Genomic DNA, 144,179 nt, shown 5'->3' with positions numbered 1-144,179 from the left:
TGAGTGCAAAAATGAATTTTCCAGCATCTGATGATCTGTCTTTAAAGAGGTGAAGTGGCTCAGTGCACCTCATGAGTAAACCATCTTTTATTAACACTGGCTCAGGTGGAGCTGCAACGCTGCACAAAATCAAGGAGAAAATGTGCAGGTGAGAAATAAATTCCCCTCTTTTCATTCCACTTCACTGCATTGCTTTATGGAGTGGACTCTACATTAATTAACATGCTTTATCATCCTTACTTAACATCAGCACCGTACTTTGAAGACTGGGTTGCACTCTCACTGAAATCTATGTAAATCAAAAGTTCCTGATGTCATTGGAGTTGCTCAGAGACAGGACCGGTTGAAGCGTGTGGAGGGTCAGGCATAATACTGTTGAGGATGGATGGGAAGAAACCTTGCTTAGTGGAAGCCTTGCCTTGATTGCAACAGTGGCAGAAGAACCAGCCATCATGCAGCTCTGAAGGTGGTGGTCACCCTTCTGCCGCTCCAATATTGACTGGGCATCCAGAGACAAGACTTTAGAAAACAATGGCAATTAGAAAGGGACAAAGAGCATGGTTCTCTTTTATGGAAACTATGCTATTTTTAATAGAGCATATTGTGCTTAAGGAACATTGTGATGGCTGTGTTAATGTATCCACACACAATACTCGCAAGAAAAATTCTTCCTACAATAGTCCCAGGCTAAGTGGAAAAGGAAAACGCCATAGACGGCGTCTGTGGAATTTCTGAACGGACTTTCCATCTTCGAGAGATCTGGAGAGTTGAGATCATTATTCAGACTTATTCATGCTTATTTATACTTGTACTTTCTCAGTTTTACTTGTCAATCTAAATCGTGATTCATGGTTTTTCAGGGTAGGAGGAGCTCCCAGCAAAATGAGCATAACTTGAGAAGCTCAGCAGAACAGCTATGAAGCCAGGGGCTCTCGATGAAGAATATGGGAGTCCACTGAAGTCAATAGGAGTCCTTCCATTAAATTCAGTTAGTATTAAAACAGGCCCTGTATCATTTCTAAATAACCAGGCCCCTGAACTCAAACCACATGCAAATCTGAGGACATTTCTATGTTCAGCTAATTCTTCCTGCACCACAGTCCGACTTTGTGACTTATCACACGATGGTCTCAATTTGACCCCAAGAGGACTCCAGCTTCAGGCATTGGTCCCAGTCCCAGTCATTGAACCAGAGGAATTGGCAAAAGGGCAAATATCTCCTTGCAACCTCTGCCTCAGCCATCTGTGTTCCTCTTGCAGAGTTTGGGAGCCACATCTGCAAAGATGCATGTCACCCACCCAGGTGCCAGAGGAAATGATATAAAAATGCTAAACTAGCAGATTAAATCCTTCCTGCCAGTCAGATTGATAGCAAAAGCTATCTGCTTTTTCCTGTATCGCTCAGCAGGGATGAGCTCTTGTTTTGATGGGAAGCATGAACAAATAATTCCAGCAGAGGATCTAGCACTTGCTTTCTTTTATTTGATAAAATTCTTCACTTGGTAAGTTATTAAGTCTTGAGTTTCTGCAAGATAGAGGCTGACAAATGAGGCATCAAGGATGGGGAATCAAATGATCAAGACTTGTGAAACCCTCATTTTGTTTTGCTGTCTCATTGCATTATAAGAAAACAATCTCTTTCCATGTATCTGCTCATTTTTCTGGCTCACATGCTAGCTTGGCACTTGCACTGAAAGCGAGCAGGGGGAAAAAAATGTTCTCTTTCTCCTACTTCTGTTGTAATTAATCTGGTCTGTGTTCAGGCTATGACCAGCCTCACCTGCAGTATATACAACTCACCAACCTTAAAATTACAGTGCCTTCTACATAAATCAATCACTGGTTAATTTGATCCTCCACTGAATTTGAACAAACCCTCAGGAATTTGCTATAAAAACCGTACAAGTTCAGCTTCTTTTTTTTTTGTTTTGATCAATTTTGAAAGCTTTAGGCAGATATCATTGTGTAATGTGATCATTGCCTATAAAAGCTGAAAAGTGATACAATAATGTTCTTGTAAAAGACCAGTCAACAAATTTCTAATCGATTCCGATTTCTGCATTGTTCCCAACATTTGAAACACCGAGCAATTCAAACTTGAGTTTTAGGGCTCACACTAGTGAGTAAAATGTTTTCCAGACTGCAGACTGATAAGATGCTTGGCTTTGAAATGTTCGTTATTGCTATTTATCACTTAACTCGCAGTTGGCCGATGAGACTGTAAGGTATCTCCATTATAGATTACCTCCATTACAAATATATGTTACCGAGAGTAACTTACATGTTATATCTATTAAAACGGAAACCATCTCCCAAGAGGTGATCCTGCATCTTTCTTACATTAGTGCTACAGCAAGCAGAGAGAAGATAGACCCAATGTGCTTCGTGAAGCAATACTCTGAAAAGATTGTTGAACTAGATGAAGGGTCCAATTTTCCTCTGTGTCAAAGACCCTGGCCCCCATTCTGGAAGGGAACAGGGCCCTTACAATAGGAACACATGTCAGAAGGCAGGGTAGAAGTGCACCTTTTAGACTGACTAAATCAGAGATGCATAAGCAGATGTGCCCACCCCAGCCTAGTGTACAAAGAAGAGACCCAATTCACGGCTGCAAAGGGTTGTACTTTTTACCAGCCAGTGAGATTTAAAAGGTTTTTCTAGGCATCCTGTCTGAGTCTTCTCAGCAAATATGCAAGGGAAAGAAAATATGAACAAAGCCAATTTCCCAGAGAATTTATCCCTGCCCATGTAGACCACTCTTTAACGAGCGTGGGCAGAGTCTCAGTGCCGTACATGTATCTTCAGGCTCTGGTTTCTCCTCCAATGCACAGCACTCAGTGAGATGTCAAGACCTTTTGTTGTGAAGTATTCTCTGAACAACTCCAACACCTTTGTTAAAATTGTCATCTTCTACTTCGCTTCAGCAATAAGCACTTTCCTCATTTCTCTGGAGCAAGATTAAGTGCTGACTTTTCTAAGGTTGTGGGGTTCTTTTTCTTGAGGGCAGGAAGGACAAAACGAAGGAGAGAAAATAGAAGAAAGAGATGAAAGAGGAAGAAGCCTGAGACAGGGCATGTAGGGGGCTAAATTAGATGGAAAATCCAGGGAGAGGAATAGATAGTGGACTGTCAGGATAGAAATGAGATGATCATATGGGGCCAGGTAAAAAAGAAAACAAAACCCAACCTTAATTTAACCTTTATGCAAGGCCCAACCTTATTACTAGCTCTAACAGTAACATGAAGCAGCGAAGGATGAACATGAGGTCCAACAGGTCAAGATTTTTCGAATGTACAAATATCAAAGTTTGATAAAAAAAGGATAAGCATTTCCCCTGCTCTTTTTGTTGGTTTGGTTTGGTTCTTCTGTGCTGGTACTAATAGGAGAATCCCAGCGGCACTGGGATTTAGGGTTGAGAGGACACCTCTGTGGTGGTCCATAAAGCTGCAAGCCAGACCTCTGGGTCAAGGGTTCCTGCTTCACTTCCCTTTCCCCCTCCTCTCCCTCAACGAGAAAGAAAAAGCATCACTTTTATTCCTTCCTCCTTTATGACATTTACCCTCTTGTGCAGGGGGCTGGGCCTTTGCATGCTAACACTGGCGTCTGTTTGCTGTGTGCAGTCTTCACCAGGTCTTCACCAGAGTTAAATCAATGTAGCTGGCTGCTGATTCAAGCCTGCCCAGGCTCTGGCCCTCTGTGAATAGATAGCATTGCCATACTCCTTAGTCTTCACCACGTGATGAATTACACTGATCTTTCTCAACTCCTGTTTTTGCAGGGAGCTCACAGACCAACTGATCTGGTGGGTTCAAAGACTACTTCCTTGTGGGAAAAACAAACCTTGTAGCACTAAATGAAGACACAAAAGCCAATAGCATCCTGCTACCCGCACAAAAGCCAAGCCAGACCTCACCAATGGCCAGCTGTATAGCTCAATTAATTATATTAAAGCAGGAGCTTAATACCAGGGCTGGAAAAAGCAGGGGCTCTAGTTTTCAAGATAAAGATGCCAGGTGTCTCGTGCCCCAGAGAAAAAGCAGCAGCTGCAAAGTCTCATGTCAGCCAACATCTTCCCTCATAGAAATACAAGGAGGCAGAAGCACCTCGTGCAGCAGGGGCCTTGGCGGGGGGACAGGGGCTGCACGGCCCTGCTGCCCACACGAGCCCAACACCATTTACATGAAAGGCAGAATGGGGGGAGTTTGGCTTTTTGCCAGAGGCAGGACAAAGGGAAAATAATCACTTTTCACAGATGTGCGTTTTCAATAGGCCAACAGGCAGCGTGTGCATGATGGCAGGATGAATGGAGGGGCCTAGCACGTGTGGGGAAGGGCTGGGAAAGGCAGAGCCCCAAGACTATGTGAGGAGTCCTCTGGCAGTGGACCTCAGACACGGGCATGAGAAATGCTTCCAGCCCTCTCAAACTCTTCTTGAATGGGACCATGCCAGGGGGCTCAAGGGGCATGGTTCTCTACTACCGGCAGGCTGAACAGTGAGCTGTGCAAGCGGAGGGAGAATGTGCATGTAAAGTGCTGCTAAATCAGCCCCGTCTGGAAGAGTCGTGCTCTTTGGGAGTAGGTTGTGGTTAGGATTTCACTTTGTCTCAACTACCTTGTCCTGCTTGATTTTTGTCAAGATCCAATGAGAGCTCAAACATCTAGTGCCGTTGCTGCAGTTTTCATTTCAATACCTGCCTACTCCTGTTCGTAAATCCAAGAAAGCAGAGTATTTAAAAAGAAAACGGGGGGTGGGGAAACAATGTAGCTAACATGAGGTTAAAATGTCTTTGGTGTGTAAAATATGAATCTGGATGACACACAGCCAGCTGCAGATGCACTAATTTGATTTCATGCCCTAGAATCAACTGTTCTACTGCACTAAAAGGCACATTTACATCCATCTGTCAAAGTCTATAAGTCTATCCCCTTTCTTTTCAAAAGTTCCCCTGTTCTGCTTTATCATCCTATGTTCTGCTCCGGGAGTGAGCTCAAGCAGATTTAGAGCTCGCTCTTTACCTTTGCCATGTATTTCAAGAATTGCGAGAGAGAGAGAGACAGATTTATTCCTTTCCCACCCCCCCCCCCACTCTTTTATTTTCTTCCCTGTGCTGAGTCTTACTGGAGATATTATTATAGGATTATTAGAAACAGAATGTAGGATCTGAATGTTTAAGTTCTAATCCTCGTAAGCCAAAGCCCTGCAAAGCTGAGTTGAAGATGACATTCAAAAGCATTTGAGATCCAGTGACAGAGAATTTAGCTTTTGTGAAGAACAATTTCCAAATGCCCATACATTTTAGGATGCCGATAGCATTTGGGTCATTAAGTGGCCCGTGTCAAGGTCAAAGATTAAGTTGTTTTTTGTTCACCAGTCTCCTGATAGAATGAGTATGTGTGTGCTCCATGACTGGTTGTCTGCTTTTGAAGGCCACATATGATATTCAGCATGTGTCTCTTCTGAAGTGTGGTATTTGTGGGAGCTTGAGGGGAGGGCTAGTTTCATAGTAAAGGCAGTAGGAGCTTGCTGCAGCCTTCCTGTGTACACATTTTGTCAGCTTTGAGGGGTGCATTATTTGAAACAGAATGTGGGACAGTGTCTTCTGAACATCTGGGGTGCTTGTATACATCGTGGGTTTTAATCCTCATCAAATTAAATAGGTTTATAAAATTTAAACTTGTTTATTTTGGAGTGTTGCATCAGTGTTTGCACGTACTAGGTTTTTGAATGAATTAAGCCCAGTTCCCTGAATGGCGCCACCAGAGAGTGGGACAGTCCAGCGCTGCCCTCCTGGCCCGGGGCCCCCCACCACACGCCCTGCCACAAAGCTGTGGAATCCGGTTGCCGTCAAACTGCACGAGAAAAAATAAAATGGAAGCAATTAGAAAGCAAAAGCAATTCGAAGTGGTAAACTACAAAAAAGTTGCAGCACCATCTGGTGGACAGAGGCTCATCACACATATCCAAGTGCCTTTGTGTTTGCACACAGCGAATCCATGGACGCGATGCTTTAATTCGTGGCAAGCCAAACTAAACTATGGTGTTTTACTTTAAAAGTCTTTCTGGTTCATTAAAGTGTCTGAAAAACCTGCTCATGCAAACATTCATGCCATTGCAGCACAAGAAAGCACAAAAAACATGGCATGTACAAAGGCCCCCGATCACAAATATCACAGTGGGAGCTGCTAGGTGCCGCGATATTGAAAATCGAACTCTTATTTAGGTGTCTACACAGGAGCTAACCACATCAGAAAACCAAGCGCTGGAGCTCCCCATGTCTCACTTATAATCTAATAAATAGGGATAAAAACACTTTGTTCCATCCATAGTTTGTCTTAGAGTGCAAGATCCTCAGAGTAAGGACTGCATTTTAGCATGCGCCTGTGCAGCATCCAGCACAGCGAGGCACCAGTCTCAGCTGGAGTGTCTATGCACCACTGTATTAAACTAAGAAATGTCATATGACAGAGGTAAGGATGCATGTCATTTTTGGTGCGTCTTATCTTATAGAACATATGGTAGTTGAAATCAAATGTAGAGCCCACTCTTAAATCATGCTTATCAGCCAAATCAATGTGTTGAGTGCTCTTACCACAACATGAAATTTTAAAGATGAAAATTAAAGGTATCTGACACACCATTAAGAGTCGACTGAGACACCCCCTTCCCCCACTCCTGCTTTTCCCCCCCTTCCCCTATGCTTTAAAACGAATAATTTATCAGGTTTAACAAAATAAGCTGGATGTGCCTTATGAGTCTAATGACCCATTTAGACACGGTTGCTATCAAAAATCCATTACACCTCAGGTATTAATTTGCAGTGCCATGTTAATGTTAATGGTGGGTGGCTTGGCTTTTTTACAATAGGTATGTTTAAAATATGTTTTAAAAATAACATCCATATGGAAACATTGTGCACAGGCACATACTTTTTATGAGCTACCTAAATGTGGGGCCACATGTTTTGCAAATATGTACTCCTTATTGGTGATCAACAGATATTCTTGCTGCTGCTGAAATTAATGAGATCTACGCAACACTTCATTCCTGGTTGTTAGGGAAGAAACAACTCATGGCAACAGAACCTGTAACAAATTCTTGGCAAAGAGGAAAAAAAAATCCAGAGGTCAATGCTGAAGCGGCGTGCAGCTTATTAATTTTTGCTCCATGAATTTTCACAGTGCTAAATTGACTCTGAAGTGAAAAGGCAGTTGTTAGGTCTTTACCCAACCTATAATTACTCTGAACTTGCTGCTGTAGGATACAACCAAGACAAAATGCTTAGGGCTGGATTGCACAGCGCTTGCTTCTGTTAGTAAGTACTTAATCACTTGAGTAGCACCGTTAAAACCGATAGCCACAGTGCAACTAGATAAATAAACCAAGGGTGTGTTCAGATACCAAAATGGCTCCTTAATACATCCCTTAGAATGGGTTTGTAGAGGTTTAGATACTTGTAGGAACGCAACCTGTGACAACAGGGGCTAAGAAGAAAAGAGCACGTGCTCTCCCTCTCATGGTTCAAGGCATGACTGTCCATTGAGGTCAGGAAGGAACTTACTTCCAGGGAACAGCACCGCAAACTTAACTCCATGTGAGACTTCAGGCTTGCTATGGGAGCAGCCTGTGTGGGTTTCTGTTGCAGGCAGGAACATCTGGCAATAATGAAACCTGTTGGAAACAGCCCCTAGGAACTGCTGGAGCTGAATAAAGGGGGCACAGAATCACTCTCAGTATGCTAGAGAAACTTTGGGATGGCCTCTTTGTAATATAGTAGTGTCTTATGCCACCTGCATTGCAGCTGAGCTATGCTGATCTGGCTGTAAGCTTCTGTTTGAATATGGGTGATGTAGCTTAGTCTCTCCGGAGAAAGAATATCAGCACCTCCCGGGGCTCTGGCTAGGGGAAGGGCAGCTGCACAATGCACGTTTCTCAGGTCTAAGGGCAAAGCCATGCCCTAGCTCCTAGCAATAAAACCTGGCCGTGCACTTCCTTGATGGATCCAGTCTCTGACTCTTATTCAAAGCATCATCCTTCTGAAGTATTTCTCTGCAATGGGATTTTTCTCTTTGTTTGCATTGAGCCAGCAGATAAAACATGGGCGGGAACAAGTCTCCCCAGACATTCCCTGCTAATTTTATGTCTTCCAGCTTGGAAGCTGAAGCTGTTTTCACAGTGGGACTTTTTGCCTTGTGCTCCATGCAGATTTATGCCCCCTTCCTCTCCCCCTCCCCAACCAGCTGATGGGCTCCAGAAGTCCTGATCTCCGGACTAACTCGAGAGTGTAATGATAATTCATTCAGAATGGAAGCAGGAGGCAAAATGTAATCCATCATTTCTGCGCTCTCTCATTATAAAGGTGAGATACAAGAGAGGGCAAGCTGTTAATAAACTGGTAGATGAAGTTATTTCACCAATCTGTTAAAGGAGACAGGGGCAGATAGGGGCAGGAGTGCATTATTCACATCTCCGTCTAATCTCTTTTTATAGTCAACGTATGGAAATGTGGCTTTGAAAGTCAATGAGGCGACATGGATTCTGGGTTTTGACACTCAGCGCCTCCTGCCTTGTGCTCCCCGCTTTTGCTGCTTCTTGGTGAAAGTCCCTTCCACAAACAGCAGAAGAGCAAGACCGATAGAAATCAGACTCCTGACCGAGATAGCAAGGAGAACTATCTGAAAACCTGAGCGCACAGATACATGTGAGCATGACATAGACAAGGTAAAGCCAAAGAAGATAGCTCTCAAGAGCATTTCAGAAAGGACAGGCAGTGATCAGGGTGCTAGCCTGGGGCTCAGAGAAACCTGGGCTGAATTCCTGGTCCTTTTGCTTTGGTCAACCCATTTCAGTTTCTTCTTCAACCACCCACTCATCGATCTGTTTATATAGTCTCTACCATAAGCCCTTTGGAGAGAGGCTGCTTCTCATTGTGCACGTACAGCACAGAGCACGACGGGCCGGCAGCCCCCAGACGCTACGGGAAGTCACAATAAATAACAAAGCTGTTTGTGGCGCGGAGAAAGGAGACTCGCTGGGTTACAGAGCCCAAGTACAGCCTGGAAAAATGAAGTTGATTGTCTCGCTCCGCCTGCAGTATAAAACAAGCCTACCTTGTATCTGCGTAAGATGATTCAATCTCTTGTTAAAGCCAGGCTTTCACAGGGGTTGAGAGCTGACGCGTTGCAAAATGTCCTCTTACAGAGCCATCAATATACTTATGTAACCCACCTAAGCAGAAGCAGAGTCTTATTTATGTTGCCCTTTCCTTCTGTTTCCATGAACCTCCCTTTTGTCTGCTGTTATCTCTCATCATGTTACATCTCTCAGGCAAGCGCTGGATCTTTTATTTGTACTGCACGCTATGCATGTTGCTAGCATTGTATAAATAACGACAGTAAACAAGATTTTGGCTTCAAAATGTTCCTTTGAAGACTGATTAGAGCCACTGCAAATTACTATGATTATTATGCTTTTGTCCCTGTGCTTAACAGTCAGCCTAAGTAAAGTACCACAGGAAAAATGTTACTACAAAACACAGAAAATGCATGCATTGACATTAGGGAGACACCAGCATTTCTGTGCAATAGTCCACCTTCCTTCTCTTACCACATATTTATATTTCTTATGCTCTTCAAACATATCAGATACATAGAGAGTCACCTATATTATCCCCCCTTCCTATTTTTTTTTAAAATGAAAACCCAGCTGTTTTTCATTAAAATGAATTATTAGTTGGGCTTGGTATAAGGATGGGAGAAAATCACTTTTGATAAATAAGTGCAACAAACTGGACATGTTTTGTTCGGGTTTTTTTTTTTTAAATCTTGTCCTACTATTGGCTTCAATGGCTTTTGGAAAAGACCTATCATAAGACTTCCAAATTGTACCGTAGGGTTTTCAAATGCACTTGGTTTCCACTGATAAAAACAGGGGAAGAATTAAATTAATGACGACTGCATTTGAAAGCCCAACGCTTAATCTTTTAAATCAGATTAAGTCCCTTAATAATTACAAGGTTTTTTTAGTCCAGCCAATCCCTTTTTTCAGACAGGTACGGGCCCAATCTGGTTATGGGAGCCCATTCACCAGTAGGTGCTGGAACTAAGTTTTGGAAGGCAAGTAGCCAGCGACTCTTACATTACTCTTTCAGGCACGGTACAGACATCCTCAAGGAAACCCTTCTCTAGTCCAGCATAATTTAGGTGTCAAATGGACTGACAATATCTGACTCTTTATTGCCGTGTGCACATTGCTGTTCACTTAGCGACTGCCACTCAGGGCTCCTCGGGCAGGAAAGAGAAAGAAGTTGGATAGATTTAGAATTATTAGTGCAGATGTTTCAGCCTCATCAATAGCCTGGTTTGAAAACATTCCCTGCTCTTATCTGCAGTGAAAACCAACTGAAGCAATGTGAAGGATTCCCAAAAAGGCTGCCCTGATGACTCCATTTGTTAGAGTTATAAGAGCTGGAGAAAAGTACTAAAACTATCCATCTTGTATACTTTATTGAGAAAGGAGCCAATGATTCAGCCTATCCAGACAGTATCTAGAAGACAGAATTGAAATCCTAAAATAAGCAAAGGGAAAAGCACACATATTTTAGGAGTTGAGGACTCAAAGGCAGGAAGAGCAAATGCACGAGTCTCTGGAACTGTGATATAAGGGACCTTCTGCAGTAGTCAGACATAAAACTACTCTCAAAGGAAAAGGGTCTTAATTGGCTGTCTTCATTTTTAAAAAGCTCCTTATTATTGATGTTTCCACCTAGTATAGAGTGGAATCTGCTTCCTAGAAATAAGTGGGTGTGAAGATGGGCATACCTTCTGCTCTGTATTTAAGAACGTGTCCATCTGTTATCTAATAAAGTCTTGATGTTAGTGCTCAGACGGCAGCATGGGCCAGTGGGTACAATGCAGGACAAGGAGTTAAGTAACCTAGTCTCTGTCTCTGCCACTGCCCTGAAATCCTGGTATTGACCTGGCAGTGGCAGTGTGATGGGGTAGTCCAAGAAATATGCAAGAAGTAAGGGTATCCTTTGTTGGACCAACTGCATGGTTGGGGTATTTAAAGGCATTTAAATACCTGAAGATGCAGATATTTGACTGCTGGCATTTTCAAAAATGCCCCTGCACCTAACGCTCACCAATTTTAATAGAAGTTAGGTGCTCATGTGCCTCTGAAAAATCCCCGAGACACCTGGCATCTCAAATACCTGGAAAAGTCTGGCCCTTCATCTCTTATGCCTCATCTTCCCCTTTGTACCTGGAGATAATTTTACCTACACGCTCTTTTAAAGTACATTCAGGTCTGTTCATCTTAAGTGCCACGCAGGTGCTAACTATTATTAATGTTGTTGCGCTAGTGATGGAAAAATATCAAAAAGTCAAAAGTGCATTTCAGTTCAGACAAGCACTCATAATTTGGAAGCTTTTCAGAAACTTATCTGAACCACTTGCAAAAAAAGCAGTTAAGGGTTCTTAAAGGCACAGCTAGTCTTTTAGCTCAAAGCTTTCAGTCCAACTAGAAATTGCACAAGAATCTCCTTTCTTGATGTATTTTCTCCTATTACCTCTATTAACTAGAATGTGGAAGTGCATAAAAATGCAAAGAAAACAAAACGGGGGTAGGAAGGGAGTGCATTTAAACATCTGGCAGAATTATTTGGCTTGAATTTGGCTCTAGTAAGGAACAATGTTCAAATGCAGTTCTTGCTGTTCCTTAATCAGTTCGAAGATGAGACCAGCATGGTTGTGGCCAGACAGTTTCTGTAGCGACTAGCACACAGGAGAATAATGTGGCTAGCATTGGGGGAAGCCTTTGGTATATGCCCAAAGTGAGCCTCAAACTCATTCCCTCTTGTTGCCTAGGGGTGCTATTTTTCTGCTCGTGTACTCCACTGGAGCAGGTCCACGTTCCCTACTTCCTTAGGAATATAATGTGGTTTTACAATTCAAGGCTCTTCCTGATTTGCAGCCACGTGGCTCAGGCCAGAACGGGGCTCCAGTTCAGGATTTGTGATGGGAGACAACAAAAGAGGAGACAGTCTTCAGAACAAGTTGAGTGGGTGAGCGGAGGGCAGGACTCCCAAAGACTTCCATGCCAGAAGACACCATTGCGATGATCTTCTCCAACTTCCTCAAACATCCTTAAGTAATAACTCCACGAAGTCCATGCAGAATTTGGGCAAGCTGTTTTCTCTCTTTCTGGCCTGGTTTTCTCACTAGAGATGAAAATCGTCACAGAGGCATTTAGCATCGTGATGAAAACTGTCTGGTGCTTTGAGATCTCAAGAGGCAGGCAGGTTACCAGAATGAACATAAATATGGTTCAAAGGCAGAAGCTGTGGGAGGGGTCTTAGCTCACCTTCTTACAGCTCCCATAATACAATTAGTTCCTTAAGTTTCCCATCCCTTAATCACTGCTAACTGCCATTAGGACTTATCCTGATCTATTCTCAGTGTAGAACTCAACTCTGCACCCCCACCCCCACCCTCCAGCCCTCTTCACTTCCTCCCTGCCCTAATTTTTATTTACTGCCATCAATATTATTTATTGACTTTAATTATTCTTGCCACAGGCTCACAAGCTGGGTGAACTTTAAAGGAAAAGCATCACTAACCAACTTTCCATGCAGCTTCTTCCCCCCAAGCTGTCACCACTCTGGCAAATAAGAATAAAAAAGAATAGTTTGCACAAGATAAATGAGGTTCCTGAGTCTAAGAGACTCAATTACTCTCTTCACACCAGGGAGGTCTAGATTGAGACACAACCTCATTAGCATTTCTATATGATCAGAGTGCTGCTGTAGGGGCTGAGACGAAACATTTTGTAATTCAAAGGAGAGAAGAGTGAATTTACAGACAATGGGTCTATCACATTAAAACCTGCCATTAAAAAAAATCTAGGTGAGGCTTCCATGGTGTCATAAAGATGTGTTTAGAATCAAAGGGCGTTATTTTTTCTCATCACCTCGGGTTTCTGGGAAGCTGGGGAGAAGCATCTGAATAGCATCTGACGAGGTGCAGGGCAGACTTTCAAAATAGCTCAGTTAAAAGGACAGATAACAATTATTTTTGTCAAAAACATTCTTTGACACAAATTTGGAATTGTATTGGAAACGTTTAGCGTCAGTTAAACATGTCTAGTGTTTCAATATGCCGATTTAAAATGAAACAAAAACAAGAGCAACCCCCCCAAAACCCAAATAAAACCCTCTTGAGATTGAAATCTAATAGAAAGGGATGTAATCTATTCATTTTAATTCCAAGTGGTAAGAAAAAAGGAAAAAAAAATAGGAAAGAGAAAGAGAAACTTGACAATTTTTTTAATGAAAAAATTATCCCTCCCCCCCACCTTTCTATCAGTCCACTGTTTTGCAGAAACATCTTCCCTTTTGTCTACCGCTCTCTCAGCACTCACAAATACAGCCAGATTTGGCGGGGGAAAAGGCTCTGTACCCCTTGTTCTTAGTTAGAACTGCTGGCTGTTGGGCGCTTGACAATTTGGTGGTGTACTGCATAGCAGCCAGATATGTGTCGTAAGAATTTATGAAAATTATGAACCATTTAACTGATCTTAGAAGTGTAATGTTATGGGTGAAATTCACCCTTACACATGGGCCGGCATTAGGCCTATGCACTATAAAGACATGGTTAGGAGAAGGGTTTATATCACATGGATATCTTCTGCTGGCTCCATGCATCAGTGGGTGCATCTACCCATGCACTTTACTGTGCAGAAGACTATTTTACTGCACATTAAAGTGTCATGTAAAAAAGAGTGTGATCGCACCAATGCGCAGTAAAATAGGCTACTGCACATTAAGTGTCATTTAAAAACTGTTCACATTCATTACAGCGCCTTAAGGCAGCCTAATGCACTACCTAACATTGGAGGTACTAAATTTAATATGCATTAGAGAGAAGTGCCTTAACGCACATGTAGATGTGCCCAATATGAATGTCTTTGTCATGAGATCAATTCACCCAAAGTGACCAGATTTCTTTCATTGCTGTTCAAACCAGGGGTAATGTACACTTGGAAACTAAATTCATACTGAGCTACTTTGTTTGGATTACTTTACACAGTTCTGGTTACCTGATTTTTCTGGATAATTTTTGAGTACATAAAACAGTACTCTTCTAGGCTGCCTTCATGTTTGCCTCTTCCTTTTTTCTGTCTTTGGAGCCCTTTAGATATCAAAATGCTGAATTAGTTTAGTAGTAGCTAACATCATTACTTGAGTACTTACAGGAGTTCAAAAGACCATGATACATGAAGTGGTCCCAGTGGGTGGGTGTCCATATCTTAAAAGGTGCTTTGTAGAAGGCACCTTCTTTGTAAAAGGTCCCCCCACCTTTGTAGAAGGTCTCAGCAGAGAGCTTGCTGACGGAGATCTCCTGTCTTCTGCAAATGTGTCCTTCTGCAACATGGCTCTGGAATAATAGCAAGCCAGTCAGAGGAAAAAGTCAGTGCTGTGTTGAGTTAAATGCACAGATAAAAGACTTTGTTTTCCAGAGCTGTCATTCTGACATCTCTCAACAGTTCTAAATTCATTTGAAAAGGGATAAAGAGAATGTGTGCGTAGGGGTGCGTGTATGTGTGTACACACACACACACACACACTCACTGAAACAAAGCACATGACAGGGACAGGAGTGCTAGAGATGGACCAAAGCTATTGTCAGGAATACTACTGATATCATTATTATAGAAGCAGGACTGAGATCATTTGACAGGCACAAGTGGCTCCTATCGCCTTGCAGCCCCTAAGCCTCTTGGGCAATGCAAGCAATCTTATTCAAATTTCAAATCTTTATGACATGAACAAGGCATATGCCACCGAAAAATTATGATAAATGTCCATTATCACCATTGAAGCCTTCCACCGACGAACACTTTGCGAGTGCATCAGAAAGGTATTTCAAGTGTGCAATCCCGAGGTGCCGCTGTCCGTGGTCCTCAAAGGCTGGCTGGCACATCTAGCCATGAACAGGCATTAATGAAGATAATTGAAGATGTTATTAGGAAAACGTGTTTGTTATCAGAGGTTGCTTATAGCTTTATTACCCAGAGTTACACTTCATTAATATCCATTTTTCACGGTTCTGCTTTGCCATTCATTAGTTCCCTGACCTTGTGTCACTGGAAGAAAAGTCATTGATAGCAGAAAGTAAAGAACTTGTATTTATTAAAGCCATGCCATCCTGACGACACTGGCTTGTCAGTTCCCATTATAAACCCCTGTTTTAAATGTTTTTTTAACTCAGCCATAGAAGTAAGAAAAGAAAAAAAAAAGTCTTTATATCAGACACTTGGCATCCAAGCTCTCAATGAGTATGAATAATTATGAATAATCAGTCCCCACTTTAGTAAATTAGGCTCATGCAAAATAAAATTTATTTAAAAATAGGTCTGATTGAAAGAAAGAAATATGGTAATGCAAATATTTTTTAAAATGTTAGTTATTTCATTGTCTCTTATTGTGAAATCAACTTATATCTTTTTTCATTACATTTTCATTACATTGTTACCAAATTTAGTACTGATTTTTAAAAATTAGAATAATAATCTATGTATTTTTTCATATATAGAAATCTCTTTCTCCTATGAATACAATATTAGTTAAATATAAAAACATTTAAAATGATTTTAAAATATTTTTGACATCAATCAAAATGTCATTTAAAATATCAGCAACGTGGAAGATATTGAAAATGTGGACAATTTTTCAGAAACACACTTGTTTTATGGACAAGAGCCATTTGAGCAGATTTATGTTTCAAATTCATCTGTTTTAAAATGACCCCTCTCTCAGTTATTCAGCTCAAAATAACCGCACAGGTAATGTGTCAGATCATTTGACCATAGCTTGCTTTAAATGTAATAAGATCAGCCCTGTTTTCAAATGGCATTTTACATTTTTTGCTAGAAACGATCACAAAACTAAACTTAGAAATGGTCTGCTGTGCATGTGTGATACCTTCTGGTGAAGAGAAATTTCAGAAAGAAGCAGGAGACTTTAAAGACAACATACCTATCAAGTAAATAGTGGTTACCAAAGCTAATCCTGCCATACAGCCATAAAAGCTGACAGTGGACAACACCTGATGCTTCAGTTGGAGGAGACATTTCCAAGGGTTTGTCTGGAACTGACAAAAAGTCTAGCCTGGGTCATTAGCAGGATGATTATTTGGTAGGATTATGCTAATTTTTGTAATATTGGCAAGTTGATTAATATGTTAATGATCTTCATGTCCATCTTGAATTTTGTCACTTCAATTTGTCTAGCATGCCTAGGGCTGAATATTGGCACCATGAAGTATAAATAAAGGAAAAAGAGGCAGGAATTCCAAGATAATGATGACATATTGGCCTGAATTTTCATTTACACTAAGGCCACTTTATACCATGCTGGCAGCATAAAGCAGCCATAAATGTAGATGTAATTTACTTTTATTTTAAGGCCCTTTACATTGCCTCAGTGGTGTAAAGAGCCTTATTGTTAATGAAAATCAGATCCATTATCTTTAATGCTGATGTCTGGTGCTCACTTAACGTTACTTAATTTTCTTACATTATTTTGATTTCTTTTATTTCCAAATGTGTATATCATTACACAGCTCTGTTTATTTACTCAGCACTGGATGCCAGTCTGGAAGATGCACTTTAGTGGATGCTGTGGGTTCGTGAAAGGAGTAACTGAGTAATATTAATCACCCTGCGTTCTCCAGGAGGTCAGACTAATTGACCCGAGTGGTTCCTTCTGGCCTTGAAGTCTATGAATGTCTAGCTATGAAGTAAATCAACATCTTTTTTAAAACATTCAACCTGCATCACCCCCGTGTTTGTGAACCTTACACATTTTAAGCCGTCTCAGTTCATAGCGTGCATCTGAAGTAGGGAAGTGCTAGTATTCCCATTTTATAGGCAAGGGGTCAGAGGTGTCGATATGAAGGCCTGGATTCTGAAAGGCACCTCAGCTCCTGAAGGGTTTACAAGGAAATACAAATGAACACCCCTCTTCTCCTGCACCCAGATAGCCTGCTTGCCTGCGAAACTTGAAAACCTAAGCTCAAATCCTTATTCATTCTCCAGCGATCAACTGGGGAAAAGCAATTCTGGAGAGCAGTGAATGCTGTCTAACAGCTCCTTGCAGCAACTGCTTCCACAATCCTCGACGCTGTGGGCTATTTTTCATTTAGCTATGTTAATACACAAATGGGACGAGAAAACGTTGTTTGAAAAGGAGATAAAACAATTGAAAATTCAGCGATGGATTATTTCATTCTGGTTCAAGTCCTTCCTGTGCCTGATTTAGATGCGACTCTTGAACCCCATGTCTTGCATACCTCGTATCCCGTAACTGCCAAGCTGCTTGCTATTTCACCCCCACCCCTCCCCACCGTGCTCTGACCTGAAATTTCTGGAACTGACACATCTTGCTGGATAAAACTTTCATCAAAGTTGGCGCATTCCCATAGAAAGCCCCCAATTTGATTATAAATCATCTTTTTTTAATTAAAAAAAGTTTCACTGGAACACTTCCTAGCCAGCTTTACTTCTACCTCCCTCCCTCTCCCCCACTCTGTGTTTTCTTCCCCAGTTGACACATTCACACTTTTCTTCCTGACTTCAGTGGAAGCAGGATTACATAACTCACTTCCCCCGGTTGCATGTTTGCACTGACAGGTTAATTCCAAACTTCTTTCTGCTAAACAGAGAAAATGCTACCTTAGTCCTCAGCTCTATAGTTGCATCAAATTCTCACTCAGCTGAAAGTGTTACTTAGGGATGTGTATTAATCAGCTGCTGCTTTATTTTAATGGACTAATTTGGGATTAATGAACACAAAGGCTTGATTCAGAGAGATCATTTTGATTTGTAGCTTTTATTGTGTCTTCTCATCCTTTCCCTTTCACACAGAGCATCGGCAAGGCTCCAGTTCTTAGAATGAGTAATAATAGTCATCTCTAAATTATAGAGAAATATTTCTCTCTTAATCTCTGCTGTTTGAGCATCTGTCAAAACTTAATTCATGATTCTAAAACATTAAGGCAAGTTTTTCTAAGTGGCTTTGGGCATGTATCTAATATGGTCCAGACTCGGGTCATCTCTCAGCTGGACTATTACAGTGTGCTATACAGGCAGCTACACTGCAGGGCAACCTGTAACCTTGACTTGGGGTCTGGAGCAGCAGCCCACTTATGCAGTGGCACTTCTCAAGCAGCTGCACCTGTCCCTAGTGCCTCACTCTGGCTACCTCTTGGTTTCTTGACTGAAATGAAGGTCCTGGTCTGCTATAGGAAGCCCCAAATGGGTTATGACAGTGCTATGGGGAACAGCAGATCTTGCCTGTTGTCTAGCTGACATATCTGGAAAAGCGTGCCAGTGCATTCCCCTGTCATTCAAGGGAGGGGGAGCTGCCTATCCAAGCATCTTTGTGAGGGTCCCTTAGATCTGAAACAACCCCCCTAACCCAAAACAACCCAGGATTTACTGCTTTTTAGCGCATGCAGCATGCACGTATAGGTAAGCAGGCTGCTGAGGAACTGAGATTTCCCAGGCCTGCCTTCAGTACAGGGTTAGCCCAGCACACTGCAAAATCCTTTTTGTGCCAAGCCTGTGAGGGTCCATCTGCAATCCTGTTGTACTAGCCATGTTCTGGTGTGGATTGATGGTGGAATATATGAAGGCAAAAAACAAGTAGCATTGGCAGCAAGAACCTCTAATGAGCATGTCATTAAAGAATCCAGTCTGCAAACCACAGCATGCATGCTTTCCTGGATGGCCTGCCTCTCTGTTTGAATGGTGGAAGCACAGCCGAAATGGAGCTGGCACACAGTGTCCATGATTTCTGATGCAGGAAGAGTAGAAAAAGTACAGCCCAGGTATTGCTGAGAGTTAACTTTGGAGGACTAACTACACACTCCTGTGATTAGCCTGAATGTACAATGTTAGCTAGGTGGCTAGCCAGCCTGGACTGATGCGAAACCTGAACCCAGGCCGACGACTTCTAGCCAGGCTGATTAGCTGAGTATTTAAGCCTTACATAAAGGTTGTTTCTATGTAGAAAGAAGCAGGTTAGACCTGAGCTAGTAACCAGAGTTTACCTCTGCGGTGAAGATAATCTCTCTGAGAGACCTGAGGTGTACGTGATTTTGGATGCTGACGTTGTGTGTGTGGGTGGTCTAATTATATTTTCCTAATGCATGGGGGTGGTGCTTTGAGCTTTGGCTTCTATATCCTTCTATTTTTTGTATGTGTTTATAAATCTAAATGATAATTATAAATTTTCCTTTAAAAGTAAGTTCTTAGCAGCCTCTGCCTATTTTGGGGCAGGGTTTTTTTTTAATTTTTTTTGGCCAAAAGTATTCATTTTTATTTGCCAAAATATCAATCTTTTTATCGCTTTGACAAGAACTGAAAATGACAGGTGCAACAACATTTCTGGAGATTTTGTAGCACTTTTCCATCGGGGGCCAGCTGTAGCAAGGCTTGAAAGGTCTTTGCCTCTTTCTGACACTGCAGTAATACCACAGGGAGACGACAGCCTCCACTGCAGGTTGAAACAGGTTGGTTAAGGTGGAAAATGTGGGCGTTTACAGGCATGCTCTGGGACTGGTGGGGGACGGAGACACTTTAATAAGAGTGGCTCTCAGAGCCGCTCTAATTAAAGTGTGTGGAGCATCACGTGTATCAGTGTCCCTGCACTGAAAAATGGCAGTGGAAGTGCTTTAACTAAAGCTCATTTGACAAGCTTCAGTTAAAGTGCCCCCACCGCCATCGTTCAGTGCCGGGGATGCTGATACACACGGCACTAGGTCTGCTGGAGCACAGTAATTGCCACGCTCCAGCAGACTCGATTAATCATCCAAATGTGCACAACAGAGCACATGTATAGGCACCCTCCATTGTGAGGTACTAGGAAAATGTGCATTAGCCTCTCTTAATGCACGTTAACTAAAGAGCACAGTTTTTTAGTGATGCTTTTGTGTGCATTAACTTATTTCAATGTGCATTAACTAAAAAACATAGTTTTTAGTGACACTTTAATGCACATTAGCCTATTTTAATGTGCATTAACTAAACCACTGGGTTTTTAGTGATGTTTTAATGCGCATTAAAATTGGCTAATGTGCATTAAAGTGCACGTGTAGACATGCCCAAGCATTCATTCATTAATCCTTAGACGAGATCTATGGGGTGAGCAGCTATTCAATCTCTGTGTGTATGTCTAGATTTTAAGTGCCCAGCTCCAGGCATAAGAGTTGAGCTTCCTGCTTCTGGTCCTGCCTTCACCAATAATTGTGCTGCTTCTTTAGCACAGTGTCAAGCGCGATGCCTGCTGAGGGGAGGGAGTGAAGCCTTTTCTGAGCCGGGTTTTTCCTTTTCATGATGGAACATTTCATTTGCTCTGTACGTTAGAATATGTTGCCTAAATGAAGAGCTATTTCTATACTGCTTGTTCTGGACTATACCTGCCCTTCTTTGCTTCTTTTATTATGATTATTGTTTATGCTTTGTATAACTAAGAAAATAATTGGTTAAGCACTCCATTTTATTTGCAACAGAATCTGCCAAGATGGCAGTGAGATGTGCACAATATATCATAATTTAATGGCATCTCTGCAACTGTACAGAAGCAGTAGAAGAAAAACACCATATAAACAACTACTAGACAGAGTTTGAATGATCCAGTAATTTTGATTTATACTTTGCATTTCATGGAACTGTATTAGCAGTTAAAGCCTGTGGTTAAATGATTCCCAGCACAAAATACAAAAGAAAGTTTGCAATACAAGATTGAATTCCAGAGTCTCTCTGTAAATTATAGCCCTGGTTGTCACTTTTGACTAAAAATTCTAACCAATATGTATAGCTGGGTAATTTGTCCACTATTTCTTTATGAGACAATAAACTGCAGTTTAATTCTCATTTGTTTTTTCGAAAGAAAAGAAAACTCAGATCTTACGGTTGCAAAGTAATAGTACGGCCGAAACCTCACTTCAAAATAAACCTGCTTCTGGCTAATCATTATGCATAACACCAAGTTCAGATACAGCATTATGGGATTTCCATAAATAGCAGGAGTATACAGCAGTAAATAGTGAGAAATGCCCCAACCGCCAATGGGATTCTGTGGCTAAAATGTCTTCAAAAGACCAAAGGGAGCAGCTACTTCTGTCATTAACAGGCTTTTAATTTTTTTTCCTCCAAAAACGTGTAATATGCCTGTTAATCCCCCAGGGCTGGGTTTTGTAAAAGAAAGGATACTCTAACATAAAGGGCAGTGGGCTAGTGACAATCATCCGTGATGCCCTGAAGTGAATGGAGCTATCGATTTCCACCAGCTGGTGTTCTGGCCTGCAGAGCCCATGTACTTACAGACATCCTGACCATGTGATAGCCACCAACTTGGCTGACGTGGAGCCTGATCTGGATACTTCAAAAGCTATAAGCTCACATTTCTACAAGTTGAGTTGGGTGCTGTAGCTGGCATCTGCAACTGCCTCCTTTTTTCTGCTCTGCAAATTTGGAACAGGGGGAACACGTAGGCACGAACCACCGCGTTACCATTTCACATCACAGACAAAGAGAAGTTTTCACTTGCTCGCTGTCGCCCATGCGCATCCCATCCTTAGGTGCAGGCTCCTCCACACAGTGCCCTTGACTTCCTCGCCCCTGTGCCATGACATTGCTTTTAATAACTTTTCTCCATAATGGACAGAAGCTGCACAGAAGACGTTAAGATTCATTACGGAAAGGTTATTTGGAGAACAGGGTGAGTGCACTTGTGCTCCCCTGTGGAAGGAATATCCTAGGCCTATCTGCCAAAATGCTCAGCCATTTAAGAAGATGCTGGCAAATTTTACTCTTTAATTTCTCTGCTCATTAAGCCCTCACTTCTGAGGTGTGAAAATGACTTCGGGCTGGTAATAAACTGCCAGGAAAGTCATTATTTTTTTTTTTTTAAGATACTTTTCCCAGAAGAGATTGAGTGGTACAAAGCACAATTGCTCCAAGATCAGCTCCATTGTAGGAGAGTGATTGTTCAAATGTTTCGGTTATTAGAGGAATAAAATAAAGGGCTGTCTAGCTGCTGTACGAAAGACGCACTACAAAAGGCTCAGGCCTGCTCAGTAATCAGAGTCGGTTTTTGTTCATTTTTCTGGGAAAAAATATACCATTGTTAGAGCTAAGTATTCCAATAGGATGGAAAATAGAGAGGCCTAAGAAGATTGAACCGGGAGAGCTATTAGTGGTTTTTGTGCTGGTTTAAAAAAAAAAGTGAATTATGCTAAAAGCTGCTGCAGTTCTTTCTGTTCCCAACAGCGTCATGGATTCATAGACTTCAAGACCAGAAGGGACCCTTTCATTCACTGATCTGACTCCCTCTATAATGCAGCCTATCAAATTTCACCCAGTGATAAGATGTCCCCCTCCAGGTAAAGGTACAAAACCCTCCAGAGAGCCAAGAGTTATTATTTCAAACCCACCAAATGCCTGGAAAAAGAGATTGGTCTGATCTTCTGCACTTGCATTGCCAACTTTTGAAGGAAGGGAACATATCCACTGAGACTGATAACTTTCTCCTCTTCTTTTTTTTATTTTTATATATATATATAATTTTGTGCTGGTAAGAGCCATTACACATTGCTAGCCTTGGAGACAGAAGTCCAGTGGGGGATACTCTGCCCTTGGTTACATGGGTAAATCTGATGATGTTACTTTGGGTTTGGACTGATGTAAATACATATTTGAAAGCAGGCCTTGCATTTCCACATCCAGTTTTGTACCTGTTTTGTGGATAAATCAGGCCCTCTATCCCTTCCCCTGTAATGTACAGCTGTGTGGCTATGATCACAGAGCTCAGCTGTGAGCCACGATGCAAACCGGAAAAAGCCAACCACGGTTCTCATTATGCCAGCTGCGATTCTGCTCTCTTCATATGCATACACACCTCCAACTGATGGCAGCGTTAGTTGTGTATGCAATCACCGAGGTTCAGGATCCAGGACTAAGTCTTCACCTCCAGAGTCCCAAGTCCATACCACCCAGTATACAAAGGGAAATGCAGTTCTTAAAACCAGCAATGATTTGTGACAGTCTGTAAGGTCACTTGCACATCAAAACGCATTGCAAAGTTACCTTTACATATGGGACCACTTTCTACCAAAGTGAAACACCTTTGGGATGAAACATAGCATCTGTTTAACAGTGCACGAAAACACTATTAAGCAGCTTTGCACAGGAAATGCATATGAAGTTGGCAGTCAGCTGAAAATACAGAGGGCGTCTGGGTAGATATAATGTAATTGCCCAGGATGGAATTCGGCCAGGAAACAAGGACATAAACCTCAATGCAACAGGAGCTGGATGTGCTAATGTGGCTCACTGTGCAGGGCTTCAGCCAGTGATATTATGAGCACAAACTTCATTGAAGTGCTACAGCTCTCTGGTCCAGTAGTCCCCAGCCAAGCATTAATTGGCACAGAAGGAACTATAATGGCTCGGAAGGAACTAAAGTGTCAGACATCTCCAGATCGGGTCTCCCAAAGGACATATCAACACAGTCGACCATAAGGTCTCAAATGGAGACGTTAAGGTCTATTGTGTCCATGATCTCTGGATAATGGTGTTATCTCTATCACCTTTATTTCCACGGAGATTGTAATGGCTCCTCTGAGGCATTTATGATTTCATTTGTTGGACTATATTGATTCCAAACACCTGTCCAATTAAAAAAAAAACAAAGGGCACAAATGTATCCGTGGGGATCAACGGGGGGATTTGTCTTGCTCACTTTGTTTCAAAGGTGCTGAGTAGTTGCACTGGGGCCTTCTCACTGACAGGCTCTCTTGAATCTAGTCCAGGAGTGTAGATGAGCTAAAACACTCCCCACCATCACCAACATCAGAGACATCAGCAAACTTGAGGACCCTTATGACTTGTTGTTGTGCTTATGAGTAGACACAAGTGTGGAGGTGCTGCTGTGCCCGTTGCATAGAGGGGTTCTGGACTAAAACCATGCCAAGAGGCTAACAAGGACTAATGTTAAGCCATCCCCTGCGCATTGCAAGGTGAAGCCTCCAGAAGCATCTCCTCTCATCCTAACCTCCATCTAGGTCCTCACAACTCCCCTTGCTGTGTCAGGACCCTGTCCCATTCCCCAGGGAGGATGGGAAAGGTCACTCTTCTCTTGAGAAGGAAAGGAGCTGGCACAAGCGTGGTTCATCAGCTCCGCAACCGTGCCAGCAACTGCAGCCCACACAAGCCAAAAGTTTGTAAGCTCTAGCTAAGAGCTACAGGATTAGTGAGCAGCAAGAACATCACCTTCTCCATCCCAGAGGAAACTCCAGCATTTCAGTGTTTGGTTTGGTGCCAGATTGAAGCAAAAGGGAAAAATGTCACAATATTTTGCTGCAGTGACGCTTGTGGGGAGTTTCAGTCGCAAGTGTCAAAACATTTTGTTTCAATGTTTTCAGCAGAAATTAAAGGGTCCGATACTGCTGAACTGACTTGTCTCTGGTAGAATCGGCTGGACGTTAAACCCTGCGCATCAGTGGTACAATGATGTTGGGGGTGGGGAAGGGGGTTGAACCCATGTGTCCATTTCCTTTACGGATAGGACTCCTTGGCCTAGCTACATCTCCCATAAGGTACCTATTAGTCATGTCGTTCTCAAATGCCCTGCTAAATACCAGAGAAAACTTTGGCATAATCCACCCAGATGATATCTTTATGATATCCAGATGATATCCAACCAGATGGGCATGATATGCACACCCAGATATCCCGATATCATATGCATATATGACTTCAAGTGACAGCAGCATTAGTTGCCATCCAACTAATGGTATGTTATCCATACCCAGAAGATATCCACCCAGATGATGTCCCAAAGGAGCAGAGGTACCTGACCTACAATTTCCACAGCAATTGAATTGGCTCCCTGGCATCATCAATAGCTCTACCTAAATATTCCCTTGAAACTGGATGGTTGAACGGAAACGTTTAGAGTCTGATGATATGGGCTAAGCTTTTCTTAGTTTTAAACTTTTCCAAGCTTTGACAAAATCCTGATGAAAAATATGCATTTTCCACCAAAAACTCCAGTCCAACTTTCCCTATGAGGCTTCGACGGAATGGGCTCACGATTTCATGTCTATATGTTCTTCAGTAGGCTCTGAACTAGCCTGAGACTAACTGCATGGGCTAAGTTTCCACGTAGGCCACATGCATCTGTGAACGGACTGCCTGATTTACTCTGTGCATCTGCTCATTTCACTTCCCTTTTCTTCTCTGTGTAGCTCACCGCATCTCAGAGCGGACACATCTACGGCAACTTTGCCCACACAAGACAGCTGCAGGGAGACAAACAATAGAGAGTGCCCTCGGAAAATCCAAATCCGCCACTAGCCTTGTACGTGCTTGACTGCGAAGCCCCGTTTAACACATTAACCAGTCTCCTTAAGCTTCACAATGGAGAGCTTGCTGTAAACAACTGACAAAAAGTACATCATTTTGTAGCGTGCAAAGTGACCTACGAATGACAGGAAGGAAGCTGTCTGGGCCCCAGCCTTCTGCAACTTGGCAGCTCTATGTCAGACACTCTAATTTCCTCTGCCTGACTGTCACTACCACTAACAGTGTGTTTACAGTGACAGTGATGCTCTCAAATGCTCCCAGACACAGCCTGTTCCCTTTTCATTGCAGCTTATAATTGGCTGAAAAATGCCCGCTGCCTTCCGATAAATCTCAACCCCTGTAAAAATCCTCTCATCGCACAGGGTCTCTGCAGGTACGTTCTTGTGCGCATTCAGTCCCGATTCTGCTCTGATGCAGCTGCAAATCTGTAGTGACTTCACTTCAGTTGGCATAAATCTGGTGCTGGGAAAGAATTGAGTCCTTTCACTTATCCGGGTCCTGCTGGGTTGAACACTTTTTTCTCCTTGCATCTCAGCGCTCCATTTCTGGTGCAATCAAAGAGCATGAAAAGCAGTTGCAATGCACTGCTTTAGGGAGTGCTTAGGGTGCCTGAAATTGTGCTTTAAAGGCGCCCGCAAGCAGGACGTGAAGGCTTTTGGAATCGACCCAAACCTTTGAGAGCAGGAGACAAAGTGGAGCTCCTGTCTCAATCCTGGAGTCCAACATGACGATGAGAAACGGTCACTTGAATTACAACAGAAGGAAATAGCCTGTCAGTACAGCAGCTCCTAATGCCATGTATACCTGTGACCATTGTGGCAGGATCTGTGTGTCTAACATCGGTCTCTAAAGCCGCAAGAGAAAACGCACCACCGGTTAGTAGAATAGCTGCAATATCTACCATCACTCACTATTGCGATAATGAATGCCATTTTCTTTAGGGGGACAAATAGTGGTTGAATAAGAAACCCTATGTTTTACACATTTGTGAGACAGATGCCAGGTGAGACAGAAGCAGACATGAGACTATGTGGGGGGCATGTTTCCTTTTATAAAAAAAAGATGCAGCCTCCCACGGTTGAATACATTCAGATCTGCTCACCACCTTCAGAGCACCAGCATCCAGGCCAGCCTTTGAGATTGTCAGGGCTCCAACACTAAATCGCAGCTCTGCAGTTGAGGGCGGGTTCATGCTAACGGAGCAAGCTCGTTTCTAAGGAAGGGTGGGTCTGCTGGGATAGGGATTGTGCAGTTAGTTGACGTGCAAGCTCCCACCTCCTTCCCCTCTCAATGTGCTACAACTGAACCTGTAACCAAGGATCAGGGGAGTTGTGTGCTTGATGCTTGCTAGAGTCAAACCAAATAAAGATGAAATACCCCCATATCCCATTATCAGTCCCCCGAGACATTCGCTCCCCATCTCAGAACACAATTGGGGTCCTAGTGGTTTGCGCTCATCCCCTCCGTGTCTCTGATTTGAAGTGAGATTTCCAGACCGTAAACAAACCAAGGTTAATGCTTCCATTTTCAGGTCTGCGGCGCCCTGCTGATGTCCCCTACCTTTGTGAAAAGGGAAAGAAGATCAGAAATGGAGAATGAAAAGAATAACGATGAATAATTTTGCAACAGAAGACTCTCTAGAGCCTGGTAGAAAGCAGCAGATTTCCTAGGGCTGCTTTAAAAATGGGCCCCATCCTCAGCAGGTATAAATCGGCATACCTCTAGTGAATTCATTTGCAGTGGTTTTTAGCCGATGCAAATCAGCCAAGGACTGTTAATGGGAATGGAGCAAATCTTGAGCCGGTGTACAGTGCACAGCTACACCACTCTACAGCAGCTGAGATTTGGCCCTCTCACCCTTGCAGCTATTAACCTTTATGAGCTTGTTAGTGATTATACAAGTTTTGAGATGCAGCCCAAAGCTAATTTACTGTGCAGGGAAAATGGCATGTGAGGTCAGCGATGAAAGGGAATAAAACCAAGATATCCAACTTTAATATACAGATGGTGCAGTTAATCTGCTAGATTAGCGTAGCACAGAAAATAACGTCCAACGGTAAGGGAGATTTCTTTCTTAGCCTGTCTGATTCCTATTATCACAAGCGCATATGGATTAGAAGAGACATACTCTAATGACCTGCTGATCTTTGTTTTGCAAGGTCCCGTAGAAATTGCAGACATGCCCATTTTATACAGTCAACACATGTCTAGGTAACAAAAAAAGCCAGAAGTGGCAAATTACTCATATGGAACTTGAGTTTGCATGCCTCACAGTACAGATGGCATCCCGGCAAATACAATGGCTACATGGCAGTTGTCCACTAAAATGACTGGTTGGATAGCAGGAGAACAGCATTCAAACAAGCCTGACAACAAGAGGCACGCTGCATTAGGGCACCACTGCGTGCTTAAATGCACAGCGTTACAATATACGAATAGGAGCACGTTGCAAGAGTGCTCCTTCTGAAGACAGCGCAGCCCAAATTCTCCGTTAACTCTATTAAGACCAGATTAGTCATATATAGAAGGGGTCAGTATTTGTGCCCGAATGATGTAGAAATAAATATTGCTTTACGTAGGCTAAGCATACTTTATGTTCTCAGTGTGCATGCTCCAAGCAATCTTACTGTTATTCCCAATTATCAGTTGTGTTTGCAGGCTCACGACAGTTTAGAGAGAGGCTAATGATGGCGATCGAATGTGATCATGCTTGTGTTTGTTTTACACAAGCGAATAATGTCATTTGTTTCATCCAAGTTACTCCAGATGAACACAGTGGAGATACAAAGAGGAGGAATCTGAAGCACAAATCCTGCATGTAGAAGCTTAATATGCAGACGCCAGATCTTCAGCAGGTATAAATGGGCAAAACAGCACTGATTGCACAGAAGCAATGGTGATTTATCCTAAATGAGGATTTGGACTTAGAGTAGTAAACACTGAATCAGATAATGTGTTTGTAGGGTTAGATTCCTGAGTTAATCCCACTAATTTCAGTAGGATTAATCAAGGTACTAAGCTTATCGGTAAGCGTTCATAGTACAGAACACAGTACTATTACCAGAGCCTGATATTACAAAGCTTCCCCAAAGGCATGCTGGGAAATTCTCAGAGATCTTCAGCTGAAAATAAGGTAGGCTGAAAAATGGAAATAGACTCATGAGCTGGAAATAATTAAGGTAAATCCTAGCCAGTTTCAATGTCTACTATATTTTCCAACGCCATATTCTGCACGATAAATTGGAAATACACGGCACATACTGTGGGTTTTAAATGGTCTCCTTTGGTCATAAAGAAAAAAAAAGAGGCAAAAAAATGGAATCCTGCTATTGTTGATGTTTTAGAAGAAGACTAAATACAACAAAGGAAAGGAACGGCTACACCTTAAAAATTAATTGTTCAAGTACCAGGTCATTCTAGAGTAATGCACCGTGAAATTATGTTATTCTCCAGAAGAATTTCCATAAAGTTTAACATCCCATGACACATTCTTTTTTCTATTGCAGTTAGTTAAAAATAGTACATAAAAGTCCTCAACGTGCCGAGCGGAGGGTAAACCTCACTCCGAACAAAGCGGCCGCAGTGAGATGGTGCGGGGGGGGGGGAGAGGAAGTGAGCTGGGTGACTTGTCACAAGGCAGACCCTATTACTTAAGCAGGATCCATAAAACACTGCCCAACTGATCTCACTGAATGAGAGCGCTGAAGGAACCATTAGTCTTGGTGCATTTTTACTGTTATTCACACTGGGATAATGAGATTATTGGAATATTTTTTTTTCTAATGAGAATGAGACAGAATACCTTGGTCTCTAAATGCTTTAGTCACAGAGGAAAGCCATTAGTCTCTACTTGATTGCTGTCAAATGGTGGAAAATTGGAATATTATACTGATATTTCTCGTGATGGGCCATATTTTTGCTGCTTGTTCGGTGTCAAATGAGACAGGAGAAATATTTGTCTGAAATGCACGATTCTTTGCAAGCTTTGCAGTAAAGAAAACAGATACACATCTAGGGGCTGTAGACAGAGATTAGCATGGGAGATAATTGGAAAGCTGCCAGACTTCTGCCATTTTCATAAATGTAAAGGGGAGGGGGGGAAATCTGCTCGTGGAAAATATATACTTGACAACCGCACATCAACATTTTTGACTAATTAGACTTGATTTGAATTCTTAGCAATATTCAGTTGGGGGGGGTAAAAGGGGGAGTGTTGCATAGCATTACACAAGGAGAGCATCTGTTAATTTGCACTCTTTTCGTACGGCAACCACAGCCTCTTAGAGATTTGGAGGTGGTTGGAAATGTTTGAAAAGCCAATTTTCTGCAAAAAACTGTTTTGCATTGAGGTTGTATGTAGTGCGCCTTAGAACAGTCTCATAAATAAATATTAGCATCCCGGTGGCTCCCTGGCACTAAGGCCTTCTTAGTCTACTCCTACAGTGTAACATGGCCTTTTTGAGCCCCTTTACACCCACTTTATGACCACTAGACACTTGAAGAGAGGTAAGAGGCCCTGTGTAAAAGGTCTGATGAACTGAAGGCACTGGGTGCTCACCACCTTCCTCACTCAGCATTGATTTCGTTGGATGCGCTCATGGTGCTAGCTGGACTAGAATCAGGCTCGGAAGGTCTTAGTGGGAGTCACAAAGGTTTATGTTGTCCCATGCTTTCAAGCCTAACTATGTTGAAAAAGGAGAAGATCTGAAGTGTGTCCCTCATAGTGGAGCCTAGGTAGGCTGCCCTGGTTCTCATGAAGGGCGTATAATACATTAGGATGAGTCTTTTGGACAGGCCCTTTGATTTCTAGTATCTGATGTGGAATAAGAGAGAGAAAAGCATGGTACCTCATCTGCCCCACCAGTTTCCAGCTTCAGGATACTCATTGGGATGCTCCCTCTGCATTAGACAACACTGACTCTCCTGAAAGGCAGACTGGGTCAGGCATATTTGTTGCCCTCTATAGACACATGTGGGTTTTTAAGCCGGTGAAGAGTTTGGATGTTTTCACATAGGATGTGGCAGGCAGAGCGTAGGGGTGGGAGGGAAGGGAATTCAAGGTCTTCACCTCCATGCTACTACACAGAGAGGAGAGATGGTCCCTTGCACTCCTGCGGTGGGAGGTTAGCAGGTCAAACATTGTGCCCGCTTTAAGTACGGCACAGCTCCTTTTGAAACTCAAGGGGAGTTGAGCAACTAGCAAACCCCTCCAGGCTCCTTTTGAACATCCCAGGTATGACCACGAATAACATTAATGATGATACTCCACAATGAGAGACATTCAGCCTCAGAACTGCTTGTGTGCGCAGGTCAAGAACTATCCTTTTCTTTTCCCCTCTCACATTCAGCTCTTTGAAAGTAGCCGGATGCCTGGTGTGAGCTGTGAGAAAGACCTCCCTCCTTTCTGCCAGCACCAATGTTGACTACCAGCTGAAGGCAACATCCTACTAAGGTGAGGGAATGAAGTTTCCACCAGCCTGGCAAATGCACGCGCCTTTCTGTATAATGATTCCAGTTAGCTTTTCCCAGGAGAAGGACTTTTTAAGAGGGGGTATATAAAAGGAGTGAGACAGTACTGGTGTAAACCACAATTCAGCACAGAGAGTTTGATTCATGGCTCAGATCTGCAAAGAGGTCTAGCCACCTACCTTTTCCCAAAGTGGATCAACTGAGAGCACCAGCCTGTGGGCTTGGATCCAGATTATTTCTGGACCAGGAAGTCAAGAGATGGAGAGCGAGCAAACTAGTCCCAGATTTATGACAGCAGCTTAAAGTGGTGCGTTTCAGGGGTTGTGGATTCTACATTAACTTTGCCTCTTCTCTCAAAGCAACTTCATCACAGAGACCAAAAAGCCTGTGATAATGTTTTGGATACATCCTCATGAGGAATTATGTCAGTTCACAAGGGAAAAAAAAAAAAAAAAAATCAAACGAACCCTGCCAGAAGCAATAGCAAAGCAAGTGGACAAGCGCTCGGTCTGATTTCATGCCTTGTGATGTCTCTGTGTTTGAGAGCAGGGTTTTTTTTCCCTTTTCTCCTCATTTTAAAGCTTCCCTGTATCATCTTTCTGTCTCTGCCAAAGGGAGTGCAGAACAGTGCTTAAAGGGGTAACCACGGAGACAGTTTTTTTTGCCCAAAACGAAAGAAAGACATTAAGCAGTGCTGCTCTCGGGTGTAGACTGAGACTCTCAGGGAGGGCTTCTAGGTAGTCTGACAACGGGCACCCATACAACACAGGTGACAGACGCAGAAAAACCAGGGATGGACAGACCAATATCTGTCCACATTTATATCCACCAATACCCACATTTTTCCCTGGTTGATCATGAGAAATCTTAGGTCACTGGGAATTCATTACTTTCATCAGTCTCCATCAAATGCAAAAAATGCTCTAATAATAAGGAGGATGGCACAATATCAGGTGCAAACTAAAAGCTGCCAGTGGGTGCCCTGTGAGATGGGGAAGGCTAGCCAAAGTTTGACAAGATGTTAAAGGGGCCTGATAGCAGGGGACCATTGAAAAAGCCCAGGCAGGCACTCGGGGGTGATCTCAGATCTTTGCCAAAAACTCCTGCTTTTGTCTGGGGTTCTGGGAAACTGCTGAAGCCAGAAGCACCGCTTTCTCTCGGATCATATGGTACTTGCAAACTAGTAACTTAATTACCAGGCACCCAGCTGATTCTCCAGTACTCACCACCTCACCCAAATGGCAGAACAGAAAGACAGATGGGCAAAAGGTCCTGATGCCCAAGTGTAAGGAGAGCCTGAAGCAGATGATCTTTAACTCCAGAGGAAAGAGGGAAACCCAGGCAGAAAAGAGAGCACCTTGGCTGAACATTGCTCAGACAGGTTATCGGGCACATGGTGGTTTCACACCGTTGATTAGTATCTGGGAAGTGCCATGCATTCCCCACACACAGCCCTCCCATTTATCTTGCTCACGTTGTATATTGTATTTGCAGCATTGTGTGCCTTTATTCATAATAATGAAACTTTATCTTCCTCTCATCCTCAAGAATCCCAAAGTGCACTTAAATTAGAAAACATTCACAGACACTATTAATTAAATGCTCCAGGAGATTAAAGCACTGCTCTACCCTGAGAAATGGCTATGGAAAGTGGCACCACCTTAGTCAGCAGTTTTGCTTATAATGTGTATTCAAAGTCACAACAGCTTAATTTGCTGACAAAGAAGGAAAAGGGGGGAGGGCAGGGACCCTGAGCGCTGCTCTGCTGCCTGGGGAGACACAGGTGTTTGGTGTCTTTTAGGATCGGGCATTGTCTGGAGTCCTAAACACCCAGAGAAAACTTTTTCAAAAGACCCTAAGAGACCGAAAGCTTGCTTAATAATTGTTTTCCAACTATTTAAGTTGGTCTAATAGAAGATATCAGATTCACCCAAACAACCTGGTCTGCCCAAGAGACCAATGGCTTTCAGTGGGATTGATGGTCCTAGTGGAGATATCAGGACCTGGGGAAAGTTTTACTCTCACTGTTACATGTGGGAGCTGGGCTCTTCTAAAGAACAGCCCCTTTCTATTTTGTTATGTCTCAACCCTGTGAGCCCTGTAGAGGCAAGGATACCTGACAGCCTGGATACCCGACACATGGAAGATATTGAATTTTAGCCAATTCTTAATAATGAAATCTTCATAATTTCCCAAGCAGGAAGCAATTTTGACCCCCGGAAACCTGAGATCTTGCTCCTGCCTTTGTTTAACCTAATTTGCATCATCACAGAAGAGCTGAGAGACTCCTTACCACCTAAGAACTGTCTGCCTAGAGGAGTTTTCCATCTATTGACTCCTCTGTGAAAGTCTATGAAATATGAACTCTCAGGAGAACTTTTACAATCTTTTCTCCAATGTCTGATGAAGAGTGTTTGTGCCCAAAAGCTTGCAATTTTTTTTGCAAAAATCTTGTTGATCTAATAAAAAATATCACCTCTGGCACAAGCCCCAGTTGCTTTTCCTCTAGACCAATACGGCTACAACCTGGATACCTGCAGGGGCAGCACTTATCTCAGAGAGGGAGATGGAGTCCAGTGTGAGGGTCAGCATCAGCAGCATGATTATTAACCCCCTTGCATAGGCAGAGCCCATCATCAGGGCTTGTGATCACCTGGAGCTCTTCAGGGCCAGCTCTTCCGGATTAACTTAATATGTAGATACTCTTATTCAGGAATATGAGCACCTCTTTTCTGGATTTCTTCAACCACAAAGTGAGTTAAGCCAAACAGGAGCAAGACACTTGTACTGCAGAGCCAGCGTGTCCATACACCGAGTCATTCAGGAGTAGATATTGCACTTATTCTTACCCTGCCTCAGTCCAAAACAGCTTTCCAAGATAGAGAAGCTCTGAGTGAGAAAACAACACAAAGCAGTCAGGCTCCACAGGTGTTATTGAAGTAGTTAATTTGACCTCCGTGTCCTCATTTTCTGCTGTTGATAGACTAGGCTTTTCTCCCCCTTTCCTGACTCGTAGGGTTGGATTTAGGTGCAGCACTTCTACCTCCCTCCCTCCTTTTCACTTGTTATAGGAATAACTGAGAGTGCCGTAATGTTATTTTTACTGAGTCACCTATGAGAGTGGAGCCACAGTTGAAAGCAAAGCTGTATTCTGTAGAAACTTCCAGCCTTAGTGTTGTGGGAATGAAAGCCTATTAGTCATATTTTATATTCTTGCCAGCAAGCTGTCCTTGACACTTAGTGCTTTATAGTTATATAGTGAAGCTAAACTGCGGTAACAACAGCACGAGAGACAGAGACAGACATAAAGATTGGTTTTCTAGTGGTGGCAAAATCCTTTGTTTGGCATTCAAGATCCTGAAGTAAGGACTGTACGGCCTTTGCCATGGAGAGCTGGCAGGATCAGAGAGAAAGAGTTCAGCAGATCACATTATGACTGCAGACAACAAGGTGTATAATCAAACCCTCTACTTTACCTTTCCAAGCCAAACTTGCCCCAAATGGTCCATAACGTTGAAAACCCTTAGTATATCTTGCCAACACCATCCCCAAACTTGCTTATTCACTAAACTGCCTGCCTCCTTCCCTGCCCTGCTGCTAAAAGCCGGTTTTGTTTGTTAAATCCTATACCCCATCATCCCTAAATCACCCAACTCTCATGTCGCCACGACAAAGCAGAGCTTCTTGCAAAGACAATTTCCAGCTCAAGAGGACCATATGCCACAACAGCTGAATTTTAAATGAAGAACTTTTTTCCCCTCCCCCTCTCCTAATTTTTCACCCTGGCAGGGAGTCGTCACAATGTGTTAGCAATGAGGGCCCAAATGAAAGACAAAGGATTTGTTTATAGCATAATGGGCTAGTTCGCGGCGGTGCTCACCTCAGCTAATTGTGCATCCTTTGGTGATGATACAGTAACAACTAGGGAGAGATGGATTTTGTTTTAATTCCCTTTTTCTCTTTCCTCTCCCCTTTTTGCCCCTCTGAAGTGAGAAGCATCTTAATAAGTCTAGCACTCAGGGTATTGGGGTGTGTGGGCGGGGGGGAGCAGTAATGAGAGGGGGAGAAAAACCAGTGTGATACAACACTTCTGGTCCATTTTGGAATTAATGATTTTTCAGAAGCTATCAATTACATCCCTTAACTGGAGAGCACAGATTATAAAGAGCAATATAATTAGTGGCAAATGCTGTGAGATAAATAAAGACAAATAGGGGAGAGGGATGAATGGGAGCTCATAAATTTTATGGAGAGCCATATTTGGACATTGTCATTTATTACCAGGGGTCCCTTGAAGTGCTTTTGAAATGCAGGGTGTGCGCTGTGGGGGGGAGAGGTTGCTCCCACCATTAAATCAAGCAGAAGAGGCTATTGATTCACAAAGAAAAAAATGCGTGCACTGAAATATGGAAATAAATGGGCTGAGTTTGACGTTTCCTCGTTGCTGCCAAGCTCATGTATTCTCACTTGGGCCCCGATCTTGCAGGGAGCCCCTTATATCTGCCTGGAGTCTCGCTGACTTCATTAGGATTGTACAGCCTTCCTCCCTCAACACCTGTTTTTCCTAGTTAAATTTCTGGGCCTGATGAGCGTTGATGAGCTGGAGGTAGACATCCCTATTTATCCACAGAAGGACTATAACAAGGGCCTGGTACTACCTCCCCACTCTCTTGCCCTCAAACACGATCCTGGACCATGAAGCTGTTTCTTCCTGCCAAGACAAGAAGGCATCTGCTTCCATGAGTTTTGTTCACCGTTGTTGCTTCCGCTAAGTCGGCCTCACAGCATCTCAGAAGCAAACCCTCTGCTGATAGATAAGGGTGAAGCTCGTTTGTTCGCATGCAGCTGTATACAATTATGCCAATTTATACTTGCACTAAATCTGGCTTTTGCATTCACTAGCCAAAGCCAACCAGTACTCATATGCAGACCTGGACCTGAGCTAGCTTCAAATGAGTTGCTGTTCTAGTATCTATGTATCCAAAGGAGCACAGGGTGCGGCAAAGGTGCAAGAATAGCCCAGCCCCTGGTAAACCCTTCAGTGGCTTGCTTGAGCTGACCTCTAGGTTACCACTTCTTCGTTGCTCTCAGGACCAAGCTCAGTAGTTGGGGTCTGTCACCATCTGAGCTGCAGTCGCAGTGCAGATGCACCCAGTGGGTAATGGTAGGGTGGAGTGAAGAGTCCTGTCGGGTGAGGGAATCATCTGCTTGGCTGCCGGACATTTGATATCATGCTTATCGCTTCACCAATATTTGCATTTCACAGTGAGCAAGTGGCCTCACCAGTCTGATCAAAGCCCAATACTCACAATATAGTTTGGAAGCAGCTTGGGTCAGGGCTCCTTTTTAGCTGAATTGTGCCGTACCTAAGAAGAGTAAAATATGGGAGGGACTGCATTTTCCTTGATGTACATATTCAATTTATAAAATAAATATTACAAACAGTTTGTGCCTATGTGACCCTTTCCCCTGAGGATCCAAAAGCACTTTCCGAAGGCAGTTTGTCTGGAGTGCTTTGTGCCTTGGTTTCCCCACCTGTACAACTAACTGGCAAAAAGTTTATGCACTTTGATATAGTCACATTGCAACCAGGCTGGAAGAGCTGGGAATAAATCCCAAACCTTCCTGTACCAGCTACACTGCACAGCTCTCATAGTTGGCCCTTTTGATGAGCCCTTGACACAAATATGGTATCACCCACAAACTGTTTTCAAGCAATACAATCAAAAGCAATATTTATGACAAAAACATGGCCTGCAGGCGTCCAAATGTAATCCATTTTTATATCTCCTCTCCCACCCCACCCCGAATCCTTCAATCTAATTAGACTCACATCAGTATATTATTACGGAATGTAATCATTCCTTTCTTCTAATAACATTCATGGATAATTTTATTTCTCATTTTCAGCCTCCTACTCCTGTGGTGTAATTAGTGTCTCTGGCACCTCGTGATGCTCAGAATGAGTTGCAGCTGCTAATTGCTAATTGAAAAATTAGAAACTCAGTTAGAAAAAGGATCTAATTAAAATGAAATTAGATAAAATCCCTTCGAACTAGCTTCTCCCTCTTTGCTTTTTTCCCCCTGTTTCGCGATCACAGAGCCATTAGCACTTGCCAATTACATTTAATTGTTAAACCCAAATACATTTTTGTTTGACTTTTTACAATAACCTTTCATTAGAGAGAGAGAGAGACTTATATTTATCAGGGAGGCCGTTAGACTCTCCGGCGCTCTTATCTCGGTGAATCCTTCCTGGCTCAGCCTTGCCCTCCCTGCAGGTCTGGTGTAGTATTTCGCCCCCAGCAACACTTTGTCTTATCCATCTATCTATTTAGCTACTTATCTGTCCCTGAGCAAGGCACATATTATGAGATAAGCTCTGAGCCCTGAAGTTCATCCAGCAAAAGGAACTGCACTGGGAAAGGGAAAGCCCCATGGACTTTCTGAAGGCTGCACGACTCCATGCAGTTATCTTTGCAAATTTGGGACCTCTGTTTCTAGTTTTAAACCTCCCAAACATTTGGCATATCCACATTTGGAAGTCTGGAGCAAGCAAGGCCTTCCTCTACCTCCTGTTGATGGCTCTACCTTGCTGACACCAGTGTGGGGAGGAGCAGATCTCTGGTGCCATCACACCGATGCCCATATTTCACGTTGCTGCTTCCACCCACCCGCCACTCGCCGCTGTGCAGGACGACTCGCAGACCACGGGGCTCAGCAGCGACTTGGCCAGCAGCTCCGCTGAGAAGGCTCCAAGCCAGCCAGAACACGGAGGGTCAAGCACCGAAAAGAGACATTTCAGTCACGAACAATTATTGCTATGGCAGGTGCAAAGTTTAGTGATAAAGATGGTGCAGCAGCTGTAGCAGGCCCTCTCTGAAGCGAAGGGAGACCCTGCACACACTTTCATCCTGTCCAGAAACAATGTTTTCTAGCAGCCTGTAGACATGTGATACTGCATATAAAAAACCAGGCTGAGTTATAAAATTCAGTCAGTATTTTTGAGTACGTTTATTGGCTATGTATCTTCCTTCTCTGCCATGTGCAGACTTATAGTCCACTCTAATGCTCAGCCTTTCCCTTCAAGAAAGGCCAGCCTCTTGTTATCCATCTTTCCCAGTTGGAAAGCCATCTGACAACAGCAAGGATGGGGTAGAAACATGACTTTCCCTCTGCTTCCCTTGTAGGAGAGGATTTTTTTTTTAAATGGGTTCTGAAATAAGCTATAACGATGACTGAGGTTAATGAAACTACTCATCTGCTTCATGCCAAGCAAAGGTGTAACTATTTCCAGGACCTGGGCTAAAAGGTGTGAAGTTTCCTGGCTTTGGCCCCAGCTCTGTTTCTATTGAAGTCAGAGTGAGTTAATGTTGATTCAGCTAGAAGTAGAGGTAAGCCAGCACAGAGCTTTGCAAAGCCTTACCTATAGGTTAACGTATACCTTGCATCAGAGTACTCGCACAAGACCTCGGAGGACTTGCACACGACTCGCACAAGACCTGAACTTCATGTGAAGTGGGACTGAATGCACAGAAGAGTTTCTCTGCGCTACGCATTGAAATGAATGTCCTGCCTGGACCCAACCCTGCCTTCCCCGCACACTGCCCACCTTTCGTCTTGAATGTGGGGTGGAAGTGTTGTGAGCTCCCAGAGTTTCCTGGAGAAGGGAAAAGAAAGGAATTTATTGCATGCAGACTGGAACTGCATTTTGCAAAGGGAGCCACAGTAAATACCTTTGTGGGCCGTCAGGGCCAGGACCTCTTTTAGGAGCATGCAGACAGAACACCATTCGGCAGCTGAGTGTTAAATGGTCTGAAAATGGCAGGCAGGTGGTGAGCTGCAATTATTCATACTGAGTGGCTTATTACACCTTTGAATTGTGTACATAACTAATTCATGTAGAAAAAATGCTGGAGTCCAGCTTGCCTTGCCTTGCCTTACCTCACCTTCATCCTCCAATGTCTTTGTTTCTTTCCTTCCCTCCGCTCCTCATTTGTTTTATCTTGCCGTTAAGACTGTATGCACCCTGAGGCTGGAAATTAACTTTAATTGTAAGTTGTACAGAGCCTAGCATCAGGTGAGGCCTGTAGATACTAAACAAATACCAGTAAATAATAATAATAGCAGGGGATGGAGCCCAATATTGTCAACAGTTCAGGTTGAGCTTCTTAAAATCTAGGTGCTTAGTTGAGGCTTTCTGTATTACCCAAACCTCTTAGTTCTGCAAAATTTTGTTGGGCACCTTCATTTTGCATCTGCAACAGCTTTCGCTGCTGCTGAATATGCAAGGTAAATGCCTGCAGAATGCACCTGCTGTGCTGTTGAAGGTTTCAGATACAAGCCTGGAGAAACGCTCCTGTTGTGCTTCTGAACTTTCCACATACACCCACGTGGAACAGGCCTGCTGTGCTCCTGCGTGTGCATCCTCATTCCAGCAATTCCCCAAAATGTTAACAAATGAGGGTGCCCTGGCCGATGCAGCGGGGAGCCAGAAGCGGAAAGCTTGAAGGGGGAGTGCCATAGAGCCAAAAAATTAAAAAGATGCTGGGTTACACTTACCACCTCTAGCACCTGATTTAACCTGTCCCAAGATGCACCTTGCACAACTAAAGAAATTATATACTATTGCTTTATATATATATCTCGATATATATAAAATAACCCAGTCCAGAACAGGATTATCGCTGGCAAATCCCCTTAGCCATGGGCTGATAAACTCAGCACAGATAGATGTTTTAACAGTCTCATCTGGGAATCATGCCCTTGACATAATTAATGCATATACATGGTTGTCTTCTCTGCCAGTGTTCTTCTCCATCTGTCAGAATGGCACGGTGCTTGCTCACAAATAGAGATGGGCCAGCAGGGTAGCAAGGCGTGCTCGCTGTGGGAAGACGTGGAAAGCATTTTTGGAGCACGAGGCCAAGACTAAACGGGAAACCTGATAAAAGAGAATCATTCTCTTTTCCTCCTCTCCCCCATGATGCTGAATTCCCCTCCCAGACCTTTTTTTTTTATGAATATTAACTACATGTTAAGTAAGCTTCTAGCTGACACATTTTCCAGTTATCATTTGGGTCAGATTTTTTGGGTTTTGGTGGTTTTTGTTTTACTTTCCTTTTAAAAAAAAAATATATCTGTCAGTGAAAGTTAGCAAATTAACAACCCCATATATCACAGAGTACGTTCTCCACTGATCTACACAGGCAATGTTCCCATTGAAATCAAGGGACCAGCATCTATTTCCTCATCAGGGAATTTTGCCCAGTTCAATATTTTCAATGCATAAGCGCTGTCAATATGCCTCATTTCTAATTTGCAAGGTCCAGCATATGGAATCAGCAAAGTATTCACCCCTCAGGTCCACTCGAGCTCCTGTGCTGGCAGTGTCCAGTGGCTAACATGTCAACTTTATTGACAGGTTTTATGATGTGGACAGCCATCTCCTGGCAGCTGCGCTGAAAGCCACAAAGCTCGGTTCACATAGATCCTCAACCCCCCATTGCACCTCTGGGGAGTCCTCAGAGTGTTTCTCATCATCCTTCATCCGAGTACGGCCACCACTTGAAAGCTTCTGCTAACTGAACAAGTCCGAGTCCACCAGCATGGAGTCAGCCTGCAAATGGCAGCAAACTCACCACCGACAGGCATCTAGCACGATGGCAAAAATGAAGCGTCCTTATTGGCGTGTGTTGCCTAATAGAAGCACTGATAAGAGCCAAGAAGTGTAGCAATAGGTCATGCTATTTTATCAGAGATGAATATAGGATACTATAATACCATATTTAATGGATGATTTTCTTTAAGTTACAAATGCCCCTTCAGTGCTTTGTGTATCCCATGATCTGTAGCTAAGGATGAGGGAAATAAAGTGCCCACCCTTCTGTATAATGGTTTTAGGGCTTCACAAAAAGCACTTGCTTTGTATCATTTGATACGAGAGGCATTGTTTGCTAGCAAGGTTTCTCAAGGAAGAGGAGTGCATAAAGGGCACAGATCTCAAAGTAGGGCTTTCAGGTACTCTGCACTGCCAACCCTTTGTCTCGATGCAATGTGTTATCCTGCTAATTACAGACCCGGTATGGGGCTATGCAGGGAAAGGAGCTGCACTTTGGTCCTTTCCTTCCCTAGGTCTTTTTACATTTAGCTCTCGCTGTGTGGGACGGAAGACGGACACTTGTCATTGCTCAACGAGCTGAAGCAGCAGCTGCAAGATTACAAAATACTTGAGAATTACTATAGCCCATGGAGTCACTCTACTGGAATAACATCTGGATTTTGATCACATTTCATGCGTGGCTCTCATTTTGCAGCTGATGTTTATGGAACTTGCACAGTTTTATTGTCAGGCTGGGTAGCTCGCATGAATATTTGTGTGGCTCTGACCAGCTGCCACTGGATTACATGTAAAACATGTATGTGCCGCATAAAGGAAGGAATCTATTGTGTTTCAACGTCCCCCACATATTTTGCCCTGTTTAAGCAATCTATTATCTGCCCTCGGGATACTCTGCCCTTGCCTAACCTCATGTGGTTGACGAAGTTTGTACTCCTCTACTTCACACACCTGGATCCCAGCTGAGGGAACAGTAGACTAATTAGCTCTAATACCTCCTTGTGTGGTGCAGTTAATGCTTCTTGCTTTCTGCCTTTGCCATTTTTTCATTTTTATATAATGTATATTCCCATAAACTCTTCGGCTCTTTCATTATTTTCCCATTTTCAGTTTTATTTTCTTGTTTCAATCAAGCAATTTTGCAGGCATGCTTTGAAATGGCTTTAAGTACCTTTCCCAACTCAGTTAATATACTCCTCAGAATATTAGACTTTACTTTTCCCAAAGTTAATCTCCACTGTGACATGATAAGGTCACTACACATTAAATAAGCCCAGAGTCTAAGGCAATAATGTGATCCCTCCTGTAACTATTTTTGTTTTAAGTTCACCAGAATGATGAGCGATGGAGAAAGTCAGTCTTAAAGAGCGTGAGCAGAATTTTAATATACGTATCAGAGTTGTCCCTGCCAACACGACGGTGAGAGAGCCAGGTGGCCTTGCCAAGACGGGAACAACTGTGGGGACCCAAAGACTTCTGGAGGGAGCCTACACCCCTGGGCTACTGTTCTGGTTCTGTACATTTCTCTCCGTCTTACAGGGGACTTTAAGATGGGGGGAATAGTGCTGAGTTTCTGTGAATTAGAATTAAAATAAGGGTGAAAATTGCCAAAGGCAGCTAAGGGAATTAGGCAGCCACACTCAACAGGATCTAGGTGTCTAAATCCTGGGCACCCAGCTCAATGCAATTTTTTGTACCTAAATCCCTTAGCGTCCTTTTGAAAATCCAGTATAAATAGATAAAACCCTCTCTTTCTTTAGTATAAGACAAACTGCAAAAGGTCAGGACTGTCTGCTTCCTGCAGTGCTGGCCACAATTTGTTCCTTTGGTTCCCGGTTGGAGAAACACCTGTGTAGACACTACAAAAACTGATTCACAGCGAGGTAAATGCGGGGTGCAGAAGTCAAAGGAGCTATGCAGATTTACAATCAATGCGATTAATGGCCCTCAGATTCCTGGTTGAGTGGGCTAGAGGAATAATGTTGGTTTGAACCAAGTCGTGTGAGGATTAAGGTGTAGGTCACCCCCGGGTGCAGTCAGTGGAGTTCGAGCAATGTGCAGGGGCTGAGGCCCCAATATCGCACTGTAAATTTGGTAGTTTGTCAACATAACTCAGGGTATCCAAGTGTTTCATCTGCATCATCACCCTGGACCAGATCCAAAGACAGTCGAAAGAAAGTTCTCCCATTGACTTCCTTGGGCTTTGGTCCTGGTACGATGCCATCAGCAAATGTAGGCACTTTGCCCCCAGAGTCTTTTGTCTATACTGTGCCTTGCTTAGGCAAGGATCCCATGGGAAATAAAGATTCAGATTTATTTCCCTTAGGATCCCATAAGGAACTGGTGAGTACTTGGAAGGCTGCAGAAGTCTCTCACTGGTACAATCCTTCACAAGATTTCGAGGGCTCTTGTGAAATGTAAGTCTCGATGTGGCTCTCTTACCATGCAGTTAACTCAAGATTCACCCAAGAACCTTTAAACAAGTAGTCTGGCTTTTCAGTGTTTTATAGGGCATCAAATGCTACTGTCCTGACTTGATAACATTTTACCCCCTCTCCAGCCAGCTGCAGAGGCAAGGCAATGGAGAGTCTGGCATGTAGTTTCCATCCCCCTTAGTGCCTTGGGGAATGGAAGTGCTCTGGAAATAGCGTTCTCACTCCCTAGAGTTTCTCATCATTCACCAGTATCTCCTCTGGCCTTCAGTCCAACTGCACTGCCCTGGCTCCCTTTCTGGTTTGCTCCCTGGCACAGTTATTTAACCTCCAGCTACATATTTTATAAAATGCTTGGGATCTTGACCAAGGTCCTCTGCAAGAAAAATACAAATTGCCACTCCTTGCTATCTTTATCATTGTTTCCCTTCCTTTTAAATAGGAGCAGGAACTGATAGGATGTGGGGATATTAAAGGTCATATGCCTGCCGTGTGCTTTCTGCAAGTAATGTGGCATGCTCTGCTAAAATGAATTTCCTACAGCAAAATGTGTGAACCACAACATTTATCCTTAGTCTGTGTACAGCAACCAGAGGCTGGGGAAGTATGTGTAAGCGTGTGCCTACTTCCGATGACAGAAATACATCAGTGTTGCACAAAGCATTGTACATGAGTGGAAGAGAGCAGGTCCCTTGCAAAGTTACTATGGGTTTTACCTCTCATTTGAAAGAGGGCAGGATTTCACCCCAGATCTTTCACAAGGACCAAATGAGTTGGTGCTGCACTCAAAATGCAGAGGCAGGAAAAGGGACAAGAGTGCAATGGAAAACAAACGCCAGCCTTTCCACAAATATGAGCTGTGGTCAGAACCTGAAGAGCTGAAACAACGTGGAGAGAGAGAGACCCTATTAACTTGAGTAGTAGTTAACTGAAGCCTTGATTGAAATGTGCCTTGGTGCTGTTAAAGCAGCAAAGTGGCAGCAGTCCTCTACAAACCTATTTTCCAAGAATGACCAAAGGGAACAAAAAGGAATGAGAGAGAGTTGTCGCAGGTTGTGTGTACATTGTCTTAGACCTTAAAACTGCCAGGAAACACAGAATTTGCCAATCTTGTACCTTGCAGCCACACGTATGCACCAGTGCTCGTGTGCTCCCGGCTCTCCCTGACCCCACTAGAGTGGAGCCGCCTGATCGAGGGATGCAGAAACATTCATCAGGTAAGCTGGGGGGAGTGAGAGGAGGGGGCGAGGAACCGAGCCAGCTGTAGGGGATCGGGAAGGGGTTTTTGCACCCCCCCACATCCCCATATAGCCAAGTTGGATGGGAGCTGCTTGCCCAAGCGGAGTAGTTTCATCCGGTCCTCTGACTACTATCCCATGTGGGCACAAACAGTGCAGCCAGGAGTAATCCGAACTGTATCATGAGCGACTTCAGGGCTGTTAGGAAGACAGGGGCACAGGTGGTCTTCTCGTCGATCCTCCCAGTCAGCAGTCGTGGTCAGCGTCACAACACCTGCATTAGAGAAGTCAACCTGCAGCCCCAGAGTCGGCGTCATCAAGTTGGTTTTGGCTTCTTCAACCACGATCCGCTCTTCCATGGAAGGGGCACCCTGGGACGTGATGGCCTTCATCTCTCTTCGAAAGGTAAGAGTCGGTACTTACATGGGCTGTTCCAGCGCATGGCTCACGGTTTGTCGATCCTAGGTTCTCACTCTTGTCTGCATCCCCACTCTCCAGCAAACCTAGTTTAAAGCCCTGCATAGGAGATCAGCCAATCTGTAAGAGAATAAGGACCCAATGGGCATAAGGACAGGGGGGCACCAAGGGCACTCATATGTCTCTACAGTAATGCTAAAAGCATTCCTGCTTGCAAACAAGCTTGGTCCTGGCTGCAGGGGATGATTTGGTGGGGGATCTACTGACACAAGGTAACCCAAGGAACAGTGACCATCGCTTGATTGAATTCACTATGATGTTGATGATTACACAGTCAGGTGGGTGGCAAATTGGCTTAGGGGTCGCACCCAGAGAGTGGTGGTGGATGGGTTAGCATTGACCTGGAAAGATGTGGGCAGTGGAGTCCCCCAGGGCTTGGTCCTTGGACCGGTGCTGTTCAATGTCTTCATCAGTGACTTGGAGGAGGGTGTGGAAAGCACTCTGTCCAGATTTGCAGATGATACCAAATGATGAAGTAAAGTTAACACACCAGAGGGTAGGGAATGAATCCAGGTGGATTGGAAAGGTTGGAAAAGTGGGTGAAACAGAGTAGGATGCAGTTCAGTAAGGACCAATGCAAGGTGCTGCACCGGGGGAGGAGAAAGGTGCTCTCCCCTACCTTGGAGGTCTTTATAAAAGGAGGCTGGGGATGCACCTGGCTGGGGTCGTCTGACCCCAGCACTCTTTCCTGCCCAGGGTGGGGGGTCGGACTCGATGACCTACTAAGGTCCCTTCCGACCCAAGCATCTATGAGTCCACGAACACTGCAAACTAGCCCATTCCCAGGCTTGGAAGGCGATAACGTACCCCACAAATTTCTGTTGACTCCTGTCAACTCTGTTGCTCATCATTTTTCTGAGTATCCAGGGCAAAAGGCAAGGTGGCAATCAGTCACCAGAAGGAAAATGCTCATAAAGGAATTCCTCGTTACCACTTCTGTACATGAACACACAATCTCTGGCTTGTACGTACACAACACACGTGTCTGTAGAGTGTCGTCACATTCAATCTGACGTGCCATGTTGAGTGGCAGTCAAAAGAAAGGGGGCAAGAAGGGTGAAGGGACGTCTATAATCACACTGAAAAAGACTTTTCTTGAGCTCTGAGGCTTCTCTGATGGGATCAACGAATGAAACCTGATTGTGTATGTAGAGAGAAAGGAATGAGAGGAGGGGACATGATTAAAAAGGACAGCTCTTTTGTTAGAGGTTACTGATCCACTGGAAGAGAGAAAAGATTAGGTGGAAAAAGACGCTGAGGAGAGTGGGTGTATGCACACTGCTCTCCACCCCATGCAGCCCCCAGAGGCCTTTTCAGTCCATTTTCAATATGTTTAATATTTAAATGGCTCTGTTTGACTTTCATCAATCAGAACTACATCTTGGGCTTTGGAAATGAATAAATACCACTCTCTTTTCACATTGGGACAGTGACACGCATAAGCTCTGGGTCTCAAGAAAGCGAGTGTGCACACATGTGTGTAAATACCTAAAATATGTGTGTGTGTGTGTGTGTGTGTGTGTGTGTATGTGGTGATGCTAACAGGAATACACATATGCAAGTGCACACATCTATGTACCAGATAGATAGATAGTTTTATTCTTAACTACATAAACAAACCCTATCTATCTATCTATCTATCTATCTATCTATCTATCTATCTATCTATCTATCTATCTATCTATCTATCTATCTATCTATCTTCTTTGTTTCCAGTAGAGAAGACATGACTGATTCTAGAGGCAGATACTCCCCCCTGATAAAAGCAATTTAAATGCTGTTCAAACCAGTTACATGATACCTCTTAGTAGAAAGATTAATTGTGCCCACTGGACACGTACATAGATGCACATCTAATGTATATAATGAAAATGCCATTAATAGTACTAAAGATTTCTTCACCAGATCATAATTCACTAAAGGAGAGTTTGGACAGCAATCTCCATGTTCCCACATACATAGTTAATAGCATAGTGGTTAAAGAGATCATGTCCTTCCTTGTTACTGTATCCGTGCACCCTGGAAATGCTGCTCTTATTCAGCACTCCAGTGGCAGAGAAGCCACAAATGGTATTTGATTATCCTCAGCAACACAAGCCAGAGGCTGTACACTGACTTCAATAAGGAAAGCAAGTAGCAATGATATCAATAAACCAGAGGAGTCAGGTGAAATGGGCAAAATGAGATTGCGGGCTTAATACAACAAGACACAGTGATGAAGTCAAATGCCCACAAAATATGTACAAATTGCAAAACTAATAATAAAAATTCATGCTCACACTGCCAGCAAGACACCAGCCCTCCAACATTACCCCAGGAGAGCAAAATGAGCTGCTGAGGAGGTCAGGATGTACTGTAGCAATCATCACTTATCTCACGTGCAGCTCAATTCTCTAGCTGTAGAAATATTTCCCAAGTTCAGATGAGCTCTAAACTTTTGATTTTGCCCTTATACCTACAAGGATTGAAGGCTGAAATTGTTATGATAGCACAGCAGGGCTGCACGCTCTTTGACGTTACAATCCTGACACATGGCTTGTTCCATTTTGAAATACAGCACTGGACACGTCCGTATCTTCGGAAACATTTAGTCTTTCTGTTGCGGAAACAGTTCAACCCCAAATCTAATATTTGTAAACTCCAGTGCTGCTGCACACAACGAAGGACCATGAAATTAATCCAGGAGAGCAAAACCAAATGAAGAAAAGGATTTATTAAGAGTTTGGGAGAAAGGAATGGCAATTTGACAAGCTTTTCTTAGCACTCCAGGTCATGCTTGGGAAAGCAATAACTGAATAGGAAAAGAACGATTATTTACCATTTATTTTTTTTAAGTGAGGGAATGAAGGCCCACTAGTTTGATAAGTGAAGTTACAACACTGCCTTGAAGCAAATTTCCCTACATGTTTCCAACAAGGTTCAAAAGAGCGTGATCTGTAGCCAGTGGCTAAAAGAGCACTCCCTATGTGCAAGCGGTCGCGGGAAAACATGGTTCAGTCTGATCCCAGAGTCACGGCTGTACGTTCTAGAGGAGAGGATGCACTTCCGAACAAAAATATTCTCTTCTCAAAAATAACGGGGCTGATTTCACATCCGAGGTGCTACGTCACTTCACACCAGCTAAGGATCTGGTCCAAGAGTAAAGAGCCTCAAACCCCTGCTCACCTGGCTGAAGAACTTCATGCAGGAGTCCTCATTCGCAGCTGCTCTGGGATGCATATCACAGCCATGTCCTCTGTGTGTGGCTCTCACTGGGCTCCAATAAAACTTCACGATTGCATCCTGATGGAAGAATTTGGAGCTCGGACAGACAGTAATGGCATGCCTCAGTGATTTCGCGCTAAATTTCATCAGCGATGATTCGGTCCCAATAGTACCAGCTGACCATAGGGATAGAGTTTGGGGTAGCATGAAGAACCAGTTGCAATGGTTCTTGTTTGTTGGTTTTTGTTTTTTGCCACGTAGGGACAATTAAAGCAAAAAGGAGCTCTAAGCAGTAAGTGAAACAATAATGGGTTAAGATGCAGGGCAGAGTGCGCGGGGTTGGGCTAGTCCACAATACCTGTGGGAAATCAACTCTTCTTGGCTACTAGGGCAGCATGTGCTTTAATTAATAAAGGAATTAATTAATGGAAAATGCATGGAGAAGTGAAAGGGTGTTGAGTCCAGCTAAGCCTCTCTGTGAAAAGTGAACAGTGGGTGCATCAACACATTCATTAATGAACCCTAGTTATTGCTCATTGAGCTTCAGTACTTGGTTAACCAAGTACAAATCCAATGCGCGGTAACTTGTGCTACTGTTCAGTAGTGTCAGTGCGTGGTTTTTTAGTGATGCTTACTGTGCAGTAGCCTAGTAATACCACGCAGTAGTGTATTAGCATGTTTTTTGCCCAGCATAATAGTGTGCAGTGATATTAGGTTACTGTACAGTAAGCGTCTTGTGTAGACATATCCAGTTAGTCAAGGCATACGTCAACCCTTATTCTAGGCCCTTCCTACAAAGCATCCTTCTCCTGTCACCCTCTCATCCCACCAGATCCTCCCACCTAATCCCCCTCTGTAATAACTTCTAAGTATGGGCTCAGGGATGTCCCTGCTCTATCCAGCTGTGTTGCACTCGTGCTATACCTGGACTTTCTGGCTGCACGCACTCTCCCCATAAACTTACTTGCATTTCTCCATGGCAGAGCAGATAAGAGAGATTTCTCCTGCAACATTTAGCAGTAGGCAAAAAGCGGTTAAAGCAGGGCACTGCTGGCAACTGAGCTGAGAGCAATCACGCACATTTTTTTTTAGCTATGTGGAGCAGATTGTACTGGGAATTGTGCTTCTTTTGACTATTAAGCTCAGCCAAAATGACAATAGGAGAGTAAATGTACCAGCAAATTGTTAGCTCAACAAGGGTGCTGCAAGGTGACGTTTTCACAAATGCAACGTTTTTGATAAATTATGACCTTTTAATGTGATGACAACCAAAGTCTAGTGATTAAGATACACTTATAAACAGTGCACATGCAAAGTTCTGCTCAGATCTGACTCAAAGTTGCCAGAAAAATCTAATTTATAGATTTGATAGAGACTTCCTGTAAAAGTGAAGCCATAATCAGAAAGGCACTGGCTCTGAAGGACCTTTGCAAGAAAAAAAAAAAAGTAGTAAAATTGATTTTCAGTGTTTGGGCTTTTCTACAAGTGCCAAGTCCCTTTAGCAGCAATTTTCTCTCTCTCAGGCATTACTTATCTGAGCAGGTAAGGATCAGCAAGTCTTCAGATAAATAATTTATATGAATAACTAATAAAACCACAGTGCGTGCTGGGAGCATGCAACCAGTTTGCTGCACCTGTTTATTTCTGTGTTCTTCTAGCTGAAAAACAATGCAGCATGTAGTGACCTTATTCGCAAAAGAACCACTCTAAATGGATGTGGCTCGTCTTTAATTTTATTATGTAAAACTACAGCAAAAGGACTGGCACTTTTTATAATTATGTATTTTAGTCATGGCCAAAATACTATTTTCCAGCCAATATATCTAAGGGATCCTAATAGGAATCCTAACAGGAACTTCCCCTACGTAGGGAGTAAGGGGGTCTGGTTGTTAAGGTCCTGGCCTAAGACTCACAATCCGATTCATTTAAGGCTAGATCCAGATTGACTTTGGAGACATCTAAGAGGACACAGGTGGAATTTAGACCCTCACAAAGAAAAAACCAAATCATCCCTGCTCAGTGGTTTCACTTAGTCCAAAACAGAGATGCCCAAGTCATCGAGGGGTCTGAAAAGATGCCTGTGCACTTGGGCATGGGTTCACGTGCAATGCTCAGAAGCAATCTAGACCGGCTACTCCGGCCATTCAACTTAGAGTCCCATGTTGTTGCATTTATCTGCCTCCTGCCTTCCCTGTAATTAATACGATGCACTGACTCTCTATATAGCCATTAATGATCTCAAGCATGTTCCACACACACAAGGTAATTACTGCAGGGCATGTATTCCTGTCCTTCTATTGACTTTCATGGAACGATGCATATTCACCTCAGCTGAAGATCTGGCCCATACCTTCCAATTACAATTAATTAAGAAAAGGCTTGCAGAATCCTATAGAAATCCCACTGAGGCTACAAGGACCTTCCTCAAGGTTCAATATCGCTGTGTTTTCAAGAGGATCTATTGTCTTGGCATGAAAACTGATCAATAGGAAGTCATAGGAGCAAGGAATTCAAGTCTAGCTGAAGTCTCTATTAAATGGGGTGAGAATAAACAAGCCTCTTATAGAATTACTTTGTCAAATCAGTTGTAAGGAAAGTTTTTTCCTTTTGCAAAACATCCCAGGAGGTTTTCTGTCCTTGTTAGTCGATATTTATTGGAGGAAGAGACAAAGGAGTCCTGGGAGAATTGGACCCTCTAATGAAACATTTGCTGCAACATTTATACCGGTCACAAGGAAACTTTTCTCCATGCAGAAGAAAGAGGCCATTTCCCAATGAGGTCTGAATGCTTGTGTTGTACGTTACTAGCCCCTTATAGAGACCACGGGATAGTGATTTTCTGGACTGCTGTGGAAGCTGTTTGATTGAGCTCAGACAGAGCTGCATATTCACACGTGCCACTGCATGTGCAATGGGCATTCCTAGAGGGCTTCATGCCAAGGTTCAGACACAGGCACTTATGTCCATACTGGCACAGGAATCTCTCAGCCTGGCCGTCTCTTGTGCTGGCATCATTTTTCACAAAATCCAGCCACAAGAGAAGTTTTTGTGAAGCCAGTGCAAAGGAGGCCTGAGCTGGGTCAATGCAAGCTCATTTAAACTTACAGACTTTACTTGTATTCACCTGGCTTTAGTCATTGTGGGCCTGAGCCAGACACCCTTGCTCATATTGAATCTTGCCTTTCTTGAATTTCCACAGACATCATATTGAAAGTGCTACTGAACCTCAATAACAGTTGGACTCTCATGGACTTCAATGGATTTAGAGCAGGCCCTTTAGGGGTCATTATTCTTGTCACAGCTCAGTGAGCTTGTATGGAGGCATTAATTTATTTTGACTTTTGCATCATATAACATAGCAGTGACAGCCTGTTATCCTCTGATCTCCCCTTGCTAGCCAGAGCTCGACTTTTCTTGATGTCTATGACCACGCTCCCATGGCCTTCCATAGCAATGATGGCTATTCTGCACACTATGTACATGTCATCTGGTAGATCTCTGGACTCCAGTCTTTACTTATCCATATGTAGTAAGAAACACTGTGGCCACTGAAGTGGAAGCAAAAGGAGCAACTTTTTTGCACCTACAGCCCAATTAACCAATTGGTATGAATAGAAAACGCAACGAGCAGGTATGGATAAGGAAGGGAAATGCTTTGCTGTGTTCCTCACATCCTTGTATGATAACCTCTACTCCCCTGGGTACCATCAGCTGGCTTTGGTTTCAGGACCTCTGATACAGAGTGCTACCACTTGAATTAAAGAGCTATATGGGACCTCCTTCTCATATGGGACCTATGAGCTCTGACCGAAGACAGCAGAATAGCACGATGCATTAGAGACTGGAAAATGTTCAGTGCTGAAGCCACAATTTTAAATTATTTGTCCCATCTCAGAAAAAAAAAAACTAGAAAGAAATTAAGGAACAAGATGCAAAAGAGAAGAATGGGATCATTAGCTGGCATGGAGGGCAGAGTTTCACTGCCTTCAGGAGAGCGATGCCAGTTAGCAGCAGCTGAGGACGTGGCCCCTTGGATCTAGCCCAAGCTCCCTGCAATGCTTTCTGCAAAGCATTTGCCATGGATGTGAGCTAGAATAATGACTGCGAAATATTTGTCCTGGCTTCCTGTGAGTGTGAAATCTGAGCATTTGTTTGGGACAGCAGGATGCAAGCAGCCTCAAGAACCTTTATATTTTTAAACAGTGCCACAAAATGTGCCCATGACTCATCCCGCACATGCTCGTTAAGTGGGACGGCAGATTGACAGGGCCAGCACTCTTCAGCTCCTACTTTCTTGCAAGTGGGTGGACATCACTGCCTTGGTGACAAGGGCAAGGACCTTGCTGCGGCTCTGTTGCATCGATATAGTAAGCCTGGCTGTGTTGACGATTTCCCTCTTTATATCACCGAAGACGTTAGTTATTGATTTTAACACCTCTCGACCGAGAGTGCCTATGACGACTGCCTCTGCACAATCCAAAGCTAAATGGCTCCCTGGAACAGAGTCAATGCATTTTCCACCATAAGCAAGAAGTAATGCACTTGGTCGGCTCCAACATTTCTGTTTTTTCCTTATTGCTTTTTATTTTGGCAAAGCCTTGTATGAGAACCTCAACGGGGCATCATGAGAAGGCTTTGGTTTTAGCACCTCTGATACAGAGCACTACCACGCAAGTTAAAGGGCTACTGCCATTATCTGGCAGTAGAAAAACAGCTGTCATCCTCTGTGTAAATAGCCACTAAAGGTGGGAGGTGGTGAGGGAGTCACAAAATACCCAGTTTACAAGCATACTGTGCTTACCCATCTAGGACCTGGCTAGAATGAGCAAGCAAAGTCTCACGAGGAACAGAATCTGTTCTTCTGTCTGAAACAATCAGGCGACGCAGGAACTACGGTTGAGAGAGACTTGCTTTCTGTATCTATTCCTTTGTCATTTGCAATCGAATGTCCTTGAATGAAGATGCTATGTACAGTTGAGAGAGATAGATCAACTATATATATATAAAGCAATGAAATTAGACAGGAACTTACATGCGGTGAAAGGAATTAATTATGGAGCCTGAGTGGTTATTTCTTCCCCTCTTTTATACCAGAATAATTCAAGAGTGGCTCCACTGAAATCTATGGAGTGATGTTGACAATTGGAAGTTCAAGGGTCCTTAAGGAAAAGTCCTCCACTTTACCTTACTTTAAAAGTTAAGCAGGAGATCAAGAAGATGCTTGGGAAATTGCTCCAAAATGCATGGCATTTATTAGGGATGTATAACTTTGGTTTAGCTTTGGCCGGTTTAGCTGGGGCTGACCTGCCTTGAGCAGGGGACTGAACTATATGACCTTATGAGATCCCTTCCAGCCCTATTTTCCTATGAACCTCTCACCGATTCATTTCTGGAGAAGGGAAGAGATCGTTGCGTTCCCAGACTTAGAATTCTACAGGTTGGTTGAAAAACGCAATAAAGAGGTGATTATCCTCCGTTAAATTCATGGATTCAATGAGTTTAAAGCCAGAAAGGGACCATTATGCTAATTCAGTCTTACCTCCTGCGTAATAAAACCTAGAGAATTTCCCCCCCCGATTCTGTAAGACTTGTCCGCACGTGGGGAATCGAGCCGTTGCTCTCATGCTACTGTTTCCTGGACCTTTAAAGAGCAAGTAAGTAAAGCCGTGCGGTGCGGGCTGCGGGAAGCTGTAAGACCCCAGTGCCGGCAGCCTCCCTAACCATGACTTTCTCTCCCTCCGAACGTGCACTTGCCCTACTCAGAGTTACAGATTGGCCGCTTTATTCCTATTGACAGCCATTACATGCCTCATGGATGTAACATGTTCAGTCTCCAAGGAAGAAATTGATCTCAATTGACTGGCCAAGAAGGATTTACATTCATTGGGGAGGGCTGGGGGGAGCAACGCAACAGCCTCTTGACTTCCAGCGGAAGAGAAGATAATGAACAGGGATGTGTCGCTGCAGGAGAACAAGGACAGAGACAAAAAGGGCGATTGATTTAAAGGAAAAAGGAGAGGAAACATCCCAAGCCTTTTCCTTCCTGCCAGTCCAGTCTCTTTTTCAGGGTCAGCAGAAGGGACATTTCTCTGCTTAGGTGGGCTCCACAGTGGATTTCATGTATTGATTTGTGTGAGGCTCTGAATGATAGACTTAAGGGGAAAGAAAACCAATGCATGTAATAAGTAGAAGCCTGGGTTATGACTTCCACGCTGGGTCTTGGCTACAGAATAGCAATCAGCATCATTATATAACCCCCGATGCTTTCTAATAGATTTACGATAAGGAATCGTGGCAAGCCGACAATGGCCTCGCATTATAGTGTCTCCTGCAATTGTCTCCCGTGAACACGCTTGATTCCTGGTTACCTGCTTCCAGCTTTTGCTGCAGGGCTCAGGGGTGTGGCAAAGTGGTGTTACTCCTCTCTCCATCCAGAGTAAGCGAAAGGAGACTAGTGCCCACAGTGTGTTCTGCTCGTCATGAGTTCATGCCACATGGCAGGCTGGATCCTAATAGCAAAGTAACCAAGAAAAGGGGAAACTCGAATTATGCTCACCTGCCTCTTTGGGTGCAGAGAGTGTGCTCCGAGCTGCTTGGCTCTCAGCTCTGCAACTCCTGAGTGCTGGGATTTCTTGGCCTCCCGTATCCCCCGGTCCCTCGAGGGCAGCTGAACCAAAAGGTGAAAACAATAAGCCTGTCCCTGAGTCAGCAAAAGAAGCTGTCAGGCAGATTCTGTGTCACGGAGGAGTCGCAACTAATTTGAGTAGACAAATATGTATACTCCTGAGAGGCTCTGCAGAAGCAATGGACTTTATTGCTGGCTACAGAGACAGAGAAGCACGGATGCTCCTGAGAGGGGCCGCACAAAGAAAGCCAAACAAGACAGCGGAGAAAAATACAGCTCTTTTCCTTGGGGACCTGATTTTCCTTTCACTTCTGTGCGACTTTGACTTCTTTAAGTCCAGTGGGTCAGATCTCCAGTTGGTGTAAAGTCAGCAGAGCTCCATCTAACTCTGGATGGAGGATACAATCCAACCAAGAACATTTCCCAAAGATTGCCAGTTCCCTGGGGAATGGATCAGAGGAGCTCACCTTTGCATATGAAGACTGAGCACATGATTTTAGGAGGGTCTGAGCATGCACAGTCCTCGCTACTTCCACCCCAGGTGAAGGGGCTCAGCTCTTCAAAATAGTATCCCCAAATCTCTCTTCTGTTGAATGTATACAGGACCTGGCCATTTAAGAGCCAATAGAGATGGTTGCATAATGGTAGGAGCATTGAAGTTCCTGTAAAAAGAGCTTTGTAAAGGAGGACTGGTAGGCAAAGGATGCTCTGATCTATCTAGCTTTCTATCTACACATTTCCAAAGCACTCATTCATTATAGATAACCTTGTGCAGTTTGAAATATAGGCCATGTTTGTTTCAATTTGGGGTGACATTTTTATCTATTGACAGCAAATACCGCCACTCAGAATGAAAGACAGGGCAGGAACAATGGGAAGCATAAAGAAGTCCCCAAAAGCAACTGTAAATTCACAGTACTGCGAATCTGTAGGGGCAAATGTCATTGAAACTCCCCCTTACCTGCACCCTACAAGCTGGATAAATCACATCTTTCCCCATCAGCTCCTGATTGCTCCTCATGCATGCTGTATCATTCAAAATTGATCAAGGTCAGTATGGGAGGTTGTATCTTAGGGAATGAAGAGCAGCAATGTAGAGAGGCTAGAAAAAAAAACAAACCCCCAAAACAGGCAAAGGTCTATGATAAGTCAGTACTACCTCCTTCTTAAACGTGGCCCAAAATAGGCTTGTTCCATTGGTTTATTAGGCAAACAAATAGGTAGATTTCAGTAGAGCCTGGCAATCTTGCTGTCCATATTTAGGTGCCTAAAATGAGAGCAGACAAGGTCTTTGAGCAGGCGGCGCGTGCTCTTCCTGGATGGATCCAACTGCAGATGCTTCCTCAGCCTGACGAAGGGTATTTAAACCCAAACGCTCGCTAAGAAGAATTTTTTTTTCCAACTGTTTGAGTTGGTCTAATAAAGGATATTGTATTTACCCAAAGAACCTTGTCTTCCTATGTCCTTTGACCAACACGGCTACAACTCACACCCCTGTAAATGAGAGCAGAGCGTTTTTTGAAACTCCACCTCCAGTTGCTGGTGCCGATCCCTTGAAAATCAATTGAAAATCTGACCCTACATGTTTTGATTTGCAGATACATGGCATAACCACTGCTCCCCTGCACCTTCAAGGATGCATCTCTGAGCCCCGTGCCTCTAAACGCCCGGCCAATGAGCATTTTGACCAGCTGGGTTTTGAAAGGAAATAAACTTACAGTTCTGTGCCTAAGGCATCGCATTGCACTGGCACTTTTACATGTATGAATAAAGAAATAATAAATGCACAAAGAAGTCTATAGCTGTACACATCACAAGCTTGATGTTCAAGGAAAAATTAAAATATCACAAGATAAAGACTGCAAGGGACCCCTGTAGGGAAAGCCTCTTTGTCTAATGACCTTTCTAGTTCTATGATAGCGAATACAATAGCCAAACCTCATAAATCATAGTGCAGAAAAACATCCGGAGGGCAGGCTTTGACACTGTTTGCATATTCAAATGTCACCCCACTCATAAAAGAGAGACAAAATGTTTTTTTTCTCTCAAAAATGTCAGCACGGGCTGGATTAGAAAAGATAATTCAGAAGTACTTCCAGAGAATAATTACCACTGTCACCTACCTGCAATGTAGTTAATGAATGGGAAGAGGGGGTTTTTATTAGAAAAAAATTATGATTATTAGAGTAATTAATCAGCTGCCTGATGACAGCTTCCCTGAGAAAATAATCTCCAAAGGCCAAGTAGTTACAGCAGGGCATTTTGTTGATAAAGCACCAGAAGTGCAAAACATATTCTCCTACTATTAGATATGAAAGTGCTTATATGGGTGGAATTACATTATGTTCCTAGGAGCTGTGGATCTACTGCACTTTATGAGCTAGAAGTTTCATCATCTTCCAGCTTCTTAGAAAATAAATAATGCTTCTTTCCCCCCCATCCTTTCCCTGTCTCATCTATTTGGACCTGGATTTAGGAAAGCAATTAAGCATGTGCTCAATGTCATGTGCATGAAGCATATATGTAGCTTTGTCAGTGGATCTGCACGGCATGCCAAGGGTGCGACTGCAGTGTGGGCAGGCATCTCTGTGCCAGCTTTCAAGTAGGCAGCAATGGGGGGTGCAAATATGGTAGCAAGGGCTTCAGAGTGGGCTAGGGACCAGAGGCCAAGTGCCCTGAGGACTTTGTGTGTGTCCTCCTGATGCATCCAGCACTGTGGCATCCTCACTGCTAGCTACATGACCCGGTGCAATAGTCACCCCCTTCATTTTTATGTTTAGACAGCCCCAATAGGACAGAAGCACATGCTTTCCTCTTTCTGGCAGGGGCTTTTCTCTCTCATTCTCTGCACTATAGTGCACAGCATAATGCATTATTCGTCTCACTTGGGACTTGTGCAGGCTGTTGGAGTCCAAAGGCACCTGATAACCAAGGGGAAAAAGATGACAACCTTTTCGTGGTTATCTCTGTTATGTGCTAAAGCACAAACAACGTCATCAACTTGATGACTGAAAGCCCGTAAAGGGCTTCCCGATCGGGATTACAATGCCAGAGACCTTTTTCAGGGCCAGTAAATGACACTGGCCAGTCATTTCAGTCTTGTTCCATCTCCACTCTCAAAACTTGCTCAAATAACTGAAAATCGCTGAAAGCTTGTGGATAAGCAATGAATGGTTTACAAAGAAACCAGCCCAATTTCAAGTTAGGAGCATGCATTTAAAAAAGGTAGGAGGGCTGTAATTCCCATTCATTTTATGGAGCTCAGGCATGTCACCTTGTCAGATCTCCTCTTTGTTGCCTTGAAGACTGCTTTGGTTCTCTTTTGCACCACTGTCGGTCAGGACTTGCTCCCCTCCGGACTGGTGGAAAGCTGGGATGAGCAAGATCAGAGTCAGGCCCTTTATCTTTGGTGCTTTCTAGCGTACGACTGTAACATGGTGACACCTTGTGGGGAAGCCCATAAAATATGTAAAATCACCTCTTCTCTTCTAATAGCAGATGCATTCATCAGTGTGTGGAAGCTGACAGATTATCGGAGCTGGCAAGAAAAGCCACTTGATTTTGGCAGGAAATTTGGAAAAATGTCTTCCCTTCCTCTCCCTCATCTCCCATCCCCCACTGAAAACCTATGGAAAGTCCTGCCCTCCCCCCCAATGGAAATCTCATGCAAAATATGCAGCATTTTGGAATTGCTGGATGACAGGTTTGGGGTAACACAAATTCAGGATCAAGCCATCACCTCCTCTTCTTCTTCTTTTTTTTTTTTTTTACATTTAATAGATCAAACTCTGGTTGCTTGATGCTTCCTGAAAAATGTAGTAATTAGTATTCCATATATATATTATTATTGTAATTAATTGCTCTCTTAAATCAAGAAGAAGAGCCCACCCAACCATGCCAGAGAAGCAAAAACCACAACGCCCATGCACTCAGTTCCTCAATTTCTTTCCTTTGACTGGATTAAGCTTGCAAAATCTTTTTTATTGGCAACAAAGCTTCGATGCCAAAGTAACTCCAGTGGAACTAGCAGCCCTGGGATTTTCATTTTATTTTGGGCACAGACAGCATTTCTTTCTGTCTTACTAACAGGCAATAAAAGACCCTTTCCATTCCTGTGAAGAAAGAGACTGGCATGAAATGGGAGAATGAAGAATGGAGAGCCAGCCTCACCAGCAAGGACGATATTGGTAAGTAAGTAAATTAATTTCAGGCTATTAATAATGTTAGCCTGGAAAACTTCAACCTGGAAGGCCAAGCTGAGCTCCGTGAGACAGGATCCTTCCAGCAAAGAGATATCTCCCGAAGTCTTGATGCCAAGGACCCACACAAATTGCACCTTCCCATTTTGAGAAAAGAGGCAGAACAAAAGAAATCTCCTGGCTTTGCTGTGGTGCAGAGGGACGAGGAAGGGAGAGTTCAGCTACAAGCTGTTTCACCTGGGACTGAAGTTAGAAAAGCGTCTCTTTAGGAGCTCAGTGCAGGGAATCCCCTAAGAGGCCGCCTCAAACTAGGGCATTTTCTATCAGAGAAAATCCCTTGAGTCTTTTCCTTTCCTCTTCACAGAGACTTTGTCCTGGAACTGGAAGCCAGAGGAGATTTTCTTTTTGCCTCTGGGGTTTTTGAGCTTGGAATTGAGTTAAATCATCCAAGTGAGTTGCTCTGTAACTCAAGCATAGGATCATAAGAAAGTCAGGCTACAAGGTCATCGAATCCAGCCCCCTGCTCAAGGCAGGATTATCCCTAACTAAATCATCCCAACCAAGTGTCTATTCCTTCTGCTCTTGAAAATTTCCAAGGATGGGGATTCCACAAATTCTCTAGGAAAATGCTCGACCACGCTCATTGTCAGGAAGCTCCTCCTAATCTCCAACCTGAATTTCCTCTACTGCAGCTTGAGGTCTCGCTCCTAGTCCTTCCCCCTAGGGCCACAGAGAAAAGCCCATCTCCATCCTCTTTATAATCACCCGTCAGGTATCTGAAGACAGTTCTCAAATCCCCACCTCGGTCTTCTCTTCTCCAGACTAAATAATCCGAGCTGTTCGAGCCTTCCCTCAGAAGTCATGCCTTCTCAGGCCTATAATATTTTGTATTGCTCTCCACTGAGATCTTGCTTTTTACATCAGAGTCTAAAGTATGTGTATCTGAAGTCTAGGAACTTATTTCCTAGGCAACATTTTATAAGGCTATTCTGTTTGCGTGCGATACGAGTGCTATATTTCTCCCCTAAATGACTAACATTTCTACATGAAAATGGTCTTAATATTGAGCTGATCTGAATGACCTTCCTGGCATGTAAGTGTTGGAATAATCAGCTCTGTCTGCTCCCAATTCATCCCTTACTTGTCTCTCCCACCCTTCTCCGTTTCCCACTGCATATTCTGCACCTCGCTTAGTGTTGAGCCGCGGTGCCTGTTCCTGGTTACTTGTGCTGTCAAAAGGACCATGATCCTCCCAAAGGCATGGCCTTGCTGAAACCAGTGAAGATGTCTATACATGTCTGTCTTAAATCTCCAAGGGCTTGGATCTCTACAGAGTCTGATAAACAGAAAAAGTGATCCTAGTTACATGGCAGAAGACACAGCATGGGGCATATTATGCCCTTACTAGGTGAAATGCAAGCCAGTGCAGAAGCCAGCACAAAGTCACTAACCCCTCTTGCCCTTTAGCACCATCCCCTCTGCTTACAGCCACCAATATATCACTTTCCTAAGGACTTAGGTGGTCCAAGATTTTGCATTGGCCCCCTTCACCAGGGCAAATTTTACTTGTGGAAGAAATTATAAAGCACTTTGGAGTATTTTGCCCTCCCTTTCATCTGTTGCATCTCTTTGCCTTCATCCGAGATGGAAAGCCACTGTGCAACATCAAGAAAAGAGAAAAGGAAAGTGGATGAAAGGAAGCCACAACTTGGGTTACGGCTTGAGTACGACAACGTCATTCTGCAGCTCTGTTGGGACCGTGTACATTGCTTCTGAACACACGCGCGTGTTCACAGCAGAGGAGCTATTGCAGGGGGTGATGCACAAATGCAATGCCAAAGGCAACAGCTGAGAGATGTGGTATTTACATATTTATTAGAAATTCAGCACTGCCTGCGAGAGCAAGTCGCTTCTGATTTTAATTCCAATAAGTAAACAACCCATTGGGCAAATAAGAGAAGCGGGAAACATACACTAAAGGAGTTTACACAAGATAATGCAGCAAAGTAGCAACATTTGGAACATAAAACCATTTTGTGAGGCAGGGAAAAAAAAAAAAAGCCCACCCTGACACCCTTCTTTGGTTAAACACGCACAAAAATAATTACAAAGTAATTTAATTATACACGGTAGCAGTTGCCTCACAGACCAATGGCATGACAATTAATCCTCATTTATTTGTAATAAGTTGTATGTTTGTCTAAATTGCCCTCTAGTAATGAACAGCACTTCTGCTTAATCTGAACTATTGTTTGTCACTCCCTTCATCTTTCTTCTATGTTATGTAGGTTTAGGAGAAACAAGAAAAACACCCTTGAGACTATTGCAGAGAATTCAGATGAACCTTGGCCAGGATGCTCTTCCTACCAGAGATACTATTATCTGAAAACAAATCTAATGAATATAGCAGGGAATTGTGTTCTTGCAGTTAAACTTCTGCACTGGGACTCGGTAGATCTGGATTTAATTCCCAGCTCTGGCATGGCCTTCTTGGACAAATCACATAGAATAACGTTTTCAGAAGTATCTAAGTGATTTAGGAGAGAGAAAGTTTTTAAAGACATAAATGATGACTGGATATCTAGCTCCCATTGACCTTACAGGAGAATTACCTAATAAATTCCCAAGTCACTTCTGCAGATGAGACTTAGTGTTGCAAACCCAAAGTGATTTAGATAGCTGAGTGCAGCAATGACTAAATACCTTTGGAAATCCTGGCTCAAAGGGCCAGACCTAGATGACCTTGCAAGTGCCCCCATTTAGGTGTCAGAGGGTATGTCTACATGTGCATTAATGTGCTTCAGTTAATGCACGTTAAATCTAGTACCTCTATTGTGAGGTACTAAGGAAACGGGGTGCCTATACACGAGCAGCAGGGCTTCTCTGATGCGCTGTTATTACACCGTGTCAGAGCAGACTCTATTAATTGAGTCTGCTGGAGCGTGGTCATTGCTGTGCTCAAGCAGCCTCCGGTGTCTCACGTGTCAGTGTCCCTATGCTTAAAAATGGTGGTGGGGCATTTTATTGATGAACTTTAGATAAAGCGCCCCTGCCACCATTTTGAAATGCAGGGACACTGATACATGAGACACTCTGGGTTCTTTAATTAGAGTGGCTCTTGGAGCTGCTCTAATTAAAGGGCACCCCCCACCCCACGCACATACTTCCGAAGCACATGTATAAACACCCGTGTACATTAGCCTATTTTAATGCACATTAACTAAACAGCATGTTTGTTTCAGTGATGCTTTAATGCACATTAAAATAGGCTAATGCACATTAAAGCACATGTGTAGACATACCCAGAGTGCCTAAAATGTGGGCTCCTCATCTTGGGCACTCAGGCTTTCTGGCTGGTGAATGTGGTGCCTCCTAAGATTGGTCCAGATGTCTCCACCCTGCAGAGGGTCTGGGTTAACAGCTTGCCAACAGGAAACGCTGGGTCCAGGTTGTCTCTGAATTCCCACTCCTCAAAGCTCAAGCATCTGCCTCAGCGCTATAAGGGAGGAAGCTGCATCATCTTGAGTCCCAGGGCACCCAGACGGGCAGCACTGAGTTCATTAGATACCACAGCAGCCTCCTTTTAGTCCTCGGTGACATTAGTACTGGTATCATCCACCTTTTGCCCAAGAACCTAGTAGTAATTGCACATGCCCAGGAAATCAGAGGCCTGATTTCTAGGCCCCTCTCCTCCCCCATAGTGCAGGGATTCATACCCATACCTTACACCTCCCGAGAGGGTACCCAACCACCAGGCTATCAGCTGTGCAATAGAAAAGCCCCCTCCCCACCCTTGTTTTAACTGCCCGAGCGAGTCAGCTTAGAGTGAAAGTGTCATAGGGCCGAAAGACCGCTAGGCTACACAGTCAGGTTCTGCATTGCTGGCTGTCAAGGTCTTTTTCTATGGTGGCATGGCCCTATGCCCTGTGCTTTCTGCACGTTTTAACCAATGGCCATCTACTGTAGACGTACCCACTCCTCCGGCTAAGTTGGTAGCGGAGCTGTATACATGCTTACGATTTCTGGGCACATACTGTGTGCACCAGGCAGGCTTCCTTCTGCAAGCTCCCTGTGACTTAGGGCAAAGGCTGAACCTAAGTGCCTGTTTCAGTGCCTCCGAGGCCAATATGGATCAGCCCTTGAGTGCCTACACCTTATTTAGAAATGTTGAAATCACTTAGACTCATCTGAAGTGTTTAACCTTTTCAACATAAGGAAAACTTCTATACTTAGCTAAAAAATTCAGCTAAATTGGAAAAAAAACCAGAACGATTTCGACTAGGGGGCAATTGGTTACCAAAATATAAACAAGAAAATTTCAAAGAAATGTTTCAATACAAACCGAGATAAGTGTGCTCTGTCAATTTTTCTATGATGAAAAATATCTGCTCCTTACCATTTACTAATCTATATTACCTATAACAATCTCTAGCTGAATACTCTCACATTTCCCACCGAGAGAGAACACGAGAGCAATTCAAAACATGCCCAAAGATATATGCAAGCTTTTAGACTCCTTTCCAAATTCTTTATTTGCCTTCTGAAATAATTCCAGGTAGTTACAGAATGTGGAAGTCAGGAAGGGGAACAAAAGATTTGCAAAGACTATAATAAATGCCAAAATGTTAGAAACTGTTAACAGCACTAAGAATCCCTTATTTAAATTCATCAAATGTCATTTTGAAAAGAAGCTTTCAAAAACAGTCTCTCTCTCTTTATACACACACACGCTTTTTTTTTCTGAAGAGAACTCGTATGTAATTGTCAAGTAAAGAACACTGCAGGCCATAGCCCATACGAAATGTCAAGCTTTTGAGACTAATAATGCCCTTGTAGTGTTCCAAAATAGAAGACATAATGCAATAATAGTATGGAAGTCATGGCAGTAAGCAAACCCACAGCTCTCTCCTTTGAACCAGATTGCAGACAGGGGAGGCTTTACAATTAAGAACATTAAAGTTTGCAGAGAAATATGTTCAGGCTTTTCTCTCGGTGGTTTGATCCAGGCAACAGAAGTCACTGGAGCTAATTTAAGAGGGGTACTTCAGTGTCACCCCATGGATCCATTGGGATTCAGGCCCACAACCTTTTGGGTTGGGGAAAGAAAAAATGATTAACAGATGTGCCTTCACACATCCCAACATATTTCTTTTGAATTGCAAAGTGGTCTCCTGCTTATTTGAAGTACAATATGTCTAACCTTCCAGGCACAGCTCATTGTTAATTTCCTATGCTACTATGAATCTATGATTTATTTAACAAATTTCCATGCAGCAAATAAAACAACATTTGTTCTACCTGGAGGGTAGTTTCCCAATATCACACAACAGGCAGGCAGAGGCAACAGTTTGCACAAGAGCGGTGGTCACACTCTCAATCAAAATAATGAACTGGATGCCTTGCTCCAGAAGCACTGTAGGAATGCTCCGAGTAAAATCATATGGCAAAGCCCCAAAACAAAACATTGCCTCTCTCGCTGTGATCCCTTTGTGCAATTGCAATTATCATGCAGTCACTGGATTTTTTGGACTGCATTTGTATCATTTAATCTGTTGACACAGTATATAATGCCAGATGTTTTCTGCTTCCGAACATGCACAGAGAGCTCTAATGACTCAGGATTAAGGGAAGGGCAAGCCAGTTTGTATAAATTAAATGCCAACCTTGAACTTTCATCCAAAACTCCAAACTCAACTTTTTAAAGATCAAACTGATTTCCTTTCCAGTTGAGTTAATGTTTATTAGTGGTGGTGGCTATCTTACATTTTGTCGTCTCTCCACTTCTCGCTATTCTTGGCACAGCGAGGAACAGAGGATATCAGAAACCACCCAAGAAATCCCATTCATACAAATATTGCAGCCCAGTCTAGCAGACTCCAGACACTCTTTGGCGAAACAGCCGTATTTGTGAATACTGAGATCAGAGGTGGCCAACCTGAGGCATGGGTGCCCCATATGTGGCACGTGGCAGACTGAGAGGACAGGTGGCCCAATGGCATATACCACGGGAAGCAGAAAGCAGAGCATCAGATCAGGCAGGGAGCAGAAAGCAGAGCACGTTATCAGGCAAGGAAAAGGGATTCAAGTGGTACTCAAGAAGGGTTCAGGGCTAATTTGTGGCCAAAAATGTTGTGCCCCACTGACTTAAATTTTCCTAACTTCTGAGGGTTCCCCAGCCATTGCTATGCATTGCTTATGACTGGAGGAAAAAAGTACCATTTAGCAGTGAACAAACCATAACAAGGTGTGTGTTTTCTTTGCTAATGCAAGTTGCCTAGTTAGTATTACTTAATGTCCCTTCATCTAAGAGCCATGCTCAGTGGGGAAGGGCAACCTCCATGCACCTGTGCAGAGCTGGCTGGCAATCTTCTGCTGGGATGCTTTTGTGACTGAAAATGCAGCTTTAAAAAATGGAAATTTTCCATTCCGTGATTCATCATGGGAGTCGGAGCACTGAAGTTATAGCCCGGGAGATGTAATCCGGCCGGGGAGCCTGGTTCATGAAGGAGAGCGCAGATGAGAGGCAACGCAAACAAGAACTCCCAAGGGCTGTGCAGCACGCTGCATGCTGAACTGCCTCTGAACAAGGCAATCTGGGTCAGCTGAACAAATGGAAATGGAACATTTTGATGTGGGGAATGCTGAGGTTTTTGTTTAGATCGAAATTGTCACAGTGAATGGTTCTGATATTGCCAAGGAGAATGTTTTTTGAAATTGTTGTTTCATGACGTTTGGACACTTCAACACTTCATCCTGATCCAGGACAAAAGCATATGTTGAACTTTTGGAATGTCTCAACTGTTGGAAATTGTGATGATTTTCTTTTCTTTTCTTTTTTTTTTTTTTTTGATTGCTTTCTATCAGAATGTGATTTTGTGCATATGTGACACTTCACTTCCACATACTCTGCTATCACTCTCTTTTATGAAAGAGGGAGGAGTGAAGAGCTTGGGGGAACTGATAATAAAGAAGTTTTCAGCTCAAAAACACAGTCCCAACCCACCCTCTGTTTCTATCAACTCAAAAGCATTTCCTTTCAGACATTTCATAGTTGGTCGGGTCGGAAGGGACCTTGACAGATCATCAAGTCCGACCCCCTGCCATGGGCAGGAAAGAGCACTGGGGTCAAACCACCCCAGCAAGGTGTTTGTCTAACCTCCTCTTAAAGGCCCCCAGGGTAGGAGCCAGCACCACTTCTCTTGGAAGTTGGTTCCAGGTCCTAGCCGCCCTGACAGTGAAGTAGCGCCTCCTGATGTCTAGTCTGAATCTACCCTCTGCCAGCTTGTGACCGGTATTTCTTGTCACTCCTGGTAGCACTTGGGGGAACAGGGACTCCCCCAATACCTGCTGGTCCCCCTTGACTAGTGTGTAAACGGCCACCAGGTCCCCCCTCAGCCTTCTCTTGTGGAGGCTGAACAGGTTCAGGTCCCGTAGCCTCTCCTCGTAGGGCCTGCCCTGCTGTCCCTGGATCACGCAGGTGGCCTCCTGTGGGCCCTGTCCATGCTGTCCACGTACCTCCTGAAGTGCAGCGCCCAGAACTGGACGCAGTACTCCAGCTGTGGCCTGGCCAGTGTCACGTAGAGGGGGAGGATCACCTCTTTGGACCTGCTCAAGATGCATCGGTGTATGCACGACAAGGTGCGGTTCGCCTTCCTGACCATGTCCCCACACTGTCGGCCCATGTTCATTTTGGCATCAATAATGACTCCAAGATCCTTTTCTGCCTCTGCACTGACGAGAAGGGAGTTCCCCAGCCTGTAGGTCTGCTGCTGGGTCTTCCTCCCCAGGTGCAGCACCTTGCACTTGTCCGTGCTGAATCCCATCCTGTTCTCATCCGCCCACCCCTGTAACCTGTCTAGGTCTGATCACAGCCTATTCCTCCCTTCTAGCGTGCCCACCTCTCCCAACAGCTTAGTGTCATCTGCGAATTTGCACAGGGTGCTTTTTACCCCCTCATCCAGGTCACTGATGAAGATGTTGAACAGCGCGGGCCCGAGGACTGAGCCCTGGGGGACCCCACTGCCCACAGCCCTCCAGGTCGAATAAGACCTGTCCACCACCGCTCTCTGGGTGCGGCCCTCCAGCCAGTTAGTGACCCATCTGACTGTGTAGGAGTCAACGCCACAGTCCCCTAGTTTTTTAATGAGAATGGGGTGAGAGACAGTGTCGAAGGCCTTCCTAAAGTCCAGAATGACTATGTCCACCGCGACACCTGCATCCAAGGACCTGCCTCTAACGAAACCATGTTGGTTGCCCCTAAGCATGGTCTCCCCTGCTGCCTCTCGCGGACATGCGCCAGGATAATTCTCTCAAAAGCTTCCCCAGGACCGAGGTAAGACTAACGGGCCTATAGCTTCCTGGGTCCTCCTTCCTCCCTTTTTTGAAAATGGGAACCACATTGGCCCTTTTCCAGTCCTCCGGCACAACGCCAAATGGCAAATGTGAAGTCACTTGCTGGATCCCATTTCCCATGCGAGTGCCCAAACAGTCTCCAGAACTGGCATCAGTCAGCCCACTGGTCACGCCAGGAAAGAGACCAAGCTAGTATTACTGTGCAGATACGTTCCCCTGGATTATCAATAAAGCCCGCTTTCTCAGGAAAAGAGAGTCCCAGGAAGAATACAATAATGAAAAACATTCAAATCAAATGTAACAATTGGAATAAGCTATGGTCCAGGATGAGAGGATCTCGTTCTGCTGGTATCAACATCTAGCATTGCATAGTTCTTTAAAAAGCAAATTTAAAATACAGCAAGCACCGAGAAATATATTGGATAGCACAAGAGCCTGGGCAGTTGCAGACCCATCTACCTTTTGTCTAGGCGATACAGCAGAAGCAGCCCCAGGGAGGGATCTGATGGAGAAGGGCAGGAACGTGACTTTGTTTCGTGCTAAGGTCAATTGCTGCATTTCGAGATGTCACAATGGTAATAAAACATGTGTCCTGTATTCATAGGCTGAAGAAAGAACTTCCCCAAAACAAACACAACCGAAAATAGTCCTCTTATTTACTTTGTGTTATTAAAGCAATGTGTCTGTGCAAGCAGCACAGGGCAGGGGATTATCAGGCAGGAAGAATGGTGTGTGAAACCCAGTGTGTGCTTAACTTTTACTACACAACAAGCGCATTTCTCCCCTTCTGCGTCTCTCTTGTCTTTCCTTTGTGCCAATGAGACATTCGGGGCAGGCTGGCTGTGTGGAGTCACGGTAGCAATTTCTGAATGATATCGGAGGAACTAAAATAGCCTCCTTTACCTGGCGACCGAAGGAAGGAAAGAGAGAGGATGGCAGACAATCATTGTTGGGCTATGTTATTTTTGTTGTACACTGTGGTTTAAATGTAGAAAATATTTAGCTCCGGCACACAGAGACAAATGCACTAAACTAGCAATTTTCTAAGCCTATAAAAAGCTCACAGGGCCAACTCTGTTCAATTATTTTTTCTTCTTTCCAATATCTCTATAGGCAGCGAGCCGTAACCTTTGTGCAAGAGATGCCCCATTAAAACATATATAATCTTTCCTATCTTCTTCCTGTAGCCCCTCTATTTCCAGGGGGGAAAAAAAATATTTCTGGTAAAATAGAAAGAGTAAATGAAGCATCTGGGAAAGGACAGGGTAAAATAGTGCTGCAGGTTACATAGATAAGCTCATCGGTGTTGAGAGGCACTGATGCACACATTTCCAAACCTCTCAGGTCATCTCTGCCCCACTGCTACTATACATTTGTGCTGTCCCAAATCATCCCAACGATACAAGGCAATGAAGCCTTTGAAACAAGAAAAAACTTATAGATCTTAGCTATTGCTCTTGCTTTTCTTAAATGGCACCCTCATGACCCTTTGAAGGTTATATGGTTGGTATGTAGGTAAAAAAACTACAAGGAAAAGTTAGGATTGATTCCCTGCTTTCTTACAGCTATATCCCATGGTTTCAGTGAAGCTGCACTTGTATAAAAAAGGGTGTCAAATTATGTCTGGGTCTCTGAACATAACTCTCTCCATCTTAGCTATACAGCTGAAATACTGTTCGGCTGTTAAGTTCTTTGCCCTTGATTCATCAGAAACTCTGTCTCTGCCTTGCATGAAAGGTATAACAGATGATGCAAGTCAATTTATTCATGTCTGCGGACTCAGACACGCCAAATTGTTTGAGGAACAGTCACTCTAAATCAAGTGGGCTGGTCGTTCTCGCAGAAGGATTATCTACCATGTAAATAGGAGAGTGATAACATTTACATAGGCAAAATGTGCAATTAGTCAAACTCAAAAGAATTAAGTTCAAGTCTCATTGGTTAACCTTGTATCCGTCTTGTATATCCTATTTTTTTTCCTTTTAATCCTGCAAAAAGGTCCCATGTAGACAAGAATATGTGAACTTCCAAGTCTGAATGACAGGCAGGGAAGTCTATAACTCTGTGAAGCATGTGGATAAAGTGACTAGGGAACTGCTATTCACTCAGTCCCAAAATACAAGAACCAGGGGCCACTACGTACTGTAGATTCATCGATTGTAAGGCTGGAAGGGGCCCTGGAAGATCATCGGGTCCAGCCCTCTGCACCAGGCAGGTAAGACACCTGGGGTCAGATGACCCCAGCAAGGTGACTGTCCAGTCTCCTCTACTCAGGAGACAGGTTTAAAACAGCCAAAGTGAATACTTTTTACACAGTTCATGATTATTCTCATTGCCAAAAGAGGTTGTAGAAGCAGAGGTATAACCAGGTTTAAAAAAAAGGGGATTTAACAAATTCATGGAGGACAGGACCGTTGGGAATTACTACCCAGAACAGTCAGGGATATATTCATCGACATCTGTAAAAAAATGTAAATTGATGCAGGACATGTTTAGAGTGATTTCTGCCATATGTTCTCGCCTTTTAAAGCATCGGCTACTTGCCATTGCAGGGATAGGATACCTGGCTGGATGGACCATTGGTTTGCTCCACTATGGCAATTCCTATGTTCAGTGGTGGCCTTAGGGATGTTGGGGCTCTGGGCAAGAGAGAGTCATTTGAGGCCCCTTAGAGGCTTAATTTTGATGAGCCACTTCCTTGCAAAAACTTCACTCCCCCCAAAATTTGGGCCCCTTGAAGTGTGGGGCTCCAGGTGGTCTCCCGGTTTGCCCTCCCCTAAGGCTGCTACTGCTATGTTCTTATGAGAGCAAGGGTAGGAAATCATCGATGTTAGGGTCAGAAGGGACCTCAATAGATCATCGAGTCCAACCCGCCAATGGATCATTTATGACCCAATGGATCATTTATGATCCATTTGGCTGCTGGTACAGTTGCTGAGATGGCCAAAGTGCCATCAACCCACTACTACAACAGGCATTTATGTGACATGGATGCTTGTCCACGCATAGTCAGAATGAAACCTCCAACCCAAAGTTGTCAAAGAGCCTCCAGACACTAGCAACTTGCTCTCATTATTGACCTACAATGGGTTTCAACTCAGGAGAAAGGTCCTGTATCCACCTCCCAATGCTCTGAGCCATCCTGTCTATCATGAAATGTTCTTTAATAATAACTGGGTCTTAAATCAAGATATTCTGAGCCAACGGCACAGTGCCTTGTTTCACAAATTCTGATTTGTAACTGGCATTTGCAGAAATGATATATATCATAGCGTAAGCAAAGCCTTCTGTTTATAAAACAGTCAATAGTATTTGCAAGGAGGTTTTTTTCCACCACCCCCCTCCCTCCCCACCCCCACCAAGGACACCTTTCATTTCAGCCTCAAAAGGACTTGGGAACAAATTGTTCCTTCCCATCAGCGGCCAGTCTCTCTGCTTGTTTAAAATGTGGGCGTTTTTAGAACAAAAAAACACCATTTGCCAAATGAAGCAAAACACCATAATAGGTTTAATGATGTAGATTTATCTTCTAACAGTTGTTTTGAGATCACAACAAATCATTAAAATCATTAACTCTCAGAGCTAAATTAGATTACAGATCTTTGAGAATGTCTGGCCACTACGTTTGCTAAACAGCATCTCTTCCTGCCTCTACTGATCATTAATTCTGCTCAGATTCCTTTGCAAACAATGAACCAATTCAACATATTCCAGTCTGATTTTTAAAGAAAAATCCTAGTGTGTGGGTGTGTGCGTGCGTCTCTTTTTGTTTCCCCATCCCATTCCCAGTGTTTGAGATCATGTCCTCAATATGTTCTGCGGCATTGTTCACGGGGACACTTCCAGGAGGGGTGGATATCTCAAGTAATATAGGCAGGTGCGGTTTCCTGGTGTCAATCAAAATACACTCATTTATTCTAGATGCAGGGGATTTGATCCAAGGAGCTCTTGTGTTACAATTAAATCAGAAACTCATAGCTTTCACCATCTTTTGCAGAGGATCTCATTTGTCTTCCGGCGAGTAGGTGACAGTGTCACTGCTGTCACCCAAAAGAACATGCTGTTGCTAAGATAGCTTTAATTGCAAGCTGAGTAAACAAGTCTCGGGCTCCCGAGTTTCTGGGAAGCCCTTGGTCTTAAACAGTGATGACACAGTCTCTTTCCCCATCGGTCAACCTGGAGAGGGAGGAATCCCGTGGAGAATGCATGTTGCTTGGAGGAATAGGCATGCCTTCTTTAGGAAAGGTGCCTTTTGCAGGTCTGGGCTCTTGCCTGAAGCTCCTGCGTTACAGCTGGAGTGACATTGCACCTCCAGTTTTGGAAGGAGGGAGAAGGGATTACATGGAGCATCTGGAGAGGCCTGGGGAGACGTTCTCCAGGAGTTTTCACCTTGTAGTTTTTGGGGGGGAAGGGAAAGACTAACTCACTTCTCTCCTCCCACATCAGCCAGTTCTCCAAGCATCCAACCATGACAGCTACTTTTTTTACGTTGCAACACCTGGACATGCTGCTGTTATGGCAATGCCTAGGAGCTTCATCCAAGGATTACAGCCTCCATCAGATTAGGTGCTGCTTAACGAAGCTAGCCCCCTCCCCACCCCAAAGAGTGGGGTACAACCTAACTATGCCTCTCAGCTCTTTCAACAGCTCTAATACCCTAATCCAACAAACCTACTGGTTGCCTAACCTATCTTCCTCGTGCCTTCTTAATGCACCTGTCCATTTGATGCAGTGCACAGTCGGTTCGTGTTTGAATCTTGAGAGGAGTCTTTTGGAGGACACGGAGGAGCACAGAAAAATGGGGTCTTGCTGCCTTTTGAATGTATGCTTCCTCACGCAAGGACTTGTCTTCTTGATCAGTCCATAAGGCTCTGTGGGCCTGTACAAACAACATTTCTACAACTATGTAGAAAGAGTGCTGCTTTATGGCTCTCTTTCTTTTACCCCTTTTGAAGCCATTTATTAATCTTTCGCTCTCTTTCTTTCTCACCTTTTTAAATTGATTTGTTCACCCTCCACACTTCCTATAGCTTTCTTCCTTTCCTCCCCGCCTCTCCCCAGTCCTGTCTTCCACACACTTGCCATGTGAGACAGTTTAATCTTTGATTCTGTATAACCCTGGGCAGATTTCACCACGTTCCCACTGTGCTTCATTGCATAGAGCTTCACACTTATTAAAAAGGGAATAATTTGGGAAATGTGGAAAGATAGAAAAACAAACCAGGGAAGCATAGTTTTATTCTTTTTAGTGGAACATAAGGGGAATCGTTTAAAGGAAAATGAACCTGACAAAGGACCTGTTCCAAAGCCCACTGCAGTCAATGGGAGCATCTCCCCGAAAATCAACAGGTTTAGATTAGGCAGCTTGCTCTTCCCACAGGACACAGCAGGATAGCAAGCAATTGGGTAGGAGGAAATAGATTATCCTAGCCTTTTGTGTGTGCAAAGAAGTGTGTTAATATTGGCTAATGAATTATCTTTTTCTATGGAGCAGAGGCTAGTAGTGCCTGGGGACCCTGCCAATGGACATGCCAAGTCCCCAGAGATAATGGTGTGTCACCTGGCAGACACGACTGTTTCTCACAGCAAAACAGATGGGCTTTGAATGGGCTTTGGGAAATGCAGGACCTTTGGGCAATGTATTAGGGAAGGAAAGGAATGACATGGGAGCAACATCATCCTCCAGCTCTGTGTCCATCTAGGTAGTTATGTGGCTCCTATTATAAAGATACTCGGTTACCCGAGGCCAGACACAGTTAGACTACACTGCCCCAATTATCAATGCATTACCCCTATAGTGGTAGTTTTAAAAATCTTTTATTTGACTTTGCATCCAGAAACAGCAGTGCAGGAGCAAGCTGATGCTAATGGCTTTTCTGCGTCAAAGCCATTGATGTTTTGGATATTTGGTTGACATTTTTAAACCCACCTGTGGGACTTCCAGACATATCCTGCATTCCTTTTCCATGCGTATCTTGGACATCTGCAGAAGTTGGTTTCTCCCAGAGCAAGGGGTGCAACCAGATTTTTAATGCAAATAAATTAAAAATTAGCACGCAAATCCCCTAGGTGCTTTCCCCAAACTGATCCACACCTCCGCCCCTTGGAAGGAACATCCGTCACCAGCAAGTTAGTTGTAAGGTCCTTAAAATAGGCAGGGCAAGTGTTAGGGCATGATTCTGACTTCATGTCAGTTTTAATCTGGTTTAGCTCCACTAACTTCACTTCAGCTGTCACTGTTAATAACAATTAATAATCTTGCAAAGTAGTTGTCTCGTGGCAGCACCCAGAGGTCAGGATCCCATTTTGCTGTACAAACATATAATAAAACAGACAGCGCCTGCCCTAGATCATCACTGATCCACGTGTAGGCTGTGGACAAGGGGTGGATCACAGCAAGCAGCTTTGGGGAGCACCAGGGATCGTTGGATCCACCGTACGTCGGCTGCCCTAACCTCTGTGGTGCAGTGAGAAGGGGCTCAAGCCTTGTCTCTAGTGTCAGCTCTTTGGTTTGGCTTCCTTTCCATAAGCTGGGTTTCGTTTAAGGAAGCACCTGTAAAGAAACTGCACCTTGCAATCCCTCCTGCAGTGACTCAGTAGTCCACGGCTAGGAAGCCTGATAATAACTGTCCTGTCACCAGCTTTCCTTTTTTTCCAAGCAGCTCATGCCGTTTTGGTTGGTACCTGTTTCTTTGCGTACTCCAGGAAAAAGAACCGAGTTGGGAAAGCTGTTGAACGAGGTACATCTGGCTGCTGGGACCATGATGCCAGTGCCCTTCCTGCCCTCCAGCGTGTCTGAAACACCTGCCAATTGTCTGCCTCAGAACGGATCCACTTAGCTTTCTGGATTTGGGGGGAAAGGGTGGGCAGGGAAACAAGTAACAAGCAACCCAGCAGCAAACATCTGATTTTTAAAGCAGTCATGACACAAGCACGCCAGCTGACTCTCATTACACCAAAACTGAATGTAGGCTTTAGATTCCCAAGGTGCACAGGACTTTTGCAGAAGTTAATATTATCAGCAAAATCTAAGTGTACCATACTGCATTGATGCAAACCGCGCGATGATGGAGCGCGTTACAGCAGTAGTAAGTTAACTTGATGCTTTCCGAAGAAGCAGTTTTTAACAAGAAAAAGCTCTGCTTGCACAGCCCTATATTAAATATGTTGCCTGGAGATGATATCCCAGTTCTTTTTCCAGTTGTCTGCCTCAAACTCTTCCTTCCGGTTAAGACTTGCCCTTCTGCAAATCCTCTGAGAAGCGCTCCTTGTGACAATGAGAAAATTGGCCTGTTCGTGGGAAGCCCTGATTCTTTTTCATTGTATTTGGCACCTCGATGCTGCAGTGAGGGGTGGATTACAAACGCTTAGATGGTAATTAAGTTTGATGTTGAAAGGGATAGCTGGACGTGAAACCATAAGAGTAGGAGAAATATAATTGCTGACACCCAAGTGTACATATGTTCCCTTCCTCCACTGCTACCACCCCAAAAAATTACAGATGATCAGAAGTCCAGCAAAGCTCCCCCTTGCCCATCATTATGTGCATGTGTTTTGTACATCTGCGTTTCACTAGAAGTTTTAGGTTCAAACACTTTCAAAAGTTCAAACGAAATCTGAGACACAATTCACCACATGTCTCCCATTTTGGCTGAACTTGTGATGCAAATTTGTGCATTGGTAGCAAAGGATGGTCAGGTTTGCTTAAACGGCCACATTAATCAGCAACTAACTAGTCTCTTGGCATGCCATTGTCACATTTTCATTCACCCCCCTCTCTTCTCTATGAGTTTGGAAGAAGCCTGTTGGGTTGGAAATGATACGAGCACTAGGCCAGAGGACACAAATAAAAGGAAATACGACAGCAAGGAACACCCAAGAGATGAGCGGCAGCGAAGAGGTGGGACGGAGGGAACATCTCAGGCTGGAGGCTTATAAAAACATGAACAGAAACGTATTCTGTGTTAGAATGATATTCAACACCAAGACCTGGGAACATTAAAAAAAAACCCCAAAACCCCTGGAAAATATCCATCTGACTTGTCTAAGGCTCTCACAACCTTGCTGAATTTGGAGAGCAGAATGAACTGTTTACAACAGCTGAACTTTTGCTAGCTCGCCACCTGATATCCCACCCATATTCAAGTCAGTCCCAGCATCTCCTCTGAAGGTGGACCTCCCCACCCATGTCTGCATGTTATGGCCATAGCATGAAACCCTGAGTGACTATCACTCTGAAGCCCACTAACTTCTTATCTTCTGCAAGCATAGGACTGTCCCCTGCAAAACAGTTGGAAAGACACCCATGCTTTTGTTAACGGTCCATGTGCCCAGGAAGGGAGACTCTTACCCTCCCTTACAAGACAAGTCTGCACTCACAGGGGTACAGATAACTGTCAGCAAACATCCGAGCGGTGAGTCTCCTAACTTCACTGGAGCAACACGGAGGTAAAACTATAATGACACAATGGAGAAGCAAGCTCACTTTGCCTGTATTTCCATTTTCTTGACTCCATCAGCAACCCCCTAGCAGTGCCCCTTTGACAAAGCTAGACAATCCCTCTCTGTCCTTTATGCTCATTAAATATTTGTATTCTGACATGTTCCCACCTGACCTCATTTGTTGTTGCCCAAAGAGGCTGCACACACTCCCTTCCTTTAATCATCCTTCATAAATCAATGTCTGCCCCCTTATCATGTGTGCTGGTCTTTAAACCCCCAGCAGCTCGCACATCGCATGGGCCTGGCGGGACCTTCGTTGCCTGTCACCTCCTCGTCATCTCATCATTTACACGTATGCACAGGATGGGCGAAGGGCTACCGCTTTGGTCTGAGAGTGCCTTGCTCCCACTTGTAGGGAGGTGCCAATACCAGTGCAAGGCACGACAGAGATGAGCTTCCTGGGTCCTCGTGGGGGTGCCCACAGCATTCCTCGTGCGACGGCACAACTCTTGTATACAGAGGAGCAGTGACTTTCCTCGACACTATTTCCTTCCTCCTTGACATCATACATTTGTCTTAGAAAGAACGCAATTACTCAGAGAAAAACAGATCACCAGCATCCACAAAGATTGAAGTGTCTTTCCCCATTGTACCTGCATAAAATACACCCAGAGAAGAGCTGTGCATCAAGAAGCAGAGCCCAAATAATTCAGGTCCTTCTCAGAGCTCCCTCAGCACCACGAGACAAGTAAAGGATGAGGACTGACTTTTCTGGGCTCTCAATCAGGCCCTTAGCATAGCATTTCATATAAACAGATGCAAATCACCATGCCCAGCATCCTATCTGCATTCAGAGCTCTCACCTCCAGCTTTGCCACGTCAAGATACTTCACAGAAGGAGCAGCATTAACACAGGCCAACAAGCAGGTGTTTCACCCTTTTAGAGTATGTGATTACCACAATGCGCAGCCACATGGTCTGGGCCAAGCAAAGCTGTTCTTTTCTCTCTTGAAAAAGGGAAATAGGCAACCCAGGAGAGATGGTGTGAACACCAGGAATCCATCAGCCCATCTGTCAGACTGACAGATGTGGTCTACCCATGGTCCAGGCTGGGCCCTGGTAATAGATAAGGGATGTCAAGCTATCTTCCTCCACTACCTTGAGCCAGGAATTGGCACAGAACAAAGCTCAACTGGAAAATGCAGATTTTCTGCCATTTGTGAAAATTAACTCCCCTAATTAACTTACCCATATAAATGTACTTAGAATGAAGACATTAAGTTGATTATCTAGAAAATTGCTACCTTGGTAGAATCCCTGATGCCACCGCTGCCTCTAAATATGCCAAGAATTAAATTGCTCTTGTGTCATTGTTATGTCACTGCTATTGAATGCTTGATGATGGAGCACAACCCTTTCTCCCTTGGCTGCTCGTAACCCTTATTTTGGCCAGTGTCACTAGCTGGCCACATGGGCAGTTGTTCTGATTGATTTTTTTCCTAAAGAGAAGAGCTTCTGTCAGCAAAACACAAGCCTCCCCTGTTTTCCTTCAGGAAAATCCTGCACCATACATTATTAAAGATGGTGTATTCATCCTGGATACCTCCTAGCTTTATTCGTCTCTACCCAAGTCACACTGAAATAAAAATAAAACTTCAATTTGATGAAAATTAGGAACCTAAGTGCTATATGTGCCTTTGGAAAGATCTCCCCAAGTCACAGACATGGTTTTGAAAATGCTACCCCGACCGATTCAGGGGTGTTGGTTGTAGCCAGGTTGGTCTAAGGACAGAAGCAGACACGGTTCTTTGGGTAAATGTGATGTCTTTGAGTAGTTGGTCTAATAAAAGATATCACATTTACCCAAATAATTTTGTCCACCCAACTGATTCGAGTCACTTTTGAAACTGTTCCCAGGTCATCTAAACACTTTTATTCTGCAGAAATCAGACGGCAAGATCTGACATTTGGTGGCCAAGGGTATCGGTTATATGAGACAGCAGCTTTCCTCTCTGGGTCACTAGGTGAAATCCTTTTACAGCTGGCAGTGAGGGAACATTATTTAGTGGCTAATTCACAAGCCTGCATAAAATAAATGAGTGGCTCCAATCAATTCCCTACCAAACACGTGCCCGGCAAACAGGAAAACGCTGCTGGATTCAACAAACTGACTGGCGGTTGCAGCTCACAGGCCAAGGGACTGAGCACCCATGGATTCAGAAGTACATGCTCACAGTGCCAATGGCCTGTATTTTTTAAGGGCACCCACAGAAGTAAATGGAAAACTTTACACTTGCACCCATGGACTGGGATCAGACTGAAAATCCTCTATCGGTGTTTGCAATACAAGCGTGTCGCAGAATGAGGCTCGAGCCACGACTGATGTTTCTAGATATTACCATAACACAAGAAAATACTACTACTATCATTAAACAAAGAGACGGTGCTTAGGTTCGGCTCATCTGCTATTCAGCATATAATTTACGTAGCTGGATAAGAATGAAAGTTTTATGTTCCCTGCTTAAAAACAGAAAAAGACTTTGTTCAAATGTTTTCTAAGTGATGTGTCATGTTAAGTCACATCAGCTATAATGCATTGTGATGGCTGGGACCCTGAGACTGAGAAATTTCAGGAACGCACAAGAAATAGCAGCCTGCTCTTGGATGTTGTTTGACAGTGAAAAAGCAATGTGACACTGCCTAAAACTGCGGCCTTGAAAACCAAACATGCCCCAAAGTGATCCGCTGTTTTCAACTTGGAGTAAGAGTGTTTCAAAATGCAGAGCATGCTGATGCACTGTCAGCTTTGACTGTATCAAGCAAACATTTTTTTTCTTCTACAAATAGAACGGGATGAAAAGAAAATCCTTGCATCTTGCATTGCAAACAAAGGAGGACTGACAAAATTTGCCTTCCTAAATGTTCAGTCAATAAATAATAGGCAAGGCTGCTGGTTCCAGTTTTCAAATGAGTTGCTGTGGCTTTAGAGATGCTGCCGGAGGTACCTGGAGGGGAGAGGCCAGATTCCTCTTGCTCTGTCATTTGGTTTTAGGTGACTCAGACGCAACACTGGGAATGCCCGTAGTCCCAAAATGGGGGTTGGCAAGGGGAGAAGCTTTACATGTGAAACACAAGGACAGAGGAATAACAGAAAATGTGCCCCAAATCGCATTTTTATCTTAATAAAAGGTTGTGTTCATGTTCTGCTGGGGTTAGGTTCTGGGGTAGAGGTGTGAACTGGTGCTTTTAGGATGAATTTTGGCCACAGGGGTAGTACAGGGGTCCTAGAGTCGTTCCACTGAGCTCATTGCAGAAACAGAATCTGGACAACAAAATTCAGCCTAAACAAGCCTTATCCATGCTTATTGAAGAAAAGGGCGAGAGAAAGGCAGGAAGGAGAAAGGACTGCAAGGATAAGGTAGGCCTCACTTTTGAAATCAAAATTAGATTAGCAACAAAACTTCCTTTGGTTTAAGTGGGTCTAGAGGTGGCAACTTCTTCACAAAAGGGCTTCGTTTCAGTTAATTTTCACTGGGTAATATCTTTCCGACCCTACTAGAATAACAGCATTCTGCTCATATCAGATTTCTTAGCTAAGAGCTACCAACTTATCTCTGAAATGCTTTGGTTCTCAATAGATGGTAATTAATATAGTCTTGAGTAGCTGATAAATCAAACTCTATATTTTGCAGTGCAAACTATCCACTAACAAACTTAGGCATGTTTTATTATTATTATTAGGCAGTTGCTACCTGTAATTATTTTGATAAATAGTATGTCAATGAATGGGCTATGCCTCTGGGTCTAGTATTATATACAGATCGGGAATGCAAAACCAAGGGTTCTGAGCAAAACCCGCCTTGGTTGTCAGAGCTGCTTGTATTTCAAGGTACTCTCTCCTAGACTTGCCTGAAGGCCTGGGATTCGACAGCAAGGATGCCGCAGCCCTGAGAGCGCTAGCCCATCTCAGGATAAGCAGGTGAGGCTTCCTGCTGTGCTATAGACTTCTTTCATGACTTTGGACAAGTCCCTTACTTCAGTTTCTTAATGGCAAGGAGGTACAAAAGAAGCAAGAAATGGATGTTAGGTGTCCAAATGCTTAGGTAAATCTCACTATGCATCTGTTTGCATCTTTAGGTGCCCCAAAGCCTTTAAAAATCCAGCTCTTAGGCTCACTGTGCTAAAATTCCCCATCTGTAGAGGGATAATAGCACTTCACTTTCTCCAAGGGGAGCTGTAACACAAGTACATCAAACGCTGCAAGGCATTCAGATCATGGTAGCGAGGGCGTACGGTATAATCGATACACTGTAGTCTTGATATCCTTGAGGTGTACCCGATACAGATGATATAAAGCCCATCTTTTATTTACTTCAGGGCAAACCAAGTAATTAAAACCATTTCTCTAATTGGTCTAGGTTGAAACGGAGAACACCGCCAGCATCTGAACTAAGTTAGATCACGGCCCTCAAATTTCTGACTCTATTCTTACTTCGTAGGAGAAATCTCTTTTACATATTACAGGTGTCAGAAGGATTTGCCAACACCAGCCCCACACTTGCAATGCTCTGAGAATGGCATTCCTGCCTGATTAGATGCATCCTTTAACATGAGTATCCGTGATTCATTCTTACGAGAGGAAGCCTTTGAGTAGAGCGGTTTCGTGATGTTTCGCTACTTTAACAAAGTGGCTGACTGCACTTGGAAATCATTGCTGCTTTGGGCTTTCCTTATCCTTCCCCCCACTTCCTTAAGTAGAGGATAAGTGTATTTTTAGTGATATCTGGAAATGCCCCTTGCACTAGGCTCACTAAGAGTCGGTTCTGCCACAAAATCATTTACTGACTCCATAAACAAGGTAGTCAAAGGAACGATTCTCCTCATCTTACACAGAGATAGAAGCAGATTAAGTGACATGGTCAGTCAGAACAATAAGCCAAAATCTCCACATAGGATCTCTGCAATACATACCTAATAAGCGATTGTAGAATGACAGATGGCTCGAACAATACCGTTCTTTGGATTGACTTTCAGGTAGTCCTGGGCACAATGACTCAAGAAGAGTCCCTCCTGCAGTGACTCAGTAGCCCACGGCTAGAAAGCTTGACAGTAACTGTCCTGTCACCAGCTTTCCCTTTTTTCCAAGCAGCTCATGCCTCTTGCATATCGCCTCCCATTTTCTGTGCCAAAGGAATACATCAGAAATCAAACATTTGGGAGAACTTGATCTCTAAGCCAACGAGGAGTAACATTTTAACCCTGTCTGTCCTGTAGCTCAGTATTCCCCCAAATCTTCCCATTTGGGCGAGCTCTCTGGCTGAGCTGTATTATGATGTGACTTCCTAAATACTTTTATTTTAAGCTTTTGACCTTTTTTGCGTGTCCATCAGTTGGTCTGAGAATTAATAAGTTGTTACTTGCCTGGATCTCAGAAGTCTGGCTAAATACTATCAATGGCCTTAGGGCTGTGGAATATTTCACTTCAGACAGATAAGACCCAATGTCACAGTTCTCCAAATGTCAGAAAAATTAATTATGGATTCCTGCCAGCTCCCCCCTTTCCCATCCTGCTTAATGTCATGTTTGGAGACTTAATTTAGAAAACTATCTCGTTAGCTCCAGCGAACCAGTAAGAAAAGCATTGCTCACTAGGCATGTTGAGCCCTGTCCAATTCATTGCTCTCCCAGTCTGTACTCAGCCAATATATAACTGGTTGGCTTCCTGCTCTTCACTGCTGTACCGTTGCTCTACAGCCTCCCTCTAGTGCTACCTTGAAGATGTAGATAAAAATATAATATTATCATGTACGTCATACTACATCAGCAATCATTTTCAATGACCGGTATATATGTCAGTAAATTGGTATACTACCATACATTTATGTGCACTATTGAATATCTTCTCAATGCACTGTGTCCAGACATGGCGCCAATGCCCTTACATCTACAGTCATACTAGGTAAATATATTCTAAAAAGCTCAGCACGCACACCTGATTTCCCCACCGGCTCAGCTTACTGCATGCACGTTGACTGCTGAGCACTTGGGAAGATGACTACACTATAGGGCTTTTTTTTTTTCATTTGTGCATTTATTTGTTTGTGTGTGAGAAGACAGCATTTGTGTTTTAAATCCGAGTCTGAATGCATGTTTAAAGCATATTTCCTGTGAATTGTTTCAGCAGCCGGTTACGCTCATTATTGTTGTTCCATTGCATCATCGTCTAAATATTCTTACCGTGAAAGACGTTCGTTGCCTCAGAGGATTGGTACCTGGTAATTCACCGTTAGGTCACAATTTCAAATCCAGCCACGTGGCCAAGAGTCATTACAGGTTAACGGGATTTTAGTGATCTGTGTGAAATGAGTCCAGTTCCTAGCAGACAGGTGTCAACATCATTCACGTCCCTCCAGCTGCTGACTCCCAGTCTCACCCTCATTGGCACTCTGCTCCCAACAGAAGGGTTATAAGAATTTATGCCTGGCTTTTCAGGAGCTAGAGGAGCACACACAATGAAAATAATAAAGTACTTAAAGCACATGCTTAAATTCCCTTTGACTTCCAAGATCTCTGAGCTTGCATTGCATGACCTTTAAGCCCCAGTTCAACTGAAGACTGCCTGCCTTCTCATTCCTAGCAGCTGTGCCTCCTCCCCATAAATGAGAGAGGTTCACGTGGACGGGGAAGCAACCCTGCCCTTATAATATCCATGCTCTACCTTTTCTGAGACTGAGAGGCCCTTGCTCTTCAGAGCTGTCAATCGGATACGTGGCATTAAATGAGTAGGTCAGTTCTCAAGAGGCCCTATCTATTCATCTGCCTGTACTTAGACTTCAGTGGGAATTGCAAGTGTTCAGCAATTTTCAGGACATGGCCTATTAAAAATATAAACCATGACCTTTCTATGAGTTTATGTCCCACAACCAAGATAAAGTTCCCTTTCACTGAAAATGTGGAACTCCAAGTCATTTTTTCCCTTTCACTGATAGATGGATTTTCTAACCCGCTCGGGTCAATATAGTTCTGTGCTCCGCAGCACAGCTACCTGCGCGCAGTACTTTCAATCCTCTTCGATGTTCATTCTTTACCACTAAATATTCTGCTATCAAGACTACATGCACTTGATCTCACTCCAGGATTTAAGAGTGCTGGTACACAGAGTTCCTTTGTAAGAGATGAGACACTTAACCTTTCCAAAGAGGAGAGCTGTTTTTAATCATTACCTCTGATTTGCACGTACTGAGCATGAAGCCCAAAATCTATAAGCATCTCAGGCTTTTTGCGGAGAGTCTTTTTTCCGCCGTTCCTGCTTTCTTAAACCGGTGTGGGTTTTTTGTTTTTTTTTTCTTTCTTTCATTCGGTGCTTGTAGCTGTGAGTTTTGTTTCAACCCTCTGATGACCAAGCCACACCAATGCTCGTTCCCAATCCATCATCAGGGGCTGCAGAGCCTGCATCTGAGAAGAGTGGAGCCACTCAGTCTGCTTGGGGTAGGACGGAGGTGGAAGAGCAATTTGTTTAATGCACTTTATTGATCTTAAGGCTAATGAACGTGGAGGGCTAAAGCCAGCCCACCCCTGGTTTTCTGACAGCAAGTCAAAATCACTTACAGCCTCTTTGTGTAAATTCAGAAGTTAAACAGAGATAAAGTGACAGCCTCCAGCAGCTGAAATGCTGCTAGGGTAGATTGCGGAGGGCCTGCTTTTTGCTGAACGCTTTGCAGTCTCCGTCACTGACCATTTTCATGGGGGCCAGCTGCACCTTTCAGCTGATTTTCAAGCTTACAATGCAAAATCTGCATGGGGAACCATGCCCTGGGTCCCACTAGTTGCCTGGCCCTCAGTCCCTTTCGGGTCCCTCTGTGGAGCTGGAAGGTGAACTAGAACAATGTCAGGGGCACATGCAGTTGGCAAGGGGCATTTCAGTAATAAGGACTGGCTGGGCTGAATTGGCTTTTACTAGTTTGTGGATGTGGTGGGTTATTACAAACTGGTTTGTACTGGAGCAACATGGAGGTTGCTCTGACTTCCAACAGCTGCAAGAAAAGAAATGCTAAGAGGCGCCTTATAGCACCTTTGCTTTCCCTTCCCATTACCCAGCTGAGGACTGAGCTGCACGTGTCCATGCACAAAATGCATGTGTTCGTGTGCAGATCAGGAAACAGCCTCTGTAGCAGGTATTTGATTGCCTGATTTACCAAACCCAGTTCAACAGACACATGGAGCTGGTCACAGAGAGCTAAAGTCTGGGACTCTCAAGACCAGCATCCAAGGCCCATTTCTGTCAATTAAGGAACCTGGGCAAGTCACTTCAGACCAACTTTCTGGAATCTAACTTATTTTCAAAGGGTTTTCTTAGTTAACTTCAGACATGCAGGGCTAGACTCTCAACAAAGCTCAAAGCTAGCTCTTTTGAAGGCCTCCGTTGTCTATGTAGGTACCTGAAAAAAGGCTCCATTTGCAGAAATCAGCATTCAATTCCCCCCAAACTACCCAGATGAGCTCTTCTGAAAATACAGCTCCAGCTCTGAGCTCTGCCCTGAGCATTGGCAGGTGCCATTTATTTCAACAGAATTGCAGGATGCTAACCGCCTCTGAAAAATCAGGCTGTACCTGGGTACCCAGATCCCATATCCTCCGTGTGTCAGTTGCCATCTGGAAATTGGGGATAACAGTATTGTTAAAGGACTGCAAAATGTGTGGCTGCAAGCCCAATCTAAGTACAAGGTGTCAAGTACGGTGATTTTATGTTTATTTATAGTCACAATTTCCTATCCAGGATGGGGATCCCAAAGGAAATAGTCATATGAAAACATCTGCCTGGAACTCTAAAGAGCTGATCTGGCTTATTGGATCCTAATTGAATATTATGCATCCGGCCAGGTTCACCACTAAATATATCCTGCCTATATATTTAGGAAACTAAAGGACAAAGCAGCGAGTTTTTGTTTCTTCTCTTCTCTCACAGCCCTCTGCACCAGCCTGGCCTTCTTATTTCACGCTGAATTACCGGGGCCTCTTCCTCAGGCCTGCAGACAATGGGATCCTGGAAGATACCGTGTAGATAATAAATTAGGGAAAAAACTAAGATCTGTCTTCCTAATATTGCCTTATTCTCCGTGTGGTCATCACGCCACCTGTTCCCACCTGTTTTATTTTGCTCATTTTGTATCCCGCGCACGCCGACCTTCCCCATTTCCGAGTCACTCCAAATACAACGAATGATAAATCATGGTTATTTTTAAAAAAGAAGAAATTTCTTAGTGTTTCAGTGAACGAATGGGCCTCACCTCCACTCTTCCACGACATGCATTCTGCTCCAAAGAAGTGTAATTACAGTCAGGCTCCTGAAGTATATTCTCACGACTGTAATAGGATTGCTGCATGATGAATAACAAGGAGGAACAGATGTGTGCAAGGATTTTTTTTTTTTTTTTTTACACAAAATATTCACTGCTGCTTCTTTTCAGATGATTTCTACCTGATCCTGCCACCCCCTAATCAAATTCTATTTCCATGCTAGTTTGGGCTAAATCACTTTGTTTGCATTGTCCAAACTACATAGAGATATGGATTTGCCGAAGCTCTATTGCATGCAAGTAACTGTTCACAGAAGCCAAGCTTGGAAATTGGTTGTTTTAGGGTTTTGGTTTGGGGAGGGTGCAATCGTCTTGAAAAGTGTCTCCTTCCTCCAGGAAAATGGCCTTATTGTACTTGGGAAAACATGTATTCTTTAGAAAATGGGCCTATAAAATGGAAGATGAATTTTGAGTAGTTTTGCATTTAATTGCAAATATTTTCCATCCATTTAGTGATAAGGCAATAGTTCTGGAGAATGGGGAATTATTTCATTTATATGTATATATACACACCTACACAAAGAACATTTGGGTAAATGAACGTGGCAGGCATATATCAACGGTTTAAGTGCATAATAACTTTCAAGGATGTTACACTTGGAGAAATGCCAGAATTATGAGCTAACCTCAGTCTCCCATGAACCCCCAGCTCTCCGCAAAGGAACCCGGGGATGCAGAAGAAGAATGGACGCTGGGATGAAGAACGAGGCTGCAAAAGATTGAGGCGATGTTCCCTGCCCTGTCCCAACTTGGGAGACCCGGAGAGGTGGGGTGAGGGAGAAGTCCCAGTAACCACTGACCTCCCAAGGAAGCTTAGTCTGAATTTTGTGCGGGGAAATGCAAAAGCAAATCCCGTTTGGTCAACCAGACAGATGCAGCTTGTCTTTGTGCCCGAGTCAAGGAGGCAATAGCACTAATAGGGACGCTGCTGTTTTTCTGTGACTGTTTGTCCATCGATACCATCGTTCAGAGTCCTGAAGAGCAGCTCTCCAGTGGCAGACCAGTGGTTTCTTGCTTGCTGTCCCCGAGATGATCACGGCACTGCTCCTTATTTACTGACATTTACATCAGCAAGGGAGTGTATGGCAGGGCAGATAATGGTTATTTGCTACAACTTCCACTGAAGTCACAGACAGTGTTATCACTTTCTCCTCTATTAAGCAAAAAAAGAGAGAGAGAGAGAGAGAGAGAGAGAAAATTAATTTTTTAAAAAGCTACTGATGAGATACTGCAGTCGCTGCAGAGCACAGAGCCACTAGGGTATTAAGCAAGCTAGGCTGATGGCTGCTGAATATCCCAGAGCATATTTTTCTTGAAGAAGCTGGAACAGATGATGCAGACATTAAGAGCTCTGCAGAGGGACTGCAATACCACATCCTTAACTGTTTTACTGCTTCTGAGCTGTAGCCAGGAAGCATGTAGCCACTAGCCAGCACTATGTCCACATATTTTGCATACTTATAAAACTGTAACCCTGGCTTTCAGCTCCCACGGGGAGCAGAGACTTGCATGTTGGAAGCTTGTGTTTTCCCCGTCTCCAAAGAGGCACGAACCGATGTTTGAAATGGAGAGAGAGCACACGGCTGGGAGTCGGGGCGATGGAGTCTATTCCTGGTTTTGCCAAAGACTCGCAGAGTGAATTTAGCCAAGTCACGCCAGCTGTCTAGGTAGAGGGCCTGAGCTGGGAAGGGGAGACCTGAGCTTTTCCAAAATCTGGACTATTTGATTTGGGATTCTGAATTGTTAGATACAAACCTGAGTCTGAATTATCCCCAAACCTCAGAAGGGAGGCAAGGGATGCATCTAGATACAGCTAGCCCCATTCAATCCTCTCCAATCTTCAGCTCACCCTTCAGTGTGCAGCCCAGTGCAGTTTCTCAGTTCATGTTGCTCTCTCCTTTGGACTCAGCAGTCCAGGGCGGACGAGTGCTGCGAGGCGGGTACAGAAAGCAGGAGGAAAAAAAGAGAAGCACACAACTTTAACCCTGCAGACACTGAACAAATGCCTCTGGTGTGGGAGGTTACACCCTTATTTCGCATAATTTTATCTGAGCCTTTTTGTCAATTAGAAGTATCAGACAAGACAGCCCTAGTATCATTAAGAGCCTGGTTGTCATTTAGCATTAAGTGACGCTGCTTTTATATTCAAGTGGCACAACATGTTTGCCCAGGAGAGTAACTTGCAGAAGAGAGAGTCCTCCCTATCCCAGTCCCTCTTTCAAAAGTCACCTGTGCAGTGGCATTAGTTGCACAGGTCTTGGGTGCCGATGTTGGTAGAGATGGGTGTTGCGTGTGGATTTTAGGAGAAGGTTCAGTCAGGAGGAAACTGAAGAGTGAGGTTTTAAGGATGTACTCGAGGGCAGTTTGGACTATTTTCAAACATATTGCAATTCTCAGGAGTATTTGTTCAGAGAGCAACCGCAGAGCATTGCTCTGTAGCAATAGATGCATGCACACCAGGTGGCCTGTAAAACAAGGCATCGAATAGTAGGAGTTATATAGTACTTAAGGGCTTCCATGGACATCAGCAGCAAAATTCCAGTTGACTTCATTGGGACTGGGTCTTGGCAGACAGGGTTTGACATTGCCCTCGACTTGGAATATTACACAGCCCTGCAGAGAGAGGGCAAAAAGGATGGGAAATGGCACCAAATCAAAATGACAACCATCTGCACTCACTTTGCATTTGTGCAAATGATTTCACAAGGTGCAAGGCAACAGAGAACCTGTCTGTGCATCCCCAGTGCACAGTCACAGATAATAAGCACCGATGTAGCAAAACCCCTCTGCGCTTGATTAATCGTCTGGGGACTTCAATTCTCAACGTAAGGCTTGCCACCAAACAAGGTGCTAACTAGCTTATTTTATCAGCATGCACGAATGAAGGTGACAAAATCCTGATGCCGATCAGAACAAGAAAATAGGAGAACCATTTTCCACAGCCTGGTTTGATACCCAAGAAGTCCTAATTCCAGGAAGATCCCTGTCTAGAGAAGCCTAGGAAAGAGTGGCTAAGCGTATCTGATAAGCATGCAAGTTTTTGGATGTTTTTTCAGACTAAACCTCCATATCCATTACTCTCTCCCACCATCCTGCCAAAAAAAAGCACCTAGAAAGCCAGTAAATAAGACTAAGCCTCTATAATGGTACCATTTCCATTAGTCGCCCATGAATCAGTACATTGTTTAGTTAAGTCAGTGATAGCTTCAGACAATTGTTGGTACATCTAATAGTTTTTTTCCTCCATTTCTTAAAATAAAGCGAGCCTTACAAACCACGTGACCTCTCTTGCTGATCCTTTATAGAACCAGGCATGTGTTTAAAGAGCTCATTTACATAATTGGTGAGATATTTAAGATTTGCTATGCTGGAAAAGCATGCGGGAAGCTCTCTGTTTGCTCAGGAAGACTAGCAAGCAGTTGCATAATGTCCTCAAAGCTTACTGCAGAGCCCGCTTCCAAGTGAGCCATGCAGGCAAGCCTAGAACCGCTTGCGAATTCCAAATATCAAGCCATGGACGTGGTAAATGAGCTCGCACACGGGGTGCACTTCATTTTCTTTACACCGGAATAACTGTTGAAGCCAGTGCAATAACATCAGTGTTAGACTGGGGTGAGAGAGAGGAAAATCTAGGCTGCAGTGGGTTTCCAGGTGTGCAATAGCAATTGCATCAAGCACCGACTGTAAACGTACAGAGCTGAAATGCCTTGCTCCACATCCCTCAGTGGGACTGGCAGAGCAGAGCTAAGGGGTCCCGCCTCCTATTTGAGCTACTTGAATCTGCAAAATTAGCCTGTGGACTTCATTTAGTGGCTTTCCCACAATTCCTGATTCCAAGCAACATGAAAAGGCAAAGAACCAGCCTTCTTCCAGTGCTACTTCAGCGTTGCCATGTTCCCCATGAAACGGGAAATGCCAAATCCAGGTGCAAACACAAAACAAATAAAATGGCAAGCTTAATCATATAGGTTTATTCTGGGAGTTGGTTTGAATTTGAGATGAAGTTTCAGTCTGTTTTGATCACATCTAAGGTTGGCTGGCTATTTGTAACCTACTTACCCAAGTTATTTCCAGTTTTGTCAGTCTGCCTATCTATTGATCTAATTTATACGTTGTCTAATACAGTAGCCTCTTACCTTGACAGGCAGACACTTATCAAGCTCCCTATTTCTGTGTCCAGAATATTTCTACTGAAAATATTTCTGGTCCATTGCATTTGGGCTGGTGGCAACCAGCAACCCAAGGCTGTTGGCTTCATACTTGGCCTGAGCACAGTGTGGGATCTGGGGTTCGGGTGGCAGAGCGGGATGCTGTTCCCACAGCTCAGCCAACCTTATTTCTCTTGCATTTTCCATTCTCAAGTAACCTGACTCTTGTCTTGCAGGCAGCTCCCAAACATGCTTTTAGCAGCCTGCCACAGGTCGATTGCCAAGCAGTGCCTATTTCCTGCAAGGAAAGCTTGCAGTGGGTATCTGCAGACTACAAAGAACAAAGGTATTTCCCAGGAGCTGTAAGGAGTACAAATTTCCTTAATTAAAATGGAAAGAGCCACCAAGAAAATGGTGCAGGAGGGGGCTAGGAGTGGAGGGGATGGATAAATATTTCAAGAGTATTTTCAAACACAGCCATCCAAGGCCCAGTAGAAAATGCTACTCAGTAGATCGTGTTTGGGGTCTGAAAGTGAGGCTAATTCAATGTAATGAGAGGTGAATGGTACTCAAGACGCTTCCACTGCCACTGGAGACCCCTTACAAACGATTTTGCTCTTTCAGTCATTAATTTTTTATGAAGTTTAATAGGCCTGCAGCCTAGAGACCTGCCTGGGTGTTGATTAGCTTCATATTTTCTCTCATTAATGTAGAATCTGATTAGCTCTCGTTACAAGCATTTCATCTGACTTGGCAAACGGCATTGTTCTGATATTAGGAATTACAAGTTTACTTCGTCTGAGAAAATAAAATGTTTGCCCTCTCCAAGCTCCACGCTTCTCATTGCCTTATTAAGAGGAAGCTGGTAGGCAGAAGGCTCCCGCCTCTTCAAAATTCCTCAAGATGACCAAGGTCAAGGATCGCTGTGTGAATTAATAGCACATTGCATTGGCCCAACTCCAAAGGGCGAGTCTCTCCTTGCATTTCTAAATGGTTCGCTATTGTGCAAAGCTTGGCTGCTAGCAAAGAAATGGCTCAGGTTGTGGGATATGGCATCCTTCATCCTGAGGTCACAGGCTTGGCTCTTGTGGAAAATTTTAATCATTATTTGGTGGCCAAGGTAAGATGGTACCAGTGGCCTTGATTTATTGCTCACTTTCACATATACATATGTGAGGGTAAGTATATGTGAGGATAAGCAGTAAGTCAAGGCCACTGTTTTCATCTTATCTTGGGCACCGAATTACAATCAAATTGTTCCAGGCTAGTTTATGTATTTACACACACACACACACACACACACACACAATAACAACACACTGTTTGGTAGGAATGAGTGGAAAGCCAAGGAATGATCAGGCCCGGAAGATGTCTAATATCCTGCCCACCCATGAAGGGGTCTGATCACGTTATGGCTTGCAGAGTCCAAGCTGGGAAGCTCGTATTGCTGCTGCCTGGACTATGTCTTTCTGTTAACAAAGTAGAGAACTTGAACTTCATATTTTCCATCTTCTTGTCCTAACCCGTCATAGCTCCTCTGGTTCTCAGCTGACTTGGATGTAAATACTTAGGGCACTCATGGCTCAAATAATGGCTGGCAAAATGCTCTCCATATAAAAAAAACCATGGGGCCACAGTCACAATAGTGTTCTTCATGGCAAGTTGCCTATAGCTTGTAGGCAGTGGGATTAGGTCACTGCACTGCAGAATATTTCTTTATTCAAAGCAAAGTCAAGCTGCAATGATTTGACAGCCAGCTCAGTAACACTGCCTGGAGTTCAGATCTCCGACACCCCAGGTCAAAAAGTGGCTCTGCAAGTAGTGTCAGCATGGACCTGTAGAGGGAACATCATCCATCTTTCACCATGTAGAAAATCCCTGTAAAGATCCCTTGAGGGAAGAAGGTAAAGAGACACGTAGGTTTGCCAAAGGAACTTTGCTACCCCGCTTCAATAAATGTGCTTCGTTCATCCAATAAATGAGTGCAATAAACTGCAAAGGTGGAATTTTTCAAAGCTGTTTGGAGGATTTGGTGAGAAGGGAACTGAACATCCCAGTTGTTTAGCTGGCTTTGAAAATATTCACTTGGAACCAGTAAAATATTTTACACTGACACACTGTCATATGGACAAAAAGTGTATGAAATTTGGAACTAGTTTGCAGACTTTCACAGAAGTACCAAAGCCTCAAACCTCAAGTACATCAGCAGTAAATATACTGGCTCTTTCCTGGTCTCGGTGACAGAGTAGTAAGTGCATGGCAGCATATAGAGAGCACTAAGAGCTTTCATGCATGGCTTTTGCTCCATTTCTGTCTTTGTGTTTCCCACGTTAAAAGTAAAAGACAACCTTAATGAATGACCCAAGCTATTCTAGCTAATGGCTAGAGCTGAAATACACCCATCATTAATCCCAGGTGAATAATGTTGTCTCCACAGACTAAAGGAGTCTTTTACCTGCCTGACATTATTATAGATGTTATTAGTTAACAAGGAGTCAGAGGTTTCAGTGTAGGCATTAAGTGCGATTGCTTGGGTCATTATTAATTATGCAAATTCTTCATCTTCGTTTATCAGAAACACAGGAATTAAGTAAACACAAATGGATCAAACTGCTAGGAAGTTAAAACTTTGCGTTATTATGGAGAAGTGCATGGCAGAAGGTGGCAACTACATTCATCTCTGGTAGTTGGAGGAAGGCAAGGGCGTAAGAGAACATTTCTTTCTGCTCGCTTTGCAGTGCAGCAGGGGCCATCGTTTTTTATGCTATGGTAGCCCCCACGGTCCCAATGCGGCAGGCACTGACTGCATGTCTGCATATTCAAAGGGAGTCCCTATCCCAGAGTCGAACAAGGCAGTGGGTAGAAGGGGAATGGTGTCAGAGAGGCAAGTTGGCTTGTCCAGCATCACACGGCAGTTCAGGAGTCAAGGTGGGAGTAATACCCATGTCCAGTATACTTCCACTGGATCACTCTTCACCCCAGAAGAGAACAGAGGATGTCAGAAAGATGCCCTTAGCAGGGTTCCTAATTTGCAACCATGATGGCTTTCAAGATGGGTGTCAGAGCAGTAAGCACATGCATAACTCAAGCTGGCATAGAAATTGATGGGTTTTGCATTGGACACCTTTATTTCTTTTTCCTTGCAAGGCTTAAGCATGTCATTTGCTGTCATGTGTGCCCTTGTGAAATCCTGGCAAGAAATCAATGTGATGTTCAATGTCAAACAGCTTGCTTTAATGGCTCTAGATAAGGGTTGCGTGTATGCCATGCCAGAGGTGTTACGCACACAGCACCTGGGGGTCAGCTGCAAAGAACTGGCCGTGATCGAGGCGTGCCTTGAAACGCCAAGTGAGGCTGTGCTCGCTCCGCTAGTACCGATGGCGATTCAAAGGACCGCTCTTCTTTCAGAGATGGTGCTGATGGCCCTGCCTTGGTATGGCCTAAGGAAGCACTGTGCTGGTCTATGAAGGAGATGCAACGATTTGTGATCATTAAAGGTCTCGTGGTACTTTCTGTGGAGTGTGCATTTAAGACCACGCGTGACGTTCGTCCCCCAGTTTGCCTTGGATGTGGAATTGTCTCTGCCGTGCAGTACCGCTGTGTCCCCGTCTCTCGACTGCTTTCCCTTTGCTTGGTGAAGTGATTCCTCCGTGCATCTGTTGTGCTTTGGAATTAAAGGCCTGGAACAGTGTAAATGTGAGATCATCATTACCAGATCAGAAGTCACTTCCCCCATGGGACGCATTGTTTCTTTTCAGCTTCCATTTCATCTCATGCTGCCCTTCAAACTAAATGGTTAAAAGCTGTTGCTATTTATAATCGGGCTTCACATTTAATCACTGTCAGATTGTCAAGCCTGACACGGGCTCCTTTGGGAGACCAAGCATAGAGAATGAGTTTCCTTCTCACCCCTGAAGCTGGTCTCTACAGGACAGGACACAGCAGGATGGGAACGGTGCCTGTACTGGAAGCTATCCTGGTCATAAATAAAGGATTTACACCCCCTGGAAGGATATTAGCTTCACCTGAAAAAGTTGCAAATAAATGCATTCAAACACCAAATATTTGAGAGTGACTGACCTCTTTTTACTTCCCTGCTAAGTCTTAAGTTTGGAGGTCCAAGCTTCCCCTGGAAGAGCACCACACGCTGCCCAAACTCTGTTCAAGCTCCTTGAACAGTTTAGGCATCAGTAACTATCATGAGCTCTTTCTAGGATCCCTGAACTTTCAGGGTCTTGCCAGGTAAATAAGAGCTAAGAAAGGTACGTATGGAAAATGACAGACCCTGTGAGAAAATGGAAAGCATTTGAACTTCAAAGCCTTCTTTCCCATCAGCAGGCCTGAGTGTTTGTCTAAGCTACACAGGAGTCTTTTTATCCTGATCATTTCAGCTTTGACATGTGATTGAATATGAAAGGTAATGCAATCATTCGGTCCTAAGCCTTTCATATTATACAGGTTAAAGCAGGCTACCCGCCAGGACTGCATTTCCGCTCAGTTCTTATCAAGCTAGTTCATGAATGAAATGTAAAGCAGACACCTGTTTACAGTAGCTGTCTCATCTGCCGCATCGCCCAGACATCATCCATTAGGGTAAGTAAATTCCCCGCCTACATGTTAGTCTTGGTTACACTGCCTGCCAGTTCTCATCTGGAAGCGGGGACGGTACAAGAACTAGGTTGTGCACACCCGAATGCAGGCATCACTTCTGCACGGCCTCCGGATCCCGGCCTCCATTTCGAAGAGCACTTGCCTAACCTTGAGCCTAGCCACGAAATACTGACAGCTGACAGGTCTGCTTCTATGGCTTTATGGACTATGGATTTATTCCTTAAACCACAGCAATTAGCTTCAAAACTCCCATAGACCTTCTTTCTGGAGATGTGCATTGCTCTTTCCCCGTCTCGACTCACCCCTCCCAGCACTGGTTGGACACTTCTCTGCAGGTTCTGCACTTTTCACTAATGTTTTTGCTGAACAAAAGCTGTCGGCTTCCCACCACTGGCACCTTCTGCTCAGGGGTAGGAGGAGGACAAGGGACGTCTGGAGGCACTTGGCTTCTCCTTGCAGGGCCTAGATGCCTGGTGCTGCAGCCCAGCGTGGGCCCTGTGACACTGGAGCTAGTATAGGTCACCTGAAAAGACAGTGATTCATTCCCTCTGCCCTTTCCAGCTCATTATGGTAAGATGCCCGTTACATGTGGTGCCCCTCCACAGAGCTTGCACCTCACATACATTAGCGGCACTAATTAACCGCTTGCTCCAGTACCTCTTTTTTGCTGGCTGTTTTGTCACCTGCTCTGTCCTGTCTCTTAAAGCTCCCCTGACAGCGAGCTGTTGACAGAGTATTAGGAAGAGTTGAAATCTCTAATGCCCCGGCTGTGACGGAGAATTTTTCAGTTCCTCAATAGTCCCCATCTCGGTGCTATAACACGATCCCATTAAAATCAAAGACATTAGGAGTCGTCAGGCATTCAGCTTCTTGCTTCTGATTGGGGAAAAGCACACACATGCTCAGCAGAGGTTTCCTTATTAATTATTCTTGTTTGCTAATGAACAGGCAACGTTAACCAGAATAAGCCTTTATCTTGATCCTAGCTAATAATAGATTCATAGATGTTAGGGTCGGAAGGGACCTCAATAGATCATCGAGTCCGACCCCCTGCATAGGCAGGAAAGAGTGCTGGGTCTAGATGACCCCAGCTAGATACTCATCTAACCTCCTCTTGAAGACCCCCAGGGTAGGGGAGAGCACCACCTCCCTTGGGAACCCGTTCCAGACCTTATGTAATATGTAATTCATCACATCCCTTAGGAATACACACACTTTTAAACCAAGAAGAGTCTGAGAATTAATGTTTAAAAAAATACATGCAACAAAATCCTATTGAAGATACAGGAGTGCTCTTCTTGTCCCCAACAAGAGAGCCAACAAAGTCCTTGGTGCCTGAGTTTTGCTTTCTTTCATCAGAAGATTGAGCAAAGAAAAGCTGCTTTTTCATGTTTTTCTTTCCCAGCGGGAAACTACACTCTAGTCTAAAGATGTCTGAGATGCTCTTTTTTTAACCTGGGAAATGCACATATTATGAATATTTCCAGCTATTTCAGAAGCCCACATCAGCACACTTATTGAGACAGTCCCCAGGCTGTCTAAAATTTGTAGGGGCCAGATCCTGACATACTTTTCTCTGTTCCTCAGAGGAGTGAGGGAAAGGTCATTGTTTGGGTGGCAAATAGAAGGGTTTGCAGGGAGATCAGGTCAGACTAGGTCAGTGGTGCTCAACCTTTTGGCCCTGGGAGCTGGAGGAGTGGTGCAGGGCTGCTCTGCAAGCTGGATCCTGTGCAGCCAGACTGGGCCCCACCTTGCCCTGGCCCAGCCTTATGCACGCAGATGGAGCCGTGCCGCCGTGGCCTAGCCTTGTGTGCCTGGACTGGGCTCTGTGCCTCCAACTCTGAGAAACTTGCTCTGAAATTCCCAAGCCACCTTACCTTGGGGTCCCAGTTCCAGTTTAACAAAAGTCCTCAATCCATTCATAAGTTTGTAATGCAAATCATAGCCTTGGAGGTTTTTAAGACCCGGTAGACCACGCTTTGGCTGGGATGAGATAATTGAGAATGGTCCTGTTTGGAGGTCACATCTAGTCCAACCCCTTGCTCCTGAGGTCCTGCCCAACTATTTCTCTTCCCAAAGTCCTCTAGATCTACTCAACTGGCGGTGCCTCTATTCTATGACAAGATGGAGAACTTTTGTTAAACAGGAATAGGAGCCCAAAGTAAGGTGGCTTGGGAACTTCAGAAGAGGTTTCTGAGACTTTGAGGGTTCATAAGTGCCCAGAGCCCAGTCCAGGGACACAGGGCTAGGCCAAGGCAGCATGGGCCCCATCTACGTGCTACCGACGCAGCCCAGGATGCCGTTGGCCTTCTTCGCAACAAGGGCACGCTGTTGGCTTATATTCAGCTTATTGTCCACTGTAAATATACCCCTCCAGGTTTGAATCAGCATTCTTCAGGACTAAACGTGCAACCCATTCCTCCTTTGTATCACGTGCATCTGCAAAACCCCCATTGTGCGAACAGTTTTTTAATAATAGTGTTATGTGCATGGCATCCGCTCAAGATCTTGGGAGGAGGTGCGTGCAATGAATCTTCCCTGGATTCAATTATTATTATTGCCTATTCATCATTCATATTTACGATGAAAGCTTTTTAAAAGGTGTGTGGCTGCGTTGGGGGGTGGAGGGGAGGGTTAAAGGCTTCCCCATGAAGTTTTTGGGCCAATGGTATCACATCCCCAGTGGAGTTGGTCGCTTCTGGGAACCGAAGGCAGGGGTATGATTCTCTGGCATTCATCGGGGTGTTTGCTCCGGGCATTTGTTTTGTGTTTGAATGAATAATACCTTGCAAACTGTAACGATGCTCATCTGCAATGCCCTCACTCAGGAAAGCGTTTAGACAGTTGCTTGAGTTCATCTCTGTCCAGAACAACACTGAAGCACACGCTTAAATGCTTTGCTTAACCACTGAAGAGAGCTTGAGGCACAATCTCATTTTTGTGCAGATGATGAACCTGGAGCGCAGAATATTGAACCGAGGATGTCCCCGTAGCAATGCGGTGAGTCGGTGGCAGACAGAGCTGGGAACACAACCCAGAGGTGCAACCCTGGTTCTGCTAGGCAGGCAAACTGCAATTGCCTTTACTGGGGCCAGGGTTTTACCCTAGTCTGATGATACTCCAACACTCCCTCCCTACTATAATTACAGGGTGCAGCACTCCCTCCAATCCCATTGCAATATGATCTGGAGCCTGGCATTGGCAGGTGGATGCGGTGGGAATGCCTCACGACCTTGCAGGGATGCATTGTATATTGGTCCAGACGCCCTGAGCCGTGAGATCTGCAGATCCTCCTCCTTCAAAGCACGAGGAAAAATGGAGTTTGCTTGCTATCGCTCGCCTCTAGCCCTGCTTTATTTTGCCGTTAATGTTGGATGATGGTTATGTTAATTTTTACTGCACTCCAAATGATCAGAAATGTTTGGCAGATTTATTGTCCTCTCCCCGGGGAGGTGGGAGAAGGGATGTGAAAGCAAGTTCTTTGCCAAATGCAGCCGAGGGCCAGGATGGGGGTGGGATAGCAAAGGACTGAAGCAGGGGGCAATGAGTCTACAGAAATTAAAAGCAAATGAATGGGGAAAAAAAAGAGAAAGTTCAGGAGCCCCCTGCCACCTCCAGTGAATTTTACCCTTTATTAACTGCTGACAGTCCATCTGTCAGCTCCCAAGCACTGCTTAAAAGGAGAGTACACCTGTCAACACGTCTGTGCGGGAGAGATGGAGCAGATGTTGGAATCTGCACCGCTGAAGCTAAAATTTATCCTACCTAGCATAAAACTGCTAATAAAAGAGAAAATGGTGGCTATTTCATCCAATGCTCCCTTCTCTCACTCTTTTTCTAGTTTCTGGAACATGTCTCCTCTGCTCAGCCTCACAGATGGAACGATGGGACTCGGTGAGGAAATTTAATTTTACTAGTATTCCATCAAAACAGAATAATGTGTTTAATATCTATGCAGCATAGGGGAAGTAGAAGATTCATGCACTCCTGGGAGGCGAAGGAAGGAGATGCATTAAAACCAGTGCCTTGGTACAGTGCAATATAAATTCACACTCACACATACACACAAAATACATTAAGGAGAGGCTGCGATACAAATCAACAAAAGCAAGTGAGTCCCAGCTCAAAGGGAGAATCAGATTAGGGGCTATTAAACTATTGCTATTATATTTTTTAATGTCTATTATTAATGCTGCATAAAATACACGCATACGGCATAAGGGTATAAGTAGAAGCAATGGGCTGAAATTAAGTAAAATAAGGCTGAGTATCAAGGAATGCTCCTGAGTAGGGAAATCTATGAGACTGGAGCATAATCTCCCACGAGGAGCAGTAGGGACCTCATCAATTAGATCATTTAGAAGCAGACTGGACAAAACACTAAGAAACGGACTGTAGGGAACAATCCCGGCATGGCATTGAGAAATAGCCCAATAACCTCACTTTCCACTTACTTAGCACATTTCATCTGCAAAGCACTTAATGTACATTAAGTAGCTAATCTTCAGAATTCCCTGAGAGCGATCATAGACAAGTATTATTATCCCCACTTTATAGATGGCTAAACTGAGGCGATAAGAGGTCAGTTGACTTGTTCAAAGACACAGCAGGAGTTGATGCTGGACTTAAAAGTGGAGATCAGCACTTCCCGGTCCCTTCTGCCTTCTGCTCAGATCATCCGCGCCCGTGGACATCTGCCTAATCGGCTATTTCCTATGACTAACTTCCACGGTTCTAGTGAGATGAAGGGTGTGACCATACACTGTTAAAAGGTCTGATACCACGTGCCTACTCCTCACTCCTTTTCCCCCAACCTGCACATACGCAAAACCACAACTGCTTCTTCTATTCCCAATGAAACTGGAGCTAAGCATTTAGTGACAGATGGGACTTTGCATTTGCACGAAGACTTTGGGAATCCATAACATTTAAGAACTAATGTCAATGGAATTGAATGCAGCCACTGGATAATAGCCTCTCACTGCTAGAAAAACTCCAAGGAAAGCTGAGGCATTTAGTTTTTGTTTTAAAGTGGGAGTTATTGATCTTGTAGCAGCATTCTGTTCCATTGGCATTATTGCTATCACATTAAGTGACTGATGTAGATTTAATCATTTAGGCTGATGGGTTCTGGCGCAAGGAGAGCGACAGTCATTCCACTACTCTATGCGCTTTGCAGAGCTCTGAATGAGTTGAGGAATAGATTCGTGGTGTACCAAAGCCAATCAGATACCAACTTATTTCTAGTGTATATAGTTTCTCTTTTTATAACTAATCATGCATACGTGTTAATAGATACACAGAATAAAAGTGTTTAAAGTACACTGTGTTTCTACGCTTACACTGCTTTCCATCTACTGAATTTTTATTTACATACTCATTTACTCAGGACATTACTTTTTCATTTGCCTTTATTGTTAAATTACTTACATTTTGAAAGCAGGCGTATCAATAGACGAGGATCTGATCAGAATCCATCATTCCGATTTCTTTGCACTGATTCCATTTTTTATCATATGAATTTTGCGATTGGAGTAAACTTCTTTATTTTATTTTTTAATCAGTGTTAATGTAATTGTTTCCCGGTTGGTTAGTCTGCCATATTAATAAGATCAGCGTCACTGAAAGACTAGGAGACTTCAGGGAACATTTTTACAAGCTCCTATTGACAAGAACGTCTCATTTTCAAAAGTGAGTTAGTCACTAAAAAGATTAAATCCTATGGACTTTCAGTGATGCTTTGGATCCTAAATGCCCAAATCACTTTTGAAAATGTTATCCTAAATCTTCCTCTCCTTTCTCAGAGCACAAATAGCCCAGCTGCAGGAAGTCAAACAATGCATGCTTAGGACAAACAGCATTTTGCTGATAGCCCCGTATCTGGGTGCACACTGGATGTATATTTAATATCTGCTCTGTCTCACTAAACAGGGACAGGTTCCCTTCTCCCTACATTCATGCTACACTGAAGATGTCAGTGGTGCTCCTCCCCACAATGTATACCAGCACACCTAGAAGAGGATTCAAGGCCACTTCTTTTTCCATTGATCCAAAATGGAAATAAAATAAAGGAAGATCATGATGTGCTCTGCATGTGCAATATAATTAGCAGCATTACTCTTTCAGCATGATTCCAGCAATGGGAAATTGTTGGACCTCTTACCCTTTATTGAGCACCCCTGATGCTATTGAGGAAGCTTTGTGTGTGGTACTAAAACCCAGCATGCTTTATCGGGGAATTAATTTGCACCACTGGTTGCAGGTTCCCAATTACCAGAGGATTATTCCTTCCAGCTCCAGCACATTAGATCATAGCCTTCCACCCTGGCAGACCTGAGTGACACAGGCCTCTTCAGCGTGTGAAAAGGCTGCTAATATCCCATGCTTTTCACAATGAGGACCTCAGCGAAGAATGACAGAGAGGAAGGGAGGGAGGCGGATGTGCTGAACCGTCTGGATAAAATCCTGGCCCCGGTGAAGTCAACAAGACAACTCCTGTTGACTTTAGCGGAGCCAGGCTTTCACTTGGTTTCTCTAGCTTTTTCTAACAGACCCATAGCCCCCGCGTCCCACACACCATTGCTGACCCACCTCCTATGACCAGTATCCTTCCCATCATCATTTACACTCTCAAATGACTTCAGGATAGGGCAGGACTTGGTATCAACTTTTGCTTGTTGTCTGCAGAAGAAAAAGCATCAAGGAAACGGCCAAATGCTGAAGAGCAACAACTACCGTGTAGCTATTAGGACTCAATCCGATAAGCGGCAGATTCATTACGAAGATGAATTCCCACTTTGAGTGTGTGTGGGGGTGAGCGTGGAAAGCACGGGTCAGATGTTCCCAAAATAGCCTCATACCAAATATGAGGGGCAAGCACATCACTGGTGGAGACTGCTTTTTCCAAAGAGATACCTAATGACAAGCCCGTATAATGGGCTGTTGCCTATATGAGGAAAAAGCCTTGCTCACCATTTAAACTGCAGCATTGCTCTGATAACTAGAATCATAGCAAAGGTGGTGGAAACCAGGGATAATTCAAAAAAAACCAGCACAACCAGCTTCACCCACTGCTGGCGTAGCAGTGTGTAGAAGGTGGTCTTGCAACATGAAAACCAATTAAAAGTCAAGAAGGAATCATGTTCTTCCCTTCCTTCCATGCTTCCTGGTATCCCAGTATGCTTAACATCTGTGGGTCCTCAAGATACATTTCATTCATCATATATGCCATTTGCATAATGCAAACATCATACTTTATGCAGATGCATCCTTGAATATTTCACAGATTATGATTGCTATTTAAACCACCCATCAATAAAATCCACAAGGGACTAGCCCACTTCTGAAAGCGTGAGAATGCAAGACCCCAAATGTCTTGTTATTTGCACTGGCACCGTACACATTCCCTTCACATCACAAGTAAATACAGCGCCTTTCGTTTTATTTTCTTTCTAAAGCCATTAAAATTCTATTAGCTGTTTGTGAATATTATTTCATGCCATCTGCATTTAGTCCTAAAGTTGTGATAGCGACAGCTGCAATAATTTGTATGCGTTTTCTGTGTACAGTTAGTTATTGAGTAACAGAACCTTCCTCTTGTGTTGCCATAGAAGATATAGCCCAACACAGAGACGGTTTGTTTGTAAAGCTAAATCCGCAAAGTACTATTTTATTTATTAGGACAACAGGAGGGAAAATGGAGAACGAGACAAGTGAAAATGTTTGATCTTAAATGACAAACAGTAGCATCGCTCTTTTCGATGTATTTATTTATTTTTTGCATTTCGACCGCAGCTTTGGGCTGACATTAATAAAAATGGACAACCTAAGAATAAACACACTTCATGACTAGTCGGGCTCTGGCGTATTTTGATTTTATGGCAGGTTGGAAAAAAGAAAAAAATGTGAACGGTACCATGCAAAAAGCAGTCTAATTATTGTAGAGCTGCTGTAAAGGAGCTTATGCCTCCAGGTATAACAGGCTACATCTTCAGCTGGTTTAAAATGATACCTGCTTTTATACTAGCTGAGGATGTGGTCCAGGAGGTCTAACCTGGTAAATAGGGTGCAGATTGCAGGGTACTAAGATGGAATGAGATGCGATTCTCCAAAGAGGGAATATTTAATAGAAAATGGGCTACAGCGTTGATGCTTGAATCTCCAAATGCTGCCTCACCTAGGACTTTCCTCCATGAGCAGCTTTGCCACATCACCCCTTAACCTATCATTTTAGTTTCTTAAGACCACTTAACTAGGACTTAAGTGCTGTACGGGCTGTGGGAAAATAGGGATGAAGGCCTGCATGCTCCGGACCGTGTACATGTAACGTCAGGTCAATACAAAAAATATTTGCATGATTTAAGGCTTGAGCACGAGAAAACGTGGCTCCCTTTGTTCTGGTTTCATGTGGTCTGGGGCTTGCAAGTGCATCGGTTGATGAATGATTCAACATTTAACTGTGATTTACCTGTAGTGTGCATAGGAAAGAATTATGCAAATGGGGCACGAGTCACAGCATCGAGCCTTTTTACATTCGCTAGAACGTGTCATCGTATGTTTTATGAATCACGCACTCGGAAAATAAAATCCTCCTTTTTTTTAGGTGCTCAAGATTATGTCTAAACATAAATTACAAGAGAACAGTAGCCAGATTAGCATGATGCCTGGTGGCACGAAGAATTCATAAAGAAACATGACTCTGTGGTTAGGAGGGTTCCCCTGACTTCTGCCGTCTTCATTTTCTAAAAATCCTTCGGCAAGCTCCTGCGACGATGCCAATTAACACCAATCACCACAGGTGCCCTTTCTAAATATTTTAAAGAGCCTCACATTCAGCACTGCAGGGAAAGTGCAAGTATGATTATACACCCTATTATATAAGGATGATTGTCTTCTATGATTGTCTTATTGTGGGCCTGAAGGTAGGTGATGAGGCAGATCTGGGACTGACCGACTCGGTTGCACGTGTTTCCATGCAGGGTGGGTGGCTCCGGATTCTTGATTCGGTCCGTGACATACTGTTCCTTGCTCTCTTTTTGTTGTTGTAATTAATATATAATCAGCAGCAGGATGAATTGAACTCAACTCTATCTCTCTCCATGGGAGGGGAAGATACTGCAGGATGCAACTTCCCTCTATTGCTAGCAGAGCCCAGACACCAGCAGTCCCTGACAGCACAGGCTAGAAGAGCCCTACATGATATTGGATTGAGAATCACCCCAGAGGGACTGGAGCTTGCAAATATAGTGTAGTGCTTACTACCACTGGCCTTTCACATGGAGAGAGCACCCGTTATAGCACAGGCTCTCTTCTCTCACTGACCTGGGTGCAAAGATGGACAATTTCTGCCAGCATCAGTGGAGCTGCCTGAGACACAGGAATACAGCCTGCTGGGTTTTTTTGAATGGGAGCAGAGTATTGCATTGCTCCTACCCTTCCCTGTGGCCTTGTGCTTGCCTCTGAGCCCCATTACACCCCATGTTTGCTCAACACAAATGGACACCAATGTACTAGGAACAATAGTAAAGACGCTATAAACCTTACTAACTTAGTCAGTCAATGACATGGGAAGGAATAATGGAAGGGGTGAAAAATCAAACTGCAGTATTGTTAAAGTGGGTCTTTTTCAAAATGCCATTATAATGAAATAGGTCCTTAAAAATGAAGCAAGGTCCTTTGGGTGAAGGTTTTATTGGGTTGGGTGTCGATAAAATGGAGGTCTTTAAAAGAGAAGCAACAATGCCATGCAAAATGCCTGCTCTCCAGGGGGTTTGCTCGTGTCCTCTTAGGTGCTTAAAGGGGCTCCAACTTCAGAGGAAAGCACAATTCAGAGAATCACTTCGGATAATCCTGCCTGAGTCATCAATTCAAATACCTCATTTCCATTAGCACTTTTAATCATCTCTTCTATAAAGCTTTGATGAGGTTATAGCCACTTTCACCAAAAGGTCATGACAGTTCGTGCCATGTGCTGTAATTCAGCACTTCCCTGACACTGCCTGTTTCTCACAGAGAGTGTTAAAAGATTACTGTTGAATACGCAGGGAAATAAAAAATTGTGATTGTCCTCACGATTAACTAGTAAAAACCTGAACCTCACCTATTGTGAATGGCTCGGTCTTCCTAACATTTCTATAGTGCATTAAGGAAGAATGGATGAAGAAATTCTGCAGCAAAACTGTCTTTCATCCACCCGAGTTCCTCTTTCGCACCTGCCATAGATAAAATACATGGTTAGAGAGTCCCCTTCTCAGGCAGGAGAAGAAGGGAGCACCCATTGTGTTTTGTGCTATTGCTGTCTTAAGCAGAGCCCCTGCAAATCAAAGAGAAATAAGTGGACTCTATTAGACCACTACTCTATAATCCCCTCACTCAACCTCAAGTTAGTCTTCACCTTAACCCATATTTATAGGCTTGAAAGCCTGCTATTTGGGCCTCACTATAACAGCTCTAAAGGCTACCTATAGATAAAAATCAATGTGAAATGAACCCAGCAGATACTAAGTGACTGCAAAGATGAAGTAGCTGATTTCAACCTGGGGACCTCTACTGCAAAAATAACTCAGCAGCGCCTTCACGTCCGCCCTCACTAACTCAGATGGCAGCGTGAGATCGAGCCCACATCACTTTCATCCATCTGTCTGTTTTTTCAATAAGCCAGGCAGTGTTTTTTATGTTCACTTTGTGATTGACGGACCATCGTTGTGTGGTCCCCTTTGGAAAAGAAAACACAGCTTCTCAGAGAGACTTGTCTGGATCCCAGGTGCCTAAGTGCTGCCATCCAATCTTGCAAGACAGGATTGGTCTGTAGAACTGATAGACCTCTAATAGACTCCAAGGTGTCTATAAATCTAGGGAACAGGTGTACTTGAGTTTACAGGTTCATTAATGGAGTGATGGGCCTTGCAAGAGAAATTGCCTTTTGTGCAGTTGTCATAAGCCAGTTTGTTGACAATGAGTCTTTTGACCTTGCTGGTCAGCAAGGTGACAAACTACAGGTTGGGAAAGATTCAAGAGTAATTACCCCCGTGATGCGTTTTGGTGTAATTTTACCTAAAATAAATAAATAAAAAATAAAGGCTTCCATTTAGCTGTCCCCAAGGTCACAGCTTTATTGTCCCTGGATGTGAAGAGTGAGTAAAGTTGTACAAGAAGACTGCCATAGAAATTAAACGTGTAGTGGGAGCGTCCTTTCCCATTTGTAACCGCAATGAATGAGCACGGTGGCAAGGCTGGCATTGCTGTTGCCCATGCCGTGTGCCACAGACATAAAATTTCCACAGGACATTGCAATGAAAAAAAAAGTGAGGGGGCCAAATGATCTTTAATCTCCCCTCCGCCCTGCTGCCAGTTGGACATTTAGGGGGAAAAAAATGGTTTTTGGGCATCTACTTTGGAAACCAGACTCCAGTTGGTGCATAATCTCAACACCTCCCCATGTCAGGGGCATTGCCTTTGCTCACCTGTTCCCCAGCTCTCCCCTGAATTAAGCAGCAAACTTGGGAAGTAGGAGAAGCAAGGCTTATAGTAGTCCTATCACTGGTGCAGCATGAAAAACATGATGGCTGTCTCCTACCCAAAGCTATGAGGGGAGGGCGAAGAGGTGTTACAACAGGATATTAGTGCAAGACAGCTGGCAGAGATACTTGGCCATGGCTACTATTAGACTGACAGTCATGGAGGCTTAGCTTTTACCTACAGAAGAAGTGTAGCATTGAAAACATGCCCACACCATCCCTGCAGCGCACTTGGACCCGGATGGAGCGGGCCTCACCTCTAGAAGGAGCATTCAGCCAAAATGGCCCATTCAGCCACTGGCCTTTCTGCTGAGTTTGCCACTGAGGAGCTAATTAAAACCATTTGTTCTGGTCACTTATAACACTTACATGCTAGAAAATGGACTGCATCTTTGCTAGAAGATGGACTGCATCCTTGCAAACTTAGTTCACCCTGGACACCAAATGAACGGCTGGAGGGGAACAATTCTGAGTCATGACTAATCTAAGAGGTGTAAAAGAATTAGAAGTGAAAGAGCTTCAGGTCTCTATTATTTTTAAGTGTGAATGGAGTGGAGAAGATGGGGAAACTATTACTGTTATATAAACACTTCCTATCTGTAGCTTTCCAGAGCATGGAGGAAGCTTGCACATGCCCAGTGTTGTGTCCCACTCCCCTGTGTTCCTCCGTGTGCCTGCATGCAAGGTAAGCGTGTAATCCTTCCTACTGTAGGATTACCGGTGACTGACAAGCGTTCCTCAACTACATCAGCTCTGCCTGTAACTGGTCCGTGCATGGATGCTTCACAGTGACAGGATTAAAAACTGATGCTCCTCCAGGGACAGAGCATGTTCAGGGTGTGTGTCTGAGATACTGTCAGCTGCGACATTCGGAGGGATTACAAGGCACCAGGATCTTGCCCAGCAGAAAACCTTGCCCAGTTTCACAGCTTTGTTTTGTCTCTGAAACATCTCCCACTCTTTCACACACCCTCGCTATGCTGGGAAGCCAGGGATTAAATGTCTAGAAATGGGACATCACAGCTTGGTCTAAATGGAAAGGGTTATTAAAGAAATTAGCTGCAAAGTTTGGACCCGAGCAGATGCACTGCTTGAGTTCTGGCTTCGTCTCTCTTGTTTACCAGGGATCTCATCCCAAAGTACTGCTGTGGGTGGGAAAACCCAGGTTCAAGGTCATGGACTCGATCTTCTGAGAACCCCGTTTTCTGACGCATGCAAGCCCTCTCGGCCATAGGGAGAGCTCGGCAGGATGCCTTTTTCCCATTCCCTGATATTTTTCAACACCACAAAAAAGTGTTCCTGTTCCAGACTAGGACAAAACCAGGGAAGTAAAACCAAGCCTAGCCTTTCCTTACCCCCTTCTCCCTTTCCTCTTCCCGTGGCTTACATCTAGATCCCTTTTAGGATGCCACTGTGAGCATCTCTCTTCTCGAATCCTAGCCCAGGATCTGCTGCTAATCACTGCCCAAGGTCACACTCTCCCTCCTTAAAAAGGTCCCTAGGAAAGTGGAGAAAAGGTGAACGGATAATTTTTCATGCTCTCTCGACATTTCACATCAATAACCATCTCTCAGGCTTTCCTAGCCTGGAAGCCACCCTCCCCTAGGGATAGTTTAGCGACTGACTGCTGTTCAATTTAGGTTTTTTAATGGTTTGTTCTTGTTTTAGAGCACCTGGCTGAGCCTGTCCTAGTGCATCGTACCAACCATCGTATTGCATCCCCCGAACACGTCTGTGGGCCTCAACTTTAACCGTCCACATTTGGTTTTTCCTCCTTTACTTCCTTAATCATTCTGCTTCTTTCAAGGCCTGGCTCTTAAGATTTCTCCCCTCCTTTTTGCAGGTCTCCAAGCCTTGGAGGTCACACCATAGCATGGCCTAGCATCAGTCTGTAAAATAATTCAACTTTAGGATACAAATGAACAGGGACTCAGTGAGGTTGATGATTTTATAAGGAACTGTAAACTGGGAAAGCTTTGCAAGGTTTGCAAAGACTGAAGTCTTTCAGCTTCATTACATTCCTCACAGTTTTCTCCATTGCCCAGAAATTAATATATAGGACAAGGAAGAGGGGAAAGGGGGCAGGCATGATGGGTGTCATACTGAGAAAAAGTGTCAGGTGATCAGCCCTACAGAGTGACGTCCAAGTATCAGCAGTACAAACCTGCATGCACAGTCCTCCACTGATGTACTTTTATTGTGCTCCAGACAGGTCAGTCACCCTAGCGCATTTGGTCCTGGATCTCTCTGAGAAAATTGGCTGGTGTGACGTTTTTTGTCATATATGTAATTGCCCTAACGAGGTCGCAGTCTCTTGAGACCAACCTCTTGTTTCACACTGGTCAGCATTGGGTACAAAACAGTAATAACCATCAATCAGCCATGACTTTCCTGAACACAAAATGCAACTCATTTTCTTCTTCCTCCTCCTCCTCCTCCTCTCCTTCTTCGCTCTTTGCTTTTATGTTACTGCAAGGTAAAGTCAGCAACATCAATCAGGGCAGAGGTATAATAATCCTAACGTGGTCTGCCTTGGCTGTATTTTACTTTAAGGGCCCTCAAGCTGCTAGAGACCCCAAGGTAACAACACAACTTTTGATCAGCGAGTTCTCTCTAAGGAGATAAGGGCTGAACACGGCACCACGGCCTCTCTCATCTGAAGGCAAGGACTGGAGCCAAGTGACGGGCTCAACACCATGCATCATTGATAACATAGCTTCCCATCAAGGGAGAGGCTACCCTCAAGATGAAGACATCCATCTACCCAAATGCTCCTCAAGAGCTGGAATTCCTCCTGACATGTCTTACTATCAGTTAGATTTCTTTTTTTTTTTGGAAGAACAGAGCCTGTTCTAGCAGCATGCTTTCCCTGAAGCGAGTTTGAACTCATTTAATGTGCAAATGACAGTGAATCAGGAACCTCCCGCTGCTCCTAATGATAACACTTCCTGTAATTTGCATGATAAAATTCTGCTGATTTCAGATAGCATTTCTCAGGACAGATATTTGACACCCAGACTACATGGAGGGGAATAAATTATTTTGCTGTGTTCCTAACTGATTTAGTCATGAATTCTGATTTGCTGACATTCAGTCCCAAACAAAAGCACAGAACCTTGTCTAATAGCGCCATGAAAAAGGATATCCAGGAAATATTAACAAGTTTCATATGGTAATTTATGCAAATGCAAGCCATAACTCAGTTGAAAAGGTTTAGCTAAACCTATAGAAAAGATCTGAACACGCCAAGGTTTTCATGATAAAACATAAATTGACACTAAGTCTTTACAACCCAAATGTTGTGGGTTTTGGCACAAAACAGAGAGGGGAAGAACAGAGGCCTCTCTTCACAAATACTATGCATTTTCCAGCTGTGTTTCTGAGGTCTCCAGTCCTGTGGATTTCCAGCACTTTGGAATGGGCGTGCTTGAATTAAATCCCCACGGGGAAGATATTGCAATCATAAGATTGTCACTCATTTTACTTGGCTGCACTGTGAAGCAAGGGGACATAAGATGCTTATGACTTCCACACGTGCAGGACCCATCCTAGGCATCTCAGAAAAAGGGGAGGTAGCTTCCATAGACTCCTACATCCACTTCCACCAAGGATGGGCTCTTGTCTTAGTCCTACCCCTCACACCGCACATCTACACTGCAAGCTTCCCGTGTCCAGGGGCAAAGCCCCATTGCCAATGCCAGGCCGCTCTGTGTGGGCTACCCCTTCTACTGAACACAGTGGCGCTGTATTCCCACAGGGCTGCAGGCTGGCTAATTAGGCATCTGAGTGCCATGGCTAATTAGCCTGCCTCCAGCACCCTGCAAACATAGCTACACAGGAGTCGGGATGGACCCTAAGAGGAGCAGCACTGTTTGTTTGAGGCCTCTGCTGCCTGGCACCATGAGTGCATGTTGTAAATACAGTTTTGAGCCCAGGTACACTTCTCTGGCAATACAATATGGTCTTAACATGGTTGTAAGTAAAGGGTGAGAGCCAAAGCCTGCTGAAGGCAATGCACTATGCATCAAACCCTCTCTCAAACGATCACAAGGTAGCAAGAAGGGAGTTTTTAAAGGAATCCAATACAAATTGTGGGAATATTTTTAGCAGAATCCACCCAGCTATATTCAATATTGCCCTTCATTGTTATCCTTTGGACTTAAAATAGCCTAGTTCTGGCTCACTTCAGGTTTGGACTGAAGTTTGGGTCCATTCCAACTGTCGCTGAACCAGCTTCCCCAGCCTTCATCTGCGTTTTGCAACAACCGCTCCTTTTCATGAGAGTCATTTTCTGTTTGCTTGTACTCTGCCCGTAACGAAGCAGAGCTCTCGTCTTATCCTGAGGCAGAATTAAAATAGAGGTGCAATATCTGATACATTCCACCATATGCATGTTTTCATAACAAAGCTGTAATTATGTTTTAAGTGACACAATAATAATAGTGATACTTTGCACTTTCTACTGCAAGAATCACAATCCTTGGCATTTACCCGGTCGCGCTCACCCCAGGCTGCCCAAGCGATATCAGTGGGAGCCGTGTGCATTCAGTCCTTCACAAGATTGGATCCTCAGTGTATCATCAGTATTAATCAATTAGGCCTCAAAATTAAAGCTGTGTGAGACTCTGTAGTTTCACTCCGTGGGGGATTCTGTAAATGTTTTTTTTTTGGTTTCCAATGGAGACAAGACCGAGAATCAGGCTTTCACTATCTGCCAGGCACTGAAAGCCACGTGCTTGGAAAAGCTCCCCACCCGAAATCTGGGACGGAGGTTCCCATGAAAGTCCACGCTCAGTGAGGCAGTGAAACACGGAGCTCAATTTTCAGCAGTGCTTCATGTTGCCAAGAGGGCTGCACCGCTTTGGAAATGCATCTGGTTGTAGTTGGATGTGCCGAGCACCCGGTAACCTGGGCCCAACCTGCTTTTAAACCACGTGGCAGCATCCAGGGTCTGGAACAGACATTGCATAAGCCGGTTTGAGCCAAATCAGTTCAATCTGACACTGCATTCAACCCGGTTTATCCCACACCGGTTTCAGCCATTTTCAAACTGGTTTCTGTGCACTGAACATCTGTTCTGTTACAAGTTTAAACCTGTTTCTGATACTTAAACTGGTTTGTGTGTAATGTCTGTCTGCTCTACATTAACAGAATCACGGCCTTAGATTAACTAACCTCGTGCGAAGAAAGCTGCTCACTGAAGCACAAACACATGCGGCATCCTCCATTTCTTCTTGGTGGTCTCCCACCTGGGCCATTGCTAGCCGAGTTTAGGCGGGTCTAATAAGACCAGGGTAAGATAACAAAGACAAGAAGGAAACTCTGGGATTCACAAAGGGAACTTGCTAAGAAGAGAGTGGATGCATTTTGCATCTTTAAGAGCAGAAAGAAGAGTTTGACTAACCCCAGTTCAAGGATGTAGCCATGGTTCCCTTTTATTCAGGTCCCTCTCTCTCTCAGTCTTATTTTCGAGCCTCCTAAGGTGGCACAAAAGCAGTTGCTGATCTTTCCCTTTGTCTCCCCTCCTGCCTCCCACCCTGCTCCCTGGCCACTGCAAATGTATTTCACATTAAGGAGAATATTCATAAAAGGGAATAGCCGTCATTTGAGCGATGGGCGCCCAGACAGCCCTGCTGCCGTTGCGGAGCCGATGCTCAGAGGACTCGGCCCTCGTTAAAGATGGTGGGATGCTAAGACCCTAATTGCCTTTTCCAGGGCCTCGCATAAATCAGCCGCGGTCCCCAAAGCAGCAGCCCGTGCCTTCCGTAATTTTGGAGACGGCAGCCCACGTCGTAGCCACCCCATTCTTCATCCTGCCTTCCCATTGTACTGCTGGTTTTTATATGTTAGCTCAAAATGGAGACCCAGAGGCTCGTGTGTTATTGTGAGTCACTGATCCAGCTGAGTCCTTTATTATTATTAATGATGAAATATTGAAACCAGGCTGCTAATGAGTCTCAACTCCCTCCTGCATGTTTATTTTTCTTCCCCCTTCAAACTGTCACTTCAGAGTAAATTACTTTTCCCTGTGTCTTTGTCAGGCAACACCGTACCAGTGTGTCCACCCCCAGCTCACCCTCTGCTGTAATTTCAGGCTTATTCGGTTTCTCTCAATGCAGTTTACTAAGCAAGGTACGGAAGAGCTTCCCATCTGTCTTACTTAAGTGGTGCGATGTGCCTGAACAGCAGATAGAGACATCATTTTTATTACACTGAGTTCTGGTACTTGTTTTTTCCCCCCTGAATTATTTACCACGCTGTTGCCAGAGAGAGGGAAGGCATGGGGGGCAAAACACGAAATATTTTTTAAGGGGGGGGAAAAAAAATAAATTAAGAGCTAGTTATTATCTCAAGCATCACTCAGGTAATCAACTGCAATCGTCTCCTTTTTGGCTCATGCCATGCTAAGCACGTTTGTGTGAGGCATGCGATGGGTTTTTACATCGTCAGTGTTTTATATTAACAAAGACAGTGCAATTCTGGCGAAAGCCCTGCAGACCTAGCCGTTTTCCTCTGGGTAAGGTATCCCTCCGTGGCCACCTTTGGTTGGTCCGTTTTATTTGGAAACAAATGGCCAGAAATTTGTAATGCATCTTGTCAGAGCTTCGTTGGCTTTGATCCTGAAGACTGACCGTACCCGTGACCAGCCGGACTCTTGCTGGTTCCTAGTCTTACGGCCTCAAAGTCCGGTATAAATGCGACCACGCTGACCAAACCCAAGTTTTAGTAGCTGTTTGAAGGTCAGGAGATCTGTTCTGTCACCACCTGTCCATATCCCTAAGCCATCACACCGCAGAAAGATTTAATTTGGTCAGAAGGGAAAGTCTTTGCAGGTCAAGCAAAAGGCACAGAACAATAAGGGAAGTAGGGCTGTGAAGCAGCGTGGCCCAGGGGCTGCACTTCCACTATCATATATATTTTGCCAGCTGGTGCCAGGACTCTCCGACTGACTTGCGGGTCACACATACACAGAACAAACAAGATTGAAGACGAGATATTGATGCAATTTTAATTTATAAAATCTCAGAGCCATCCCTCATTGGTGTTTATAATACGTACAAATCAGCAAAGCATCTCGCACACAATAAACACAAGCAGCGCCAACAGGGAACAAAATCTATACCTGATTTACGGCAAGAAAAGAACATTGGCACGACAAGCTGGGTGGGGATCGCACCTGTCTTCGTTAATAAGGCTTTGCTTTTAAAGTGATCATCAATAAAAACTGAACATATGCTGACATTTATCACGTCGTGGTATCTGGGATACCACATTTATTTCCAGGTGGAAGTTCTTGGAATTATCATGACATCTCTAATTCTCTTCTTCATTACAGATATCATCTTTTCACCGGATACGTGTTCTTTTCCCCATCTCAGCTCATTTTTCACCGTCCACCTCTTCATCTATCCATCTTCAAGTATTGTTCAGCCTGGTCGTATTTATGCACTGCATTTCCTCCAGCAAAGAATGGGAACCCGTTAACATTTGAGTGAAAGTTGCAGTTTCTAGCTTCTGACAACCAAAGAGATTAGAAGTTAGGCAAAAATACAGGCTGGGCCATAGCTTGAGAAGGACAGAGAGAGAAAAAAAAGCAGTAGTTGAACTGCTAAAAGATTTCAATGCAAATCAAGCTTGTTTTTTAAACGAGCCTATGACAGTCTGCATCTTAATACCAAACTGCTGAGCCAGTCTGTTGTTATTAATGCACCCGAGTTTTAAAAATGCCAGTCACAAGATTTGGAAAGATTTCTCTGATGCAAGTAAAAAAACTCTGGAGCACCATCTTTTTCAGTGACAGTTTTCATGGCGTGATCCATAGGAATTTGTGGTCGGTTTTTTTCTTTATTCATACAACTTCCATTTTTCATTAGTGCTGCTCCACTGTGCTCTGCGGCATATGGTTGTCACCTCTAGCCATGGCCAGCAGCAGCTGGGAAATGAAAAGTGTTCCCATATAAAGTATGAAAGAGAGGAGGGAGAGCAGAACACCTGGCACATGGAGTCTACATGAGCTTTGTTGCCATCCACACTGTGTGTGTGTTTACAGATCATGAGGGTAGCATGACAGGCTGTTGATGGGAAAACCTCCTAGGAGCATCGTTTAGATCCTCCTCCGAAATTTGTCTGCAAATTGGACTGGAAATTTCACGGGCAAACCCATTTTCTTGTGAGGTTTCCTGTGTTAGGTGGTCACTGTAGTAGTAACGTGTATTATGGGTTCAATACCATTGTGCTAGATGTTGTACGAGTAGGAAGACAGCAGGTCAATGGCCGTCTGACTTCCTCCATCAGCGCCTTCACTGCCAGCCCATCCTGTATCTCCAATTCAATAAGGTTGGAAATACCACAGGAATGGGTCCTTGTTAATCACTCTGGCAGTCAGCTGAGGTATGCAAACATTTAAATGAGCTTCAACATTATTCAAGACCAAATAGTGTTGAACCCCAGTAAAATTCAATTAAGGATTGTTCCTCTTTTCTCCTAAGCAGCCTATTATCTCCTTGTAGATTGATTGTAGATATATATTTAAACCTCGATAGAAAAAGAGGCCAGTATTTCCTGGGTGAAGATCTTCAGGCTAACATGTGTGCCTGCCCTGATTCAGGTCTCTGTTCCTGCAGGCACACACACGGGTACCTCCAGATAAGGTGTCTGCAGTTATTCCTGATTTATGCTGCAGTCTGAGGGACACCCCAACCCATACCACTGTAATCTGGTTCTCCCCCAGGGACAGTCACACCTTTATGACTGTCCCCCTAGTACAGCCTGTCTAATGGGTGTGGAAGACCAGGACTCTGTGATCACTCTGCATACACCTGTGTGCACATTAGGAAAGTCTGGCTGAGTGTGCTAGTGTCAGGATCCATGGACATTTCATAGACTAAAATAATCCTTGTGGGAAACCTTCTGAGTCTGTGCAAGAATGTATTTGGCCCCAAAAGTTTGCAGTTTTACAGTGTAAGATGCTGGGTTTTTCATGCAGTAATTGAGACAATTAACACAAGCGTCCTTTCGGCATGCTGGCAGTAGAGTTAGAGTACTGCTCGTCTCGTTAACTGTTCTTGGCACTGTTACTTCCCCATTTGCAATAGGGTCAACACATCCAATAGTGGCCACTCAAGTTTGGCAATTTAATCCATACTTAGACTGATTTTCTATAGTCTGAGTTTCAGAAGTGGCTAACAGTCCCCAGGGGTTTCACTGGGACATCTCTAACGCTTGCCAAACTCAAGTCACAGTTTTGTGCACCACGCTACAGATTTATCAACTCACGTTTGAAAACTGCCTTCCATCTAATCCCCATTCATGTCATCCATTTAACTTAGGAACACATCTGTTCTAGATAGATTCATGCTATAGACAAGTAAATGGTAGGAGATCTCTCTCTCTCAGCACTCTTTGCTGTGCAGAGGGAAAGTGATGAAGCAGAGAGGAATTTATAGACATTTGCAAGAACCTGCTGAGGAAGTAAAACTTATTATGCACCACTAATATTGCCCTAAATGAGAAATACTGTGCTCAAGAATGCCTTGTGCTCCAGGACCATCCTCTCATAACAAGGGGCCTGGTTATGCAGCGTGCTCTCTTTACATTGTGCATACGCGATGCACGCGCGGTTAATTGGGTTCCAAACGTCAGTAGGCATTTGCACAACTCTTTCATTATTCCCTTATGCGAGCCTTTCGATGTCTGCGAATGGAGGAGCAACAGAAGGGGCCTCAGGGGGTGAGGGAGGAGGAAGAAAGGGCTTTGTCGGCCTTTCTGTCTGTGCCAAAGACTGTGTTTCATATTCAGAAGCCACCTGTCTACCAGCCGCTCTTTCCCTGGCAAGAATCCTCCTCACCTCTTTTAACTAAGTCTTGCCTATGCTAAATCAAACATTTGGGAGGTAAGACACATGCTGACTCCTGCTACATGAAGAGTTGGTGATTCCTTCACAAAGTAGGCATATGCTGGGAAGAAGCCATGTATGCTGGGCAGCGTGCTTGCTATGTTTAAATGTGGACCAGCCGCTAGCATATATCCAACTCAACGTACTTCAGTAAAATGTGTGTTCTGGGCATAGGTGCTGACTTATTTTTGCCTCTGGAGGGAGCTAAGTTGATGGGTATGTGGAAAGTTTTACATATTTCAGGTGGCAGTCCTCTTCCCGAGGGGGACCAAGGCCCTCGGGCTCCCACGTACTCAATGCCTGTGGTTCTTGGACATAACCAAGAAACTAGAGATGGGCAGAGCAACTTGCCAGCTTTCAGGCATCCCTAAGAGTGGGGGGGGGTTTAGCCTGCCAATTGCAAAGGGCTCAGGGTACTGCTAATTGATTTTAGTGCAAGCAGAACTGAGCATAAGATAGGAGCTATTTGCAAAATGCAGCCCTGAATCCTTGCAGCTGCTTGGATCGAAGCATCTGAAACAAATACCATGACTTTCTGGACTAATCTGAAATAGTTATTAACCCTAGTGCGTAGGATTTAGCAATCACAGGAGCACCACAAACTCAGGTCTGGACTCCACACTTACTGACTTCAGTGGAAGTGCTCAGTGTTTTCCAAGATACAAGACTGGGCCTTTGTTGCATATAACCCACGGCAAAATTATGACCTAGTCAGGTGTGGAGATGGGATATGACTTAAATTCCTAGTCAATAAAAATCTCCATTTCCAGAAGTGAGACACCTAAATCAACATTTGAGCATGGGAATAGGAGCAAGGAGAGACTTGGGAGATGTAGACAGCCCAATGTTGCCATCACCTATCAGTTAGGACTACTGTAGGTCAAAGCACCTAAACCTAGACTTAGGCTTAGGGTTGTTCCAACTTCAGGTTCTCCAAGTTTGAAAACCTCACTCAGATATTTCAATGTGCATAATTCATGAAAGCAGAGTCTATTCTATCTGCTTTACATTAATTTGTATGACTGATTAAAAATACCGGTTGAAATATTATAGCCACTAATAATTTCTCCACATGGTTAGCTCTTAATGGATGTGGAGGAAATTAAGAATAAGGCTTTTTATCAATTTTCACAGGCAAGCTTTGCCATAATCCTTTTATTTATTTGAGAAATATGTTTGCTTATAATCATTTTATTTGTCTTATAATTTCCCTCTTTCTGCAGGTTTTGCTTTGTGCCATAATTATTTTCCTCCATTAACATATTCATTCCTGCTGATTTCTTCTTTATAATAATAATTACATAATACTTCTTAATAAATCATAGTAATAAGAGCAATACATGTTATAACGATTTGTCCAATGGTCTATAAGACATTGAGATTTTTATTCCGTAAGTGCAAAAAGGACCGCATTCAGTCTCATGCCCTGTGGTGATAGGCGCTGTACATATTTATATTGAGAGGTATTCAGTACTCCAAAGAACATATTAGTGTAGACAGACCAAGGAAGCACAGAGGAACTGAAGCACAGAGAGATTAAATGAGACCATTTAAGGAATTATATGGAGAATTAAAGGTCATATAAGGAACCTAAAGGTTGATCACAAATTGAACCCAGATCTTCCAGCTCACCCCTCATTGCATTGACCACAAGGCCCCCTTCCCCTTGCCTGTTTTGCCGATGGCGGCCTGCTTTGGAAAAGACTTATCTTATAAACTCTGCTGAGTATAGGGGCTTCATATGCATCCCTGTCCCTGGCTCATTTACTCGTCATACCTTTCTTCTGTGCATATCCCTGGGCTAGTACAGTGTTGTCACTGCGTTTCCAAGCATGATGGATGCTGTTCTGGAACTGGCTGAGTTTTCATCGACTCATAAAAAATTAGGGTTGAAGGGACCTCAGGAAGTCACATCTAGTCCAACCCCCTGCTCAAAGCAGGACCAGCCCCAACTACATCATCCCAGATAAGGCTTTGACTAGCCAGGGCTTAAAAACCCCTTCCTTTGCTGCAGGTAGTGGGAGGTCTTCATGAAGTGGGGTACCTCTGCTTGTGGTCTGGCAGAAGTAGGATACATATAAAAGCCTCCTTACCCACATCAGAGAATGGACATAGGAGCTTTCCTCCTTGGTTTGGTCTTGAAGACCCAGCTGTAAGCAGCTGGGAGCGGGTGCACAGCTTGAATCACAGCCAGACCCCAGCTGCAATCCAGCTTGACCGTGTTTTTTGCATGCAAAGAGTCTTTGTGTTTTCTGTTTTCATGAGAAAGCTCTGATCGGTGTCTGCCAGATTTTCTTGCTCCCAGCTTCCCCCGCTACATACGGACCCAGGCAGGGCTTTGCCAGGCGGGGGTGCATAGCAGAACTTTTCACCCTTTGTTTTCTCATCTACCCCGGTATGCTCCTGTCTTTCCATGACCTAAATTTACACTAGCGTGGCCACAGCCTCACTGACCCCAGACCCTCCATTGCACATCAACAACAATAGCTTCATATGCAGTTGGGCTTGGATATCAGTTCTGCTTAGCATCACCGGTTTATTAAGGCTCTTATTGTCATGACAGAAACATGTCAGAGGTGCAGCCTGTCCACTGAACAGAAGCTTTATACAGATCCTTGTAAAAAGAAATGGCCAGGCATTGCAATAATAATAGCAACAGCCATCACCCTCTTCAACTTAAGCACATTATTATTATAGCAAATTAATCGTGCATAATTATTATTGCTGCAAATTAACAAGACTCACAGTGATAATATTAATAATAGTGCTGAAGTTATTTCCTTTCTGCTTCAAAATAAAGGGCAAGGCCTAGTGCACAGAAAGTTGGCCAGATCCTTTTGGACTGGCCTGATTTGGCACAGCTCCAGCACCATCTTCAGTGCCCATAGCACTGCCCTGCTGCTGCTTCTCCTCTGGGACAGAAGCGCCATAAACCAGTTTGATGCAAAACAGTTAAGTCTGATACTACATTCAACCAGGTTTATCTTAAACCAGTTTCATCCATTTTGAGACTGGTTTATATGCACAGAACCTATGTTCTGTTACAGGTTTAAACCAGTTTCTGATCACTTAAACCAGTTTATGTGCAACTTCTGTCCCTAGCCTTCAAATGGCATGAAGCAGTCAGCAGTCAGACTCCGGTAAGCAAGCTAGGCTAATTGACTGTTTGTTTTTCAAATCTGCAGGTGCTTAAATTACTGCTATTAATTAATCGTTTATAATTTATTAAGCCTCCATGGTAATTGCTGCTGAGTTATGCTTGCAGGTAATCCGCATAGGGATATAATGATAGCAGGAATGGCTCTTAGGAAAGGATCATGGCATAGCACACACCTGTCCTCCTGTGTCCCCTCAAATAAACAGGCTCAGGGAGGACATTCAGGCCCGCTCTGTGTTGGTGACCTACAGACACACCTGAATGCGAGGGGAGCGGGTACAAAATCAGTGTCTGCATACTTGGTCTTCAGTCCACCCACAAAACACCACCTAAATTCATGCCGCAGCAGTGCATTTGGGCAGCTTTTGGCTGCTGTGAGGAGCGATGAAAAGACGGCGTTTCATGCAAGCCTGTTTCAAACCAGGCTTAATTTACCTACCACAGGAGAAGTTTCTCAGTGGTCAGGCGCATGCTTACTGCTTCCTTGTTGTGTCTGAGGTGAGATTCTTGCTTCACTCCAAAACACCTAAGATGGAAAGGTGTGCAACTTTACCAACCCACCCTTTGATATTTTTACCAACGGTGAGGAAAGGATTTAAGAAGCCACATCCAACAGGTACAAGAGGTCAGTCTTCACCAACCGGTCCTGTCCTAGGCCAGGTGCTGAAGTTTGCTCTAGATGTTAACCTACAAGATTGCTGTGTCAGGCCTTAACAAGCTGAAAAGGGTCCCTCTGGCTAGTCCTCTCTTCCTTTTGCCTAGGGCCTGCCAAAACATGATTTGTTTAAGGACCTTGCTCTCCAGCACTCCCAGAAGATGGCCAAGATGGGACTACTAGTATGCTCCATTGGGAAGAAACTCTGCTTCCCAATTCCTTCCTTCTTTCTTGAATGGACAAGGGGAAATAGCAGCCTCCTTTTCACTAGACAAGCTGCATGCACTAATCTAATCGGCCCCTCATTTTCCTCTCTTGCTGGAGTGCATTGCATCCTCAGCGCTTTCTGGAGAGAACTGTCCCTCTACTTCCCCCAAGTGCAAAGTCACAGCTGTCTCTAGCCTCTAGGTAGGATCAGAGGAGCAGAGAACACTTTCCTGAAGTCCCACAAGTTGCTGATGAAGCACTTGGGGATCTTTTAGGATGAAGGATGCTCTACAAATATTAGATTCAATTCAATAACCCCTCACTGCACTACTAGTTCAACACCCCTCAATCCTGCTATAGGAGAAAAACCCAAACAGAATACAGAGCAGCAGAAGATAAGTTTCATTAAGAGCAACAGTGACATCAAATATATATCTTATAATTGCTGCTGTAACAGTAAAATCAATAGCTACATTTACACGCGGGCTGCAAGGTTTCTGAAAAATCACACGCAGGATTTTTATTTAAGATGAATGTGACCGAGAATTGGAAAAGTATCGTTTGCATGAATGATCTGCCCAGGTTGCTATGCATCACTCATAAATCTAAAAAAAAAGTGCCTCCAACTTGTGTGCTACACAAACCTACGTATTAGATTAGTGGAAGGAGGCAAATATAACAGATGAAGGCTATTAGGGCTGGCTTCGGTTTTGCTGATTTCATTCTTTGAATGTTTCCAGTCTACTAGCTTGGAGAATCCATCTACTTTTGACCCTAACCTTTCCACAGTATTTATTAGATAGGGGGAAAGCCGGGAAATAAGATGTCTCTGTGCACATGTATTAAACAATAAACTCTTCCTCATTTTAGCTGACAAGTCCCAGATCTGTTCAGACAACAAAGCTTTAACAAGGTCACCACACACTTGTGATGAAGAACATGGGGTTATCTGGATTTGGCTGGACTGGGTTTGACTCTCTACCAGGACTATGCATGCAAAATTAACCTGCAAATCACCCCCTGCTGAGATGGCTGTGGCTCATATAAGCCATTTTAGCACGTGACCCTTTGAGGTTTGATGGTGGGAATCCTGCTAGACAAGAGTTAGGTTTTTGAGGAGGTAAAGTCTTTTTTAGGCAAGACACTAACAACTTTAGCCTTACTAGCAAGTAGAAGGCAAGCCTCACGGCCATGACATTGGACTTGGACTCCACTGATCCGTGTTCAGTTCCTGGAGCTGCCACAAATGTCTTTTGTGACCTTGGGCCAGTCACGAGGCCCCAATTCAGGATACTTTAAAGCATGTGCATAAAACGAGCTTATTAAAGTCAATGGAGCTCTTCCAGTTCAGACCAGCTGATAACCTGTCCCTATAGATCTTCATTTCGAAGCCACAGAACCCAATTGTCTGTTGCCCTGTGGTGTGTGCAGTCATTTAAAGGGATGTAAAATGCTACAAAATCCAATTGGCAGTGTTTTACACTGATTTAAGCACCAACATGAGGTGCAAAGCAGTGGGGGTTTAATCACTCTTCTGTGTAGCTTTGAAACAAGTTGCTGTTGAACTTCTCCCTCACTTCTTGCTATAGACAGCATAGTGGGGGTCTGTGCTTCTAGAAGGGATGACTGGATTAAGAAAATGGTTTTAAATGTAGATCTACATGAGCCTATACAAAAACTAGTCAAACTTGCATAATGCTTCCTGGTGTGTGTGTGTGTGTAGGTGTGTACGGGGGAGAGGAAAACAGAGAGATGGCTCCAGGTCATGAAGAGGCTCAGATGTGCTGACCCAGCTCGGTTAAATGCAGCCTCTTTTTCGAGCCCACGTTGTCAAGTTTCCCATTCGCATGTTTTTGTTGCTTGAAATGACACATCTATTTTAGCACTTGCATAAATACTGTTACCACTATCAAAGACCTTGAGGCCTTTATTACTATATATACTATTGCCAGTAAATGTCATCGTTTCTCACATTGTGCAAATGCTACTGTATGTTATGTTCCCATTTTTCAAAGGCAAGGTTAGAATGAAATGACAAAAGGGATAAGTTAAGGAACACTATTAAATGAAAGCTAGAGTTACAATAAACAGGGGAACGACAATCGCTGATCAGGAAGATGAAGAGAGGGGCACGGGGAAGCCAGGATTAGCATTTGCTTTCTACAGCAAGAATATTACATCTTTGTTCCTGTAATGAAGCCTTTCTGAAAGCTCTATGTTTCTATATTTCCCAGTGTGATGGGATGCATTTGCCTTCCAAAACTAAAGCAAGGCACCTCACTCACTTCTGCACCAACCATGGATCTTTTGAACTCGGTGTTAGCCAACTTTCCATTTTAAATCTCCAGTGTCATCAGTTCTTAATAAAGACAGATGCAACGCGCAGCCTTCTTCACAGTACCATCCCCTTTAATGGCATGCAGGATCTTAGGTTCAGCTATGAGGAGAGAAGATGTGACACTGAACTCAGAAAAGGGCAAAAATAATAGAAATTAGCATCAGGAAGATGAAAGCCACTTGTTCGCTGATTAGATATTCATCTCCAAATTAGTGGCTACCTTCTCACTTAGGCAGCAGAAGGGAGAACTGGCTTTTCCAGTGGAGACAGGAGATGTATCATCTACATCCCCAAAGTCTGGTGCAGGAAATGGGTTCTAGTTAAAAAAAAAGAACAAAAAAAAAAAGCGAAGGGCTATCACTGATAGCCGTCTCTCCTGAGCAGTTGAGTTCAAATCTCAGTTTTCACTGAATTGCATCTCCCAGGATCGGGCCCTTTGGGCACATTCAGTCTACCAACTCTCAGGATCTGAGACCATTGCTTAGTGTTGTGTGTCTAGCCTGCATCTTCATTTTCTTCTCAATAGTTAGGAGCAGGCCACTTGGCTGTGAAAAGGTAAAGTCAGGCTGAGCTAGTGACACTTGCAGGCAGGAGAAGAGGGAAGACTCGGGCGTTGAGAGGGAAGTGGTGGGCTGGTATTACTTGTAAGCCCACACTGAGATGGTGGTGACTCAGAGGGCACCAACTCCACCCTTACTCCATCTCGTAGATGGATCTATTTCTAGCCTGTGCAGAGTGGATGGAGATGCATAGCTGCCCCTGCCTCCCCAGCATGCCTGGGGTCAAGGCCTGGGTAGCATGTCATGATGGACAGACATGGGATGCTGTTCCCCTGGTACGTGCCAGTGCGTAGAAGCCACCTCCCCACCCGTTTCTTCTCTTTACTAAGTCACCCTCCATGCTTTTTCCTGCTCATCTGCTGTACCAAGGTCAAAGGTGTTCCTGAGCCTAGCAGCCCCTCGGACTAGTGTGGTTAAGACATCAGCTCCTATAGCCAACAGTACACAAGGAAACCCAGCCAGCTGCTGTTGACTTCTCAGGTTGAATGGCTTATTTACAGCTGGGTCACTTAGGACCTTCAACATGAGTCCAAAGCAAGCCTCAAACTCATGCCTTTGAGACACAGCAAGACGCCTTAACCTCTGCCGCTGCACCCCATGGGGTGCTCGTCGAGAGATCCTAAATGGGTTTTCATCTGTGCAATATATCATAAAGGTATGTACAAAAGGGATGACTCTTACATGGAAATAACTTCTTTGAGGCCAGGGGAATGAGGTGACCAGAGCCTCTTCAACCTCAGGACAAATAATGCCTTTACCTAAATATTCTTGTAACGGGATCATGAGTGACAGCTGCTTTTAGAGACAAATGGCCGGAGGTTTCTTCTTGGGATGCTACCTCAGGCTGGGACAAACCCACGGTTTCTTATTAGAAAGTCTTTATTAGTTCCAGCTGTGACATATATGACAATAGAACAAAAAATAGCATTTGTTGTTGACTTGAGGAACCATGCCCTCCCCAGTGCAGCAAATCTCTCTCTTTCATATGCAATTAGATCATGTTTCTTTGAGATCACCACCTTGTCCTAATCTTCAGCTCTGCAGGATATATCTTAACTTAGGAGCTCTGTTTCAATGGCAGCCAAGACAAAACAAAGCTCTTAAGGAAAAGCTATTCATAATATGGACCCACATCACAGACTGCCCAGCCAGGAAAAGGTGAAGAGACCAGACACAAAATTGGGCAGTGACAAGGTTCAGCCCTTAAAGTGCCACTAGCCGGGTAATGGGAAGCTCAGTTATTCAGTAACTGGAAGCAAAGGTTTCCATGGTGGTCACTGCATATATATTAAGTTTGGGGAAAAATTGCATCTGACTGGCGATTGCTAGCCATGGTTTCTGGTCAACTCCTTTCTAAACTATCCTGGCTCAAACCAGACCCAAACACCTTCAGACTTTGGATCTAGGCATCTATTTTACCCTCTCTGCAAGGCACTAGACATGCTGTGTTTAGTAGTGCCCCATATGTAGGCAAATCATTTACCGTATCTGCAAAGCCGGGCTTGTTTGTCCCTGTAGCCAGGTGCATTTACACGGGAGAGTCACCCTAGGTTTTTCAGATGCTCATCTGATGAATGGTAACACTGTGAATCTGGATAGGAGGAAGACACCAGGTTGTTCCCTTTAAGATAAAGGTGATGCAAAGACTCCTCTGCGGCATGTCTGCCGGGACAGAGCGAAATATGGCCGAGCTACAGCCGTCACAAGGCAGCACCGCCAGCTTTGTCATCCCTGTCGCACTCTGAATGCTTGCTGATAAAAATCAGCTGAGTTGAGGCCATCATTTCTCAAGCTGCAATCTCAGAGCAGGAGACGGGAGGGAAAAAAAAAGCACTAGGTTCTTACTTTATCCTCTAAGCCACTAAGCTGAGCAACCAGTAGCGCGTGCTATGCCTGCAAGGAAAACATTGTATTTCATGAAATTTAACATCCATTTTTAGTATAGGCTTAAACTGGAAGGGTTCAGTTTCACAGCATTTCTCTTTAGGGCGGGGAAGAAGCCCTTTCACACAAAACAACTCCTCAAGTACTTGCTCAGATCAACCTGTGTAATGTTAGCACGGCCAGTATATAAGCTTTAATGGTGCTTCTGGCCATGGTTCTCTCTCCTGGAAACTATAGTTGTGGTACTGGCCTTTAGAGGGTACGCCAAGGACCCCGAGTGAGGGCTAAAATAACAACAGCCCATGAAGCAGGATGCTATGTACTGTGGGGTCCGTTCCTTTGGGAGCTGATCTGAAACCTCTTCCTCCACCTGCATCTTCACAATGAGGTGTTCCCAGTGCTGATCATTTTGTCACCTGCAAGAGTGGGAAAGCCATAAAGCAGAGCGGCAGCAGCGCGTGCCTGTGCAAGGGCAATAAATGCAAGTAGAAAACGAGAGCTCGCCAGGAAGGGGCTCAGGCAGGAGAGGGTTACTTCCCGACTAATGGCCCGTGCCACCCACCAAAACTGCATTTGTCAGCTGGACCATTTCTTACACGTAATTCACAGAGAACAAGGAAAGCCACTGTACTGGGAGCAGCAGTCACACATAGGAGAAAGGGAAGAGGAGGATGTCCCACTTAGAGAGAGAAAGCCCCTATCACTTAGTAGACAGGATACACAGAGGGACTACAACATGCCAGATGCTTACTGGAGAATTAAAGAAGCCACTTTGCTTTATATTCATTTCCCCGTGTCTCAGAAATTAGCAAGAGCGGGCTCCGTCATTGGTGACGAGAGGGAAACATTGTCCATATAACTGCAATTCCTCCCGTTTCAGTCTGCTATTAAGCTCATTTAGCCAAAGTCATTTAAGGCACTTGCTCTCTTTCTTTAACCACATCTGCCGAATTAAATTCCACGCACTGACAGTGATGCTTTCAAAAGCTCCGAATCAATTCTTCAATCACTCCACATTCTTAGCTGTGATTAAAAACATGTGTCCCCTAATTAAGCTAACGAGAAATTGTTAATTGACACAAAGCCCCCCTCTGAGCATGCTTGTTAATGTCACCATCACTTTGACAGGAGAAGGAATTTAAATGAAGGGCAGACTGTCTTAACAGACTCAAAATTGGACTTATGGATGCAGGCTTTGTTTGCAAAGCGATAGCCATCAATTTGAAGGACAAGGGGCAGTGGAAGAAGGGGCGTTTCTCGTCTAGCCAAGGTCACAAGGAAGTAAATAGACGAACGCTAAGATGATAATCGCTTCTAGTACTTCCTCACTGAGCCCATTGCATCTGACTTTCTTTTCAGCCCTCTTCCTGATGTGCTTTATGAGCAGCCACTAGCATGCATAATCATGGCTGGTGCCAATTGTTCCACACATACACACGCACGTGCGCCAGACCAGGCACCTGAAAGCTGGTAGGAGCTTGGTGCCCGTCCAACAACCAAATCTACTTTGCAAGCTTCAATGCACCGAGCTGTGAGCCTTGAGCTAAAAAGGGTGCCTTCCAGCTGCCCTCTCAGCTCACTGCCATCACACAAAAGCCTTCTGTGCTCTCCCTTGCTCCTGCTGTCTTGCAGCCTTGTACGGAGATGGAGCAAAGGGGCCGAGCATCCTGTGATCTACGTTGCCGCCTGCATCAGGACTCGGCTAGCTGGCGTAACTGGAGCTCTAGGCCTGGTGTAAAGAGAGAGGGGAATCCACACCGTCATTTTGTTTTTGTATTAATGTAGCTCCCAGGCCTCAAAACAGTTTGCCATTGACAGTTCTCTGTTGAGTCAACTAATACCTTCTTTCTCAATCGCGCCAAGCCCCGGGGGCATTTTAAGAGTTCATAATAATGTTTTGAAATGAGTCAACTTTTTTGAAGAATCATTTTTGTAGCCGTGTTGCTCTGAGAAAAAGAGATACGTGAAACTCTGGGGTCAGAGGCAATATCTTTTATTATACCGACTAAATAGCAGCAAAATAATTACTTCCTTTGCAAGCTTTCAGGCACATACACCCTTCATCAGGCTGAGGAGGATTCAAAGATTGTAGAAGTCCTCCTAGGTAGAAAATAAGCTCCCTTTTGCACAGGGGAGGCAGGGGCTGGGGGTGTATTTCCTTGCGGAGCCGAGAGTCCTTTTGCGAGCGTGTTGCTTTGTGACGTGCAGATTAGGCTGTCTTCTTCCCTGGAGGTGTCTTGGAAAAATAATCTTCATTGCTAAATGAGAAAGAAGGATTTTTAAGCTCCCTGGCTGCCTCTGACTCCAGACACCTCCAGGGAAGAAGACAGCCTAATCTGCACATCACAGAGCAACACGCTCGCAAAAGGACTCCAGCTCCCCAGGGGAAAACACTTCCACCCTCTCCCTCCCCTGTGCAAAATGGAGTTTATTTTCTATCTAGGAAGACTTTCACAATCTTTGAATTCTCCTCAGCCCGATGAAGGGTGTATATGCCCGAAAACTTGCAAGGAAAGGATTTTTTTTTTTTTTTTGCTGCAATTTAGTTGGTCTAATAAAAGATATTGCCTCTGAGCCAAGAGCTTTGTGTATCAACTTTTCTTAAGCTTTTTGAAGAAAACACAGACCATGCCTGGGACTCCTAATTGCCAGATTCATGCCAACCCACAATGTTATCCACCTGAAGTCCATCATTTTTCTGCACTTTTTCCAGTGAGAAAGTCAAATTCCAAAACAACGGTTGGTCCGGTATTACAACGGAGGCTGCAGCAGTCATAAAAGTTCACCTCTGCTAAATGAATGTTTGCCAATAATGTCTTTCCATCAGGATGCTCATCATACCTCCTAAGCTTTATTGTCATTTCTTCCATTCCCTTTCCATTGTAATATAAATAACAGACAAATTGGAAATCCACATCAGCCAGCAAAATGCCAGTTGCTATTTAGGCCACGTTGCCTTTTATTGAGTTAGTAATACAATATGTTGTTTTAAGCTATTTTTTCCAGTGACAGAGAAAAAATACAAAGTTATATCAAGAATGCATCAGTGGTACAGTGCGTGTCTTTTGCTGAGAGGTAGTACCTTGGCTACAGACCTTAAGGGGAGGTCTGGGAAGGAGAAATAAAATGGATTTTCTGGTCCCCAAAAATGTTCTGATGGCCCAGGTTTGACTCAGTTAAATTCCTGTTGCTCCAATGGGGGTTTATCTTAAATAAAAGAAAATGAATATATCCCCTTCCCCACAAGAGGTTAGGCTTACAACTGGAAAGAAGGAGTCAGTGGCATTGGAAAAAAAGTTCCTAGGCTATTTTGATAACACGTAGGCTGTTCATCATTGTTATTCCTGGCAGACAAGTACCCACCATATTCCCTTGAACTGTTTATATGGTGTGATGTCAGGTTGAAATCTTACCTATTTAAGGCTATTGCATTCATATCAGATGCAGTTGCTTGCGTCTCTGGAGAAGAGCGACCACGTTGGATAAAGAGGTCCCATCCGTACCCCACCTGCTCCCCCAAGTTCTTGGAGGGATGCTAATGTATAATTATATACACCATCGTGCATCTGCACAGGGACAGAACGATTGAGACACTAGGACAAAATTTATGGGCAGGCCACAATTATGACGAATACCATCAAGGTATGGAAATGTACCCTCTCCATCTCCATCACTGTCTTGACCTAGTCTTGCAGATCCTAAGGGAATGGGTTGTGGGCTGCTCTGTTTGCCTGTTTGTTTCATTTTTTTTTAAAAGGCCTCATTGATATTCAGTGGAATTCCCTTGTAGGACAGGAGTAACTTGAAAAGTCCTGGTATGTGGCTAAATTAATTTACTTCCACTTCTAAGTGCAAGGAATACTGCGAGAAAGAGGAAGCTGCCGTGCATTATTTAGCGGTGCACTGAACTGCATGAGAAGGCCGGTCCTTCGAAAGTTTCTAGCTTGCTTGGGAATGGATCTCAGCACCTTAAGGAGGCATGCAAAACGGCATCTGTAATGCACATTTGTGACTTCCGCTCCTGGGTCATCATTTATGAAACCTCCTAGGACCACAACTACAGCCTTGCAACTTGATTTCCCATATTGCGTGCATGCTGCAGCTGGTGCAAGTGGAGTCCTCTGCAACTTGAAGGTGCAGGATGGGGCAGGCAGCAAGACGACAGCATTCCCCCCTCACTTCAAAATGTAACAAAAGATGAACCTGGCTGCTTTTCTATAGAGATAGGTCTGTGTGGCAGTGTCAGGGGCTGAGAGCTCCAGGAAATAACCGTCTTCAGAGGGACCGTGAAATACAACCCAGCTCGTTTTCATGTTACCTAAATTAAGTGACTGAGAAATAAAGGGATTGCATACTTTTCATACCTGCTAACTACGCTCAGCTGGAAATGCTTTGGAAAGCCTGCAAGACTGACAGAATTGTCATAAAACCCAGTGCTCTGTCAAGGTTTATTGGGATGCCATCTGAGGTTCACTCAGGGGAGGGTGTCTCTCCGAGATGGAGAAGCTCATATTTCTGCTCACTGAGGTGTCACTGACACAGTTTAGCATGCGGGATCCAACTCATTTAGGATTCAATGCCAACTTCATCCACATCATAAAGTGAATCCTGTTTTACAATTCCCTTGAACATTCTCTAAATGATGACATCTGAAAACAAGCAGCACAGTTTATATGCTGGAATTGTACTTTTGAAGTTAATTCTTAACCATAAAATGCCAGGTTTTTAATAGAGATGTACAAACAAAGTGAGGCAGGTGGCGGAGAATGGGGCATGGAGCCATTCAGTGCAAGGTTACTGATGGCTTGAAAGCCCCCCCAGGCATCCATTTATCTGTCTCATTTCTAATGTGCCCATTACTTTGGCGTGTCAGCTGGATGCAAAATGCATGCAAATATATGTAGAAAGAGAGGGGAAGGTGGCCTTGTGGTGCAGGGTCGGGACTGGTACCCAGCGGTCCAGCTGCTCAGGAGTTTTTCTATGAAACAGTTTCCCCCTAAGAAGTGCTGATGGAGCAGAAATTTTTTTTGTGGGGATGTATTTCTTCCAGTGAAATTCAGGTCCAAGATGAAATTCCCGGTCAAGCTACATGGCACAAGAACAGCCACCAAGGACACTTGGCAAAAATGAGGGAAAGCCAGATTCACGTCCCTCTCTTGCTGGATGCTGACATCCCAAGAGAGTCCCCAGATTTAGGAGGTTCTCTTTTTCACTGTCTCCTGTTCTACTTGGTTTAAAAAAAAAGTACCGGTAGGATCAAGAACTCGAGTCTGGTTGTCATATCTCACCGTGCCGTTACCACTGGGCTACAAGATAGTAGACTCTCCTTCTTGTTTTTATACAAATCATTTTTAAAAGACCTTGATTTCACCCTGATGCAGACTTGGAAGACAACTGACATCTCAGATACTTTCACAGGCCTGGAAAAAACTCCTATGAGTTTTGTTAGGTAACCTTTGTCAAGTCACCTAATCCCTCTGCCAGCTCCCCATCTGCAAAGTAAGGATAAGAGCATGTCCTCTCTCTCTTATGGCCTCTGCTTATTTCCATTACTATATGTTTCTATAGCCATCACCGCAATGGGACTCTGATCCCAGCAAAGGTCTCCAACTTGCTGTCATTATGCAACAATTTTGGTTAAGTCTTTAATGAGTCCATTCCCATGGTGTGTGGTCCTGACCCAACCCCCCTCCCCAGACACGCACACACAACTCCTTCCATTTGCAAATCTATTTTGGCCTTCCCATATTTCAATATTTCAAAGACGAACAAGATTTCACCAAGAACCAGAAACTCAGTAGCAGGCAAACTGGCTGTCAGCCAGTGACTGCTCGTCTGTGATCCAATAAATGATAGATAAGTATGAGTTAATGTTAGGCTTCCAAAACAGGTGTTTACAAAAGCTATAAGTGCATATTTCTTCTAATGCATTCTTCATAAATTATTTGCCAGGACTTTTAGCTCTGCTGTGGAGCAGCACAGGATGGATGTGGAAAGCAGCTTTTATACAGAGATAAAGTGAAACACTTTCAGGGTAATAGTTTGCTTTAAAATTAGCTTTACATCTCATCTATTATGAAATGTGAAGACACACTTCCAACTGCCTGTGAGATACAGTCAGGCAGGCGCAAGCTACAACAAAGACCTACTTTCCATAATTTTCAATCAGTGTGTGCGAGTCTCTTATTTTCTGCTTTCAAGGATGTAGGCATGGAAGATCCCTGACAGGGTAACCACGGCTGCACAGTACAGTACATCACTGTGAACGGCACTGAGACAGACCAGCATCATTTTGGGGAGCTTTACTCTTGGCTTGCTGTGCTCAAATTGCCTACAGCACTGAAGCGCGCTCACCTGCTTGGATTCCCAATGGCTTCGTAATAGCACAGAGCAACTAGGTCTTTCCCGTACCAAACTATTTTTTATTATAATTGTGGCAGAAGCAAGGAGAGGACACGGGGTGTGGGGGATGACTAGAATATTTGTAACCATCAAGTTAGTACACAGTGTGTGAAGTTGCTTTCCTGGCATGCACTGGGTATGTATGTATGTATTTATAGCGACTTGCATTGTGGTAGCAACACAAGGTACCAGTCAAGATCAGGGTCCGTTTCTGCTGAGCACTTTATAAGCCACTCAGACAGGGTCAGACTCGACCAAGAAGAGCTGGAGTCCAGCATTAATGAATCCCTTTAAATTGCAGCAATTGCTATAACTAAGGAGTCTGCATCCAACGTGTCATCCTCTCTCAAGTCGTCTCTACAGCGCACTGCAGACTTGTGCAGGCCTAGCTGTGTCAATCGAGGGTATGGAGAGACGCGTGTAGGTTGTAGCCGTGCTGGTCTAAGGACATAGGCAGACAAGGTTCCTTGGGTGAATCTGGTATCTTTTATTAGACCAACCCAAATGGTTGGAAAATAATTATTAAGCAAGCTTTCAGGTATGAAGAGGCATTTCACCTACAGGCATGATATCTACCTATTGAGTCAGGTTCATGAGAGACTGTTTTTACTACACCAGGATGAAGGATAGAGTCTCTTGTTTGGCTGCATCCACACTTGGACTGCATTGCCGGCATAGTATACTGGTACTCCTGTATCTGTAAAGTATTCCTAATGGAGACAGGTTGTTTTAGATAGCCTGACTGCAATTGCCACTCATTTCTTTGTAAATACATAATTGCCGTTCCATAATCTCATATGCTTGTGCCTGCCAAATCTACACCAACCAAGCCATTTGCTCTAAGCAGGATCCAAAAATAACCTGTCTCATTGCAGCAGTCCTCTCCACTTAGCCCGGCTTCTTACTGAAATCAGGTCTTTCCCACTTCCCTTTAAACCCTTTTTATGGACAATGTCTAATTTGATCGAGAAGTAAAAAAGGAACAAGGAGCCGTATAAATGCGAGTCCTGCTAAGTTCTGGGAATCAATCCCCGCTGAGCGTCTCGCTGCAGTCTTGTCAGCATCAACTCTGAGTGCAGGGAGCTGGGGAAACTGATTGCAAAGTTTCAGGGAGAAAGGAACGTGCGCGTGATTTATTCTTTTGTAACTAGACGTATTAAAAGCAATTATTCCAAAATTATATCTCCGACTCCATCCCCATCTATCTTTGAAAACAAATGGAACACATTTAAAAAAAAAAAAAGAGCTAGACCATTTATACTTCTGAGGCAGAAAAAGTGTCACTCTTAAAGGCAATTTATGGCTAATTACACAATTGCTCTATTATGAAGTGCTTGCAGGAAGACTGTGTAGTAAAGAATCAGCGCTTGAAAGGAGAGTTTGAATCAAGTCATTCTTTTGTTGAAATTCCAAGATTTGCCAAGAGCACTTAAAGTAAGTTATTACTTTTTGTGAGATAATGGCTAATTATGTAATTAATTTATTAACTTCTGCAGAGCAAAGTTTCCCCACCCCCCGTTGTTTAGACCGAAGTATAGAAACAAAACTTTTTCGTGAAAAGTTTGAAAAATAAAACCAAGTAATAATCAATGCACAGCATGTTTAAAATCAATGGAATTTATTTTTTAAACAATCATTGCTATTTGACTGGATTTGGGAGTCATGCTGAATGCTGGAGTGACAGCCCTGGAACATTTAGACTGTAAACCCTTCCTTTCTCATATGCACGGCACAGCAGGGCCCTGATGTTTGCTGGGGATTTTGGATGCTACAGCAGTATAAATATTTACTGCTAATATAATAGAGGGTTGGAGTTTTGCCTTTTAACCCTTTTTAGTTATTCACACCAGCAGAAAGCGGGTGCAAGGGGAGTGCACTCTCTTTGCACTGGCATTCATGGCAACACAAGGGACAAGGCGGTAGAGGTTTATGTTCGGTCGTGCAGCAACGGAGAGTTTGCAGAAGAGGAAGCCCCCGTGCAAATTTCCTCTGCAATCCCCACAGCAGCAGGAGACTGGGATCGCTGAAAGCACCAGGCTATGCCTACTGGCCAACGGTGCAGGATTTGGGGGACCATGTTGTCCCCTCAGTGTAGGATTGAATTTTCCTCTCGTCCCCCCCATGAACACTCTGGGAATCTACCTGGCAGCTGCTTATAAGAAAAGAGGCTTGCTATCCCACTAGGGTAACTAAAGCACAGGGCAAAAGCTAACCTCTAACCATCAGTAAATGGTTAAGCAGTCCTTTCTGATGGATAACACGAAAAGAGCCTAAGATGCTGTTGTATGGACATTATCTCACCCACCATTAGAGAGCTACAAAAGTGTCTTGGCTAAGAGTTATTTGTGCCTGCTTGACCACCTAGTGCCTCGAAGGTGGATACCATTTGTCCATTATGCCAGCTTTCTGTGGCATAACTGCTATTCAGCCCCAGGCCCTGACACTTCCTCGTGCCTTTCATGTGTCTACTGACTAGACAGCAATTAGGAAGCCAGATCGCAGAGCAGAAGATCATCTGGTGGAAAAACAGAACGATGAATTGAGTTTGCCGAGTGACTTGGACCAGACACTTTCCACCCATGCATGCCCCTGGCGTGCACGCTCAGCTGAATGCATTACATAAAGGATACCTGGCCTGCAGTCTTCTCCTCTTTAAATGCAGGTGAGGATTGGCAGTAAATTTTGATGAGGTCAAAGATTTCCATACCATGCCCCACCAAGCATTTACTGGTGGCCTGTGAGGACGTGCTAGTTGCATGGCATTGGATCGATCTTGCTATTCGCAGCTGGTAAACTCCACTGAAAGAAGTAAATAGAACTGTATTATTATTTATTACAGTAGCAGCAATAAAGGAAGACGATGTTGTCACTGCGCTAGATACTAGGGGAAAAACTAGTGAGCCAGTCCCGGCCCTTAAATCTTTACCTTGCTAATAGGGGAGACTTGCATAGCATGGAAAAAAAAACAGAGCAACACAACTCGCCCAGCGCCTAGCAAGTAGTCAGCGGCGGAGGCAGGACTAGAGCTCGGGCCTGTGACTCCCATTCCAGCTTCCGCTGCACAGAAACACGCTGCCTCTAAAAGCTGCGAGTCCACGATAGCTCGGCTAGGAAGTTAGGAGCTGTGGTGGCAGGGGGGTTTCCTGTAGGATTTAGGCACGTGGCACTGTTGGTTGCAGTTCTCCGTATTGTCAGCAGTAAGCTTTTCATTGCAAGTCCATGGTTGTTTCTTTGTGTTGTGCCCGCTGCAGGCGTGCATTTGTTTCTGCTTGCAAAACGAGTCCCAATAAATGAGTCTTCACAAGGGTGCCGTGTTTTGTCTGCTTTGCTTGCCCCCGCCCGAACCCTCTCCATTTGCCAAATACCCTGTATTCTTAATCAGAGCAGGAGCCGCACAGCCACAACATGGCTTTTATGCAAAGTCTCTCTTTAATGACAGCCAGGAGGACTGTCCTGGGGGGATGAGATGGTTTAATAATCAGCCTCCGTCTTTGATTCTGTTTCTCTACGAAGGATTGCAAATGAGGAAAAGAGGGAGAGCCGATTTCCATGCAGACTCTGAACCTTACTAAGCTGAAGGATTAAAAAGCAGGCACCCATTCTGCCCTAATCCTCACCTAATTTATTTATTTAGTACACACACAAAAATCACTTAAGAACTTTTCCCTAGAATCTCATAGTATTTGGATCCGTTTCCTCCCCTCCCCTCCTTCCTGGCCGGGACCCTAGAAACAGAAGTGCCAACATTCACTTTCAGAAAAAAACCCTGGGTTTCTGGCATCTCTGGCTCAATTTTACAGCTTCGGATCCAACCAAACTCCTAGAAACAAGGAAAGACGACTTTCCGTCGCTGCAGGAGAGGACAGTGCTGATGCTGTTTGTGACGGTGACAGCAGCCACTGATAACTTTTGGCACGAAGATTTTTTAATGCATCTTGACATTTCCTTTCACCCTAGGAAATGGTTAAATCTCTGTGACACACTTCTGAGAGGTTGTGGTTGTTCTTGCCTTTAAAACTTTTAGTACAGACTGCATGGCTTCCCCGCTGCCCCTGCTCTGGAGTCAGTCCACGGTGCCACATTAGAGATGCACAAAAACTTCCCGTTTGGCCATCAAATAGTACGGCAACAAGGGAGGTGCCAGCGGTGCACTGGTTCCGAGGGCCCTCGTGCAGATGGTGCCAAAATAGTGCCTGTTTTCTCAAAGAAAGTGATCATGACTCAACATTAAGAGGATGAATTTGTAACCACCACATAATGTGCACCAGGCACTGCTTCTCATCCTCAGACCATATGCATCTGCTTTTTCAGAGCACATTGGGGCAAAGCACTAGGTTCAGCGGCACCATCGCCTCCTTAAAGACAGCTGGATCAAGCTCTCCAGTGCTTCTTTCAATGTAAAAATCCCAAATTTACATTCAGCACATCTTAGAAAACTCTCATTTTAATCTCTTCTTAAACTACTTAGCCGGACAGCATGATTAGAGCTTCATTTCAGATAATATCCCATAGGCAAACGAACAGTAGCTCATTTTGTAATCAAAGTGCCTTAGTTAATTTGTTTTCATATTCAATTTATCAGTAGATACACACGAGATGAGTTTCCCCCCTGCCTGCCTGCACACGTGTGCGCACACACACCGAGTTCAGAGTGCAAGAAGGTGGTAAATAGAACGGAGCTATAGGCACACGACCGGTAAAATAGGTGCAATCCCGGAAACCCAAGGGAAGACATCGAGGAGCACGCTCTGAACAGGAAACACAGCCATCAGGTCCCATACGCTTTACTTATGGTTGGATTGAACAAACCTTGTAAGTGTTTGCGTGTCACAATCCATCATTCCTTTACGACTTAGAAATGTACAGAGCAATAACAGGTCTTTCTTTATATTCATATATTCTTGAAAATAAAGTCTGATTCTTTGGGTGCTGGAAATGTCTCTTCTCAGTTGCTGCCTGAGAATTTTTTCATCCCACCCTTCTTCCCTTTCCTAGTCCTAATGCATTTCATGTTTTCTTTGCTTTGGTGCATCTTTTAAAATGACACATTTTATCAATTCTTCGGGTAATATTGATGTTTTGCCCTTTTAAACGTGTCATTTGATTTTTCTGATGTTCCACTCATATTCTCCATCTGTTTTCTCTGTAGCGCTTTCATTTGGTGGCAATTTCTCATTAGGTCCCAGAAGGTTTATTCCAGGAGTTGCCTTGAGCTTATTTTTTTTCCTAGTGTTTTGAAACGTTTGACGTGCGGCTGAATTCCTCCAGCACGCCCATGCTCCACATGCAGGTCCTGTCCTCAGAGCAATCTTATTTAAGTATTTCATTGTGCCGAGTACATTTTCTTGCCTTCAAGTTCCCTGTGGATTCAATCAAAGAACAATTTTTAAAAGCCGGTACAGAGAGAACGCAGTGATGTTTTACATTGAAGACATGTTTTTTCATGGCCTCGTTGAAGACGTTGCCAAAAGAGTAATCCTAGACTATCGGAAAGCAATAAGAAAGCCCGTGCGTCCTCCATCCATATCTCATTATTTTGTTTGCTCTTTTTTTTCCCTGTTGTGGTAGTTACATTTATGTTACATTCATGACAAGTTAATTCCTACATTTCTGAGACCTCGTTGTCTCGCGGGTGTGAATGACAATGCTCTAGACGTTCAGCAAATGCGATCTCTATAAATGAATGTCAATTCCTTGTCAGCTATTTTGGGAACCGGGTTTCAGGGGATCATCTGCGTAAGAAAACTGTGCGCCCTCCATGTGAACTTCAATACAAATTGACAGCTTGAATTCAGATGAACGGCAAGCTACGAATGAAGCAAAACCCATTTTAATGGGCACGGTGGTCTTATCATTCAGCGTAGTTTAATGCACGGTGGGACTGAGAAGAGCCGAACCGAAACCTGTAGATATATGCAGCACGTTTCTCCCTGAAGCATCCCCAAACATTTTAAAAAGTGATACATAACCAAATGGGGAACATTGCAGCACCCTTACGGATCCAACATCATTGGGAACCTTGATGGTTCCCATTAGTAAACCATGTTAAAGAGAGGTCTGACCCCTCTATCCTGAATGCTGGCTCAGGACAGGCTGGAATAAGAGGCTGGATATTCAGCTGCAGAAACCCATCCTGCTGCATGAGCCTACAAACTTAACCTCATTTTAGGACCCCGGGGTATCTGAGCTGGCTTGCATGGAACAGGAACAGGCATCTATTTATTTCTCAGGGCAGACTTTCCAAACGAGTCCTGCATCCCCAGTGAAGTGAGTGTTTCAGGAAAAAGCCCAGCTACTGTTTATACACCTAAGTAAATGGCCCAATTTAGTTGCTGAAAAGGGTGCTGATACTTTGGGAAACTGGGCACCAGTTGTGGAAGCTGAGCTTGTGAAAACCCTAATGAACAAACGATTCTCGTCACCTTCAGGAAGGGCTTTGCAATTAAGCAAAGCAGGTTTTGGCACATTTACATTATCAACCTCATCCTCTCCATAAGCCATGGGCATCTCATTCAGCAATATCATTTTCCTCCCATTAGATTCAGGTGCCCTTTTACTGCAGGTGCGCTGGCAAGGTGATTTGATTAATTGATGCTGGACAGGATTCCTCTCTAATCTCATTAGCTAATACTGTTTTTGGTTGATTAGCCCTATGTGCATAATTATTCTCAGATTCCATTTGTTATGGTACTCTTGGTGTCTGTTTAGTAAAATGTTAAATTTCCCTGTGGTTTGCCAATGTTTGCAAAATCCAAAAAAAGCTCTTCACTGGTACCTAGAACCTACCTAAGTAGCAAAAGTTATTGCCAATGCCTCCCTAAGCATTTTTTTCTTTTTAACACCAGCAGCTATAAAATGATTTTTAGGCCTTCAATACATAGCTTCTTTATTGCTATATTGAGGGGGAAGTTTGTACTTCGGGAAAAAGCTTTGCTATCAAACAAGAGGTTAGTGAATATTATCCATCTTCAGTCTTGGATGCATTTCCAAGAGCTAGTGTGAGTCTTTCCTCAACATTTCAAATGCATCGCCCTCTTTTCCTGTTTAAAAGTATTCAAATTTTTTTAACATGATGTGCACAAAATTGTAGAGTCTGGTTTTACAAATGGAAACAGAAATGAATGAGAAACATTCCTCTTCCTTGGCCTATTTCTAGATTTGGAAGTGTCCCAAACTCATTTTTGGTCTAAAGTGGCTTGGCCACTTGTCACAACTTTGTGATCGTTGAGTTTAACCCACCTCAAAGAAGGGCCTTGTATAGCAAATATCCCAAATGCAAAGAATTGAACTTCTTAAGTTTCTCCCCTTTTTATTTCACTCAGTTTAGTCCAATGAACTAAGGCATTGCCTGACTCCATTATGTTGATGTTTTTGCTAAAAATCATAGGACAAATTCTAGAACTGCTAAACAGACATTTCAAAACTCTGTAATTTTTACAGAACAAAAAAACCCACAAAACCCCACAATAATATAGGCTATTTAAAACTACCCCCAAGCATGACTTGGTCACATTTGTCTGAAGGGAAACTTTAGAAAGTAACTCTAAGCAATGGGGACAGGGTTATGGGAGAAATCCTGAAACACCCTTAGCTGAAGAAGTGCCAAAAGGGAACTATTTCTGCAATATGATGATCATACCTGCCCTGATCCACCAAAGCATTTAAGCTTTACTAGAAGAATACAAGTACTGCTCTTGATTATATCAGAGCTACTGCTGTGCTAAAAGCTAATAATGTGCACGTGCTTTGCTGCAGCAATACCAGAATAATCCACACACATAAGAATTAGCCATTAATGAAGCTCTCCACAGTCCTATCAGACTCCATGCTACAAAGAGCGTGTGCCTATGGCGCACATGAACTCCTTGTATGTGGCCGACTGGTCATTTGGGATACTTGATCCAGAGAAGATCAAGGGCCTGATTTTATTTATTTATTTATTTATTTATTTTAAACACATGTTCTTTGAACATCTGGTCTTTTTAAAATGTTTTAAAGTTGGAATCCTAAAAACACTGGTACCAAAAACTAGGACAATCTTGGCCACGTGATAAAAATGCACCTCCTCGGAAAGTGCACTGCTGCTGGAACCAGCAGGAGCTGTGCCCAAGTGAGAGCGCTCACAACCGGGTCCATAAACAGAAGCAATAACTAATGGTCTAGCAAGAAAGCCAAGGGATGTCTTCAAAAAGTATTGCTCTCCTTTCTAAGTCCAGTGTTGACCTATGGGCAACCCCTTTGCAAACTATGTCAATATAACGCCCAAAACGTCCTGCTATAAAAGCTGGTTTGGTTTGTGTGCATGTGTGTACAAGAGGGAGATTTTCCAGTACTGCTTGTACAACCTAATCTGAATGGTCTATAATTTTGTTTTCAAAGTAAAAGTCTATTTAGATCTGTCCAAAGTAAAACTGTTGTATTGTTTCAGAAAGTCCTTCCAGGTCTAAACCCATCAAGGTTGACTTTAGGAACATTTGATGTTCACTTGCATTACTGTTGCAGATGGCACATTACCCCGGCGTGCAGAGCAGGAGACGGTAATGTTTACCATCCTACCTGAGCAGATGTCACTTTATATTAATAAGCAATGGCAACATAACATACGTTTTGCTTTCCCTTTCAATCCCCTTTGCTATGAATACATATATTATCATCATGCCTTCTTTCAGCTGCTTGAAAATAAGGCTGCAGCCAGCTGCTTCAACCGTCTCCCTCCCACCAATCTATTTCTTTTTTCAATGTAAGAATTAGGACAGGTAAAAGTGCAAAAGTAAAGGATGGTTTGCACTTTCTTTACAGGAAATATATATTACACTGTTAATTTTAGTGACTTGTTAAAAAGAGTGACGAGACAAGCTGGTGTCTACCTCAGAAAGATGCTTTTGATTTTGATGAAGAAGATACTGATGTGAGCCTCAGAACAGAAGCTGTCTTAGCAGGGACAAGAACCTCTGGATAATACCGGCACCCCGTTGCAAGCGAGGTGGAAAGGAATGGCCTAGATATTATATGTTCCTCTCTCTCATGGGGGTTTCCTCACTACCCACCTCCCTGCCAGATCCATGACAAAGCAAGCTTCTGCTGGAGGAAGCAAACTCTCCTTTGAAGAAGGAAATCAGGTTTGGAGCCACTATGCCATTTGTCATTAACTCCTTGATTCATATTTCTCCAGCCCCAGAAAAGGGGAACAGTGACTTTTAATTTGCTTGGGTGTCATTTTCCTTGCAATCACTCCCATAGATTTATGAACACAGGACAGATTTATCAAAGCCACAGAACTTGGATTCGCCCCTGGTCTGGACTGGGTACAACACCGATATATTCACCACGGTGGTTGCATTGGCAGATTACTCACATCCAGAGCTCGCTGCAATCACATTCCAGGCACAACTGACAGGTTTTTCTCATCAGCTTCAAAAGATTTTGAATCATGGCCTTGGACTTCTCTCCTTGATGTTTTGCTTTTAACAGTGAAGAGCATTCCCATCAGAATAGGGTCCTTTAAAAGAAGTCCTAGACCCCCTGCCCATATTATAGATGGTTCCCAGATACTGGAAGCAACAGCTAATTCCAAATGCAACTATCATGACAGATTTAAGTAGTTGCTATTCTCAACAAGCAAAAAGATAAAGACACTTTGTGCTTTGAAAACATTGGGACAGTTTCTTCTGCTTGGCTCTCATGTAACTCGGCAGCAACTCTACTGAATCAGCCAAGTTGTGCCTTTATCAGTTGATCCGAAACTAAGATCTGGACCGCTTCATCTTCCAGTTTCTTATTAAACTAACAAGTCCCTGCTTTGAAGGAAGGAACTTTTGACTGTCACATTTACTTGGCTTTCCATATAACAAACACTGGTTTGTGCTACAGTCTCATTTCGGCCGTGGTGTCATTTAATGGAAATGAACAGGCAAAAATGCCTCATCCCATTAAACAGCCAAGGTTCCTTGGGTGAATGTGATTTCTTTTATTAGACCAACCCAAATAGCTGGAGAAAAGTTATTAAGCAAGCTTTCGGGTTCAAAAACCCATCGTATGACCTTAGACCCACACGGCTACAACCTAAACCCCTCATCCCATTAAATACATTCAGTGAAAGCCCAGTGTATGCTATTCAGGTGCCATACCACATCCACAACCTGGACAGCAGCACCTGCAACAAATACCCTCAGCATCTTCCACAGGTTTCCTTCTTTGAGCATTCACATTTTTATTCATTCTCTCTTCATTTCTCAGCCAGGCACAGCTCCACTAAAAGCAGTGGTTGTTTGTACTAAACAGAGCTAATAGCTGAAGCAGTATTTAATACAACGGGCATGCCTTCCCTACCCTTCCCGCAGGACACTTGAAGGAGGTGGTAGATCCACGTCACCTTTATTAGTTAATGTGCATCCAGAATCCTTCATCTGTGATTTTTCTGTACTATAAATGGATGGGGTTTTGTGCTCCATATAATTTTGAAAGCATTATAGTCTCTATTCTAATGAAAACAGCTAGTTATAAAAATAGCCAGACCTGAATGATATGTTCTTTTTATAAATGCAGTCTCAGTCTTCACCTTATAATGGAGCTTGGGCATTTTAATGCTTAATGTACTGGGGGCTAAATAATGATTTAATTCATTAGTGGTTGCAGTGGTGTGTGCTTTTTGCCACCTAATGGACTCACCTACCTTGCAAAAACAGTATGCTATCTTGAAAGAGTGATTCTCAAAAGCTCTGCCTTGCTATGGCCACTCAATGACCTCCCTCCCAGTTTGAGAACCCCTTTCTATTTAGCACCATGGAAAGAGCAGGCTAACTAAGGGGGAAAAGGGGTCCAGGCCCAGGCAGAGAGCTCCACTTTTTAGCGATAGAGACCTGCTTGGACTAGAGACCGCTACACAACCAAGGATACTGTGCTCTCCCCCCACAGCTCTGCTACTGATTGACTGGGAGATCTTGGGCATGACACACAACTACTCTGTACCTTTTTATTTTTACCTACGTGTAAAATGGGGATGAATGATTCTCGCCCACCTTTCAGAAGGTAGCTGTTGTTTATGAGTGACTGCCACATGCTCTGGGAATCATGGGTGAAGAGAAGAGGGCACGATGATTTTTCTGTTCTTCCTCTTCCTTCACAGAAAGAAATTCCTGAGTAATTATTCCATGGCAATCACAGGGCCCCGTCTTTTGGATCTGGGGAGGAACAGCTTAACCAGTAACCAAGCAATTCTCCTGGCATGGGCGTGTAAATGCACCGAGAGGCAGCACGGCAAGCGTGGCAGGGCCAAGGATATACAGAATTGCAGATGTAGAGGGCTGGAGGGGAACCCAGGAAGACACATCTAGTGCAAGGCACTGTTAACTACACACTCAATCCCACCCTCCCCAATATTCATCAGTACCAGACCCAGCACAGGCCCCTGAGATCAAAGCAAAAACAGCTGCAGGATGAAGAGCAAAAAGTTTTGGGGGTTTTTTTGTCCACTGCTAGCTTCATGCAGCACATTAGGTGGAACTAAAAGTCTGGGGTTGGATCTTTTGCATTTGTAACCTCTCTCTCTCCACCTTAAAGTCCAAATGTCCCTGCTCTGTGACCACATGCAGCCCTACCCAAGTGAACTCACTATCAAAAACGTTGAGAAACTGCCTGCCGGAGTCCATCAAATCAAGGTAAGGCTGTTCAGGAACTACTCTGATTTGAAGTCAGAAAGGACTGTCTTCAAAAGAAAAAGCAAAAACAGTTTGATAAAAGAGTCAAGGACACATTTAGCTGCAGAGCAAGCAGAGGTCCACTAAGAGCTCCGAAGAAATGAGAGTGGGAGAGGCATCTTCGTTGCTGTCTGGAGTCTTAGAAGAGAAATGATACTGGAAGACTATCAGATTGACTGACAGTCTCTAATAAAAAAGGATCTCCACCCAAATCATCCACAAAGTGTGGTGAATCTAAACTTATAGCCAAGTTTCATTATTTAGACAGAAACTGAGCACCTGGATTGTCTCACAGAGTATCCCAAAACAATAAGAACAGGGAACTTATCATTCCCTTCCTAATAACAGACCAAAAGAAAGAAACTGCTCACAAACAATCTTATTTCTTAAAAGCAAAGAAACAAAGCTCTTAATCTCCAGCACTAGGCAGCTTTAAACTCCCCCTCTTCCCTCTGAACACAAGTTGGGGCTGAGGTTTCTGGGCTTTTAACCTGTTTCCTGTCTCCAATTTGCTAACCTGCTGCACCTGTGTTTCCAGCAGGACTTGAGCTAATCTGGCCTTTCTGGTCATTAGTAGCTCAGCAACCACCAGCATTAACTTCTACTCAGGTTCTTGCAATTACCTGTTTGCCCTTTCCCCAGGTTTTGGAGAGGAACAGCAGGAAACATGGAAGAAAGGAAGGCAAAATGCCACCAAAAAAGAGGAAAGGTCAATTTATTGCTTTTCATGCTCCATTTACATCACCTACACTGCACAACAGGAAAACCAAGAACAGCACAGAGGACCGGACCTCAACGGGCTAAAAAGCAGCATTTAGAAGCCATTCCTCTCTCGCTGCCCCTCACAGTCTTTTAAAGAGGCAGGTCATTGGGTTTATTTTAGCACCTTCCACAGATTGCAGAATGATAAAAAAATGGGGAAACTCCTAAGGGTTGTTAAGTAATGCACGGGATAACCCTTGCAGCACTGAGATGCAACCATGGCATGAATGTTTCAGGTTGGCCATCATAGAGGACAGTCCGGTTGTCCTCTGTCCTCTATTGATACGAAACCAGACACCTGTATGTCCTCTATTTTTTCTCTTCAAGATAAAAATAGAGCACATAAAGGCATTGGGTTTTGTAACAATAGAGCACAGAGTAGCAGAAAACCAGTGTCCTCTATGATGGCCACCCTACCTGCTTGGCCAGAGGGAGTTTTATAGTTGTTCAGGGCTGGAAGGGACCTTACAGGTCCACCCCCTGCACTTGCAGGAAAGACACCTGGGATCAGACAAACCCAGCAAGATGGGCTCTGGAATGAGGGTCATTAGACGTTTCCTGTGTGACTGTACTGATCTCACTTAACACAGGGCGGGGAGACGGACATATGGGAAAGCAACACAGTAGATCCAGATGAGGAGTCCTGAGCATCCACGCAGAGGCAACGGGGCGATCATTGATTTGCAAGGATCCCCTCTCCTGGCTCCTTCAAGCCGTATTTTGCCAGAAGTAGGAGCCTGGACATCAAAGGAATATTAAAAAGTTAAAAGGTGCTTCTCAAAGGGGAGAAGGGGGTCACTTGTCAGAGCGCCTGTCTGGGATCAGGCTTTCACAGGTACATTGCACAGCCGTGGAGTGCCGCATAGAGACCTCTGGCCCCCACTGCCTTGTGAACTGGAAGCAGTGCAATGGCCTTACTATGAGACCTATGGGTTTGCCTGTCTCACATCTCAGTATAGCTCCAGGACAGGCCGCCGTGCTGGGACACTTCACTGGCTCCATGAATACAACTGCCTGAGCTGGGATCTCCTGCTTTCTGAGGCAGCACGCATGCAATGGTCACCAAGCGTCTCAGTTCAAAGCTTTCTGGTGCTGTACTGAGGTGCTGTACAGATCTCGAGAGAGACAGAGAGGAGGCAAGCTCCAGTCCAGCGATGGAGAATCCTTTACAACCCTTGGAAAATATCTTCTTCCTGTTTTCCTCATTATTTACTACTTGCTCAATCCCTCTGTGACCTGCAAGCATCATCAGTCATTATTTTAAATTTTCTTTCTGGTCAGTGGCTATAATGTCTAATAGCATAGGTCCAAGAACTGATCCCTCTAGAAGCACTCCCACCACCATGGGCAGCTCTTTCAAAATGCTTGGAGACAAGGTATTCACAGTCATTGATTAGAAAATATCTGAATTGTATTAGCTGCTATTTAAAAAATTCCCGAGTTATTGCTAGAATGGAAAACGTATCATCATCATATGATATGACTACAGCATATGACTTTTTTTTTT

The 144,179-nt window shown here is 44.0% G+C and overlaps 1 long non-coding RNA gene across 1 annotated transcript; it reads left to right on the top strand.

Annotated features, from left to right (window-relative positions):
• The first annotated feature begins 26,964 nt into the window (after positions 1 to 26,964).
• Positions 26,965 to 31,359, top strand: LOC109286236 (uncharacterized). The gene is made up of 3 exons (XR_002094215.2): positions 26,965 to 27,131; positions 28,186 to 28,283; positions 30,777 to 31,359. It is a non-coding gene; the product is annotated as an uncharacterized LOC109286236 (long non-coding RNA).
• The last annotated feature ends 112,820 nt before the right edge of the window (positions 31,360 to 144,179 follow it).

This window comes from Alligator mississippiensis, chromosome 14 (assembly GCF_030867095.1).
Source record: "Alligator mississippiensis isolate rAllMis1 chromosome 14, rAllMis1, whole genome shotgun sequence".
Classification (NCBI taxonomy): domain Eukaryota; kingdom Metazoa; phylum Chordata; order Crocodylia; family Alligatoridae; genus Alligator; species Alligator mississippiensis.
The sequence above is the reverse complement of the archived record's forward strand: the minus strand, read 5'-3'. Positions and strand labels throughout refer to the sequence as shown.